At 37.0% G+C, this 144,179-nt stretch overlaps 1 protein-coding gene across 3 annotated transcripts; it reads right to left on the reverse strand.

The window, feature by feature from the left end:
* Window positions 1–1,618: 1,618 nt before the first annotated feature.
* On the reverse strand, window positions 1,619–110,483 carry LOC131430028 (uncharacterized). 3 transcript variants are annotated; one of them, XM_058594637.1, is made up of 11 exons: window positions 109,535–110,483; window positions 93,404–93,553; window positions 92,335–92,547; window positions 69,061–70,180; window positions 52,418–52,646; window positions 52,220–52,316; window positions 41,148–41,280; window positions 40,491–40,711; window positions 27,666–27,927; window positions 8,991–9,066; window positions 1,619–7,969 (listed from the first exon to the last, which is right to left on the reverse strand). In XM_058594637.1, exons 1-11 carry the CDS (start codon window positions 110,339–110,341, stop codon window positions 7,735–7,737), a joined length of 3,543 nt encoding a protein of 1,180 aa, XP_058450620.1. In that variant the 5' UTR covers window positions 110,342–110,483; the 3' UTR covers window positions 1,619–7,734. The 3 variants fall into 3 exon arrangements, with proteins under 3 accessions (XP_058450620.1, XP_058450621.1, XP_058450622.1); XM_058594638.1 differs by lacking the exon at window positions 92,335–92,547; XM_058594639.1 differs by lacking the exons at window positions 92,335–92,547; window positions 93,404–93,553.
* Window positions 110,484–144,179: the final 33,696 nt, after the last annotated feature.

Consider the following 144,179-nt stretch of genomic DNA (forward strand, 5'->3'; position numbering starts at 1 on the left):
TCAAATACCATACGATGTTACCGAGAAGAAAGCAGAAGAAACAAACCTAAATGTAACCCCGAGCCAAAAACCTGTGTTTCATTAGTCGATGGTGTTGTAAAGGACTGAACTCATTTCAAACACCTTTGAAACTCAGTGTGATGGGTATGATTAGGTGACATGAAATTGTTCTGTCTGTTGTTCGAGGTACGAGTTGAAATTCATTTGTGCTAGGAAAGTGTGGCAAAAACGATGTAAAATAGAAACAACGCTTGATGTGAATCAAAACAATAAAAAGCAAAGTCAGAGTATAAACATTCCGATGGGAACTTAACCTTCTGTTTAGACAGACAGGACTTTTGCATGACTATTGCTACGAATCCTATGGACACTATGAATTCTCCCAAGCCGGGACTCGAACATTCGACTTGTTGGGCTTGTTAGTTTCATTTTCTCAACCGCCCACTCGAGTAAATCCAAACAAAAAAAAAATATTTTAAATTAATAACGATTAGAAGATTTAGAATGTACTTCAAAAGCCCAAATTCTCAAACTTTATAGTTAGAATATTTATCTAGCGCTAGACATAATCTTTTACACAGTGTCTTGATTGAACAAGTTGATGCATTTCTCTCAGTTATACAGCATTGATTTGATTCGTCTTTGAAGCTGATACGAGTCTTTCTGAAGATTAGATTGCAAATTTCTCAAATCCACTCGATAGGACGAATCTCAGAACAATTTAATGGTTTAATGGTGGCTCTGCTATTTTCGTTAGACATTTGCGGATAAAGGTATCTATAGTTGAAGTTTCCGCCGTGACAAATAGGTGACACTTTCGGCCACAGGAACTAATAGCTTGCTAGTTGAAAAATTTGTTTTCGAATTCTGTTCTTGATGTACTTAAATTTGTCGAGAACATTTTAATACTTATCAGAAAGCCTTCACTTCAGAAGGCCCAATCTTTAGTTCATAATAATTGTCATTGCGACTTGACACTTCTAAGACAGGATATTACTTAAACTTTTACTCGCATTATCGTCAAGGTTCATGTTGTAATTGAAAGAGAAGTTCCGTCGTTGTATAGGGTGATTTTTTAAGAGCTTGAGAACTTTTTTAAACAATAAAACGCATAAAATTTGCAAAATCTCATCGGTTCTTTATTTTAAACGTTAGATTGGTACATGACATTTACTTTTTGAAGATAATTTCATTTAAATGTTGACCGCGGCTGCGTCTTAGGTGGTCCATTCGGAAAGTCCAATTTTGGGCAACTTTTTCGAGCATTTCGGCCGGAATAGCCCGAATTTCTTCGGAAATGTTGTCTTCCAAAGCTGGAATAGTTACTGGCTTATTTCTGTAGACTTTAGACTTGACGTAGCCCCACAAAAAATAGTCGCATGTCAAATCGCATGATCTTGGTGGCCAACTTACCGGTCCATTTCTTGAGATGAATTGTTCTCCGAAGTTTTCCCTCAAAATGGCCATAGAATCGCGAGCTGTGTGGCATGTAGCGCCATCTTGTTGAAACCACATGTCAACCAAGTTCAGTTCTTCCATTTTTGGCAACAAAAAGTTTGTTAGCATCGAACGATAGCGATCGCCATTCACTGTAACGTTGCGTCCAACAGCATCTTTGAAAAAATACGGTCCAATGATTCCACCAGCGTACAAACCACACCAAACAGTGCATTTTTCGGGATGCATGGGCAGTTCTTGAACGGCTTCTGGTTGCTCTTCACTCCAAATGCGGCAATTTTGCTTATTTACGTAGCCATTCAACCAGAAATGAGCCTCATCGCTGAACAAAATTTGTCGATAAAAAAGCGGATTTTCCGAATGGACCACCTAAGACGCAGCCGCGGTCAACATTTAAATGAAATTATCTTCAAAAAGTAAATGTCATGTACCAATCTAACGTTTAAAATAAAGAACCGATGAGATTTTGCAAATTTTATGCGTTTTATTGTTTAAAAAAGTTCTCAAGCTCTTAAAAAATCACCCTGTACATAGTGCGGGATCTTGCTTCAAAGATCTGATGCCGATCTTGGCCAGTTAATTATCCGTTATAACTTTTTTCTATTGACAAAGAGACTGTTTTTTGCATCAAAGAGGTAGTACTCGAATTTGTCGGAAATTTAGACTCATCCGAATTTTAAGTGGAGAGTTGCCATCACTGGGAGTACGATGCGATACTCTCAAAAACGATTAATTTCAATGTGTATCAAGCAACTTATAATAAGGAGTGTATCGAAAATAAGCTATTCACATACATTTGTGTTGTACGCTTGTATTTGTGATGGTTTTTTATGCTCAGATCACAGCATGTTGTGCGTTTGGCTGTCAGCTTTCGTTTGTTTACTTGTTTGTGCGGTTGAAATTCTGCGTTTTCAAAATGTCGCGTTGTGAAAAATAAGTGAAAATTAAGGTTCTGGACAAATGGCTAAGTGAGAAGGGTATTACTATGCGAAAATAGGCAAAGCGGTCTGGAATTCATCTATCAGTGTCTAAACCATCATTAATAAGTTTTGGGAACATTATTCTTTGGATGAGTTACCAGGAAAAGGCAGGAAACCCGTGTCTTCCAAACAGAAACTAGACCAGAAAGTGGTATCTCTTATCATGAAGAACAAATCAATGTCAATACGTGACTTGGCCGAAAAAGTAGGAACGAGTGTCGGAATGATCAAGCAAATCAAGAGGCGAAATCACCTGAAGACCTACAAGAAGCAGAAAATCTCGAAACAAAGAGTAGAACAGAAGAAGCGATCAGCAACAAGGGCCCGGAAATTGTATTCGCGTCTTCTGCAGTGTGCGGATACATGCGTTTTGATGGACGATGAGACTTATGCAAAGGAGGACTCAAAAACCCTTCCAGGTCCACAATACTTTACTGTCGTCGTTGGGGAGGATGTGAGCGATGCGGACAGGTCGATTCAAGTGGAGAAATTTGGTCGAAAGGAACAGGTATGGCAAGCAATATGTTGTCGTTTGAAGACAACAATTTTTTACACTACCGGAACTATAAAACCAGAAATCTATCGATCTGAGTGTCTCCAGAAGAGATTGCTGCCTTTATATAAGAAGCATAGTACACCTCCACTATTTTGGCCGGATTTAGCGTCGGCTCACTATACCAAAACCACTCTCAATTCGCTTGCGGAAAAGGGTATGAATTTCGTTGAGAAAAATATCAATCCACCAAATTGCCCTCAGCTTTGACCCATCGAACGTTTCTGTGCAATCGTGGAGAGAAGATTGGTAAGGCAGCTGGGAACATGCAGGATTTCAAAAAATTGGGCTCAAGCGTCCAATGTGATGCAACACTTGTCCGGAACTTGATGAAGAGCGTTCGATCAAAAGTTCAAAAATTCGAGAAGGAATAATTTAAATTTCATCCGGTTTTCATTATGCTCAATTTAACCTCGTACAAAAAAGAATCATTTTTCAGTTTGAATAAAATATCGTTTTTTAACATAATTTGAAAGAAAAATTTGTGGAAAGCTTATTTTCGATACAATCCTTAAAATAATTGGTCGAAATAGTTATTTTGAGTAATAGTGGTGTGTCATCTTGCGACGTTTACAAAAATGTGAATAGGAGAAGCAGGATACTGATGAGATCGTTATCTTATATAGAAAGGCCTTATTATATTTCTCCTTACTAAAAATCGGGCTAGACTAAACTCCGGCAATTATTTGGGGAACGTTTGATCAATGGATCTTTTTTTCTTCAGGTTAACCGTTAGTTTCTAGTTGGGTTAAACGTTAGTTTCTAGTTGGTAGATTTAGTTAGTTGTTGGATATATAAACCTACTTTGGGAGTCCTGCTTGCCGGTTTCCGATTCCAAAAGCACCGATAATAACACATGGATCAATAAGTCCCGAGACTAAAGCAGAGATGGCGCTCGTAGTAAACCAGTAAAAACGTCTTTCAAGAGTACTAACCTTTGCTTGAAACGGGTCAAAATTTTAAGTCGATCCGACCAGAAACAGCTGAGTTATCGAGGTTGGAGTAAAGTCGTTTTGTAGTTTGTTTAAAAAATGGAAAAAACCGAGTTTCGTGTTTTGGTAAAACATTGTTTTTTAATGGGTAAAAACACCGTGCAAGCGAAACAATGGATTGAAAAATGTTATCCGGAATCTTGTCCATCGAAAGCAACGATTTGTCGGTGGTTCGCCGAGTTTAAACGTGGTCGTACCGACACAAATGACGCGGAACGCTCGGGTAGACCTGTGGAAGCCGTTACACCGGAAAATGTGAGTGAAGTGACAAAAATTATAATGAAAGATCGTAAAGTGAAGCTTCGTGAGATTGCTGAGACTCACAGATATCATATGGAAGTGTATTTACCATCCATCAAGAAAAATTGAGCATGAAAAAGGATTTTTCCAAGTGGGTGCCGCGATTGCTTTCGATGGAACAAAAACAGCAACAAGTCGATGATTCAGAAAGCAGTTTATCGCTATTTACTCGCAACAAAAAAGAATTCTTGCGTCGTTACGTGACCATGACGAAACATGGATACATCACTACACTCCGACTGTCGAAGCGGCAGTCATCTGAGTGGCGCACAGCTGGCGAAAGCCGTCCGAAGCGTCCGAAAACGCTGCAGTCTGCTGGCAAAGTCATGGTGTCAGTTTTTTGGGATACGCATGGCGTGATTTTCATTGACTACCTCGAAAAAGTTGAATCGATCAACAGTGATTATTGTTTTGACTTACTGATGCGTTTGAAGGAGGAAATCGCAAAAAAAATGACCGCACATGCAGAGAAAAAAAATTCTTTTTCATCAAGACAATGCACCCTGCCACAAGTCGATGTAAACAATGGCGAAATTGAACGAATTGGGCTTTGATCTGCTTCCCCATCCCCATACTCGCCAGATTTAGCCCCCAGTAACTACTGGCTCTTTGCTGATCTTAAAAAAATTCTCCAGGGATAAAGATTTGGCTCAAATGAGGAGGTCATCGCTGAAACTGAAGCTTATTTTGAAGCGAAAGATAATTTTTTTTATAAACATGGTTTTGCAAAATTGGAAAAACGTTGGAACCACCCTAAAAGGTGATTATGTTGATGAATAAAAAAAATATTTGCCAAAAAAATATTGTTTCCATTGTTAGTCTCGGGACTTATTGATCCATGTGTTAGTGAAGAAAAATTTAAAAAATGGAATTTATTCCGATTTCTCATTAACGGTAAGACAAGTCTTAATTATAATTAAAGTTCTGATTGTTTTAAAAGATACTTTTCATCAGTTTCATCCAGATCCGACTTCCGGTTTCGAAATTATAGGGCGATGAGTGTCAATACTTTCAAACCGCTATACAAAATTAAAATGCAAAACCGATACGCATCGGTTCGTGTTAGTACGGCAGAAGGAAACACCACCGCCTTTGCGAACGAAGCACACAACGTGCTTTGGAGCTCAGGTTTTCGTTTGGTTTCATTTTCGTTTATTTGACTCAGCCGAAATAGTGCATGAAAGGTGAATTAACCAGTTTTAATTCAAACAAAGTATGTGTCTCTATAATCAACATTTGAATGGAATAGTTTTTTCGTTTTTCGCTTATTGTATGTTGGTCAAAATGTCTAATCATGAAATTTACTACAGTGATAAGTACGAAATTTTCAAAGCCGATTTTATAACTACTCGAACTTGTAGGCTTAGCTATTTGACTGCCGCCAAAACTTTGTACGACTGTGACGGTCTCCGAGTTCCGGCTCTGGGAATAGATTGTAAAAAGCTCCATCGGAACTTGTATCAATTTCTAAAGAAATGATAATTATAAAGGCATCACTGCACCACAAGGTGGATTAAAACAGGCTTTCAATTGAAAAATAGTGTTTTATCAACACACGGAATACACGGCATACTCTCCATTGTTTCCATTTTTTCAAAAGTATTTTTAATTAGTGACGCCATCTGTCTGTCAGATCGGGGACTCATTGACCGACGTGTTTCTTTATGGGCACATTGTCGCAAAACTGAATTACCGGTAGCGGCACCTGCCAAAGAGTTTATTCAATAGTACAAATAGATATCAGCAATAAAAATAAACTCGGAGTAGAATAAAATCGGTTTCAAAGTGATTACCACTACCTTTTTTTTAGTGTAAACTACGATTCACCATGGAAAATCTTCAAAAATGTGTGAATTTGGGCAAGGTTTGGTTTTTTGGACCAACACATTTTTAAACAGAGCCAGTGTAATGTTGATTTCTCGAGTACTGGAAAGTTTGGCGGTCGAGTACCATCTATTTTGGACATTCTATTTCTTATTTCCCGGCATTTGAAAAATGATATTGAACCAAGTATAATGCGCAATTCAGAATAAACGTTAGTTTTCGCATAATAAATTAGGATTAACATTACCACCTTAAAGTAAAAACTTTTTCTTCCACTTCTTCTAGGATTTTTTCGAATGAATTTGCCCATTTTTAGAAGAAATCGTTAAAAAGGTGAAGTAATTGAAAATTTTCCTACCGATTCGACAGCTCTTGCTAAAAGTTTCATCTCTAAACAAGCAGTGCCTCTACATTTCATTGCAGCGTCATTGTGCCAATGGTCATTTTCGGCATAATATTTAATTGTGTTTTTTTTAATCTTTCGGTGGGAAGGGATGAAAAGATACTTCTCATAAATCATTTCATCATTGTAAATCACGCGATTTCAAAATTTCCAATCTTGTCCAATGCGTTCAAGCAACAGTGGTTTGATCCGTAGATCTAATGTAAATTGTTTCCTCTGGGCGATTATTCACAAGAATATACCGACTGATTTGATTACAGCTAAATAATTTCAAGAAATTAAAAGAATATAATTCACTTAGCGTTTCGGAATTAGCTGTAAGGAAATTAATCATTTCGAAATGGCATGCGAAAGCAAGAAGCTCAATCAAAAAAAAAATCAAAGATTCAGTTTCATGTGTTTAGAACTTTGATATTTTTTATCCTCACGCAATTTGCTTATTGTTGGAACGCGTTACAAGGGACCGCCTCAAAAAAAAAAAAATATCTGAAATCCTAAATAAACTGGGATTGCCCAAGACAAAAAATGTTCCCGAGATAGCTTCATGTATCAACGTTTGGAATACGATGGATTAGCTCCTGCTAGGAAGCAGACAAAAATGTGTGTGTCGGGTAGTTTGTAATAATAATGAAAGCATCGTTGGATCCTGACCAGGCATCAAGCAAGACTCCACGGTGGCCGCTCACCCGCAAATTTCATCATTAATCACTAATGTGGGTGTTTTAATTATTTTTTTTTCGCCCGCTTACTCCTCCGTTCTTAGGCCGAATCCAGCTGAGAGAAATCACTTGCAGTGTAAAGAAGGAAAAAAAAGATGATCTCTGTCTGTGGTTCACATTGTGTTGTTGGTTTATTTTCCTCCCGGCGTTTTTTTTTATTCTACTAGATTATGCTTAATGCAGGATTTTTCCTCCTCTTCCATTATAACAGACCGCTCATTTCATTATCATGCTCTGTTTACGAGGAGATAATTTTCAAACCTAGAAACGGAACAATTTTATCTACCTCTATTAAATATGTACTTAAAAAGGCATTTCTCATGGAGATATTCACTGCGTCGAAAAATATACACTTTGCCTAAACATCTAAAATGTACCTAGTCGAGGCTAGAGATCTTGAAGTGCGATCGGCAGCAGCATGTCCACACGGGTTTCCCGTCCTCAAATTCAGTCACAGTTAGGCGAGTTCTGGAATGGCGACCGCTGCAGGTGGTACTACAGTTCATTAACTGTTGGTGGTACAGTTGAAGTGTTCGTCAGCCCGTAGCGCCATCGGTATGTCCTCGTAGGGTCGGACAGCCGACAGCCGTTGGTTTTCGCGAACTTTTTCCACTTCCTCCAGCACCCGAAGCAGATTGCGTCCGGCCAGCTTCTCCAGCTCGTCGGCCGTCCACCCATCACCGAGCAGTTCTGCAAACAACCTTGGATAGCCGCTCACATCCTCGAGGCCTGCCGGCGTCCTTGATGAAATGAAGTAAACAATGAGACGAGAAGGAAAACATTATTGTGTCATGTGAAAACAATTTTGGCTTTTGCTTGCTGCCGGCGGGGTTTTGTGTTGACAGCACAGTAAGGCTATGCTGAACATGTTTTCGGTGCATATTTTGATCTCGTCGGTTTTCTGGAAAGGGTATTAGACAGGGAAAAAGTTTTCTATCCAAAATAGGCAGCGTGCAAAAGTGTTTCCTCGATGGAAACGATAGATCACGGGGAAAAACGGTATAAACCATGGTACTTGAAAAATTTTACCACACAAGAGAAGATCCTTGAGTGGAACACATCTTTGTAATGTAACGTGATTCGAGATCTAAGTGGTGTATTTTTTCTTCGAACGCCTATGAACATCAGAAAGCTTAGGAAACAATGTCTGGAAATGGATGAGTAGACAATTGAAGAACCAAATTACTTTCGACATCAAAAAAACATTCATCAGGCCTGGACTTTGTTTACTGTCGCGTCCTCTAGCTGCCGAATGGTTCGGTACCAGTATTGACAGAAGCGTTTCAATGATTCCATCAAGTATTTATTCACGCTTTGCGCTTTTTTCGAATCTAAATGAAAACCCGGATTCAATTGCGGTTATTCATCCAACCGCAAACGGTTCGACGATGTTTCTACAGCCCCGTATCGATATTCTATCGTTTCCAAGCAAACTCTGCTGCTGCTGCTGCTGCTCAACTCCATAATAGGAATCAAATAAATATTTATGTATTCGACCTCATCCACCCAGCTAGTCAAGCTGGCTGGCAAGCGGACCCAAAACCGTCGGCAAACAACCGACGAGACCGCCCACAGTCACAAGTTTCTGCAACCATTTCCGGGATTAGAAAGGATCCTTGCGCAAGCTAATGGGAGAGAAATCTACCCGTACTTGCCCCCTTTTCCCATTCCCTGGCCCCTTTTTACGAACGGTAAAAGTAAACGGAGTGGAAGATGTTTGAAAAAATAAATACGGTATTAAAAATGAATTGAATTACTTACAAATTAATGCCGTCGTATCCGGCACCGAGTCCCACGTGATCGATCCCTGCAATCTGTCTGATATGATTTATGTGCGCTATTAAAGGTAGTGGAAGGACATAAAGAGAGAAAAAAGAAGAAAGAAAAAAAAATCGGTAAGAAAAGCGATCGTTCGGAATCAGTGCCATTTCAGCCAACATATTATCGCACATATGATTGGGATTTGTCGTTAAGCTTCCCATTTCGCCAGCTGGTGCACTTTCTACGTCGCTATGCAAGCAAAATGGAAATCCTATCGTGCGCTTTGGTATGCCACCTTGAGATTTCCGCGCAATGGCTAGGGTTTCCCGGTCTACGATTGGATCGTGATAGATGGAAAATTAAAAGCATGCTTCCACGGTTATGCAATGATGGTACTATAAATCCTGCTATTTTTTCAAGAATGTTTCAGATTTACTTTTAAAGGGTATGCAGTAGATATCTTAACATCATAATAAATTTGTACTGTGGATATGCTTTTATACGAAATGATACGAAATAAATGTTAACTCTACACTAAAACGACAATTGAAAAAATCTTTTGAAGAACGAGTAATTTGTTAGCTATTTTCCAGCTGTTGTTTTTCGACCTGTGATTTATTTCACTATTTGTTTATTTTTTTAAACGCGAAATTTTCACCAAAGAGAATTCAGTTTCAAAACTCGTACCCTAAATTAAAATCAAATCAAGTGTTCACCTGACTTTAACCAATTAGATGGATTTACGAAATGTTTTAGTTTTGCTTAGACGAAGAGCTGTCATGAGTTTGTTTTTGGTTTTAACAGAAAATTTGCCAAAATGCTACCAGAGAATCGGGCCTCGAGCCCGCTACTTCTTCTATTCGAGGAAACCGTTTGACCTATCAAACTACCCTGTATGTGAAGCGAAACGAAAAGATGGTCTGATTTAAACAAAAGATACCGAGTAAGCTCAGCTGTGTTCGGGCGTCGTGACGTTCAACTCATAGTCATACTTTTACGGCGTTCAATCCGCCAGAGATCAGTCCTCATATCACATCACGCTCTGTTTCTGCCGCCCGATACTGATTCGAGATTTTTTTGGTGTGTCTAAACCAAAACTAAACCAAAACTCAAATGAATAGTCTTATGGTCTTAAAAATGCTTTTGAATATTGTCCGGGTCCAACTTCCGGTTCTGGAACTAGAGCGCGAAGAGATTTCAAATTTTCATACCGTCACCTAGAGCGACGATGCAAAAAATGGAAAATAGCAGTTTTGCAATGACTGAGTAGAAATACATATTCAAGAAGCCAAATGAATGAACAACTCACAGAAAAGATGATTTATTGGAAAAGAATACGCTCAAAGACAGGATTCAAATCTGCGTTCTTATGCAATCCGTGGATATGCGTTTACTATTTCCGCCATCCAGAGTTGTGGTAGACACAGTTCTACAACAACACCGATTTGGTAAGCGTACATCGAACAATGATCTATATCGCTCCATACCTGGTTAGGAGAGTAGGTATAGAGCGAGAAGACTAGTATTTGTTGTCTGATGAACAGAGAGGATGTTTGAATATGGGGTACCGGTCGTGAGGCAGCATAGATTTAGATCATCGTTCGATGTATGCTTATCAACTTGATGGTGTTGTAGAACTATGTATGTGGCTCAGGATGGCGGAAATGGTAAACGCGGTTTGTGTATGAACGCTGGTTCGAGTCCTGCCTCTGAGCGTCTCTTTTTCCAAAAAATTCGGTGAGCTTCTCATTCATTTGGCTTCTTCAAAATATGTTTTTCACTCAGTCATTGAAGAACTGAACTTAGTTAAGGCAACTTTACTCCAAAACAACTAAAAAATAAAAAATCGGAGAAAAATTCTACTGAATTTTCCTTATAACAGTTTACAAATTTTAAATCTTACATTACTTTATTTCCAAATATTCTTTCTACTTTTCATTCAAAGTTCAAATTTTTTATAAGAATCCTCTTATGATATCTATGAAAATATGAGAACTATGAAGAAAGCATCATTACACTACTAGAAGGATTAAAACAGGTTGTTTTGTTTTTCAGACATCGGTCTACAATATACAGTACACAACAGACCATGTTTGATATCGCATTGTTCTTTTTTGACTTTCTCATATAAGGCTTGCTTCATTTAGAATTGGAACAAACTTTTGCTCATATTTTGGCGCTCCTTGTGGTCGGATTTGGAAGTTCTTGACGTCCACGTGTTGGGAACTTTGTCAGCTTCACGTATGATTTTTGACATTCCGCAAATCGACTGTACTTTGTAAACAATCAACATGGAAGCCGAAAGAAGGGAAAAAATTGTGCACAGTTATTTGGAAAATCCATTGTGGTCTGCATCTATCCCAAGTAGCATGTTAAGTTGCTGTCCTGTATTTTTCTACTGATTGTGCAATTTATCAAGTAAGTTTATATTACTATTCTAGTAAATGTTGTGTTATGGAAAAAGCGCAATTTTCTGTGTTGTGCAACATATCTTTAAGTTCTTTCGTTGTTACATTACGAACATTTATTCACAATGCTTGTGCAACTGATACACAACTCACGCGTCGAACCCATCCTAGAGGCAGTAATAAAATCAGCGAAAAAACAATTGTGGAACTCGTGAAAACTACTACCTACTGTAAGTAAGAAATGGAATGACGGTTACAAAAACATAACAAACCTAATTTCTAATAAATAAGTTTCACAAACATGGATCTTGTAAAAAACCTGCATATGAAAAATGATAATGCTACATGTTGCAGAATTGATCTTTTTTGTTTTTGTAAATGAAAAATCGACAACGAACTGCTTTTTTATGGTGAAACATGTATTCGTACGCATGAAATTTTCAAGCGCCTTTGAATTAACGTGTTTTGATGATTGTATACCAACTTCTGTGAAAATAACAATCTATTATTTTTTAAAGAGAATCATCGGAATGGTGTTTAAAATACGTATATTCAAACATACTTAAAATTTCCAGACGGTTTTGATCAAACTATTGTTTTATTGAACCTAAACAATCTCGAAATGAATTTTTCTTCAATCTTTTCCAATATGGCATCGATGGTTGAATAGAAAATGGGTCACGCAACGTAATGATTTATAGTATCTAAATAACGGGACACTTTAACATGTGAATATTCTAGAGAGAAATATTATACGTTTTGTTTTTATTTTAAACAAACTAGTTGAATCACAATACAGTATAAAGATTCATCTTAACGGGCCCGACATTTGTGATACGCACTGTAGGTATTATTTTGGCAAGCCCATGTGTTGGAGTTGTACAAACAAGTTGCACAAATAGTATCATGAGAGTAACTTTGATGAACTTAACTTTTCATTCATAAGTGATGTCAGATCTGCTCATTTTTTTCAGCAAGATGAAAACCAAACACAATTGTTCTGATTGAGTTTTGTTTTCAGTGCGTATGTAACGTTGTATTTCCGCAATATTTATGATAATATTTTCATCTTTGTAAGTTTTGTTTTTATTTCAAAGAGATAAATCTTACATAACGTTTTTGTAAGTTTTGGATTTCATATCATTGTTTTTATAAAAATGAAGAAAACTACTCACGCTGACCTACAATTTTATGAAGCAGCCAAAACTATGCAGACTTAACAGAAACTGTTTTTTCACAGTAAGGTTCTAATTCGGCTTATCAATTTTTATCTTGAGGAGAGCATCATTTTGTTAATTTTTCTTCCACAAGAGATTAATAATCATTTCGACATATTTTGTGTCCAATACAATTATGACAGCCATTTGAAATTTTTTTTTATAAGTTGCACAATTGGTGTAGTTACTTCCATTTTACATGATGATGCGAAAATTTTTGCAGAACTTCTACAACTGTTAGTGCAATATGGACAAGTTGGTGATCTGTTGCATAGTTGATTTAGACGTACTGAAAGTAGTTCTACAGTGATTTTTTTCGGTAGTATTGTGAAACTTTACAATGATAAGTTGCACAATCAATTTTAATATGTTTAAATTTTTTCTGAACATAGATAACATAAATAATAATATTTAAACAATTTGAACATTTTTAAATTTCGATAAGTTACATTTGCTACTTGGGTAGGCCAGCTAAACAGCTAAAATTGCCCAGAAATACCGTATGGCGCGTTATCAAACAGAATAAGGAAACATTGACGACGATTTAGAAGCCTCAAGCCAATCGTCGGAGTGGAACTGTCGACCGGAAACTGCGTGGTAAGATTTTGAAGACGATTAAGAGGAATCCTAATCTGTCGGACCGTGATTTGACTAGAAAATTCGGTGCTGCCCATAGTACCGTGAGGAGAACTCGACTCCGGGAAGGAATCAAGTCGTATCGAGCTAGCAAACAGCCAAATCGGACCATAAACAGAATAGTGTGGTCAAAATTCGTGCTCGAAAACTATATGACCAGGTGCTGACCAAGTTCGACGGGTGTCTTCTGATGAACGATGAAACCTATGTCAAGGCTGACTTCGGGCAAATCCCAGGTCAAAAATTTTACTTGGCAACGGCTCGGGGGGATGTTCAAGCCAAATTTAAATTTGTTTTTGCCGACAAATTCGCAAAAAAATTTATGATTTGGCAAAGCATTTGCAGCTGTGGCAAAAAACGAAAGTTTTCGTTACAAATAAGACAATGACAGGGCAAATAAACGATATAAAAAAAAAAAAAAAACAATGACATCGGCACTATACCAAAAAGAGTGTCTCCAAAAACGAATTTTGCCGTTCATTCGATCCCACGACCATCCCGTAATGTTTCGGCTAGATTTGGCAAGCTGTCATTACAGCAAAGTCGTTCAAGAATGGTATGCAGAGAAAGGGGTCAAGTTTGTTCCGGAAACTTTAACCCACCCAACTGCCCCCAACTTCAGCCTATTGAGAAATACTGGGCAATCATGAAGAGGAGACTCAAGGCAAAGGGAAAGGTTGTCAAAGACATCAATCAGATGACGACCTGGTGGAATAAGATAGCTGAAACGATGGACAAAGAAGGTGTGCGCCGCCTAATGAGCCGTGTTACAGGAAAAATCCGACTTTCTTACAGTGTGAAATGTGATAAACATTATAAATCGTCGAATAAAACGATGAAGCAAAAAACAAAAATAAAATCTAAACCGCGGTCAAAACTATTTCAATTGGTAGTCATTGCCAGTAGAAGGCGAAATAAACCGATTCTCCGGTTATCTTGGTACTCGGTTTACGGTTCTAGAAGCACCGGAAATATTGGTCGTATTCTCATTTTTTTATTTCAAAGATTTCTTGACCAATTTTCACAACCTAAGATTCAAATGAAAGGTCTAGTGATTCCATGAGAAACTCCTGAATTTCATTCGGTTCCGACTCCCGGTTCCGGAATTACAGGGTGAAGAGTATTAAATATTGTGTACCGTCACTTGGTTTGGTTTAGCAAAAACACAAAAAAAAAACTTATAAACAGGTCTCAAAATTGCTTCCATCTATAGTCAATTTCACAAAGCGAGTCCGACTATCCCGATTCTAGAAATACTGGAAATAGTGGAATTGTTTCATATTGTAAGTTGTATTAGCAGAGGCATGAACAAAATTATTTCGATACATGCATCATTACTATATGTGATAACATGAGTGATATAAGAAAGTCATTATTACACCATTAAAAGGATTAAAACTGATCTTTACCTTAAATATGACGAGTTTTGAGCCCAAATAACGAGCAATCGTGGAAAAGCTTGATTTTGTGCTATTATTTGCTATTATGCTCGTTGAATCACCGTTCTTGGCTGGTCGGGGGGTTCACAAAAACAAATGCTTTAAGAATCAAATGTAAATCAAGTTTACTTGTGTTGGAAATTTGTGTTACGTACATTTGATTTGGAACGTATTTTTTTTTTTCAAGGTGAAATGCATTTACGCACGGAGTGTGGGACTCTCCACAGGACTACCCAACTGTTGATTGGAACTACCCACTAAAACACCTTGGATTTGGTACGTATGTTATAGATCTTTGTATTCCTATATGCAGTGCAACCAGTTCATCAAAGTGGTTTGAACGTTTGAATTTAAAACAAACTTTTTTTTTAAAAGGTACGTAAATCTTTGTTTCGCAATAATTTCTCCAAGAGAAAATCCATATGGGAATGCTAATCAGATGTGTTAGTGTTAGTGAGCTGAAACTGAAATAATATTTCTTGAGCAATTTTCAGAAAAACGGAAGAGTTTTAGACTAAGATTTTTGCTTTTCATGAATTGCAATTTTGAGCAGAATGAACTGATTTGTTTATTTTTCAACCACATGGAAGATTTATTGATTGAAATCAAGAAAAAAAGTGCAGGAATTTGTTTTCACGAACACCTGGATCGATTTCAAGTATCAAAAACCTTTCTTAATCCAGCAAGTGAAGCGATATTGCCTTTCTCTTACCATTTAAATAGTCTCATTAAAACATTTGACAGATTCTATCCTCGGACGTTAGTATTATGAGCTTATCAAATAACCCAATGAGAGCTTTCAAACGAGTCTAAGTCTTTCGGAATAGATTTCCGAGAAATTTTGTTGCATAAAATAACACTGGGATCGTCGAGGAAATTCAACTGATGAAGAATGTGCGATTTGCCGGTTACGTCACTTATACTATGATACCTTCAGAACCGAGAGTGACAACCATTTGATTTTAGAATTTCACACTAAGTTCAATAGTAGCTTTATAACAAGACTAGATTTGTGAAAATTAGCTCTACCATCTCGGAGAAAATTGAGCGGTAAGAAATACCGCATTTTGTCGGTTACGTCAGTTATACCATTATATTTCCATAACCGGAAGCGACGGTCATTTAAACACATACCTCAGAAATTTTCAGTTCCCGTCGAGCTGATTCGTATGGTATATTGCACTATGCGTCTGTGGCTTTCTCACATTATTTTTATCCTTCCCTTCCAATCAGGATAATGATGAGAAGACATGACAAGGCACAAATCTCCAGATAATTAGGAGAACGTGCCACCAGAGCCAATTTGTTCTGATTCCTGATACTTTCTCTTTACCGTGAAGATGCTTAACCAACTATTGAGTCAAAAAAGGAGATTTGAAAAATGAGTTCCGACGAACTATAAACTTCGATCGGCATGTACGGAGTATCATGCACGTTTTCAGTACTAGAGCATCTCCACGGTTTTGATATTCGTATTTATTGATTACTCCATTTTTAACCGATTTGGTCATTTTACCAATTGAAATATCAATATCAAAACATCAAAACTGTAAACTATTTATGCTATCAGTTTAAATACCCTGGAATCTTAATAAGATATAGAACTTCGATGTTATTACCAAACAACGAAAGTAAAATTGAATTCCTTTCAAACTATGTTTTCTATCTGATCTCCCTCTTCTTGAATGCGTAATAACTGTGAAATCCGACTTCCGAAACGAAACTCAGAAAATCTAGTATTGTACTGAGATGTGTTCTTCAATTCGGCTCAGGCAATAAGGAATCTTAGGATCATGTGGAATTCGGACTAATTTGGACTTTGAATGATTATTTCGCTTCTGCTGACAGCTAACACCAAATTCAGCAAACTTACAGTAGTATTTTGTACATCATTTGGTATACAAATTGTTAGGAAATATTTCTTTTGAGGTGTTGCGAAATAATTTGGAACTTATTAGGTAAGTAGAATGTATCAAATGGAGAGAATAATAATGCGAATTCACTCTACCAGATGACACTAGCATGCTTGAGCAGCGTATTTCTAAAGGTCAAAGTTTCAGAGCGACTTTCTTTGCTCAAGGTCTACATTATTGAGAATCTCTTAGTTAAAAACTCATCCACCGGCAAGCGTCTGGACGGTAGCAATTTTTTGACAAACAAAAGGCTCTGAAATAGCTCTAAAACTTGATGATTGCAAAAAATGTTCGGGAGTTCTAAACAGATCAAATAATGGGAACAGTGCCATTTAGAACGTGCCATTTGAGCCAATTTGTTCTGATAGATATTTTTTCAGCGCATTAAAGTATTGATAACAGTAGCTCGTATGTTAAACTCTCTAACATTTGTATTTCACTAACTAAAAACAGTATAAATAGATAAGGTGTGAAAATGTAATATGATCCAACAAATTTTAACTACACACTTAAAAAATTTCATGTAAAAGCACGCCAAATCGAAGGCACATAAAATAAATGTGATGTTTTGCGTAGTTTTACACGAGTGTTTAAATTTACACGCAAGATTGGGATTTTACTGGAACGAGAGCGGAGGCATTCAATGTTCAATGTTCTACTTCTGAATATTCGATATAAATCGAAAACCCGACTTTTGAATGGAACCTGGGAGACCCATAGTGTCAGAAATTATTATCAAAACTACTTTTTACCGAAAATAGTGAAAGGCAGAAAAGTAATTTTTGTTCTATGCACTGTCATAAACTCGAAGAAAATAATATAGGGATTGAACATCGATTGTGATAATATTATAATTCTCATGATATATCAATTTAAAATGATAAGAAATCACGCTACTTGGAATAATTTCGAGCATTCTGAACATAGGGTTATTTTTTTGTTTATTTTTTATATCTTTATAAACAGATTTTGATTGAAGGCGCATAAAAAACAGTTAATTAAAATTGAATTCCGCTCGACAGTTGTGAAATTTGTGAAATCGTTGTGAAATTTGTACCTTGTTTCAAGTTTGTGATTTAAAGCTTCCACCCCTGCTTGCTAAGCAAAGTTTTTGATTCACAGTACAAATAAAAATAGTTAGTATTATCTTTTCATATAACATATTTATTGTAGATATAATAATGAATTCTGCTACGAATGATTTTTGATAAGATATATTTTGATACTAGCTGACCCGTCGAACTTCGTCTCGCCCAAAAAATATTTATGTTTACGGACAGCAGAATTGTCAAACGGCTAAGTGGTTAATGTTTCTCTCCATCATTTTTCTGATTACTTAACCTACAATCAACGGAATTCGACACATATTAGCTCAAAACGAAATATCACCAAAAATTATTGTGAAAATGTGAAATACTTCTGTTAAGCAAAAATTGAACAAATGTACAGATTATCATCTCATCCTTTGAATCAAAGCACTGAACAGAGATTCCTCTCTAATGGCTTCGACATAAAAGATATAAGGTGCACCGTTTTCTCTTCCAGATGTGATTCTTGCTTTCGATAATCGAAAAAAAGCTCACTAACCACTAACACAATGTTGCAGAGTTTCTCTTCAAGAGTTATTCATTCGGTAGATTGAGATATGTTTACAGATTGTATTTAGCCCAAGTAAGTGAAAGTTCGTACAAATAAGATTTGGTTTAAACAGCATTATGAACAACCCGTTTTTAAGGAATTACTCATACTTGAATGTTCACCCGACGCAACAGAAAACACTTTGAAGCAGTTCCTTGTAGAGATTTTATGCAGCGAGAAAGTTTTCTCAGAACTTGTTCTGTATGTTCAAGTTGCCATAAAGTGCCACGCGTACCTGAGAGCTGTAATAAAGTGTATATTTTTCAGATAATGTGGAACTTTTGGTTGTTTGGAGAGACGACGCTTAAATTTTAAATTGGTATTGATCTTATCAGTTTGAACATTCTCCACAGAATATGAAATATAAAATGGTGGTCTCGTTCCGTTATGGACATTAATCTAATTGCCACTTGTTATGTGCGCTTAGTCTAATCTAAATAATTAGAAAGCAAAATGCAGTGAAAATCTCTTAGTTTGGGCTTAGCGCTTCATTTTGATTCATTCAAAAATTTTATGAATTGTAAAACTCGCGCCCGCGATGACCAATACTATTCATCTGACTCCATTGAACACAATTCATTAACTGGTAAATATCAGAAATTTTTCTCCTGCCTACAGTGGCTTTTCAAGAACAGTCACATGTATTCCGTCATTGAGTCATTTGGCAAGTAATAATTTTGATACACAATCAAGCACGTGGCTCGAAATAAAGAATCGATCAAGTATGCATGTGAAATCTCCACACAAAACAACTCGTAGCGTGCCAAACAATTTTTTCAACGATCTAGTATTCCTTTCTTCGACGGCCAAACACTTATGCAACTCGTTTCGCGCCAAACATGAACCGTAGATTTAGCAATCATTGGCGACTTTTTCAGTGGAAAATTCCATTGTCCATACAAAACATCTTTATGGATTTTTACCACTTTTCCGGTAAGTTTTCCTTATTTTTTTGAACCAGGTAGGGATAAAAACTTATCAAACAAAAAAAGAATCATCCAAATTCGTTCATCCGTTCTTACGTAATGCGATTACAAAGAATGATCTCTGCATTTATATATATATATATATATATATATATATATATATATATATATATATATATATATATATATATATATATATATATATATATATATATATATATATATATATATATATATATATATATATATATATAGATTACTACGCCATTTCAAACGCACCATTGAAATGCTGCGCTCCAGTTACTTCATTAAATTAAATTGATGTCAAATAACGTTTCATTGGGTAATGATAATGCATGAACATCATCAGCATCAACCAGCTGGAAGTAAAACAAAGTCTTTTGTCGCTATAATCAATATTTGGTGGTTAGATTTTACTAATTTTGAATTGCGTATTGATATTGCGCAGCGAAAACTGTAAAATTAACATTCATCTAACATTCTTTTACTTTCATCTAGTATTCATTTTATTGCAATTAAACAACAGGTTGCGAAATCGAATACGCTTTGTATCAAAGGAGAACATGTGTTGAAACTTTGTAAACCGTGTCGTAACGAAACCGATATGTTTCCCAACTCTGGCGATAAATACTGTTGAAGGAGCATTCTTGAAAGTTACAAATTGACAATTTTCCTCAAATTGAGCACCCTCATGCATATAAATTGATAAAAATCATTGATGTTCAAACTCCTTTAATATTCCCATCACTAAACTTTCCAAAGATGCACAATTTGCAATTTTCCATGATTTTTAAAGTCCAATTGACACGCATTATCCTTAGTTAAAAATTACTGTAGGATTACTGTTGTAACTAATTTTTACGCCCCTCATTGGAATCAACGATTTTAGATGTAATCCAGTAATTTGATCTTACAGGAATCAGTGATAATAGTAGCTCAAACTCACCACCGATCAGTATTGATTTTGATCGATGTGATTCAAAGATCACTGATCAACTGATCTTGAAAAGATTAGATCTGTAGTGATTATTGGGGAAGATCACAATTGATCATCTTTGTTAGTGATTACGATTTAATGATTGCTTGATTTTGATTTTTCCACTTTGAATTGGATAACCGAATGTATTTTATCTAACAGATTCAAAGTAGTTTGCTTTATTAATATTTCGTATGCGCTTGCAGTCCACTATTTAACCTACATGTTGTTTGAGATCTAAAAGATTTTTTTGTGTACTGGATATTAATGACGAACCTGTCATTTTAATCTAATTGTATAGAATTCAGATATTTTTATCTGGTCTGGTCGAATTAAGTTCGAAAACATATGCCTATTCAAATATTTTTCGGAATCAAAATTCATGAAAGTCTGAAAAATTACTTCAATTATCGATATCTTTAGGTTTAAAAAGTAGTTTAATATAATTAAAATTACTAACGTGATTACTATATTTAATTCTAGATCATATTTGAATTATTTTTATGTACCACGCAAACAATTTTAAATAAATTTTAAGGTGGTGTTGATTAAAATCGCATCAGAATTTTCAAGAAGTAGTTAAAAAAATTAGAATGATTGAATAGTTACAGATATTTTTCCCTGCTTCTGAAAACCTAATTATTAACAATTGTGCCGTACGCTGAGGAAAATAATTAAACAAGTCTCAGAAAACACACCTGCCAAAAATGAAGGGTTTAATATTATTACAAAATTATATGAATATTATATTGTGATCGGGGACTTGTCGGAGAGTTAATTAGCACAAGTTGCTACACCTGTTCTCATGCGAATGGAGCACTCGAACTCCGTTCTTGGTTAAACGCGCTGAGAACGAGCGAAACGTTGTACATCCATTTCTGCCGCGGTTCTTAAATGCGCGAACGAGTTTTTGAGAGCAGCTAATGCTCTTCGCTTGCGCATGGTTGTCTTTTGAGAATAAGAACAAGTTTGTCTCGCAATAAAAAGAGCGCGTACGGATAAGGTCTGCTGCTACTCTGTGTAATATACACTTCCCACAATTAAAAAACTAATCGCCATTTTAGTTACCAAATTTTATAATTCACGGTGTTCAGTTTTCTGCTTCACAATCGGAAATCTTGATTCACATTTTCCTGTGCAAAATGGGCTTATTTCCACCTTTGATTTAAAGTAATCTTCTGCTTTTTTATTGATGATATAAAAGTATTCTGGATTCATTCAATGTTTATAATATCGATGGTGTATAAGATTCAACTAGTTTACTTGAAAGCAAGTTATTTTCAAGTTATGGGAAGATAAGTTATTTCAGTATGGCATTACAACGTAACGATAACTTATTTTTAGCCGACTTAACAACTAGTAGAAACTGCGCTTTTTGAGTCATGCAAGTGGTTAGATGTTAGTAACAATCACTCAAATATCTGGTTGCAAACTAGTCACAAACAAGCTAGCGTAACAAAAATTGTTACTTGGGTACTCCCACAATCAAAACCCAAAAAATTTTGTGAAAAGAAAATGCTTTTGAATTAAAGGTGAAATTTTCGTTTCGTTACACCACTAGAGATCACACCGAAAGGTTTTAAAAGCTTTGAAGGTAAATGATCTAGAAGTTTTGTTTCCAAATCGTTTTTTGAATTGGTGCTCAAGACGAAACAGATCAATGGAAAAGCTGAATATTATCAGAATAAACACGTTAGCGTCGATAAAAACGGGAAGTGCACAGCATAACAATCCTGAATGGTTGCTGCAAATCATAATGTTCCACTCTTCCTTCGCTGGATTACGGTGGAAAACTATACGGTTACCGAGTTTAAGAGGCAGAAAAAAAAATCATAGCGGTAAAAAAAGTCGTCAATGTGAAAGAAAAAGGATTGCGCGAGAACTCATTTCATGCAGACGCAAGTCTGCTCCGTTGCCGTTCGGTTTATTATCCAGCCGCGAAAGACTGATTCCGGAAAGGGAAGAGCTACATTCGCTACGTTCCGGGTTAAGAAGCTGGAATGCAAAAACTGATGAAACTCCAAAAGAAAACTAACTTTTAGCTACTAAAGAAAGACGTTAGCGGCAGTCTGGGAAACAAATGTGGTTGCACTTTTCGTGAATCGAGGAGGCTGCATTTTTCGCTGATGTCGTCGACAAGGCAAAACTTTTTACGGAAGGTTTTGTTTCGTGGTGTTGCCTTCGGTGACAGAAAATTTAATTACAATTTTATTTGATTCATTTTCTTTGTTATTCGCTGTCGGAGATGTCTTAAAACTCCGATCAAGCTCCTGAGCATTCCTGAGATTTCTCGTCTTAAGCAACGGAATAATGCGGAAACGGAGATAAATTTCAGGACAATAAAAAATGTGTCGAGAAAGAAGCACTGCCTCCAGGTGTGTTGAGATCTGTTTGATGGTTGCATCAGAACGTGACATTCATCTTTGATTTATTTACTAAATGCTTCTGTTGTTGGCATTTCTGTGAATCATTCAGATTTCTGTCTCGTCTTCAGATTTTTCATTCTGTTTGTGATGACAGAACTAATTGGTCGATACAGTAAAATACAGGACAATAGCAGTCGGCATTGTGAAAAGTAAGAGACATTTTGAGTCATAAAACAAATGTCCCACAACTACGCTGTACTCAGTCCCACTGGTTAACATATTAAACTTCTATGACATCAGCAAGCCCATTTATTTTATTTCAGACGTTTCAAGTGCGACGTGTTCCTCTGAGGGCATTCGTCGATAGGATGTCCTATCTGGGGATGTTTGCTCGTGGCTACAAGGATGTTCCATAGCTAGCACGAACGTTTTGTTCGTAAGGTGGCCTGAGGTTCCTGCCTGTGTGATGTTGTTCCGTTATGCGTGGATCTTTTGAGGACAAACTCAGTCAGTTCGTTTGTAGGGGTGTTCGAATTTTTGGTGTCTAACTAAAGCTCTGGTAAGGTTTGATCCGATTTAATGTTTTCGGTTGAGAGATACTCTCGGTCTGATTTTTACATTCCACAATACAAATAATTGCACACAATTTTCAGTTACCCAATCTATTGAGATAACGCGATAAGAAAGGATATGATAATTTTGGTTGGTGAAGCAAAATGATGGGTAAAAAATTCCAACGATATCGTACATCATAAAATATTAACAATAATGATAGGTCTAACGGAGACTCCAAATCTAAGCCGGTTTTCGAATCACATTATACGAGAACAGATTTGGGTTGTTCATGGACCGTGAAAATTCGATGGAGATTGAATCACCTCCACGGGCCCGGAGGCACCTCTGTTATTGCCTACCGGAACAAGCCACTGCCAGCCAGGCTCCACCATCACCGGTTCGAACAGCCTCAAACAGGTCGTATGTAGACAGTTCCAGAGAAAAATATATCCTTCCACCCGCGGCGTTTGGGATCGGGCTTGGTGCGGCGGATTCAACCGAAACGATGGAACAAGGTCGGTTGCTTGCCTTGCCACTGTTTCACTCTTTCCCCCTCGTTCCGTGTACCGACCGAACCGACCGGTGGGCTTTGTGTGCATGTGTTTGTGCATCATCTGTACTTTGTACGGTTGTTTGACGAAGGGTAGACGGTTACTGCTGTTGTTTTCCCTGCAGCCAGCAGCTACCACACACAGCCTTTCGGAAAGGAAGTTAGCCTTCTTCCAGTGCCTGCTTTCCATGAATTGTTTCCGTCTCGCATCTGTTATTACATGGTGCTAGAAGCGAAAACAACAACCAGGAAATCTACATCTGGAACGGAATGCTGCTGACTGCCGGCGCTCGGAAACACTCATATTTCTCGTAATTTCTTTCCCCGGGTCAACGTTTGTTCAGGCGAGCAGGTCAATTGGTTGGCCTGAGATGTGGTTTACGGGTGCCTCTTTGTCAGCCATCCAGCCATCCAACGTGATTCGTTGCCAGGGCGCTGGAAATTAATTTCAATCGGCCTTGGAAGAACGAAGGCAGATACCTTGCAGATTCAAGCAAGGAAATCAAATGTACGCGTAGCGCATGAGAATTGTACTTAATCGTAGTAACTTTGCTTCTGTGGTTTAGGTTTATTGAAGATATGGTCATACGTACAAAACGGAACTGATGAGTTTTCAAAATTAGTTTCATCCATCCGTGTGAAGCATAATTTATGGTTTTATTGAGAAATATATCAAAGCTAGATTAGGTTATATGGAGGAAATATCTTCTATATCACTTTACGAAGGAAAAGTGAAAAAAATGGGAACACAGACCTGTTCAAATATTTCATTTCATGAAAGGTGAATTGGTTAAATTATGTTTACCTTTGTGGGAAATACATCAAACGTAGTTGAATCCGATCGGAGAACTATTTTCTGGATATAGTGCAACGAAACATGTTATTTCAGATAATTTCAATAGAGGTTTATACAAATAATTAATCCGAGTACCAAAAAGCGACTGGGAACGAAAACAGGTTGGCAGTAGTTTTTGATATTATCACTTCTCGACGAAAGACATACTAGAAAATTATCGAAATGATTAAATGAAATGAAATCCACAAATGAAGACTTGTGAAAAATATTACCCCAGCGAGAGGACTTGAACCAAATGGACTTTTTTTCGAATCCAATTTCCTGTTCCGGAATTATAAGTTGAAGTGTCTTAACAGTTTAAAATTTGGAGTGACGATGAATAAAACCGTTTCAATCCTTCTGAATTTTGCTCAAAACTGTTTTAGTTTGTAGGTTATGTACTTTACTAACCGAACAAATGTAAAAAAAAACTGTTTTAATCCACCTAGTGGTGCAATAATGTCTTTCTCATATACAGGGTCCGGCACTCGAAGTGTAACCAATTAAAAAGGCCATAAATTCAGTTTGGAAAATTACTTTTACTTAATTCAAAGTACAAAATGTGTAAAAATAATACAAAATTCAGAATCAATTCACTTTTGCTCGATATGACCACCTTTTGCCTTGACTTGATGCCCTGAGAGAGCGAAGGAGTTGCTTCGTTTGGCCGAATGTGATTTGCAGGTATTTTGGCCCACTCGCGGGTATAAATAACTTTTTTCAGCGCCTCGAGACTGGTGTATCTTTTAGTTCGGACTTTGCTCTCCAAAATGGCCCAAAGAGAATAATCCATTGGATTCGCATCTGGTGAATTCGAGAGCCATTGTGTGGACGTGATGAAGTTCGGAACGTTGTTTTTCAGCCATTCTTGGTTCACTCGAGCTTTGTGAGACGGTGCCGAGTCCTGCTGAAACGTCCATGGTCTGCCACCGAAATGTTTGTCTGCCCACGGCTTCAAAGCAACCTCCAGAATACTTTCCCGATAATATGTCGCATTTACCTTGACGCCAGGCTCGATGAAAACGATTGGAGAGCGCCCATCTGCGGTTACAGCGGCCCAAACCATTATCTGTTGCGGGTGCTGCCTCCTGGTGGCAAATCAAGGAATCGTTTGTGCATTTACTAGTATAACACGAAGAACGACACAGTGCTTTGTTCGCGTGGGTCATGCTTAAGAAAACGAAGTGGGTTCACTATTATATGTAATTCCAGCACCGGAACCCGAGAAACGGTATAATCGAAGTCGGTCCGTACGGCCACCAACAAACATCGTACGTACAAACTCTACAAGTTTTTATTCAAATTTTGAAGTTTTTATAAGATTTGGCCATCCGAAAATATGCAGTAATTTTTGGTAGGACCATAAGACCTAACCTTTCATTTGATCCTAAGATTGGAAATATCGGTCCTACAAACTCTGAGAAAAGTGAGTGAGATCCAATTTTGAGCATATGACTATCTTCTCCCGTCGTTAATCGAAAACCGGGAACCAGGATAGCCGAAATCGGTTTGTTTAGTTGCCTACTGATAATGGCTATCGATTTCTGGAGTTTTGAGTCCAGTTTAGAACATTTTTTGCGGTTTTTGTTTCGCCGGTGTACAATATTTAACACATTTTCCCTTTAACTTCGGAACCGGAAGTCGCATCCGGATGAAATTCAGGAATACTGTATGGAACCGTAAGACCTTTCATTTGAATCAAAGTTTATAAAAATTGGATGAGCGGTCTCGGAGAAAATCGATTGCACGTTTTAGTTCTTTTTGCACATTTTACCCCATAACTCCAGAATCGGAAGTCGGATCCAGATGAAATTCAATAGCAACCTATGAGACTATCAGGCCTTCAATTTAAATCTTAGTTGAAGCAAATCGGTTAAGTGGTCTCTGAGAAAATAGAGTGCACTTTTTCTTAATTTTTTTTGCACATTTTACCCCGTTACTCCCGAATCAGAAGTCCGTTCCGGGTAAAATTCAATAGCACCCTATGGGACTAAGAGATCTTTCATTTGAATCTAAGTATGTGAAAATCGGTTCACCCATCTCCGAGAATCTTAGTTTGTGAGAATCGGTTCAGCTGTCTCAGAGAAAAGTAAGTGCACTTATTTGTATTTCTTTTGCACATATCACTCTGTAATTCCGGGACCGGAAGTCGGATTTGAAGAAAATTCAGGAACTTTGTGTGGGGTTACAACACCTTTCATTTAAATCTGAGTTCATGAAAATCGGTTCAGCCATCTCCAAGAAAAGTGAGTGCAAAAAAAAATGTTACACACACACACACACACACACACACACACACACACACACACATACAGAGACATTTTGCGTACTCGACGAGGTAACCGGTTCAAAAGTTGGTTTTCACAGTGATTGCATAACCTTTCTATATGAGAAAGGCAAAAACAAAATAGATTTTTCTGATAAAGTCTACATATCCGGAAAGTTTCATTCAAATCTGAGAGGGCGCTGCCAACATTTTCGAATTTGCGCAAAATTCATCTATAACACCTATGTAAATATAAAGTTAAAAAAATCGGTTTTGCGGTGTCTGATAAAATCGACTGAATTTTTTCATAGTCATCGCGTCCCTGCTACTCTGGAACCGGAAGTCGGATCCAGGTTGAATTTTAAAGCAAGTTATAGAAGTACAATGCCCTTTATTGGAATATAAGTTAATACTCGATTCAGAGGTCTCCCTTCCAATTCCTATCTTTGTGATAAGAAATTGCAACATAAGAAATCTATGAATGTCCTTTACTATAGTTTTTGTCAATCATTATCGTTGATGCTTGATTGAGTTAAAACATCCATATTTCAGTTAGTCATGCTGGAAATCCAAAGCCTACTTAACCAAATAGCATTACGTTTGCAACCCATTCGCCATCGGTACAGTGCATCTTTGCGGTGCAGTAACGGGATGCAAATTTACAATACCTGTGTGGCCAACAAATGCGGTTTCCCCGTATAGAACGGAAAACGATGACATTGCTTGTTTCAGCTTCAAAACCACATCAGTTCCGTATACTCGTGAGAATAACCGTGATATTGCCTCCGGCTGGGTTAATCACCATCAACTGCCAGCCGGTTGCAAAATCACGTTGTTTTGCAGTGTTTGCTGACGAGAACTCGGGGCAGCACCAACCACAATTCCCGGGGTCGTTGAAGTAAATCATCAGTTGAATCTGTAGTACTCACCTACTGCGTCCTGGACCGTGGCGTTATCGCTGCAGCTGAGGAATTTATTGTAAAAGTTAACCATCACCAGGCCACGATTTTTCGTCACCAGTCCCAGTACGGAGTCCTGCACATTCCGGCTCGAGTTGCACAGGGCGTGGGCTGACGAATGGGAAAATATGACCGGTGCTTGCGAAGTCGCCAGCACATCCTTCATCGTAGCGACGGACGATTTCGATAGATCCACAATCATGCCCAGTCGGTTCATCTCCCGGATGATGGTCTGCAAAAATGAAAGCAAAAACAAACCGTAAAAATACCACACGAAATGGGATTCAGCACATTGAAGATCATAGACCACGCATGTTCAGGGCGTAGTTCCGATGCTGGATAACATTCTGAGCGAAGGGAAAAATGCATAGGATGATTCCGAAAAAAAATGCAACGAGATATTTTTATCGTAAATGAAAAGTTGTTGTTTGTTCGGAGTCTGTGTACCGATGTGTGTTTGACGGACAGAAGTGGGTAGTACATCAAAATGGTACGATGCTTCCCTGGAGATAAATGTAGAGAAACAAACTGCTTTGAAAGCATTTTCCACGCATCCTTTGCAACATCTGGAACGATTATGTGGAAGATGTTTTGCAGATTGTGATTTGTACAAGTACGGTTGTATAAATTTGTTGCTTGTATGATATAAATTATGATGTAACATAACTAATCATGATTGTAAGGGTTGACATATTGCGAATGTTATTAAAACGTGAGTTGATAAATGCGAAAAAAGTGTGTAGATTTTCATGAATTTGAATTAAAGTTCGTGTTTTTTTTTTTAAATACGACAACGACAACGACAACGACAACGACAACGACAACGACAACGACAACGACAACGACAACGACAACGACAACGACAACGACAACGACAACGACAACGACAACGACAACGACAACGACAACGACAACGACAACGACAACGACAACGACAACGACAACGACAACGACAACGACAACGACAACGACAACGACAACGACAACGACAACGACAACGACAACGACGAACGACAACGACGAACGACAACGACAACGACGAACGACAACGACAACGACAACGACGAACGACAACGACGAACGACAACGACGAACGACAACGACGAACGACAACGACGAACGACAACGACGAACGACAACGACGAACGACAACGACGAACGACAACGACGAACGACAACGACGAACGACAACGACGAACGACAACGACGAACGACAACGACGAACGACAACGACGAACGACAACGACGAACGACAACGACGAACGACAACGACGAACGACAACGACGAACGACAACGACGAACGACAACGACAACGACAACGACAACGACAACGACAACGACAACGACAACGACAACGACAACGACAACGACAACGACAACGACGAACGACAACGACGAACGACAACGACAACGACGAACGACAACGACGAACGACAACGACGAACGACAACGACGAACGACAACGACGAACGACAACGACGAACGACAACGACAACGACGAACGACAACGACGAACGACGAACGACAACGACGAACGACGAACGACGAACGACAACGACGAACGACAACGAAACAGCGAAACATTTCAGAGCAATGAATAATTTTATCTTATTTCATTATAATTTTAAGAAATTTAAAAGATGATTTTCATATAGTCAACTGTGTTTCAACGATTATCTTCCAAATTTGGAACTGTGAAATAGTGCCGAATATTGATTCCTATCTGTTTCTTTCCATACACGAGCATGCCCTTATCCATTCATTTTAAAAGTATGCTTTCTTTTCTTTTCTAACAATCCAGCCGTTTGATAAATCCTGAATGTAGGAAAAGCCAAATACAAGCTCGCTGGTAATCCGTTTAGGAATTTCAGCGTTAGGTTGGAACGTACAACCATAAAGCTTAATTCAATTGTGCCGTTTTCGCTTGATGCCGAACCTAATTCAGTTTCCACTGTAACTGCAGTCAAACTGTTTGTTTAAAGTTTGTTTCGAACATAAGTTCAATGCCATTTCAATTCTGATTCTCAAACTGGGTTCGCTTTTACCACCGCTGTTTAGAGCGAACCCGTCTCAGTTTTATCTAAATTGAATTAAAGTCAGTATCATACTAACGTGGAATCGTTTCCGGGCTTTCAAGCGAAAAACATCGTCGGGCTTGATTTCGATGATTCAACAGCAAATTGTTTGAGCTAGAGATTCGGATATGTTGTGCATCAGGGTCAAAAATTGTGAATTCTTTAAATTTGATTAGTACTTAATGAGGAAAATAGAGCGAAACAAACCACTTTAATTTTATCTAAATATAGCTGGTGTGATGTAGTGTTCTTGTATTTCTTGCCTGAAACCCGTAGATGCCAGCGTTGTTTCTAAACAGTATTGCACTTCGAAAAGTTGAACAGACAATAACTGTTCGGAAGAACAACAGTAACTGTCGTAGGAGAACTCACGATCAGTAATAATGTCGTATTCCGTCGATTATCCCAATTTCTCATCTGTCCACCATCTTCATCGAAACTAACAAGATCTTTTTGCTGTCACTAACCTTTTCGCTTCCCCCTCCCCACCTCTTCACCATCTCGATGTCAACTAATTAGATCTCTGTCGTTCTTAGTCATTTCGTTCCCATATTCCCTTTTTACTTCGTTTTCCGCAATATATACTTCTCTATATTTTTTTCGTTCTCTTCTGTAACATCACCATCATTGCCCACTGAAGGCCGCTCTAGTCTATATACAGCATGCGGGCCACCCGCCGGGTATTCGTAGCCTGGGGGTGTTTCCCGCGGACCCACACGGACCGAAGGATGCGGCCAACGTCATTTGGAAGACTCATGACATATTCAATCCATCGGCCGGTGCCGATCGCCAGCTGAAGGCTGGATCTGCCAAAGTCGACCACTGCGACCTCAATACAACATTATCCAATTATTCTATCCTAGTTTTAAGTTAGTCGTTAATAAAATTAGAAAAAGTCCTTGGCATCTTAGAGCTTAAGTAGTGTGCCTTAAAAAATATATTATTGATTAAAAAAAAAAGTAGTATGTTTAAGGACAATTAGAAAGAACCAGAAATCTCGGACGCTGCATCAAGATTCAATTCTAACGAAAGGTCTGTTTGGAAGATCCATTTAGGCGCAGCTGTTGTAATTCAACTAGAAACTAAAACTAAAAACCAAAACACGAGCTCGAAAGTTTTATAATGAGGATTTCACGCATTGATGGACGACAAAACGTCAGTAAAGACTCCTTGAGCAAAAGCTTAAATTGGCTACTCAGATATATACTGGCAAGTTTGCTGAATACTCGTTGATTAGGCAAGCGATCTGCAGCTGAGGACAAAAAACTTAGTTTTTCCTAAAAGTATAAGTCCACAAATCTGAAGCTTTACAAAAAAGATTCCCAACTGAAATCCTACATCCATTTGGTTAGAGCACGGATGGAGAGACAAACTCAGCTCAACGCTGATTGTTTTTTTATAAATAGCGGATGTATTTTTGCAGGCACTTTTTTCAAATCCCTGTAGCTCGGATAGTGAAAATTGTACAAAAATGTTGTCAATGATTAAGTTTTAGACGGTTTTTCGAGAATTAGAAAGTTTACAGAATTAAATGAAAAAACCAAAAATTGTTTGAACCTGACACTAGAAATATCGTTTCTGATAATTTAATTAGCGTCTTTTTTAAATTTTAAGAGAAAGAGCTGAAGCAATAGGATTCTTGGTATGTAATAGTTATTAAAACTATTACTCTCAAGGGCAACAAATTTGCACGTAAAGTACTTGCTCTCAACCATTCTCAAAATATTTGAACGAGAAACTCGGAGTACTCATAATTTTGTTGAAGTATAGTTTGAGAGTGCCCAATCGATTTCTCACAACATCGTCTTAGACATCATTTTTGTACAATTTAAAGTTTCCGAGCTACAACCATTTGAACAATGTGCCAGCAAAAATAAATACGCCTATTTTTTAAATCAGTCTTACGTCGAATTTATATTTCTACTCAAGTAGTAAGCCACAACTAGTAACTAGTTCTGATACGTCCAAATTAAGGAGTGTATCGAAAATAAGCTATCCACATACATTTGTTTTGTACGCATGTATTTGTGATGGTTTTTTATGCTCAGATCACAGCATGCTGTGCGTTTGGCTGTCAGCTTTCGTTTGTTTACTTGTTTGTGCGGTTGAAGTTCTGCGTTTGCAAAATGTCGCTTATTGAAAAGGAAGTGAAAATTAAGGATCTGGACACATGGCTAAGTGAGAAGGGTATTACAATGCGAAAATTGGCGAAGCGGTTTGGAATTCATCATGCCAGTGTTAAAACCACCATTAATTAGCTTGAGGAATACTATTCTTCGGATGAGCTACCAGGAAGAGGCAGAAAACCCGGTCTTCCAACCAGAAACTGGACCAGAAAGTGGTATCTCTTATCATAAAGAACAAATCTATGTCAATACGTGATTTGGCCAAAAAAGCAGGAACGAGTGTCGGAATTATCCAGCGTATCAAGAGGCGAAATCACCTGGAGACCTACAAGAAGCAGAAAATCTCGAAACAAAGTATAGAACAGAAGAAGCGAGCAGCAACAAGGGCCCGAAAATTGTATTCGCGTCTTTTACAGTGTCCGTATGCATGCGTTTTGATGGACGATGAAACTTATGTAAAGGAGCATTCAAATCCCCTTCCAGGTACACAATACTTTACTGTCGTCGTTGGGAAGGATGTGAGTGATGCGGACAGGTCGATTCAAGTGGAGAAATTCGGTCGAAAGGAACAGATATGACAAGCAATATGTTCCTGTGGATTGAAGTCAATCATTTTTGACACTACTGGAACTATAAAAGCAGAAATCTATCGATCTGAGTGTCTCCCGAAGAAATTGCTGCCTTTATATAAGAAGCATAGTACACATCCACTGTTTTTGCCGGATTTGGCGTCGGCTCACTATGCCAAAACCACTCTCGATTGGCTTGCGGAAAAGGGTATAAATTTCGTTCAATCCATCAAATTGCCCTCAGCTTCTACCCATGGAACGTCTGGTAAGGCAGCTGAGAATATACAGGACTCAAAAAAATTTGGGCTCAAGTATCCAAAAAATGCGATGCAACACTTGTCCGGAACTTGATGAAGAGCGTTCGATCAAAAGTTCGAAATTTCGTGAAGGAATAACTTAAATTTCATCTGGTATTCATTATGCTCAAGTTTAACCTCGTACAATAAAGGATCAATTTTAGTTTGAATAAAGTATTGTTTGTTGTCCTAATTTGAAAGAAAAATTTGTGCATAGCTTATTTTCGATACACTCCTTATGTTGCAACAAGAGCACGAACATGTTTTCAATGTTACATTGGTTCTAGTGAAGTTATATAATAAAGTGAAAGTTACGAATTACCTATTTAGGTTTACAATTACTATTTTTTTTGTCAAATTATATTTTTTATCATTTATAAGTTATTGTTACTTAATTCATGAACATAGTTATGCTTTTAGCTAATGATAAATTGCGATATAGACAAATTTTCGTTATAGGCTACTCAACTAGGATTGAATTTCGCTTGCCAATTTGAAATTAGTTTGAAACTTGTACTTTGCAATAATCCTAATAACATTGTTTTTTTTTTAAGTTGTAACAAATTTTATTGATACAAGTTATTTTAATATTTCTAAAAGATCAGTTTGTCTCAGGCGCGTACCCAGTAAAAACAAATCCAGAGGGTGTTTTCATAATATAAGGGAGACCGGGGATAAACCGGACACTTTTTAGAAATTGAAAAAAAAACATCTATTAAAACTGGGTTTCTACCCATGTCATCTTTACCGCGTCATCTCCAAGCTCGTTTACAAAGTTAATCCATGAATCGAAATAATAGCAGGTTTATAAGATATTTAAGCTGTCCAGTTTAATTCCGTGTCCGGTTTAGAACCCCTGGTTGTTGAACCCCTAACCCCCCCCTCCCCCTGTATACGCGCCTGGTTATTCTTGTCTGTCCTTGTAACAAAACGACAACTAGTTTTAATCTTATTTTTAACTGATTGCCAATACGTCATAAGTCACAAGTCAAAACTGCACTTTTTGAATAATGCAAGGGATTAGATGTGAGTAACAATCACTCAATTTTTTGTTGCAAACTGATCACAAATAAGCTGCAGCAACGAACATTGGATGTCCCGTATTGGATGCCCATGCAAAACGAATAGTTTGCCATTCTGATAACGTGTGTTTAATTCAAATTGGGAAAAGTCGAGTCACCTTTTTCACTGTTAATGTCTGAAATTTATCTGTTAGAAGGTATTTCTCTAGCGAATATGACACACAAGTTTGAGAAAACGACCACATGATCATTATATTGACTTAAAACCATTACTTCATTGAATTTGGGTTAACACAATACCAAAAATAGCACCAATTGCTGCCAGAAAAAAGTGGTTTCAAAAATTTATAAAAGATATTGTAAAAATTCTGGACCGGAAACAGGGAATTGTATTGAGTAGAAATGAGTTTTTGAAGAACGTCCGACAAAATCTGGATGTCATGTGGTTTGAACAACATTCAAGAAAAGTTTGAATCAAATTCAAGAATAGGCTTTTGAAACATCCAGAGCATATCCGAGAATTCCGGAGCATTTTATAACACATCAGAGAGCTAAACTGGAAAAGAATTTCACAAACAGAAGATGTTTGAAGATCTCAGTAGATATCCGAATACGTCTGTGAATAGTGCCCGAAAAAAGGGGAAACTGGGAACTGTAAGAAGGACAGATGGATGTTTAGATGGATTTGAAAAATCTGAAAGTTCAAATAGAACAATGCATTTTTCAATAATAATTTAGAATAATCAATTTCAAGCCCCTTTGTTGAAGATATTTGTTCTATATTTCTAACCGTTTTCATACTAGAACGATTTACATATCCTAAGTTAGAATGCTTAAAATAATAGTTTTTAAATAACTTTTTTATTTGTTTTTTCTCAATAAAGTTATTTTTTTTATTTAAAAGATATTTTTATTCAGGCCTTTTTGCGTACAAGCTTTACGTGGCCGGTTGAGTCGATTTTTTAAATAATTTTTTTTTTGAGTTGGATCTCGTTGTCACCCTTTTGCTAGGGGGAGAGGAGCTTCCATTTCCCTCCTGCGAGGATTGAGGGGCACTTCTTTCGTGGTTCGTCTCGTCATCCATTGCCGCATCGGTGGTATTGTTGTTGATTTCGTTGCTAGTTGTTGTAGATGCGTCTTGTTGTACATTGTTTACAGTTGCTGGTTGGTTGGATGGTAAGCTGTTAACTGCAGCTGGTGTACTTTGTTCTATAGGGGTTACGTTGGATGGTTTCGTTGAAGGGGATACTTCCCTGTTGTTGGTGACTGTCACAGGTGTACTGGGGTTGCTTGGGGTTGGTGTGAAGGAAGCACCGTTGTCCTTTGGTGTGGTTGTCTCCTTGTCCAGTTTATCTCATGGCTTACCGTAGTGAACGTAAGCGGTTTTGTTTTATCGACTGACTTGGATGAGATGTGAAAGCGAACTGTCGTTTGTCGTTGTCGTTCGTCGTATTTAAAAAAAACACGAACTTTAATTCAAACTCATGAAAATCTACACACTTTTTTCGCATTCATCAACTCACGTTTTAATAACATTCGCAATATGTCAACCCTTACAATCATGATTAGTTATGTTACATCATAATTTATATCATACAAGCAACAAATTTATGCAACCGTTATGTTATATTTTACAAAAATTTAGTGTCTAAAAAAACACAACTTTTAGCGAAAGAAATTTTTTTTATACTTTCTGGTCCGATAGTGATGAAAAGTTTTAACAAGGAAATATGCGTTTTTCAAATAACGATATCTCAAAATGGGGAGATCTGGAAAATACTATTTTGATTGCATTTGACAACGTATACTTTTTTGTATAGTATGTGATAAAAAAATGGAAAACTGTTATTTTTCCATCTCATTTAAATTGAAATCTCGTGCAAGTATTTTTATACGTTATCATACAAGATTATCCAGCTATGATTCTTTTCCGTCTAGACAATTGGGTCGAAACTAATGGCTTACTTTCAGATACACAATTTGGTTTCCGCAGGGGTAAAGGAACGAACGATTGTCTTGCGTTGCTCTCAACAGAAATTCAAATGGCATTTGCTCGTAAAGAACAAATGGCGTCAGTTTTCCTTGACATTAAGGGGGCTTTTGACTCAGTTTCTATAAATATCCTATCTGAGAAGCTGCATCAGCATGGTCTTTCGCCAGTTTTGAACAACTTTTTACATAATCTATTGTCTGAGAAACACATGTATTTCGCGCATGGTGATTTGTCGACAATACGATTCAGTTACATGGGTCTTCCTCAGGGCTCATGCTTAAGCCCCCTTCTATACAATTTTTACGTAAGCGACATCGATAAATGTATCAACACATCTTGCACGCTAAGACAACTTGCCGACGACAGCGTTGTGTCTATTATAGGACCCAAAGCTGGCGATCTGCAAGGGCCGTTACAAGATACTCTTGTCAACTTATCCACATGGGCTCTTCAAATGGGTATCGAATTCTCTACGGAGAAAACTGAGCTGGTTGTATTTTCGAGAAAGCGAGAACCAGCACAATTACAGCTTCAACTAGGGGGTGAAACCATAGCTCAGGTCTTCACATTTAAATATCTCGGGGTCTGGTTCGACTCCAAAGGCACCTGGGGCTGTCACATTAGGTATCTGAAAAGAAAATGCCAACAAAGAATCAACTTTCTTCGTACAATAACCGGGTCGTGGTGGGGTGCCCATCCAGGAGACCTGATCAGGCTGTACCAAACAACGATATTGTCCGTGATGGAATACGGATGCTTTGGCTTCCGATCCGCGGCGAACACTCATTTCATCATGCTGGAAAGAATTCAGTATCGTTGTTTGCGTATTGCCTTGGGTTGCATGCAATCGACTCATACGATGAGCCTCGAAGTGCTGGCGGGTGTTCTCCCATTGAAAAACCGGTTCTGGGATCTCTCATATCGTTTGCTCATTCGATGCGACATTTTGAATCCTCTGGTGATTGAAAATTTCGAAAGGTTAGTTGAGCTTAATTCTCAAACCCGTTTTATGTCCTTGTATTTTGATTACATGGCTCAGAATATTAATCCTTCTTTGTTTGTTTCCAACCGTGCTCATTTCTTGGATACTTCTGATTCTACTGTGTTTTTCGACACATCCATGAGAGAAGAAATTCGTGGAATTCCGGCTCACGTGCGCCCTCAAGTGGCCCCAAATATTTTTTATAATAAATTTAGAACAGTCAACTGTGAAAAGGTGTTTTACACTGACGGATCAAACATCAACGAGTCCACAGGCTTCGGCATCTTCAATCAAAACATCACCGCTTCTTACAAACTCAGTGATCCGGCTTCAGTTTACGTCGCAGAATTAGCTGCTATTCAGTACACCCTCGAGATCATTGAAACGTTGCCCAAAGACCATTACTTCATTGTCACGGACAGTCTAAGCTCAATAGAAGCTCTCCGAGCAATGAAGCCAGGAAAGTATCCCCCATATTTCCTGGGGAAAATACGGGAACATTTGAGTACTTTATCTGAACGGTCTTATTTAATATCGTTAGTCTGGGTCCCTTCGCATTGTTCCATTCCGGGCAATGAAAAGGCAGACTCATTGGCTAAAGTGGGCGCATTAGAAGGTGATATTTATGAAAGACCAATCTGCTTCAATGAATTTTTCAGTATCTCTCGTCAGAAAACTCTCGAAAGTTGGCAAACTTCATGGAGCAATGACGAACTGGGACGATGGCTACACTCCATTATCCCTAAGGTATCGACGAAACCTTGGTTCAAGGGGATGAACGTGAGTCGTGATTTCATTCGCGTTATGTCACGACTCATGTCAAATCACTATACATTCAACGCACATCTCCGGCGTATCGGGATCGTGGAGAACGGGCTCTGCACCTGTGGCGACGGTTATCAGGACATCGAGCATGTCGTGTGGTCGTGCGTAGAGTATCGCGACGCCAGGTCGAAGCTACTGGAATCCCTCAGGGCCCGAGGTAGACCGCCTGAGGTTCCGGTTCGGGATGTGTTGGCGAGTCGGGATAGTTCATATATGCTTCTCATATACCAGTTTCTCAAACACATTAATATACAAGTGTAATCTGTTACATCTGGCTTAGAAAGTTCCTCCTATTTATCGACGTTGTTTCAACTGTGGCTAAGAATTATTTCTCAACTGCAGGTTCGACACTAACTTCCGCCGATTATCCCGATTCCTCATCTGTCCACCATCTTCATCGGAACTAACAAGATCTTTTTGCTGTCACTAACCTTCGCTTCCCCCCTCCCCGTCTCTTCACCATCTCGATGTCAACTAATTAGATCTCTGTCGTTTTAGTCATTTCATTCCCATATCCCCTTTTTACTCCGTTTTCCGCAATATTTACTTCGTTATATTTTTTTTTTCATTTTCTTCTGTAACAACACCATCATCGCCCACGGAAACTTATCAACAGCATGCGGGCCACCCGCCGGGTATTCGTAACCTGGGGGTGTTTCCCGCGGACCCACACGGACCGAAGAATGCGGCCAACATGAATATTCACCAACGCCATATGGAAGACTCTCATGAAATATTCAATTCACCGGCCGATCACCACATGAAGGCTGGATCTGCCAAAGTCAACCACTGCGACCCAAATATGACATTACTTAATGATACAACCTTAGTTTTAAGTTAGTCGTAAATTTTAAATTAGTAAAAGCCCTTGGCATCTTAGAGCTTAAGCAGTGTGCCTTAAACATTATATTCTTGAATAAAAAAAAAAAAAAAAGATTATCCAGCTGGATAGGTCTTTCATACAATCGACCTAACTACGAAAAAGGTCTCAAAACTATAACCAGGAACTATAAAAAAATCTACTTTCACTAAAAGTAGGACGTTTTTAATTTTTTGGAACATATTTCAATATTAAGTTATTTAAAAAAACTGTTATTTTTAGATGCACCCTAGCTAAGGATATGTAAATCATTCTATTATAAAAACGTTTTGAGATAATATGTTCAACGAAGTTGCTTGATATTTTTTATTTTAACTTATTGTGGAAGGATGCATTGTTCTCAGATTTTGAAATAATTTTTTAAATCATGGTTTGTTTCAGGACCACCCTATAACCCAAAAGAGCAATTTTTTGTGCAAAGACTTTAAATCTCTAAACCCAATGATAGAAATGAAGATTTTTTTTTGTTTCGATTATAGAGGCTTTTACATTGTGGTCATTCACCTCTTCGGACCAGAAAAGTTATCTGACCCTATGTGTGGGGTTGGGAATCGAACCTAGGTGGGCAGCGTAAAGAACTGTTTCCTGCTAATTTTGCATCCTGAATCACTGTTTAGACATGCCTTTCATTTTTTTCTTAATTTGGAATCAATTCCATATCCGGTTTTAAGACAAATGCATGATTCGGTTAAATGATCCTTTCGGCAAAATTACTTACGTATAAATGACTTTCGGCGAAATGATCCTAACAGAAAAAAAAAATAAAACTAACAGGACATAAAAATCCACGGGTGTTTCAAATAAACATAACCTGAATGGGTACTCTTTTTTGAACTACTCAAATCATTTTATCACGAAGCAAAAGCGTTCAAAATTTGCCGCGGTAGCTTATCTATATGAATCCACCATTTATAGATTAAATTAATGACATCCCATAGAGTAAATCTATAACCGAAAGGAGAGTGGATAATGAAAGTTTCATCTAAATGCTCTAGTATCATTCATAGTTGCTCACCGTAACATTCCATTTCTGCTGCATTGCTACCTCTAACTCCAATTTATTTTTCTGATAAGCATAGAATGTATAGGCTGAGGTTTTCGGAACAGGACTGGTTCTAACATTACTCAATGTTTTTTTTCTATTCGTTCTGTTGTCAAATCACACCCGTTTGATCTTTACCTCTAGGACTACAGGACTCGCACTCGTGGATGGAAGCCACGATAATGGAATGAATTCAATATAAATTGACACTCTGACTGGGACCACACACCAGGACTTCGCGAGCACTGCTGAGCAGCAGGCGACCGACCGTGTTGTCCTTGTTCGGTCGTGTAACATGTTTGCTGTTCGAGTGCACAGTAGCCCCATCCAATCAAGAGGGCGAAAAACAAAACCACAAAAAATGATTTTATCACCAGCATTGTGCGGTATGTGAGTGTGTATCAACGTGGACAGATGCTTCGCTTGGCTGCGGTAGGTAGCGCGTGTGGCTACTTTCCTGGCCCTAGCTTGCATCCCATCAATTCTCGACAGTATTGAGTGGGGCAGAAAAAAAAGCAGCGGCTCAATCTAGAGTGAATGTCATGTCATAGTATTCTATGAATGGGCAATGTAAACATGTGACATGGAGCTGGTCGGCGAACGTTTCGATACTGATGTGCGATGATGTGCCATCATGTTAGGAATAGACTAGTAGAGTATTTTTTTATCTCAGGATTTTTTTGTACTGCGACTGAAAGTCTGCTCTGTAACATAACATTGCTATTTTTCTATCTTAAACTTCTGTGATTGATGCTACGGATGGGTAATGCCTACATGCTAACCAGTTTCAAAATCCATTGGAATGCAATTAAAAATAACTATCCAACTGAAATGCAAACGATTCTCAGTATAGATCAGCGATGATAGGTGCTGGCCCTGCATCCTGACAATTGCATTCACTCGGATGCATCTATCTGTTGTGCCTACAGTAGCAGCAACACGATACGCACAATCACGCTTAGATAACACAATATCCTTACTCACCTTCCCGTATGTCGTCAGACCACCGTGCTTGACGTCGTACTTCGGGGCATCCGCGTTGCTTGAGTCCGCCCAAGGTGTGTGGCAGGTTGACGTAAGAGTCATGTAGCGGACACCGAGTGCATAGTAAATCCGTAGGACTCCCAACGATCCACCCAACGAGTGACCTCCCTCGACTCCAATTAGTGAACACATTTGATGGTTTTTGTGCGCTTCTACAATATCTGTTGGAATGTTGGAAACACGTGGGCACCAACGAAGAAGCATGGGAAAAAAACGAGATAGAGAAGAGATAATTAGAGTCCATGGAAACGATAACAGGTTCCGGTGAAACAACACTGCGCTTTAAACGGATAACGTTATTCGGGACGTAATGCAGCGTACAAATACATGATTTACATATACGAGTCCGGTCCGGACGTGGCAGGATTACTAAACCAAGAATCACGAAACGGGAGCAAGCACATTCGGTCGGTGGTAGATAATGAGACAACGTCGGACGAAATTTGTGACCCTATTCACGTCATGCCCCGGGACGGAATTGACCGGCGGTGACCATCAGAATACTCCGGTCGTTAGTGTGACTTGTTCCCGCGAGCATAGTCCGATAGATCGGATGCAATTTTCGGGATCGTTCCGAGTGTAAATTGAGCACCTTACCGTAAACCGACGTGCAGGCAGTCAGATGTGGCGAGTAACGTTCCGTCAGTCTTTTAATTACATCAATCTGCTCCAGGGTAATCTGCACGGCATCTTTGTGCTGTGCCTCGCAAGGCACGTACGCGGCCCAGAACTGGAATAGGGATAAAAATAATTTCGTTACTTTCGATGGCGAGGATAAAAATGAGTCTATTAAGTTTGCTAAGAACAATATTACGGTTAATATGACTATTATGGTCACAACAGGCTGTCAGTCGCACCGAAACAGAGTGAAGTCCCGGTACAATAGAAGTGTCTCAAATAGAGATAACTCTTCGTTTGCTTAGCGGGTTATTGTGAACTGCTGATTGGCGTGGCAGTTCAACATAAACTGGTGTGCACTGATGAATCGAAGACGAAACGTGAAACAAAAAATATCAAACAATCATGTGCGCTTATTATGAATCGGTTCCTTAGAACCAAACTCCTAGATGACGTTGTCATTGCTGACCAAATGGAGTTACTCAGGAATGAAAGTAAGAATACTTCAATACTTCCGTTTCAGATAATGTTTGAACGACAGTTATCACCGACTACTATCACGTGCAGAGCTTAAAATTGTCACGTATTCTCGATGATACAATACAACACAATAACCTCATATTTGTTTTTGCTGTCTCATTCGTAAATGATTGCATCCAAAACAAACGAAGAGAGACGAAGCATTTTCGTCTCTCATAGCAAAACAAAAAGATTATCACGGTTAAGTCACTCGTTCCTCTATGACAATACGAAATCAAACTAACGTTTGCAGGGAGAATCAGTAGAACTTCAATTCTCATTCTTTCATAGATATATTGAGATTCTGTGACGTTTGGCTATAAAGACTGTCTAAAATATGATAAATCGAAGTAATTACACTCCAGAAGCCCTTTGGAAAACAAAAATACTACAAATTCGAACACCAACAGGTAAAAGTCATTGTGAACCGTATTTTGTCATTATCGATTCTCAATGCTTCGATTGAATATCGACACTGCATACTATTGGATTTTCACTGAAAACCGAAAATCATTGAAAAGGTAAATGAAAGAATGAACACAATTTTGAAAGTACTGTTCTGCTTATGTCATTTACTAGACATGGATCTCGTTCTCATAATTTGTAATCGCAACTAAGAGTGACATTTATTTATCTTAATTTCCGTATCTTTTGAGTAAATAAAAATAACTTTTTTTTTTAATTCTAATCACATGAACAGCCGTATTTTAGGTAAGCATTTTGAATTCAATTCGAGTTCACTCTTTCAAGTTAGGAGAACAAATTCGTGCTCTTTCATCGAACAATAAATGTTTTCTGTTTTAATCCATCTAGTGGTGTGATGATGCGTTTCTCATATTACTCATATTTTGATTAATATAACCAGGGTATTCTTGAAAAAACTTTTCATTGAATATTAAATAAAAGAAGAAAGAAAGTAAATTAACATCCCTCTCAAAATGACGGAAATTTTCAGCAAACCTTACAGTCTATTAGATCGAAAGACTTTTAATTCGAACCAAGTTTGTGAAAATCGACCCTGTCATCTGTAGGAAAATGAAGTGATTTTCGTTTTGGAATTTTTAACACTATTTCCGCTATCTCCGGAACCAGTAATTGGAAATCATCAAAATGGAAGTCAGTTTGTTTCGCCAGCAATTAACATAATTGAAAAACTGATACAGTTTTGTAGTTAATTTGGAAAACGGAATTAAGCGACGATTTGGAATTTCATACACGCTCACCCTGTATTTTCGGAGGCGAGAGTCGAATGCGGATGAAATTCAAGAGAAGTCCGTAGAGTGATAAGATCTTTCATCTGAGCCTATGTTTGTAAAAACTTAGTTTCATTTTTGAGTTTTTTAGCATTATTTTCGGTACTACAAAGGCTGTAGCCGGGAGAGCATGTGATCTACTTCAAAGGGAATTTATAACGTTATAAAATAATTGAAAGAGCTTGTACTGAATTGGACAATTTTCCCAGACTTTTTACCCTTTAGCTGCTGTATTGAAGTTAGAGTGGTTTTATTGATTTTCGTTTTTTAAAGTAACTGCTCCACCGAAAAATTTAAAAAAAAGTCGGAGATTGTCAGGAAGATTTACATTTTTTTTCATTTATTTTGAAAAAGTATTTCTTACATTAAAAATACTCAAAAAATTTGATACATGTTCTTCACACTTCTGGTTCTCGTACCACTTAGCAATAAATAAACAATTTTCGGGAACAATTAAAAGGAAATGCTTGGTGCATAACTACTGGAGTTAAGCACCATGCGTTTCCTTTCAATGGAGCTGCGATGGAGATGCATGGTTGATTGCTAACTTTAAAAGAAATCAAATATTGTGGTAGTCCACATTTAATAAAGTCGGTTTTCACAGTGATTGCATAACCTTTATATACGAGAAAGACAAGAAGTGAAGCCGGAACACAATAATGTGTTTCAAATTTATTTATTCATTACTGAAAAATTCAGAGTGGTACCAATATCGAAAGTGGGAAATTTTGTGTTAAAAAGTTTAAGTATATTTTGATGTGAGATTTTCATCAATTAATAAAATATATTGTTTTTTATATCTTTTCTGCCAAATTGACAACCACACAACCTTACATCGGATGTACCGGTTTCCGGAAGTACCGGCAATGAAGGTAAAAATCCCTCAAAACGAAACTTACTCACTTTTCTCCGAGATGGGCCAATCGACGTTTTCGAACTATGGTCTTACTGAACTAAAAACATTCCTTTTGTGGAATTTGGCCTTTCTGTTTCAACAGACTTCGCAGCCGATTCTTAGTGTACGGAATCATTGCATGGCTAGTACTATGGATCCTACTGACACTAAGAATCCTTCCTGGTCGGGGCTCGAACATACGATAACTGGCTTGTAAGACCAGCGTCCTGTGCATTGAACCGCCAACCCGACACATCTTACTGAACTAACTGAACTGAAAAGTCTTACGACCCTTGACGAATTACATGTGATGAGAGTTAGAAATGTCAAGTCATCGCTGGCCATAAAATCCGACTTCGGCTATACCGGTCCTTGTAATGCGGAACTACGGGGAAAAATGTGTTTTCAAACCGTTATTACGAAAAACGGAGAATTATTTTCTAATTTTAGTTCAAAACTTCTACGAGTTATAGGCTGTGCTAGGTTTTCAGCTAAACAAACGTTCCTCTTTCCATTCAATGAGCAAGTTTTTGAAGAATTGTTGAAAATGATTTTCAAAGTTATCCGGGTTTATATGCGTTACAGGAATTAACAGAAGAAAAAGGGATAAAATCGGGATCGACTTTCCTCTATTTGAATGAAACTTCGCATACGATTTAAGTATGGCAAACCATCTGTTTTTGCCGTACGGAGAGATCAATTCCACTCTATACTAATTTTGAAAAGGGCGAATGTGTTGTTTCGTATGTAAGCAAATGCGGAATTCGGCCTTTCTGTTTCAACAGACTTCGCAGCCGATTCTTAGTGTACAGAATCATTGCATGGCTAGTACAACAATCCTACTGACGACCATACGAGTTTCGTATATACATGCCTTAAATCGCTGATTGAATAAAGGAGTTGCCGCAAATCAATTCCAATAAAAATATACAATGGAAAAATGAATCTATTTTCAACAATCAAAAAATTTAGAAGAAATGATTGTATGTCATTCCTCGGCGAATGACCGTAAGGTTAAAACCGAGGATAAATAAAGCAACATAATAATAATAATAATAATAATAATAATAATAATAATAATAATAATAATAATAATAATAATAATAATAATAATAATATTAGTAATAATAATAACAATAATAATAATAAAAATAATAATAATAATAATAATAATAATAATAATAATAATAATAATAATAATAATAATAATAATAATAAAAGCTCGTCTTCCATTTTTTGCGCAACATTTAAAACTATGCATGCATAGTTTCCTTAAAAAGTCTCTATCAATTGACGAACCTAATATTAGAGATTGGTTTCTTACCCATTTATGTATACAGTTACTACATTTGTGACTTGGAAAAACTAGCATAATTTTTTTAGTCACCATGGAACGCGGAACCAAACCGGACTTTGGAGCTTCACACAAAAATGAAGAACGAATACGGTAGGGCACCAAAATTTACGATAACTTAATAAGCGCTAAGGAAATGAAATGATTTTTGGGTTTTTATTGAAGCCTATTTGATTGTTTCGCTACATATAATGTACGATTTGATTTGATTTATAATAAATTTAGTTTTAAAAAGTGATAAGAAGTAGAATTCAAATACAGATATCAATATTTAGGTATGTTTCAACAATCCGTTTAGAATTTCAAGTCGAAAATTATGTGTCCGATTGAGCTCCCTTTTTTGTATGGTTTAGCCCCGCAAAAACAGTTTATTTTTTAGACACAATGACAATTTTATTTTTCACGTCATCGAAACACCTAATAATAATCATTGATTTAGCTCGGAATTAACATCTGAAAGAAATTACCAGACCGTCATTGCAATGCACAAAAATCAAATGTTCTAAAATAATAAAAAAAAATCCACAAAATATTTCTGTTAAAAAATCTTATGCCTTTTGACACCAAAACGATTGACACCGAACTGAATTGACTCAGCGTCATCCAGCTGATTGACGTCTGTCTATCACATGAAAGGGCGAATGAATTCTATCCATGGATCGAAATAATTGCTGGTTTAGAAGAAGACGGTTTAGCCCCGGTCTCTCCCTGGAACATAAAATTAATTGTGGCTCATAATTTTCGACTTGAAATTCTTAAGGGATTCTTGAAACATAACTAAATATTTATACCGATATTTTCAATCTATTTTATATTACTTCTTAAAACTAGATTTTATAAAAATTTAATATGTTGCCAAAAAAATCAAATAATCTTCAAAAAAGACTCTAAAGTAAATTTCAGCATGAATTATTTTGTACTGCTGGGTGTCAAGTTTTCGGCGAAAGGAATTATTTCTCACGAAAAGTTGAAACCTATGGAAAATCCATTCGAACATAGTTTCATTTTCTTCCCACTCATTACGGTGTCTTGAGATGTATTCGATCTTTATTTATTTCACTGTGTATGCTATGTAACCCCATAAAGAGTACGGCTTGGCTCAGCGAATCCGGAAATGTTGGATTTTGGGTTGGCCACTTCATTGTGACTTTGTGCGAAAACTAATGCATATTTTTCCAAATCACAAATTGAGAATTGTAGCTAAAGGCTACACAAAGGAATAGTTTAAATATAGTTGTGATGAATACTACAACAACTACAAGATCAGCCCTATGGAGTTGTTCGAGCCATTGATGTGGAACGAGGCAACCAGAATTTTTAATGATCTGCAATCAAACAGTTCAATCAATCGTCACATTTTTGAATCCGCAATTGCAAGAGAGTTTGCTTAGATTGATCTTGATTAGGAACCAACACCGAACATTGTTTGTTTCATAGCCGACGAAATTACACCAATATCCCAAATGTATGCAATTATATCTTTGTACATACTTGCGATACGATTTTGATATTTAAGCTTCTCTTCGCCAAGCTTGTGTTCAAGTTTTGTATGCTAGAAGTTATTTTTATAGCGTTAAGTTTCTCTACCATTCTGCGATTTCGGTGGAGGGGTAAACTTTTTCTCATTATCAATCGAGTTCATCTTATATAAATTAGAAATTAATCTTAGGCACTGAGAATATACCCAGGGGTAGTTGTCAATTTCTCAGGTGAAACGTCATAACATGGAATTTCATCCGAACTAGCATGACACAAGATCAGAGCATAAAATTTAAAGCTTCAAATCGTTTTATGGCACGTTTCGTCTTGCTGTCTAGCAACAACCTACCTCTAGTATGCTACGCGTAGGACTGAAACGTTTCGCTTATATTTATAGATTCTCGTGCTTCAAACAGCTTCGCTTTTGCATCGATTGACCTATCAGAGCGATGCTTATATATCGCTTACTCCTTCAAAACCGTCGTCTATGGCAGGGAAATCTGGTATGCCGGAGATTTTTAGCAAACAAAATAGGACACTGCTAGCTACTAATCAAAATTTCATCATTTATAATTGAAAATACGTGGCTTGATACATTCAAATCGAAACTTAGAAGTATTTCCAATCAAATGATGAAATAATATTTATAATTGATACAAAATAGACTGAGCTGTAAGTGTTTAAAACCTGACCACATTTCTACGTGTATTTTTCCTTGAGTTTATGATTTGCACTCCTATATGTGAAAATAAAGATGTGTTTCACATCAAAAGTATCCGGTTTAGCCCCCTTCTAATTTTCAAATCACTATGTGTGAATTCTATGACATTTCGATTAGTCAGATGAATGTGACAGCTGAATGATTTAAGTGATGCTACTTTTGTCAGTTTCAAAACAATGGTTTCAATACTAATTTCGTGTGTTTATTTATTATTGCTTCTCAATTTAAACATGCTCGTACAGAAACCGATGATGATGAACGAGGGATCTAAACTTTAATTGAAATTCCTTGAGATAGCTGAGGCCCTAAAGGTATCAGAAGGCAGTCTGTTTACAATAATGCATGAACATTTGATTATGAACAAGCTTTTTCAGAGTGGGTACAGTGTTTGCTCACAGTCGATCAAAACCAACAACGTGTTGAGGATTTATAGCTGTGTTTGTTCATGTTTTCAAGTTCAGTTTTTTTTGCGTCAATATGTGACAATGGATGAAACATGGATCCAGGTGAATATGGAACATGAAACCACTTCCTAAGCGTTCAAAAATACAATAGTTAGCTTCGTTCTTTTGAAATGTTTCTTCTTCCTTTTATTTTCTATTAGTAAAACATTTCAAGAATATTCTGAGTAATTTTCAAGCCTATCGGAACAAAATTCTGGAAGCTATGGGCTTTTACCTTTGCTTATCTCATACTGGGAAAAAGCAAGAGCTCGGCACACAGGATCAAGAGTTCTGCTTTGATTTAGTTGAAAATTTGACAAAACATTCTTGAAATGTTTTATCATAACAAAATACAATAAAATAAAATATGATTTTTTCAAAAGTGTTAGACCCTATAGCCAAAAAACTTTGAACGCTTGTTTCTCGAAAGCAGGTTTTGAAAGTCTGTGTCCATTGCTATTCAAAAACTACTTCGCTTACTACTACTTGTCGGATTATTTCTCAATTTTTTCATGAAAAACGTGTTTAATCCACCTAGCAGTGAGATGATACCTATTTTTATCAATCCGCATGTGTTTTCTGCATGAATATTCTTCGGTGTTTAAGTTTTCATGACATTATTTTAATGACCGTCGGTTTAAGCGACAATTTGAGATTTTAGTCACTCATTACTCTGTAATGTCGAAACTGCAAATCGGATCGAATTTGAATCTAGAAGTGTAACAATCGATTAAACATTCCATGATATGTCGAAGTAAGTTCCACTTTAGAGTTTACAGTGATTTAAGCTACTTACAGAACCGGTATTCAGGAACCAGTATAACCCAAACCGAACCGCCATATGACGAATAAATTACAACAGTTTTGAGTCCAACTTCGAAGCTTTTCGGGATTGTCATCTTTTATATCGGTTTGAATTTTAAAAATTCTTGTTTCTGAAATTTGATTAGGCTTGTTTTGAGAAAACGATTGAGCTTTGAGAAACGATTTTATATTGGAACCGGAATCATAACATAATGCAGGAACTTTGTTTGGGAGCATACGACTTTTCGTATGAATCTGAATTTGTAGCAAAGAAATTTTCCGAGAAAATTAAGCGAAATTATTTGTCACACACGCATTTGCTGATCTCGACGAACTGATTCGAATGGTATATGGATGTTATGTTGTTCCAGCATTTATTGCTGTAAGTAGTTTAAAACAAAATAATTAAAAAAAAATCTGTCATCATCTGGTTTATATATGTCATATTCGAACGATTATGTTGCCAAAAACGAGCCGTGCCAAAATCGGTCCGAGGCTAAATGTCATGAAAAAGGATCCTGTACACAATCCTTTTGGTACTTAGAAACAATTGTATGTAACAGTATAAAAAATCGTGTTTTCCGTTGCTCCCAAGCATTTCTTTGTCATACAGCGCTCAAAACTCTTACTGCTGGAATAGGGGGAAAGGTCGTTTACACAAAAATTTCGATATCTCCGTTGAAAATGGACGGATTTTAACAATCTATGGCTTGTTGGATAGCTACTACCGTGCGGAATCTAAGTCTGAAAACAAAATTCTGTTTTCAAGGTCAATTGTGACAGATGCTGTCAAAAAACTGAAAATTTTGACATAAAACTTTGTATAACTCAAAAAGTAAACATCCGATCTCAAAACCCTTCAATAGCGTTTTGGGTGACGGGGAGACCTTTCATTTGCGACTAGTTTGATCAAAATCGGTTCAGACATCTCTGAGATCTCGACCTCTTAGTTGACAACACACATACAGACACACACATACACACACACACACACAGACATTTGCTCAGTTCGTCGAGCTGAATCGATTGGTATATGTCATTCGGCCCTCCGGGCCTGGGAAAAATTTTCTAAAGTTTGAGCGAATTCTATACCTATTTTTTATATATATAAAAATAGGTAAAAACTACGATACATATGTTGTTCGAATGATGCTCTGTACAAGGTATCCCACGATAAATTTCGAATTCAAAAATGCAATATTTAAAAAGCAGTTTGATAGATTTCAATGACTGTACATATACTTGAAAGGTTGATTTATAAAAATTATTTATAAAAAATGTTCGATTTTAACAGGGCAGCGCTACGTGCCACACATCCAACGAATCAATCAATGTTCTGCGAACAATGTTTGAAAATCGAATAATCAGAAGAAATGATGATGTGAATTGGTCTCCGAGAAGCTGCGATTTGACACCGCAGAACTGTTTTTTTAGCAGTGGTTCAAGATAAATGTTACGTTGAAGACCTCAAGCATGAAATTCAAGTTACTATTGATGACATCAGGCCAGAAATAATTGAAAATGTACTGAAAAATTGGGTGGATCGGAATGGCTACTGCCAAGCAGAGCTCTAAATAAATTGCAATAAATTGATTTTGGGTGCCACGTTTATTTACAGTCGATTGGAAACAACAACGTGTTGATGATTCAACGTTGTGGCTGAACATGTTTACAAGTAATAAATCAAGTTTTGTACGTCAATATGTGACAATGGATAGAACATGGATCCGGGTGAACGTGGAATATGGAACAGCCGGTGAACCACGTCCGCAGTGTTTCAAAAGCACAATAGTCAGCTTCGGTCTTGTGGAATGCACAAGGGTATAATCTTAATCGATTATCTTGGTCCACATGCCCATTATTACATGATCGCGTACGTATTTCGTACTACTTTTTGTAGTTTTCATCTTTAGTATGCTGATGAAGACTGCAAAACGAAGTTCGAGATGCGTACCTGTATTGTAACGTGTTATACTTAGTGAAAATGTAAAAAAAAAACAAAGAAAACAAGAGAAATTGATGAAAAAATCTGCACAACAGGTCACTGTAAAAATGGTGATAAAGCTTGAACATGAAAAACATTTTCGATGCTTTCATCGAACACGAGGAATTTTTGAAAGAGATTTTGCATTTGTCTGCTTGAACGAAAGACAATCTTCAACAGCTCGTTATTTAGTGGAATGTTCGTTACTGACTTTATCAATGCATTCGTGCTTCTGTTATGAAAACAGTTTTTAATAATTAGTGAGTGAAAATGTTGTCCTTTTATTCGCGAAATGAAAACTTCGCCATGGAACTATCATTAAATTTATCTTATGAACTAAAGTGGATCCATAATCTCCGAATACATTGAAACAACTCGAAACAAGATCTCTTATTTGAACACAAAAAAAAACTCTGAATGTATTGACTGAGGAAAACTAAAAGGGAATTAGGTCATTTATTAGAAAACTTTAAAACACGAAAGCGAGATACATCACGAACTTTTACTCTACTTGGGGACCTACCCTATCTTTCTAGTTCCAATTTATATAGAGTAATGAAGAAAACACTTTTTCAATCTTTATTTTTATCTCACCTGATAGCACTTTCAGTCAATGAAAGTTGATACCGTCATGTGTACAAACATCACCCATTAGAGGAACGTAAATTTTCAGAGATCATTTTGAATCAATATTAATCTGCAACAGGTTCATTGATTTGAAACTCTAATGCAATCCAAGATATACAGATAAGAGCAATGTGAAACAACCCTACATGACGGTTCGAACGCGGTGGTGGTGCTAGATAACTTATCGAAAAATATTTGTATCGCGTTTACGAGCATATTCTTGGTAGGTAGTAAATCTTCACCCTCCCCACGTCCCTTTCCGAAGGGCAGTAAAGCATAAACTCTGCCTGCACTTGACTTTGGCATGAACCCTACACAGTGTTGATGACACAAGTTCCTGGTCAAAGTGAAGCACCAGATGGAGCGAGGTACGTTTATAACGCATAAGAAACTTTCTCTCCTTCCAATAAGGGAAATAAACTTTGATATTTGATTCCAAAGAGAAGATTCCGATACTGGAAAATTGCCATGCAGCCGACGGTTTGACTTTTGCTGCCTGTGTACGAGTCAAGTTTTCCACTTGAACGTTTTTCTCCTGCTGAGCTGGAAGTTTGAAGTCAAACCACAATCACCGCCCTGGTTCCGTGGTCATCAAATTGCTGGGCTTTGCTCTGACCGGACGAACCGTCGGTGTGTAGGGGAGGAGTGGTGAAGTTTGCTTCGGTACTTTTTGGTGCATCGATGAGGATGATCAGGAATACAATCACTGTTGCTGCTAGACAAAATGGATACCGTATACTGACTAGCGATTGACATCCCTAGTGGCAGGCACAAAATAGAATATCTTGTCGTAACTTTGTGTGTTTTTGTTGGATTATACTCAATAAACTTTCAGTTGATTCAATTTATACCAATCTCAAGGAATGTTTTTCCTTGCTGTAAACAGATAGGAAACTTTGGGCAAAACCGACACACCGGTTTGCTAAAGTTGAACCTTAACAGGATTTTTTTTTCTCATTTTGATTGGCTTACCTGTGCAGCTATCCGGCCACGTTTCAGTCTTTGCAAATCGGTGTGACTCCAAGCACTTATCGACCAGGGTGACACTAGCTTCAAGTCGTCGTCGAATCTGTGGAACACGAAGTATATAGGAAGAAACAGAATGAGAATGCAGAACGCGATAATGATCTCAATTGCGAAATTGCTACGAAAACCCGAATCATCACGTACCGGAACTCGTTGAGTTGATTATGTAAAAACTTCCTAATGTTCCACGGCAGATCGTTGTGGCCGTCGATTAAAGGCACTGTATCGAGCAGCTGGGTAGCGACCTGGAGCCGTTCCTCGAGCGGTGCCTCGGCCGATACCTTCAAGGCGAACGGGACGGCCACACCGGCAGCACCGGCTATCAGTAGGATGGAGGTCACTGCTAGCCACTGACGCGAAGGTAGATCCCATTCTGAGTGTGTCGTGTGTCGGATCGGAAGCATTAAATATAGGAAAAGAAATAAACAAGACAGGATTATTGGATTACGCCTTTGCACAATGTGTCAGAACAAGTTGGTGGGAGACAATACATTTGGAGTTTATTTTTGCCGCCCCTCGCAAATAATGCAGTCGCCTTGGGATTTGAGAGAACTCAATTCTATTTGTTTCAGCTGCTGACTGTGGCTGGAGTACAATGGTTTTCTTTTTTTTATTCGAAATGTGTGAGACTTTGCAATGGCAAATCAAGCTCAATGCCATTGCGAAAATTGTACTAAGCAGATTTTTTATTACAGTTAAGGTGACATTTTCACTCGCATGAACGTTATACTGTACACACATTCGGTGGATTCATTTGACACGTTTCAACACCGCAGGGAGGATTTTATTTTTGGTTATAGAATGAGAAGGCGAACGGCGGAGTTCTCGTAGCGTAATTTTGGAAGTCTCACGAGCCTAGAACATTCGTTAGTATTGCAATATTTCAATCGTTGATTGGCGATTGGCAGGGTGTTCCTAAAGTCCATGACAGGCGAACATAGATTTATTATTTTCTCTTGTTCCTTAAAATAGACTCTATATTTTGAATTTCCACTCAACGACAGCGAAGAAAACTTCTTTTGCGTTTTGCAACAATGGCCGTTTTCCTAAAATTGTGAATTACTCCTTAACGAAACAAAAAGATTCAATTGTACAAAAATAGTGTCTCTTCCAAGAATTAGAAAGAATAAGTGCGTGGAATCCCGGATCATCTACGCTCGACGGAAATCCCAAAAATATTTTCAAGTAAGTTCAGGCATATTGACTCTGAGAAAATGTTTTACACGTTATGTTTTTCGCGAATTGAAGAAGCGACAAAGTTTGGTATGTTCAACAATAATGTTTCGGCCTCATTTAGGCTTCAACCTGCATCTGTTTATATAGCAGAGCTAGCAGCAGTTCATTATAGTTTGAGTGTAATCGTCACATTATCTCCAAACCATTATTTCCTCTTCACAGATAGTCTGAGTGCAATTGAAGCCATTCGCTCAAACATGACTGGCAAGACTGAACCGTTTTTCCTGGGCAAAATAAAACAGTGCCTGAACGACATATTGAACAATAATTATCTAATCACTATAGTCTGGATACCGGCTCATTGTTGCATTCCTGGCAATGAAAGAGCCGATATTTTAGCCAAACGTGGTGCTATTGAGGGTGAGAGACCGATTGCTTTCAACGAATTTTATAGCTCGTCTCGCCAAAGAACACTTGCCAGCTGGCAAGCTTCTTGGGATAAAGATGATCTGGGTCGGTGGATGCACTCAATTATTCCGAAAATATCGACAAAGGCATGGTTCAGGGGACTGGATGTGAGTAGGAATTTCATTCGTGTGATGTCCAGACTCATGTCCAATCACTACACGTTAGATGCACATCTCCTTCGAATTGGGCTCTCCGACACTAATCATTGTGCTTGCGGAGAAGGTTATCGGGATATTGATCATGTCGTTTGGACATGCGTGGAGTATCGTGATGTCAGATCTCAACTAATAAATTCTTTGCGTACCCAAGGTAGACTATCCAATGTCCCAGTTCGAGACATTCTTGCTTGTCGTGACCTTTCATACATGAAACTTATTTATCATTTCATAAAGAAAATTGGAGTTTCAATTTAATAAAGGCCCCTTTTAAGACTTAGTTCTGATTCCAGCTGCGTCCATGAGTTCAACCAATAGCTAAATTAGAATAAAAATTATGTAATGATACAAACAAACAGCTACAGCTTATTTTATAATTTATAGAAGTTAATCGTTTGGTTCAAATAATATTTCCGAGTAGATTTCATAATTAATGACGAGTTACCTAAGATGATATTTAAGTAATTAGAGGAATATATTTTAATAAATTCAAATCGTTGTGACTATCTTAGGATTAAATTAGGATAAGAATTTTATGTAAAAGTGATGCTACGGCGAAGAAAAACTTATGTAAACTGCCTTAAGAAATAAACGTATTTATGAAAAAAAAACGAATTACAAAGAAACGAAAATAATAAATATTCAGAAATAAAAGCCTCTTTATTTTGCAATAATTTTATTCAAAATCTGTTATGAAACCAACATTTGTCGCTAAGAGGTTATATCCAAATTTGAGAGCAAAAGTGATCTAAATTTGCTAACTTTTTTCAAACGTCACTTGCAAATTTTATTTGAGCACGCGAAAAAAATTGGTGGTAATACCATCTAGAAACAACATGTTTAATCCACCTAGCAGTGAGATGATTTCTTTTTTATCAATCCGCTTGTGTTTTTTTGCGATGTTTTTAGTTTTCATGAAATTATTTCAATGACCGTCGTTTCAAATGGCAGTTTGAAATTCCATTTACTCATTACCTTGTTATTTTGGAGCTGCAAGTCGAATCGAAGATAGAAATTGTATGAAACCTTAAAATTATTCCTTTCAATTTGAACGTGTGGCAATCGATTAAGCATTCCATGAGATGTAGAAGTGAGTTGCTCTTTAAAAATTTTGTCATTGTTTATGGTACTTCCAGAAACGATATTCAGATACCAACATAACCCAAAAATGGTCGTATGTCCATGAATTAGTATGGCGAAAAAATTGAAATAGTTTTGAGCCCAACATTGAAGATCTTTTGGTATGTTTGAAATTCAAACCGTTATTGAAGATGACGTATAACAGTTTGAATTTTAAAACCCCTTTTAATCCACCTAGTGGTGTGATAATGCCTTATTTCGTTTCTCATATAGAAAGGTTATGCAATCACTGTGAAAACCGACTTTTGAACCGAGGCCCGGAGGGCCGAGTGTCATATACCATTCGACTCAGTTCGTCGAGTACGCAAAATGTCTGTGTGTGTATGGGCGTATGTGTGTATGTAACGTTTTTTGTGGTAGGTACATGAAATTTCCGACATCGAAAAAAAATTTTGATGCCAAAATTCTTAGAATTGCATGAAACGTCGCGATTTTTTTTGGAAAATCGACTTCCTGGGAAGGTTATAGAAAGTGGATTTTTTCAAAAAGAATTTTTTTAGATAACAATAAATCTCGACGTTTCATGCAATTTTAAAAATTTCCGAGTTCGGAAATGGTGCTTTTTCAAGATCGAAAATTTTCAAACTTTTACCCCTTTCCCATGTCCGATTTAGCTCAAATTTTACATGAGGGCTTTTTTCGAGGTGCTTAAATTTTTGAGCATTAGCGCTTTACGAAATTAGAGGTGATCCCAAAATATTGGCACCCGTATATATATATATATATATATATATATATATATATATATATATATATATATATATATATATATATATATATATATATATATATATATATATATAAATGAGCGGTAAAAATGATGTGTTTTGTCGGTTCAGTCACTGATACCATTATATCTCCTGAATTAGAAGTCACAGCCATTTGATCTTCGAATTTGATCAATGACCTAATAATAGCTTTCAAACGAGCCTAATTTTTTAAAAATCGGTTCAGCTGATCTTGCTGATCGGAGAAACTGGAGCGGTAAAAATATCTTCGAAAAGTGCACACACACAGACATTTTCCGATCTAGTCGAACTGAGTCGAATGGTTTATAACACTATGGGTATCCGAGGCTCCGTTCGAAAGTCGGTTTTTCCAGCAATTCTAATACCTTTCTATAGAGAAAGGCAAAACTCATTATCTTGTAATTTAAAAATTGAAATCCGGAATCGGATAAAACTCACCAATTTTGCATGGGACCATAAGTTTACTTTTATTTGAATTTTTGCCTATAAAATTCGTTTTAGCTTTCTTTTAGCTTCGAAAACGAAATTCGGGAATCGGTGTAGTCGAAGTCAGTTAAACTCGCCTATGGGATTGTTAACCATTTCATTAGATTCAAAATTTTTGAAAAACACTGTTGCCATCTTAGAGAAGTAGTAGAGCGTTCCACATAAAATTTTTCGGAGCCTTCCGGTATCGAACTCCGAATACCACTAAAACTGAAATAAGTTTATTTGGTCGTCGACTATCAAAATCTGTGAACCCGATAAACCCGATGATGTGAAATTTTTACACTAATGATGTGAAATTTTTACACTAATCACCCTGTTTTTGCTGGACCGGAAGTCGGATCGGATTAAAAAATAAGCAGTTTTTATGGGACCTTAAGACCTTTTATTTGAATGTTAGATGGACGAGTTTGTACAACTCAGTTGAGCCATCTAGAAGAAATTATTTTTCACACACAAATTTGCTTATCTTGACGAACTGTGTTCTTCCAGCAATTATTGCTGCAAGCAGTATAAATAAATTTAAATATGAAATTGTTTTGAATTTTAAAATACTGCCATCTTTCTAATACATATGTCATGTTGGAACGATTATGTTTTTAACGATTTATTAATTTTAGTTTGACGTAAAGCCGCCATGACTAAGTTCAGTTTTTGCAATGACTGAGCGGAAATATATATTGGAGAAGCCAAGTGAAAGAAAAACTAACAGAAAAGATGAATTTTTTGGAAAAAGATACGCTCAGAGACAGGACTCGAACCTGCGTTCTTATGCATTCCGTGCATACGCGCTACCATTTCGCCACTCTGATCTTGCTTTAGGGTATCGGTCGGGTGACGGCCAGGATGTAGACCATGTTCGATGTACGTTGCTACTATGTCTGTGAGTTTTAGTGTGGCTAAAGCAAGATCAGAGTGGCGAAATGGTAGCGCGTATGCACGGAATGCATAAGAACGCAGGTTCGAGTCCTGTCTCTGAGCGTATCTTTTTCCAAAAAATTCATCTTTTCTGTTAGTTTTTCTTTCACTTGGCTTCTCCAATATATATTTCCGCTCAGTCATTGCAAAAACGATTATGTTGCCAGAAACGAACCGTGCTAAAATCGCAACGTCATGGAAAAGGGTGCTGTGCATAGTCTTTTAGGTGCTAAGAAACAATTGCATAAAACAGTATTGAAAATTGTTTTCACTTTGCTCCGAAACATCACTTTATCATCAAGCGCGTAAAACTCCTACTACTGGAATAAGGCGAAAAGTCGCCTACACAAAAATATCGATATCTCCGTTAAAAATGAATGAAATTAACAATCTATCTTGTTGGATAGCTATTACAGTGCAGAATCTAAGTCTGAAAATATATTCTGTTTTCAGGGAGTCACCATGAAATTGGGAAAAGATTTCCTAAAAATAAATTGACTAACAGGAATGCAAGTTTAAAATAGCAGTTTTTAATGATTTTTTAAACAGTTGTTGCCAATAGTATTCAAACCTCTCCTAGATCACTTCAAACCTAGTTTTTACTAAGGCTAACCTAACTTTCCGATCCAGATATTGTTTTGACCGTATGTGTAGGGTTTGGAATCTAACCCAGGTAGACTTCGTGTAAGGTGATTGTCCTACCGGGCCTGTCCCGTACTTAAAAAGTGTTTTCATCAACATAACATTTTACATGCGTAATTATTGTAGTAGAATTCAACTTTTTTTCAGTATCTACCATACTGAAGACGCATCCATGTTTCGTTCCAATTAGAATACCCTACATTGAAAACTATGAACTTTTTTAAAGTGAATCTGTGCGATATTATCTAACAAATCTTCATAGTTTTGTTGCCATTTACACACGTTACACACATCAAAAGAGTCTGCATTGTATTTCAATTATGAGTAAAAATGCACACACCAGAAATAAACAATCCGCACATTTGTACCGAAGAAAATTTGTTCCAAGCTATCATGTTGAGATATACTCAAACTGAACAATGCGTATTTTCCCGCATTATGAACTTCACAGTAGATTGTATATATTTAAGTTGGATCGTTTTTTTTTGTTTCGATTACAGAGATTTTAAATTATCCGCCTCTTTCGTAGAGAAAAACTTTCTGAAATTATGTGCCGTGAAATTAATTTTTTAATCTGTAAAATTATATTCTAGTGTTAAAATGACTATTTTTCATTCAAAACTTGAAGTTTTGCAAATATTGGTCAATTGATTCAGTTGTAACTTCTTGAGTTTTCAATTCACACTAAATACAAAAATACATCCGCTTTTTCTAAATATCTGTTTTAAGTCGAATTGGTCACTCCATCCGTAAAAATCAAATGGTTTGCTATTCAGAAAACGTATGCCAAGTTGCATTGACATTGAGGAAAAACGATCCTGATTTAGCCACATTTTTTTGCTGTTAGTTTCTGGAATGGCTCCTTACCTCCTGTCTCAGTTTGATAGTTTTTTTTTACATCATTTATTTTACCCCGGCTTTAACCTGTTCGACAGATTGTCCTTAAGGGTAAGATGAAAATAGGTTGCTATAATAGCACACAGTTCGGAAAAATCTTGTGATTTTACATCTTAGAAGATGTGCTTAAATGGAGCTTCGTATTTCACACGAATTTATATTCAAGAACAGGTAAAGTTGTGTGATATGAAAATTACATGGCTTGAAATCGAATGAAATGAAAAACAAAAGATCGACAGCAACAGCGCGACTTGAACCGAGAAAAAGTAGATCACAAAGCACGCCAGTTAATCGACTGAGCCACAGAAGCACATATCTGCTAAATGAATAAATGATACATATAAATCCATACAGCGGCACTCGGTAGCCGAGTGCAAATTACACTCGAAGCTTTTAAAATTCATCTGACAAATAAAAACAGCTATGAATTGTATCGTTTGTAGAATTATGTAAACTTGTAAAATTCATTATTTTTTTCTGTGCAGTATTGAACAATTTTCGAACTATTTTTTCTGCAGTATTGTTTCTTAGAGCCGGAGCAAAGATATTCTATCCGATTCTATCGCAACTCGTTGATTAAAAGTCAAGTAATCAGCAAAATAATATGGCGACTCTACTAATGAGATGACTTTTGGTCAAATAGCACTATAAATGTTTGAAACTGAAGGCTGAAACGAGTATAACCTAAGTAAATTTCTTCGGTTTTCAACTAGTGAGACCCATATGTGAGGATAGTATGCAAAGATTTTGAACGTTTCTTTAGGTCGTTATTTTTCAAACTCATCACCACCATGTAACACTAAAACCGAAAATCGGATCCGTATATTTCAACCACAAGCTATAGATCCATAAAATCTTTGATTTGAATCTATGCTTTTGAAAAATGGTTGAGTTATCTCTGAGAAAAGTGTGTGCCGTGCCTTTCTGTATGACAATGACAAAAACGACGATACGAGACCCGGACGAATTAAGCTCACTACCCTTCAAAGTCAGGTTGAATTTCTAAACTGGAATTTTAAAATCGGTATGGCCGAAGTCAGATAAATTCACCTGAGCAGCTGTATAGTTTACATTTGTTTCAAAATATTTGAAAATCAGTGAAGACATCTTTGAGAAATCATAGCACAAATCAAATTTTTAGGTGCCTTCTGAATCGAAAACTGAATACCACTAAAACTGAAAAAAGTTTTTTCTCGACTATCCAAATCTGCTAACCCGATAAACCTGATTAATTTATGTGGAATAGACATTTTTATACCAATCACCCTTTATCCCCCAAACCGAAAGTTGGATCTGACTGAAGAGCAAGATGTTTTATAGAATCTTGAAACTTTTCATTTGAATCTTAGATCGGTTCAGCCATCTACGAGAAGAATGAGTTAAACAATTTTGATTTCGTTTCACATATCATCCTGTAGTTACGGAATCAGAAGTCGGAACCAAACATAATTCAGGAACTTTGTTTGGGAGCACAAGACTTTTCGTATGAATCTGAATTTGTAGAAAAGAAATTTTCTAAGAAAATTGAGTGAAATTATTTGTCACACACGCATTTGCCGATCTCGACGAACTGATTCGAATGGTATATGGATGTTATGTTCTTCCAGCATTTATTGCTGTAAGTAGTTTAAAACAAAATAATCAAAAAAAATTCTGGTTTATATATGTCATATTCGAACGATTATGTTATCAAAAACGAGCCGTGCTAAAATCGGTCCGAGGCTAAATGTCATGAAAAAGGATGCTGTACACAGTCTTTTTTGTACTTAGAAACAATTGTATGTAACAGTATAAAAAATCGTTTTTTCCGTTGCTCCCAAGCATTTCTTTGTCATACAGCGCTCAAAACTCTTACTGCTGGAATAGGGGGAAAGGTCGTTTACACAAAAATTTCGATATCTCCGTTGAAAATGGACGGAATCTAACAATCTATGGCTTGTTGGATAGCTACTACCGTGCGGAATCTAAGTCTGAAAACAAAATTCTGTTTTCAAGGTCAATTGTGACAGATACTGTCAAAAAACTGAAAATTTTGACATAAAACTTCGTATAACTCAAAAAGTAAACATCCGATCTCAAAACCATTCAATAGCGTTTTGGGTGACCGGGAGATCTTTCATTTGCGACTAGTTTGATCAAAATCGGTCCAGCCATCTCTGAGATCTCGACCTTTTAGTTGACAACACACATACACACACACGGAAATTTGCTCACTTCGTCGAGCTGAATCGATTGGTATATGTCATTCGGCCCTCCGGGCCTCGGAAAAATTTTCTAAAGTTTGAGCGAATTCTATACCTATTTTTTTTAATATATAAAAATAGGTAAAAATTGGCTGATTAATGGCATATTCGCTTAAAACATAATTGCCGGCAAGGAAATCTGCGTTTGAAAAATTAAGTTAGGAAAAGGTTAACTTTTCTTAATTTTTCATGTTTGCAGTAATAATTTGTAAAGATTTTTTCGTTTAAATAAAAAGATACAAATAGACATCAGATATAAAAATGAGCTTGGAAGGTAAGAAAATAGATTTGAAAGTGATTTGAAAAAAAACACGTGAAATCTTCAGAAATGTTAAAGTTTTGGTTAAACACCAAACAATTTTAATGTTACACACACTTAGAAAAAACCCCTGTGATTTTACATCTTATTAGATACACATGAATGGAGCATCGCAGTTCACGCAAATTAACGTGGAAGAACATTTAATATTGTGCCTAAAAATGCCTGACATGGAATTTATTGAAATAAAAAAATGAATACTGATAGCGACCGCCACGACTTCAACCGAGAATCATCGGATCTTGGTGTATGTCTGTTAATCGACTGAGCCACAGAAGCACACATCTGCTTGGCTGCTAAAAGGTGTATTTAAATTCATACAATCGCACCTGCTAGCAGAATGCAAGTTACAGTCGAAACCAGTGAAATTCAAGCTAAATTCCGTCATTTGACTGATTAGGTCTTTATGAATTACATGGTATGAGGGATTAAGTCACCAGAAAAACTATTTTTTTTGTGTGCAGGTGGCCTAATCTCACATATGATACAATTCATTAAGGACTGAGGACAGTACCGTAAAGTGGTAGGTTTTTTGCTATTTCCCGTTTCAAATTATATTTTCTTGGAAACGGTGCAGAGTATAGAAAAACCCTCCTGACAATGTCTTCGAAATTTAGTTGAGAATATTCTGTGTAATTTTCAGAATGATTCATTGAGTGTAGCAGTCGTGTTGTATTTTTTCTGACTGGAGAACTGCTGAAAATTGGAACGCTCGGAAATGCATATCTCTACTTGTTCATCGAATTTGTCGGCTTATCGCGATAAAAATAACGTCTTGTATTTTTCTGCGAAACAAAGTCAATTTCAATGCATCCACCATTTTTTTCGCTTTGGTTTCCTGATCGCATTCTGAAAAAGGAGAGAGAAATAAAATTGGCTCGACAAGGCTGCCAAACACACAAACGTTTCATTGTATATAAACACATTTTTTGTTTTGCATTCAATCTCTGTGAAAGTTTAATATTTTTTCATTGTTCATTGGAATCTATGTAATGTTCAACCCATACGATAGATTTATGTGATAAAACTTCTCATCAAAATAATAAAATGTATGCTGGAAACCCGGTACAGTTTGCTCATATACGAGAGAGTACAAGAGAAATACGATGCGCAAAGGGAATTGAGCGAGACAAGTGGTCGATTTAAAACTCAACACGCGACCCTCCGTCCTCAGACCTTAAGACCTAATTTGTCAAATGACGAAAGATTCCATTTGTAATGACTTAATGTTAGATGATACTGAATTTTATTAGTTTAGAATGTAATTTCCATTCGGCTAACAAGTGCGACAGCTAAGCAAGTGTGTGTTTCCGTGACTCAGTCGATTAACGGATGTACTTTGTGATCCAATGATTCTCGGTTCAAGTCGCGACTTTCTTCCTATCAGTATTTTTGTTTATTTCAATGGATTTCATGTACATGTTCTTGAACGTAAATTTACGTGAACTGCGACGCTCCATTCATGTGCATCTTAAAGAAATAAAATCACAAGATTTTTTGTGTAGAACAGGTTTTAGTCGATGAACATTTTCTTAAATAGCAACCAGTATCTTGATGGTTAATAATCGAGCACCATTTCTGTTAAATACTTCACTTGCTTTATATTCTTGGGCATTTGAAAAATGGTATTGGTCTATATATAATGTTCCATTCCAGAAAAAGTTTCAGTTTTATCACAATGAATACAAATCGACATTTTCATTTCAGAGCAATAAACTTTTGTTAATTTCCGCCAAGATTGTGTGAATGAATTCGCGTGTTTTTGTCGAGAATTGTTTAAAAAAAATGGAATCCACTTAAAAAATTTCGCTCGATTTTCTACTCTAGCAGAAAATATCCTCTCTCTACGAGCAACGCCTCTAAATTTCATTCCACCTTAATTGTGCCAATTTACAGATCCTGTCAGCTTGGAGCAAAATCAGTCTTCAGCTCAGCAACGCCATCGCACGGCATCACATTGAACATATCATGTCAATGCGCAGTGCTGCTAGTTTGGCGCGCACGAGTTTGACATTTAGCTCACCTACTTGTATGTACAAGATTCGATGCGGACTCACCTAAGGGCGCCATACTAGCAAAAAAGGATGTTGACAATGATTTGTTCGTGAAATATGAGAAGACACTTGGAAAATTTTCGATGTTCAAAACAAACAATGTTCAGATTACACCAGATCTGGACGTTTCATGCATTTCTAAGATTTGGAATCGAAAAAAAAGTTTTTCTTCCATTTTGCATTTTTTTTTCTACGCGAAATAAGCGAAGTTTCGCGGTCTACTTGAAGAAAAAAATGGTAGCCTATACAGTGTGATAGGTTAAATTCCTGTGTTACTTTGAAAATTTCCCCTATCTTTTTCATGGTCGCTGAAGTTGTGGTGGAACTGAATTTTTTCACAGAAAACTAGTGTACTTTCACATTTAGTCAAATACCGTGTTTTTAGTGTTTACAAAAAACTCAATAGATTTTGGGTTTCCTAGCTCATGAGAAAGTTTTTTTTCCGAGCGGTTGGATGGACCAATTAGTTTGCAGATATAGATTTGGAAGTGCTTATTTCACTCAGGTAGGTGGTTCAGAATATAAGCCGTTGATCCCGGAAGCCAGTTTTCATATGTTCGAGAGTGCGCCTGCAAAGTTTACTGAAGCAAAAGGCCAAGAGATGCGTCGAAATTTATTATCCAGATTTTGCTCCGTTCATTGCATACTGCACTAGACAGATGCTCAATTGTTCACGTTATGAATTTTCATAAATAACTCGAAACATTTTTATTAGAAGGTATAAGTCAATATCTTCCAATCGAAAATCGCCAGCTTTCTACTATCCCTATTTCACACTACGCTAGCAAATTGAGTTCTCTTGAACCATATTATTTCGAACCGATGTGACAAAAATGGGTTCAGTAACGAATGATCTCCCCTCGAAGAAGCGTACGACATGCTCGTGGGTTGCCCGTGGAATGCAGTGTAGGTAGATGAAAATGGTAATCCGAAATAAATTATTTATCAGACTGCAGACACGACTTCTGCAAAAGCTTGTTTGTATGCATTGGAAACTGGAAACAAGTTCTGCACACTCAGCTCAGCCCGCAGCTGTGCAGCAATTTCTCCCAGAACCGGGGGACGGGAAAAGTTTTCCCCTTCCCCATACAAGCGCAATCGGCGACAAAGTTTGGTAGACATCCTGTGAAAAGGTATTTTTGGTTTGGTGGCGAATGTTGTCTATTTTCATTTCGATGGTGAAAGAATTCCATTATTGGCTGATCCACCCTTCTAGCTTTTCCGACATGAGCTCTACACCAGATAGAGCAATGACTTCAGCGGCCGAATGAAACAATTTCCCCTTCCCTCGTGGGAAGACTGTAGGACGAACCGCAAAATAATAAGCACATTTTATGGATGCTGAAATCTCGGTCCTAGAGAGGGACTGAGTCAGCAGCAGCAGCAAAATGTCTTGCCCGATGCACTCATTCGACCGATGCATAATGTAGAGCATGCTACTTTTGCTTCGTTTTGAACACAACAAGCCATCTCACCATTGAATGGGATTCCGGAGGTGGCCGAGTGCAATGTCGAAAATGCAATCTTGGAGAGTCGAAATTTGTTAGTCTGCGACCGATTGGGAGTGAGCATGTTATTGCCAAATTGGAACTGTTTTGTCTTGCTTGTACGAGTCAGTTAATCGCAGTTACGTTCGTGTCACCAATTTGTGAGTCTGGTTCGAATTTCAATTTACGATTGGATGTACTCTTCTTATTGAATGGTTCTGTTAGAATGCATACGGTTTTTAGAAGTATCCTATTGCAATTGGAACGTTGAGTTGAAAGTTTCTTAGTATGTCGCAGTATAATTTTAAAATGTTAAGCTTAGAAAAAATATTGTGTTTGTCAAGCGAATTGAAATTGTTGATCAGTAAAATGTTTTTTTATAGAAGGAATTTATTCTTTTCAAGACGTTCTTCTTAAAGAATGCCAGAAAAAAATAGAAAACAGTAGTAGAGAACGCCAGCCAACCTCGGTTCGATTCCCAACCCCGCACGTAGGGTCAGAAAGTTTTTCTAGCCCGAGAGACAAATGACCTTTATCATCGAAACAAAAAAGGTAAGAAAACAGCACTAAGAAGCAAAGATAAATTGACTTTCCAATCGAGGCTTCGAGGGCCAAGTAATGTGTACCATTTGATTCAGCACCACGACACTAACTGGGTATGTGTAGGTGAGTATATTTGTGATTCTACTTCAGTATGTATGCGATTTGTGAATTCTAATTTCAACTCTGAACTTTATTGTTCTATTTTTTTTTGTTATGATGCAAAGTTTTATGTATTTTATGGTTCATGGATTACGGTTTATGAATTATGGATTACGGTTTATGTCAGAGGTGGAAATAAGCCCTTTTTGCGCATGAAAATGTGAATCAAGATTTCCGATTGTGAACCAAAAAACCGAACACCGTGATTTAAAAATTCGGGTAACAAAACTAAAATTGCGATTATGATTTAAATTGTGGGAAATGAAATCGAACACTTTTTTAAAATCCAATTAAAACCAGAATTTATCGTATCAAAAATCATAAATTTCAAAATTCATTATAATATCTACAATAATTATGTGATATGAAAAGATAATACTGACTATTTTTATTTACTGTGAATCATAATTTTTCCTTATTTCTACCCCTGGTTTATGGTTTATGGTTTATGGTTTATGATGTGTGGTTAAGATTCCCATTTGTTTAACAAGAAACAGTATATTTTGCGTAAAAATAAAAAAATACAGTACATCGATATTGAAAAATACTACATTTTGCAGTACGCTTTTTATCAAACAATAATTAATAAAAAACAAAAGCAAATCATCATCAGATGATTTATTTTCATGATTTCATTATTTTTTTTTATTTCTTTTTTAATTTTTTTCAAGTTCAACAAAAATTTATTTTTGTTCAGAAATTGATTTATTTGATAATGATTTTGATTTTGTACAGTTTTGGTTTTTAATAGAGGCAATTTTCTTTTGTTTTGAATCAATAAAATTTAGCAAAATTTGTATGATTTTTTTTGATATGAAATGACTTTTGCTGAAATGGTTTTCGGCGAAATGGCTTTCGGCGGAATGGCTTTCGGCGGAATGGCTTTCGGTGAAATGACCTTGACCCGAAAAATACAGTACTTTGTAGAAAATATAGTACAAATTAAAATACAGTACATTTAAGGGCGAAAAACAGTACCAAGTATTTGGGTCACAAATACAGTACAATATTGTAAGGGACGAACATGATTCATTGTTCATGGTGCATGGTTTATGGTTCATGGTTCATGGTTCATTGTGCATAATTTATGGTTCAGCTTTCGGTATTACGATTCTAAAGTGTTGTGGATTTTTTAAACTCGTTCTTTGATTTTTATTTCCATCCTATGGTGATTCTTAGTTTTCATAATATTTTTAGTATTATATGAGGCATTCACTTGTTTTCAGTCAAAACAAAAACTTCGAAAATATTCCGACCAGTGTGAGTATTTTTTGTTGCAGTGTGTATTTTTTCAAGTCTAAAAGGGTGTACACTCAGTTGTAGATGGAAACGCATGGTCTTAAGGTATTTAGGACATGTGATATATGTTTTAAGAACTAAACACCATGCGTCTCCATCGGATGATAATTTGATGGAGACGCATGATTTTTCCAATGAAATAATTTTTTGAACGTCTGATATTAAAAAAAAAAACATGAAATTTTTTTCACATTAAATACATTTTGAAAAATTCTGAAAAAATTCTGAAAGGTTTCCCATAATCCCGAGAATATTCCTGATTTTTTTTCAATTTTTTTGCTAAAGTGGTTTTTGAAAAATTAAAAAAATGAATATCAGAAGAACCACCCAAACTCCACAAATATGACAGTAGAAGGGTTAAAATTTTCGAGAAAATCCCCTCTACTACAAACCCTTTCGAACAGCTTATGTCAATTTTATTTCTGTTTGGGGGCAGTTTTTATATGCAAATATTTTTCAAAATGTATTTAATGTGAAAAAAATTTCATGGTTTTTTTTTAAATATGGACGGGTATAATATCAGACGTTTAAAAAATTATATCATTGGAAAAATCATGCGTCTCCATCAAATTATCATCCGATGGAGACGCATGGTGTTTAGTTCTTAAAACATATATGTCATACATGTCCTAAATACCTTAATACCATGCGTTTCCATCTACAACTTGAGTGTTATTTACACACGCCCGTACGTCTGTCTCTAGCTAAATTGAGACAGACATACGAGCGTAATGATGTAGGGAAACACTTCGTTTGAACGCATCAGTATTTATTTCACATTATTCAAATCAAACAAACACACTGTAGTCAATTTAAATCTCACATTTTAGGTATGTTTAGAAAAAATTCTAAAGAACTTTAAAATTATAGTTCTTTTGCAGAAAAAAATATTCCCAGACACCAAATGCAAAATCAAGAAAAAATCGAAACCAAGCGAAATAAAAAACTATTAGCTTTAGGGTTGCCTAGAACTGATAGCTGAAGAGTTTTTTTGGATTTCGCTTGTTTTTTGGATTCTTGTTGGCTTCACACATGGTCATGGTGTTTAGTGAATACTTTTTTCTGCAAAAGAACTATATTTTTAATATTCTTTAGAGCTTTCACTAAAATTTAGCAAAAATAAGTGAATAAAGTTAATTACTGTGTACTTACATTGAGTTGTATACAAAAAATGTTTAAAAAATTGCTTATATGTCAATTCATTAATTTTGATTCATGTTTCTTCCTCACTTGTCCTTCTTTCTGAATTACAACCGGCCACTGGCTGACATGTTCATTAACGCATTCCCTACATTATTGCTTGGTAAGTTGAGCTAGACATGCGGGTATGTGTGAATAACATGAAGAATGAAATTCTTTTATCATTATTAATTACGTCAATACACAAGCCCTGAACTCAAGTTGCACATGAAAACACATGGTATTTAGTTCTGAAAGTGACTGGTGTACGATTTTAAAACTAAATACCATGCCCCTCCATCGGATGATAATTTTATGGAGACGCACGGTTTTTCATATGGTTTATTTTTTTAAAATTCTGATATTATACCCGTCCACATTTTTTAAAGTCTGAAAAAAATACAGCGTAATGTACACATAAATAATTTATTTTTGATGTAAAATATAGAGTGGTACAAAAATAGTAGGTGCGATTAAAAAAATTTCGAAAATTTTGAACATTTTTTTTCACATGAAATACATTTTGAAAAATTCTGAAAAAATTCAGAAAGGTTTCCCATGATTCCTAAAAAATTCCTGATTTTTTTTGCCTAAGAGATTTTTGAAAAATATAAATAAAATGAAAATCAGAAGAACCACCATAACCATAACAAATTTGACAGTTAAAGGGTTAAAACTTTGTGAAAATCACCTACAATACCAACCCTTTTGAACAGCTTATATCAATTTTATTTTTGTTTGGGGGTAGTTTTTATATGCAAACCCGGCTACACCCTTTTCATATTAATCACAAAATGTCACCAGCTTTTACTTAGTTGCATGAAACAATCAAACTACACGCGAAATCCCTGTACGGTAAACTATTTCACTCACTTGACGATCCGGAACCGGTGCTGCTGGAACCTCTGCTAGGGCACTGCCGGTGCTTCCAGGTGTGCTGCTGTTTATTCGGTGTACCGCCGTTCAGGCTGATAGACGAGCTGAATCCGTCACCTCCGATCACTCCCAGACCCCCGGGTCCACCGATGATGGTGGCACCCGGTGCAGAGTCTAACCCTGTTCCAAAGTACTGTGATGGATTGAAGTTGAAATTACTGATCGAGTTCGAGAAGTGGTGCTGATGGCTGCTAATGAGATTACTTTTCGCCGAGTTGAACTGGTTTAGATTGCAGGAGCTAGCGTGATGATATTTGCTGTTTCCGATAAAGTCACCACCAGTCATGTGACCACTGTTATCTCCGCTTCCGCTTGGTCCGATGGTATTGTACTTCGACGGGAGATTCAGCGTGTCGTAGTTCGGGATGTAGGTTGACGGCTCGTGATGGAACAGGTACAGTTGACCTTCGGTGTCATTTTTTATGCTGTTGGCAGGGAATCGGCCCTCCGGATTTTGGTAGTAGAAATGCTGATGCAAACTATGATTCAAATAGTTATCGTCAAAATAGTAGGGCGGAAACTGTTTCACTGGAATCGTCCCGTTTCCTCCGCTAACCGAATCATTCGCGTTAGGGTCACTAAACAAGCCATTATTCATTACGTCAAAGTTTGAGCCACTCTTTTTCAGCTTTGGCTTGATTTTGTTGGCATCGTTGCCCACGGGTGCATTGTCCCCATTGGTTAGTGCTAGGTTAGTTGTTTTATTCCTTAACGTCGATTTGAGTGTCGAGGCATAGTCACTGGTTCCGAAACAGTTTGCCGGGTACTGTTGAGTGTGAGTGCCAATTGCGTTGCCTTTGTTTCCAGCGGTTGATGCGAAATTGAACAAGTCGGGCTGATTCGAGGAACAATTATGAATGATGCCACTGTTGCCAGTTACCGTGGAGGTTAGGTCATTAGCAAGGCTGACCGATGGCTGCTGGAGAGGCTGATGGATCCCACTGAGGTCACCAACCTCGTTAGCCAACGGTTGTGGAATGCAACTGTAACCATAGGATGGCCGACGGTTTAGCGGAGGGGGCGGTGGTGGTATCATATCCTCTACGAATGGTTCGTCCTGAAAGGCACAGAAAGCATAGATAACTAATTAGTGAATTCCAGCAAAGGCTCAATGGAATGGTAGGCCGATGAACAGCGTTGTTTGAATTGGTGATTGTTACCATTGCGACAAGGTTCAAGTTTTATCAGGGTGATGAAGCAGGGTGGGATGAAACACAAATGTATGCATGTCAGTGGCTGCCCTAGTCTCTACAGATTGGCCGACGCAGTATCTGGCAAATTCTGATCCTGGTTATCAGCATTGTTTATTCAGTTGAATACAGTATGAATTAACAATAGCACGCATTGAAGTTGTTCATCGCGTTCGAGTGTATCATTATTGTATGCTGCCACACCACGAATGGCCATTAGTGGGTTTGATAATCAATACTCAGGCGTCGGAAGATCTCTGAACTACAACAGTTAGTCGGTTAGAAAATTAGTAGCAAGCCATCAAAAAACATTACCACGATTGATTGCAAATGAATGTGTCATTAATATGAGCAAATTAGCAAATCATGATTATTTCAACTAGAGAATTTTGGATCATAAGCAAAGGAGTCGAAAATTTACATATGCAGATGCTCTTAATTGCAAGTGCTCTAATTTCTCATGCAAACGAATTCCGTGCAACTTGAAAAGAAACCGCTTGCCTGTCACCAAAAAGTGTCTACATTGAAGTTGTACAACTTGTTTGGAGAAAACCGTGACAAGCGGAAAAGGGAAAGATTAAAAATTCCATTATAATCAGCACAATAGAAGCTGCCAGCGCTGAATAGATCATTTTGCTGCTAAACGAGGAAATACACTTCAACGTGGTCGGATTCGGGAATGACTTTCATTTTGTTTCAACAGAGAAATTCAGAGTTCATTTTCGATAGTCATTCTTGAGACCGAGTGTCAAACCGAACGTCGCGGAAGGATAGCGTTCTGAGGTTGAATGAAAAAATACAACCTCTTCCTAATCCACCTAGTTGTGTGATAATGTATTTCTACTGTCATTCAAATAGGTTCGTTATATTTTTTATTGAGAAAATTTTTGAATTAGAAACCAAAACCATATTGTTTTCTCAAATCAATCTTCTTGAATTCTATTTGTTATATTTAGATTTTAATCAGATCTTCAGTAGTACAGTTGTTGTTTACTTTAGGCAGTGAAAAGTTCGACTTTCGATAGAAGAATTAGAAACTTTGTTTATGGAATGAGCAAATTTAGCATCACTTGGAGCACGATACTGTGCCCAAGTGTTGCAGTTATTCTGAGATATGAAAAGTGTATGTTGATTCGTAAAAAGTTCTGAAAGCGTTATTTCCTATATAATGCTGATTCGCGAAACTAAAATATATTCAAGTGACGGTCACTGATAATTTACTGCCCAACGATTTTAATCTATCAAAGCGCCACCTGCATGTCAGTGTCGGTGTTATCAGATTCAAGGATAAGGAATGGCACATTGTCGCAAAGCTGATTTACCGGTAGCGACACCTACCAATGAAAAATGGAACCAAAAAAAGAGGATTCTTTCGGAAATTTTCATATCGTTTATTCAATAGTATAAATAGATATCAGCAATAAAAGTACACTCGGAGTAGAATAAAATCGATTTCAAAGTGATTATTACTACTTTTTTTTAGTGTAAACTACGATTAAACATGGAAAATCTTCAGAAATGTGTGAAATTGGGTAAGGCTAGGTTTATTCGGATCAACATTTTTTTAAACAGAAACCAGTGTAATGTTGATTTCTCGAGTACTAGAATGTATAGCGATCGAGTACTATTTATTTTGGATACTTTATTTGTTACTAGCTGAATTACCCGGCGTTGCTCGGAAATGTTTCGTGAAGGGAAGGCCGAAAAAAATTCTCGAAGTTGTCCTGCTTAGTGAAATACTCTTGTAGTGAAACATAGCTTAGACGGCAACTCGATTGAACAATACTCCGTTCATGTTCAGATTGCGAATGATCAGTGTCCCATCTCAGATCTCACAATAATCATAATTTTCATGGTATGCTCGACAAACTGGGTCAGTTTTATATTTGAACCCTTTTGTTAGAAACATTTAAAACACCTTTCTCTCTATAAATACCTTCTTAGTAATCTCCGAGTTTCATATCTATATGTGCTTGTATCGTACTTCCGTACTTCCTCGTCACAATCGATCTACAATACCTTTGGCTTCCATGGATATAATCATTTGCTACTCCCTTCTCTTTATAAAAAATTTATGACATCATGAATTGTTCAAAATTGTCCATCTGATAATGATTATTTTACAACGAAATGTTGTTTAACATCATGACTATATGTTAATACTATAGAATAACATTTTTCTATAATTTATTTTACCAAGGCTTTAACCATTTTGGCCGTTCATCGGGGAATGGAACTTATGGAATAACGATTCAGTTAATACAAATGTTGTTGTAAACTTATTTCCATTACCTTGAGTCGAAAGTTTTTTCAATTTACATAATAAAATGCACATTGGTTGTATGATTTCGTCAATTCAGATCAATGTTGAGAATACTTGTTCCCCCTCACTCTTGTGACTATTTTTGTGAACCTCACTTAGTTGCTAGAAATATACTGTACTCGTAAAGAAGTACCAATTTTTCGTAAAACCCGATCAATTTTCCCTTTCACTTTCCATGTTCGGGGCACTTACTCCACTCTCTCACCCTCTAAATAATCTTATAATCTATTTTTATTTAACTTCCTTTTTGACAGTGAACTTTGAATTCCCCGGCAAAATGAAACCAGATCTTTTGAAATTATTTAATGAAAAATACGACCTTGAAATTCTTGCCACTCTCTTGTTTTATAAAAAATGGGAGATTAAAATTTATTTTCAAAAACCCCTCCTTCTAGTCTAGATGTCGATTCTCTTCAAATTTCGTCATTGACCCTCTCCCCCCATGCTAAGGACACTTCCTACACACTTTCCCCCCTGAAATTGTCCTAATGATCATTTCTGAAGAGCTTCATTGTGCTAAATTTGATAGCAATCCGTTCAGTAGTTCCGGGATTGCGCCGTTACAAACTTTACATCTCCTTTTTAGAGGGAGGTACTACATCCACCCTACACGAATACCCTAAGTTGCACAAAAAGTATCTATGGTCTTCAAAAAGAATCGATTCTCGTCAAATTAAATAAATTTTTTTCATGACCCCTGTTAAGGATAGTTGCTACGCTCTCTCCCCCATAAAAATACCCTTACAACTATCTCTGAAGAGCAAAAAGCAGCTATACCAAGTGTGATAGCAATCCGTTCAGTAGTGTCGGAGCTATGCCGTTACGACCCCCTTTTTAAATGCACTTGCTACATTCACTCCCTATATCTATCATATCTAAGGTATGGAAAATGTTTGCATGATCTTCAAAAATAATCGATTCTTGTCAAATTTTATGATTCTTTTTCATGGCCCCCCTTAACATGATACTTGGTACGCTTCATCCCCTATAAAAACACCTTCATGGCTATTTCTGAAGAGCAAGAAATATCTGTACCAAATTTTATAGCAATTCGTGCAATAGTTACGGAGTTATGCCGTTACAAACATTACACTTCTTTTTTAGAGGCACTTACTACACCCTCTCCCCACAGAATATCCTTATAATCTTATCTAAGTTGTGCAAAAAGTGTTTTTAAAAAGTACCGATTCTCGTGAAATTAGATAATATTTTTAATGACCACCTTTGTTAAGGACACTTCCCACGCTCCCTCCCCTCGTGGAAATATTCTTATAACCATTTCTGAAGAGCAAGAAGTACATGTACCAGGATTGATAGCAATCCGTTAAGTAGTTTTGAAGTTATGCCATTACAAACATTACACCCCTCTTTTTAAAGGCATTTGCTGCATCTATCCATCATTAAATTATATTTACGGTATGCAAAATGTTTCTAAGATCTTCAACAAATATCGGTTTTCATCAAGTTATATGAATTTTTTCATGACCCCTCCTTGGTTGTGACACTTGCTACGCTCTCTCCCCCCATAAAAATACACTTATGACCATCTATGAAGAGCAAGAAGTACATGTGCCAAGTTTGATAGTAATCCGTTCAGTGATTCCGGAGTTATGCCATTACAAACATTACACCCCCCTTTTTAAAGGCACTGGCTACATCCACCCCCCCATATAATCATATCTAATATATGCAAAATGTTTCTATGGTCTTAAAAAAGTGTCAAATTAGACAATTTTGTTCATTACCTCCCTCTGTTAAGAACACTTACTACGCTCCCTCCCCCATTAAAATATCCTTATGACCATCTCAGAAGAGCAAGTATCTGTGCCAAGTTTGGTGGCAATCCGTTCAGTAGTTTCGGAATTATGCCGTTTTAAACATTACACCCCCTATTCAAAGGCACTTGCTACATCCACCCCCCCATATAGTCATATCTAAGGTATGCAAAATGGTTCTACGGTCTTCAAAACGTATCGATTCTTGTCAAGTTATATGAATTTTTCCATGACCCCCCCTTGTTTATGACACTTGATACGCTCCCTCCCAAATAAATATACTCCCTAAACCATCTCTGAAATACAATAAGTACTTGTGCCAAGTTTGGTGGCAATCCGTTCAGTAGTTCCGAAGTTATCGCGTTACAAACATACAAACTTACATCCATTTTTATATACACTGAAGTCTTTTTTTATGCGGATTTACGTACCGCATAAAAAACCGCATAAAAAAAACCACTTAACTCTGAAAATTCGCATAAAAAAAGACCGCATAAAAAAAACTTCAGTGTATATATATATATATATATATATATATATATATATATATATATATATATATATATATATATATATATATATATATATATATATATATATATATATATATATATATATATATATATATATATATATATATATATATATATATATATATATATATATATATATATATATATATATATATATATATATATAATTTAAAATATCTACCCTCGCAAAGGGGTTTTTAAAAAGAGAGAACACTTTTCACTTCTAAGGTTAAACTGAAACTAAACTTTATTTTTGTTCTAACTTTACTCTAAGCCTAACCTAGCTAGCTGCCGATCGTGAGAACCCTGTCGATTTACTATTCCCTAGCGCCGGTAACGCGATACAAGATTTGTTTACCGTGTACGTGACTGATGCTGGGGCGACGATTGTTGTTGATGCTGCGGTCTTCATTCTGTGGGAATCTCGATCGTCTGCTATTGGTGACGTTCTTGGGAAACGCTGGCTGTTAACTCCTCCATCCCTTAAAGAAGCACGACCCGTGCGTTCGACTAATGCTGTTGAAGATATTTTGGTTTTATGATAAACGATGCCTAGAATTGTTGTAATCAGGATAACTGCGCATATGAAGGAACCAATTGATAAATGTTGTTTCAATTCCAAAGATTGAAGGTTCTTCCTGTTTTCGATATGTAGGTCATGTAACTGGGTTATGTTGACGTATTTTTCCAAATGTGTTTCTGCGATTTGGTTTGACCTTAGAGGTGCGATAATAGGGTGACGGAATTGAATTTCATAGTTTTCGAATAATTTGTTTCCAATAATGATGGTACAATTGTGGAATGAGACGAGAAAAATGCCTTTCAATTCTTTTTGATTAATTCCACACGTGCTGCTCAATGTAATTTTGTTGGTGAGCGCTTTGACTATTATGGTACCAGGTGCGGGTAATTCATATTCGATGGTTTGTGGCAATTCTGAGAAGGGACATTTTCCGTTCAAACCTCTAATCAATGGTGCGATGCAATCATCTGCACTGATGTTTGTCAATAGTTCTCGTTTACAGATAGTAATTTTGGGCGTTTCTTGGCATCCTGTAGAAACGGCTAACGTCTCGTTTACATGTTTGAAGATTACTTTGTGGTCAATGTTCACTGTTTTGTTGTTCACAGGTAGCGGTAATAAAAGCATTTTGTCAAACACAATAGGCTGTACGTTAGGGATATTGATGCTGATAATGATGTTATCTCCTTGATAAAACGCTGTAGTTGTCAGGTACACGCAAACTTCGTCTAAACTATCAATCTTGAATCCTTGCTTGGTTAGCTTTGCTGCTATGACCTCTAGTTCACTATTTGATAAAATTTGTTTGTTTATTATGTTGACCTTGACGAGTGATAAGCTATTTTCTATAGAATGTAATGAGTTTAAGAGCATATCTAATTGAAATAAGATTGAAATTTTAGTGGATTCAGTTATGATATAATCTTCTTTAAGTAAAATTTTAGCTAAACTGTTCTCATGATCCTTGATCTGATTGTTTACAATATTAATTCGTTCTTGAAAATTTGCATTGATAGATATTTGTTTGTTATTTTCATTTAATAAGCTATTTTCATTGTTTTTCAGTGCATATAGATCTGCATTAATATTTCTCAAATCCTGGGCATCTAAATTTCCGGTGATTAGTTTGATGGTGCTTCCTAACACTTCTATTGATCTTTTTACCTTTCTGTTTCTTGGGAGAAGGCTCATGAATGTATCATTTATCATTGAAAGCTTTAATTCGATTAAATTTGAAAAATCTCCTGTTTTATTGTTGATTCGATTCAACACATTTTTAATTGTAGTAATTGAATTCTGGAACTGGTTTAATTCTATAATGTGCAAAACCTTATCATAGCCTAAACTAATTCTTCCTTCTCCAACTTTCATAATTAACGCACCCGGATTATTCGAAATGTCATGTATTTGAATGAATTGAGGATAGGAAAAGGGAATGAGAGAAATGAGTGCGATGATCCGAAAGTCCATCCTGAAAGAAAGACAAATATTAATTTCAAAGTCTTTTTATGTTTTCTTTGTGAATTTCCCGGCCGGACCTATCGAGGATCGTTCTTTGTTTGTCCTCCATAGCTTCAGTCGGTGAAAATCTTTCTTTAGTTTTCTTTTTGATTCCTTGAATCCTTTTGAAAACTATTTCTTCGTCTGCTATGTGAGGTGCTTCTTCTCTTCCTTTATTGTGGAAGGATAAATTTTTTGATCGTGTCTTATCGTTTGCCAAAATTACCTCATCATAGAAGTTGTCTCTTTTTTCTATCATTTTCTGAATGTCAAGAGGCCGTTCGTGTTCGTCCTTTAGCCCAAAGAAAATCTCTCTCGGTTTGAAACCGGTGGCTGAATGAATCGTGTTGTTGTACAAAGTACAAGCAATTAAGAAAATTTCTTTGTGCGTAAGGTCATTGTACTGGGGCTTTATACATCGAAAGATTTCTGCAACTGTTGAATGAAATCTTTCGACCAAACCATTACTTTCACTGTGATTAGCAGGCACGAAATGCATCTGTACATTCAAATTATTTACCATACCTCTTATGTCGGCTGATCGAAATGCAGGTTCGTTATCACTTACGATAAGCTCCGGTGTACCATAGGTTGAGAAAAGTTTCAGCAGGCCTCTTCTAACATCGACTATATTCCTGGATTTTATTGGGATCAATACTCCGAATCTAGAGAACTTATCTACTGCAGATAAAAAGATGTACGGTTGAGTTAAAAATATGTCAATATGAATTATTTCTAATGGTTTTTTCGTGTTCGGTGTTGAGCCAAGTTTAATTTTGTATGGGTGTCGGTCATATTTGTTTCGATTACATATTTCGCAAATTTTGATGAACTGTTGAATTTTATGCTTCATTTTTGGAAAGTAGAACCGATTGGATATTTGTTTTTCGTTTTCCCAAACTCCTCGGTGGGCTGATTCATGAGTTTGTTCAATGGTGGCACTTTGTTCCTCGAGGGTTTTTAAGTCAACCAAAAGTTTCTGCGTGATGAAAATTTTGAAAGTCTTACATCGACTAAAGTAATTTTTGTATACTATTTGAATCGTATTTATCAAACTTTCGGGACACAATATGCAATTATTGCGTTTCAAGTCCATAAAATCTTTAAATATTGTTATCAATTGGGGGATACCAAATATTAATTTTGTAATGGTTCTTCTATGAACTCTCGGAAAAACCTCTTCGTGAATATTATCTTCTTCGGGGCCAACTTGAAGGATTATTTGATTACTGAAATAATTTAAAGGTTTTTCTGTACACGGAATGTATTCGGAATCATCCGTGTCTGCGGAATGTACTGTTGCGTTATCTGATGATAGTTCATTTTCGTTAACGTTAATTTCTTGAACAACTCTAGACAATCCGTCTGCTACGACGTTTTGTTTTCCAGGTTTGTATTGAACATCGTAATCGAATTCTGCTAAGCTTAAACGCCAGTGGATCAATCTTTGATTCGGTTCTTTTAAATTCAAACTGTAAGTTAACGGTTTATGATCGGTGTAGAGCGTAAATTTTCTTCCATAGAGGTACGGTCGAAAATATTTACAACTCCAAACGATCGCCAAGAGTTCTTTTTCGATCGTTGAATAATTCTCTTCAGATTTATTCAATGTGCGTGAAGCAAACGCGATGGGTTTGTCTTTACCCAAAGGTCCTTGTGAAAGAACAGCGCCAATTGCATGATTAGAGGCGTCTGTAGTTAAAATGAAGGGTTTATCAAAATCTGGGTATTGGAGTATGTCATTACTAGTGAGGATTGCTTTACATTTTTGAAATGATTTAATGAACTCTTCAGAATGAATGATGGTTTCGCCTTTCCTAAGTGAATTTGTTAAAGGTTTCGCTATTTTCGCAAAATCTTTTATAAATTTTCGATAGTAACCCAAAATTCCAAGAAAGCTTCTAAGTTCTTTTTCGCTCTTTGGCAATGGCCAATTTTTGATAATATTAATTTTGTCTGGGTTTGGCTTAACTCCTTCAGTAGTAACGATGTGTCCTAAAAATGCAACTTCTTTACATAGAAACTCGCACTTATCTAATTGTACTTTCATATTGCATCTAGATAGTGTATCGAAAATTTTTCCCAAATTATCCAGATGTTCTTGAAGACTACTTGAAAAAACGATGATATCATCCATATAGATGAAACATCTTAGGCCAATGTGTTCTCTTAGAACGTTGTCCATTACTCTCTGAAACGTAGAGGGGGCATTCTTTAGTCCAAAGGGCATTCTCAAAAACTCATAGTGTCCATTCTCGACATTAAAAGCCGTTTTGGGAATGTCTGATGCTTCAACTTCGATCTGGTGGAAACCGGATGCTAAGTCTAGCGTAGAAAAATAATTGCATCTCCCGAGTTTATCGAGGATGTCGGTTATGTTCGGGATTGGGTATCGATCATCGATAGTCTTTTCATTTAACTTCCGATAGTCGATTACCAATCGCCATTTCTTTTGGCCGGAAGCGTCCATCTTTTTCGGGACGATCCAAACCGGAGAAGTCCAAGGGCTGACAGAGTGTCTTATAATACCCTGTTCAAGCATTTTGAGAATTTGTTTTTGTACTTCCTCCTTATAACAAAAGGGGTACCGATACGATTTGGAGTAAATAGGCAAATCATCTTTTGTTTTGATGCTATGTTTTATTGCGTTAGTAAAGGTAAGGTGTTCTCCTTCTAACAAAAATACACCCTGATTTCTACTGATGACGTTCAACAATTTCGATTTTTCGTCTGAGTTAAGGTGATTCAATCGCAATTGATCGAATAAACGCTGGCTTATCGGCTTGGCAAATTTTGGTGAAGGTTGGGTTTCAAAATTATTTAATTCAAATTCCATGGGTTGACTAATATCGATTCGCGATAACTCGTTCGAACTATTAGTTATGGCTAAACAAGCTCGACTATTCACTGCGCTATACAAGCCTGAGTGCAGGAGTATATTGTTGCAAATAAAAGTATCTTCTGATACTAGGAAATCGCCGTTATTGATATTAACAGGAAAGCTTACGAATTTCGTCTCGTTAGAGTTTAATTGTATTCGTTGAGAATGAGGATATTTTCGTTGCATTTGAATTTTTCCAGAAGCAAATTGAAGTTCGTTACTAGCAGTAAGAATATTGGCTTTCAGCAATTGTAACGCCTCGTATCCAATTAATCCATCGAAATAAGGATGAAAATCAAAGATATAAAATTTCAATTTTTGTGTGCCAGGAATCTGAATAAAGGGGTTAAATTCAACAAATTGATTTATTTTATGACAACCATTGATATTTTGAACTGAGGTTGGCTCGGTAAATCTGCATTTTTGAAGGTTTACGTGCTTGGTACTAATGTAATTCTTGTTTGCACCTGTGTCTATGAGAAATTTTAGTAAGCCTTTGGAAGTGTTTATTTCGATGTAAGGGATGAAATTATTTACGTCGGATGAAAGTCTGCCGCCACTTGATGAAAATTTAGATCATCAATTTCGGCTTCCTTGCTATCGGTTTCTTGATTGGATTCTAAATGTTGGGGGTTTGTTTCGACTGGTGGAGGTTCGTTAGTGTTTTCATACGCAGTTTGATATTGTTGGTTATAATTATCGTAATAATAATATTCATTGGGATCATAGAAATAGGAATCATCACAATTTGTTGGAAATTCCTCTATTTGAAAATGTGGACGGTTCATATAATTTATCTGCCTACTTCTAATGGAGCTATCCACTTCCATTGGAGTTGGCTTTGGTTGTGGGTTTTGAGTCACTCTTTGAGGAAACGGAAATGGTCGTTGTTGGGGATTTTGAAATTGTCCTTGCGGTGAGAAATGAAATGGTCGTTGTTGCGGAAATTGGAATCGTGGTTGTTGGAAGGGAAAAGGTCTTTGTTGTGTGAATTGAATTGGTCGTTGTGGTGGAAATTGAACGGGTTTTGGTGAAAATGGTGGAAATTGTGATCTATTGTTAAACGGTTTAATGGGCCATTGTGGAGATGAATTTGGCTTTTGTGGAATTGGTGGAGGTGTGCCAAATGGTTTATTTCGTGTGTGAGAGTAATTGCCTTCTTCGATGCATAATCGAAGAGCATCCTTTAAATTTGTTGGGACCTGAGCCCGGATTATTGGTCCTAACGGATCCTTCAATCCTCCCAAAAATACTTTTAGTCCTAGCTGTTGATAAAAATTGTTCTTCGCAGCTTTCACAGCTGTGTGCTCTTCACTGATGTTCAGCAAATTCACTAACAGAGATACCACATGCGAGGTTTTGCTGTAGAATTCTTCTACAGTGTTCACTTGGTGAATAGCGAAGAGGTCGCGTGTCAAAGACACCTCATCCCGTCGGTCGCTATAATGTGTGATTAAATTTTGCTTTATGTCGGTCCAATTCAAATTTGTACCGTACAATTCTAGAATATTGTCTGCTTCTCCCACTATTTTGGTTCGAATTGCTTGAATCCAAACTTGGTGGCAATCTGTTCCAACAGCTCTATTGATAGTTGGCATTAAACTATCAATGGCTCTAATAAAAGAATGCAATTTTATTGGGTTTCCATCGAAACTGGGAAGGTCTCGAATGATCTGGGGAGTCTGGAGAGATTTTAAAATACTCTCGGGATCTCCTGCAGCTCGAGGTAGCATATTTGTTCTAGCCTCGGCAGCTGCTACTTGAGCCGCTTGGGCAGCTTCTGACGCACCTAGAAGCTCCATTCTTAATTGTTGAATTTCGTCCTCCTGTGAGGCGATCTGTTGATTGAGAGCAGCGATGTGCTGTTCCATTTTCACTGATTTGTTTAACTAAAATTAATTTCACTTCACTACAATGTCAATAGCTCACTTTTAGGCAATAGCTAAGAAATGTTAAATGCGTTAAACTTATGTGAAAATAGTTAATTAAAAGATTAAAATTACTTACGGTTAGGTTGCGATATTCTCTCGCTGTTAACTAGATGATGGGTCCGGTGCAGCTTCTTCTGGATCTCTTCACTAATCACCGATGTACATTCGGGGATGGCTCTTCGTGCCGAAAGAAATCACTTGAAAAAAAAAACCGCACTACAATCCGAACGACTGCGCCATTTAAAATATCTACCCTCGCAAAGGGGTTTTTAAAAAGAGAGAACACTTTTCACTTCTAAGGTTAAACTGAAACTAAACTTTATTTTTGTTCTAACTTTACTCTAAGCCTAACCTAGCTAGCTGCCGATCGTGAGAACCCTGTCGATTTACTATTCCCTAGCGCCGGTAACGCGATACAAGATTTGTTTACCGTGTACGTGACTGATGCTGGGGCGACGATTGTTGTTGATGCTGCGGTCTTCATTCTGTGGGAATCTCGATCGTCTGCTATTGGTGACGTTCTTGGGAAACGCTGGCTGTTAACTTATATACTAGCTGACCCGTCGAACTTCGTCTCGCCTGAAATTATTTTTTTAAATTTGTGTTTTCGAACAGCAGAGTTACCAAACGTTAATGTTTTTTTCCATTATTTTACTGATTACTTGGCTTACAATAAACGAATTACGACAAATTCATATCCAATACAATAACTTCGTCCCGAAGAAGAAATATCATCAAGAATTATTGTGGATATGTTCAATGCTTTTGTTACGCAAAAACTAAACAAATGCACCGTTTGCCATCTCATCCTTCGAGTCAGTGTATTGGACAGAGATTGTAGATCTCTCTCAAACTAAAGATTTGACATGTGGGATGATGGATTGGATTGAATCATATCTGACTGGTCGTAGTATGACCGTGAGAATTGGCGACTGCGTTACTCCATCATTCATCGTGAGCTCTGGCGTTCCTCAGGGAAGCCATCTAGGACCATTCATATTTCTGCTATAGCTAAATGATCTGAATTTCGCATTGCAATGCATGAAGCTATCATTCGCCGACGATTTCAAACTGTTTCATCTCATCAAATATCTGAAAGACTCAAACTTCTTGCAGTCACAGTTGGATGTATTTTTTAACTGGTGCAACGTCAACAGAATGGTTATAAACGCCTTCAAATGTTTCGTTATCTCCTTCTCTCGTAAACGAACCACGATCATGTATGATTACACTATTTCGCAAGCTGTACTAAAACGGGAGGTATCAATTAAGGATCTAGGAGTGTTATTGGATTAAAAACTTAGTTTCAAAGATCACATAGAATATACCCTCTCTAAAGCATTAAAGATGCTAGGATTCATCTTTCGCATCTCAAAAAATTTCAATAACATATACTACCTGAAATCGTTATATTGCACTCTAGTTCGCGAGTATGCTGTTGTTGTTTGGGCACCATATTATCAAACAGATAAGCTACGCATTGAAACTGTTCAATGCAAGTTCATTCGTTTTGCTTTGCGTCGCCTGAAGAGATCCATTTAATCTTCCAAGCTACGAAAATCGTTGTAGACATACACTTCGATTTGCTTTCTGTCTGCCGTGATACACAAAAAGCTGTTTTCGTCGCGGACCTCATCCAATCTCGAATTGATAGTGCAGATCTCCTACAACAGCTAAGTTTTGACATTCTTCGGCGTAATTTGCGGTTTAATCCCTTTCTCAGAATTCCTCGTGCTAGAACTAACTAAGGGTTCATTGAACAGTTTTCGAGTATATGTCGCGTATTCAATACTTGCTCTGAAGGATTTAATTTCAATTTATCTCGTAACGCCATTTCAATTTATCTCGTAACGCCATTCTCCAAATCTTTTCCCGCTAGTTTTATTAGGATAATTAGTCAATATGAATAGTTGTTAGTTAGCTTTGTAGTTTAAATAAGGGTAATTAAAGATTTCGTTATGTATCATTTGGTCAAATGTTATTTGTTGATACAAAAGATGAGAATGTTTTATGCCTGCTGGAGAAGGAGAACCAAAATCTCAGCTTCACCAGGCTTTTCCCTTGCTCCTAAATAAACAAATAAATAAATTAACAGATGGATGAAAAAGAGATGACCAAGATAAATATTTTAAATTGACCCCACAAATTTCCAACAGCAGCCTTCGGGGATTGTTGTTTATCATTGAATATTAAGACTTATTTGTACTGAAGACGTTTAAAATTTAATAGCAAATCCTTAGGGATTATCGAAAGTAATAAACTAATTTTGAACGGTTGTCCATAACCTACTTCACCGCTACTGATATTACTTAGTCGTGTTTGATGAATGTTCGTAGCAGGATAATGACAGGATCAATTTTCGATTAACGAATTAGCGATAAAATGAAAAATACTTGGACATTCGAAAGTTCAAATTACCCTTTTATTAAATATTGTGTCCATTACCTTTGACATGAACGCTATATTCGTTCAAGAATTGTATCAAAAGGCCTCTCATTCGTCGAGCCACCACATCGGTTTGCTTAGTATTTAGTCCTGAGAATCAATATTCGGTTCTAGTGGAGTGAACATGAGGAGTGATTATTCTTATCGTTAAAGCCAATGTATAAAACAGCAGATCTCACAACTAATGGTTCTTACATGCCACAATTTCTCCTTCAGATATGATAGTCACGATTCGCATATGGTAATTCGTCAAGTAATCCAAAGTTCGGAAAATGAAATGATTTGGCTTAAGCAGCTTACAAATGTCATGAATACCATAAATATTTTCATCTGAACTCATTATTTCAACAGCAGAATCCTATCATTGATACGTAAAAAAATCGTTACATAATTTGATTTGTTCAACTCACGGCCACGATGGCCAACATAATTCATCTAACTACATCTACTGGTAAATGACATTAGAACTTGTGCTTCTGTTTACGGTATAGCTAAAACAGTCATTTGGCAAGTAATGATTTGGATACCCTATTAAGCACGTGTTTCCAAATGACGAATCAATCATGCATGTAAAATCTCCACCCAAATCTACTCGTTGCGCGCCAAACGATTTTTCAAAGATCTAGTATTCTTTTCTTCAACGGCGAAATACTGAGCATCTCCTTGCGCGCCAAACATCAATCGTAGATCTAGCAATCATTGGCGACTTTTGCAGTGGAAAATTCCATTGTCCATACAAAATAACTTTATTGGTTTTTCCCACTTTTCCGGTAAGTTTTCCTAATTTTTTTGATGTACGAACCCGGTGGGGGTAAAAACTGATCAAACAAAAAAAAAAGCATCTCAATCCGTCCATCCGTTCTTACGTGATGCGATTACAAAAAATGATCTCTGCATTTTTATATATATAGATATTTATATATATATATATATATATATATATATATATATATATATATATATATATAGATTTCCAGGCATTTGAAAAACCAAGTTTAATACTCTATTCTGAATAAACGGTAGATTTCGCACAATGAACTAAGATCAACATTACCACCTCAGAGTAAAAACTTTTTCTTCAACTTCAACTATAATTTTTCAAATGAATTTGCCCATTTTCATGAGAAATAGTTGAAAAGGTGGAGAAATTAGAAATTTTCCTACCGATTTGACAGCTCTTACTAAAAGTATCATCTCTGAACAAGCATTTCAGTTTTGCGTCAATATGCCAAAAATAGATTGTGGTCGTTGTTCCAAGACAGTAAAATCTGAAGAGGAAGTTTTTATTAATTATGTGAAAATTTACAAGTCAATCCTGTGATTCTTGTAATGAAAATGTAAAATTGGTCTGCAGCAAACCGATCCGCGAGTGTTTGTTTTATTTTTTCAGTGTGTCATCTCGCCGCTATTTTATTTTTTATTTTCTATGTTTACTAGAACGTTTAAAGGCATAGTTTAGACTACTGGGAGCGCCAATTTGGTATTTTATTATTTTGGTTAGGGAGTAGAGATCAGTACTTCCTACCGCGTCAGGCGTTGTTGTTTGATTGATGGTCATCGAGTGATATCTAGCAAGTAAAGGGTTATTTTTGAGAGGTATAAAATTTGATCAATATAACTTAATGTTTGAAGATGATTTCATGCCAGTGTTGGCCGCTGCTCCGCTTTAGATGGCCCATGGGCAAGGTCCAATTTTGGGGCACTCTCTCCAACATATTGGCCGGTATTTCACGAATAATGTCACCGGCCCATAATCCACACCAAACAGTGACTTTTTTTTAGATACATTGGAAGTTCTTGCAATGCTTCTGTTTGATCTTCACTCCAGATGCGCAATTTTGCATGTTGACGTATCCAATAAAACAAAAATGAGCTTCATCGCTGAACATAATTTTTCGATAAAAAAGTTGTTCTTCCACTAATTTTGACAGCGCATATTCATGATTAAATTATAGACCAAACGACGATTCATGATCAAATTATAGACCAAATTGAACAAGATTGAAAATGAAACAAGACACAATTCAAGCGTGATCTGTCAAAATCAGTGTTGCCAAAATTATACCAGAAAAAAATCACCCTTTATAACGGCTGCTTATTGAAAACAGAACGCAAAGGATGAAATACACGAATTGAAGGCAAACCTTCCGACGGCCGGCTATTCGAAGTTTCACGAGTTTCGGATGGTAGTCATTTTATACATCGTGATTTAGTAGGAAATACATATAAATACAAAACACGATAAAATTTTGTATCATCGGTAGCTGGCTACTCAGAGCAATAAACTCATGGTAATATTATTAGAATATTGACTAACAAAGTACCCTTTCCTGTGATGCAGATGGAAATTCCTCGATTTCTAGTAGCAAAATGCATCTAACTTGCAATCCTGCTTTTCTCTAGTAATCTACATTCGGGTGGAGTCGAGTGTCATTGGAAAAATACAAAACTAACCTCTTAGTTTTTTTTTCTGTCATGATTTTGAACGCTTACAGCTTAGTCATTTGTTGACGAATTTGTATAATTTTTCTTCAATCGATTTGAAAACATTTAACTTTTACATGTATTGCAATGTCGGTTTGGTATTTCAATAGCAAAGCATTGAAAACTTGGGTTCAGTTGATCAATATTTTCTCGAGCCAATAACAGCATATCATAATGATATCATCCTCTCATGCCAAGTGTCAAAAACCAAATTTAGGTCCTTTCACAAGAAGTAGTCTGGTAAAATCTGGCTTCATCTATGTCAACAAAAAAGTTTCATTTGGTTCTTTACGTCTCGTCACCGACTCGTCTGTAAATGAAGTTCTCGTGCATGAAGATTTGAAGCTCACAACAGACGTGATTCTACGGGCAAAAATAAATCTCTCTGGTCCTCAAAATTTTTCTCTGTCTCTTTGCACAAAAGTGTGTGATGATCCGTATTTAAGGGCATTTAGCCCATACAATACAATCAACTTTCCCAAATGTCAAATTGTGAATAAAATAATCAAAACTTTTTCTCTTGCTCATTTATTTTTGTTTCCATTATAGGGGTTCTAACCTTAAGGTGATTCGCCGATTTGAACCAGAAAAGCTTTCTGACCCTATGTGCGGGGTAGGAAATCGTACTCGGGTGCAGTGCAGTAAAATTTCATTTTCAATCGAATAATATAAGATGAAAATGAAATTTATGGCCGCTGACCGTCAGCATATCCCTACTAACTCATTTGACTTTTGCTACCATTTTCAATTGAAGCTCCTGGAATTCATCGTCAGTTGAATAATCGTACCTAGTCATTTGAAGTTTTGCTTGCTCAGTTTCGAGTGCCAAGTAGTCTAGCTCCTTCATTGCCTTCACTCTTGGTAGTAAGCAAGTTCGAACGAATAGAATTATAAATGGAATAAAGTATTAAAAATGAAAACTGAAGGAGGAAACAATTAATTTATGTGTACTCTGTGATTGATATTTGAGCTATCTGGTTTGTCTTCCATATATTTTCTTGAACCAATTCGAATGTTTACATGAACCTCATTTGAAGGCCGCTCTCACACTATTGAAAGAGATATTTTGTTACTTCAAGAGATCAGCTGACAGTGGTTAAACTGAGCCTCGATTGAAGAGAAACGAGCGATGAACTGAATGCTGCCCGTTCGGGCCGTCAGCAAACATTGTGTGTGTCAGAGAGTGAAGTTTACTGCGTTAGAGAGATCGTCAATGTGTTCCGCATTCAGTTTCAATTGAATTGAATGAAGTTTTACTGCACTGCTCGGTTGGACTATAGAAAAAGTATCGACGATATACTCGTCCCTTCTTACTCGGTTTTTCTCTCGCGAATATCAACTCAGAAAAGAGTGACAAACCGATTAAATTCATGAATAGAGCATGTAATCAAAGGCAGTGTTGGAAAAATCATGATCAGAAATAGTTCGTTTTATTATCACTAGTGATAAAATGAGTTCATGAGATTTTCTAATAAAAACTCAGTGACTGAAAAAGTCATCTCAGAGATTTTTATTCATGAAACAAGCATCCGCAAAACTCTAAACCACAATGTTCGCAAGTGATATTTTGTGTCAGCGAAACTAGATGACGAATTTTCACATTCAGAAATATCTCCGAGAAGATAATCAAAAGGGAGGAGAGTCTCCGATGATATTCCGATGCTGAATTTCCACTACGCTTCAGTTCGACACCGAAGTGATTCGCACACGTTTTAATTATTATATTTCCATCAATAAAAAAATCTCTGCAGAATAAATATGCAACTGAATCGAACTGAGAAATAATGACTGCGTCAATATGAACAACAAAATTTTTACCACATTTAAAATAGTAATTGAGATGGTTGATTACACACTGCACAATATATTCAGATTAAACCCAATAAAACGCTATTTAGCATGAATTTGATTTATAGAAGTAACAGGAGTGCAGCATTGGTGGTGCGTTTGAATGTGCGCAGCGTTAGCCTGCGCTCCTGTTACTTCTGCGTATGATTTTCAAGCTAAATTGGCTAATATTTTTTAATAAGCTACATAACATGCTTAGTGATTGGTTTTCATTAATATTTTTAGAATCATTAAAATTATTTTTAATCAAAGCATTTACTGTTTATATTAATGAAATTTTTCCTCATTGGCGAGTTTATTCATCATGTATTCTGTAAAGGGTTGAGATATAACGGCTCATTTCCCAAAAATCTTCTGTTCAGAAATTATATCAGATATATTCAATGTTCGAACTTTTTTCCTAAATGCCATCGAGTATCTTCAGTTTTAGTGAAAATCGCATTTGCAAACAACAACAGTACTGAACTTTTTAGGCAGTGAGTTTTCTGATCGATGATTTTTTTATGTCTGTGAAAAAATTCAGTCACGATTTTCGAAATTTTGACTTTTTCCCAACACTGGTCAAAGGCTCAGTTTCTACCTATCTACTTATTTTTGAGTTAGGTATCGAAGCCGTTCAAATTTGTCTAAAAATCTTTCATTTTTCACAGGTCCTGTTAGAGATATAATGACCTGTTTGTATAACGAACAAATTTAAACAATTTAGAATTTTTTGCTGGATTTATTTTTCCAGTTGTAGAATGTATTATCAAAATTGGGCCTGCTGAAAAGCAATATTTTATCAATCAAGGAGACGACGTAACTGATCTTAAGTGTTCATGAAATCCTGAGTTATCTATGAGCCTTTGGTGCAAAAGTTAATCAATGCTTGTTCCATTTACCATTACATCCACAGGACAAATTCGGAGAAAATTGGAAACTCTGCTTCACACCACGCATTTCATTCAGTAGCAGTTCTGCTTCGGTCGGCAAATATAGGTTCTGTCCCAATTTTTTGCTCGGTCAACGACTGCCTCTAAGCAGAGCGGATGGGTGAAATATTCGCTGTGTCATCCGCTCGGTTAATTGGGAACAGCTCGTTTGGAAGTTTTTAGTATGGAGCCGACTTGCATTCGGTGGAGTTGGATAATACCGTAGAAAAGGTTGCTTGTGCATATCAGCATCAGCAAGATATTTTATCGGTTTATTTTCAATGTGTGTGTGTATGCACGTATAAGAAAATCGCTCCCACAGAATTCAGGTTGCACCGCAGGCTGTTTGTGCATTTTTGATGTCATCGGGATCGGTCGAATCTTGTACAAAACCCTGTAACTTTTTCATTGAAAAATGAATTTATTTCCTTCAAGCACAAAGCCAAAATTTTGAGCCATCGCACATTATGGTGAATGAGAAGGTTGGAATATTGAATTCATTTCTTTTATGAATTCTATAAAAACACGACGACCTCTTTCAAAGGGTGTTTTTAAGAGCTTGCTGATTTAAAACTCAAATAAAATACATGCCAAATTATGGAAAAGCCAAATGTTTTTTTTTAATTGGTGGATAATTTCTTGGCTTTTAACTTTGCAAATATGATTTCGGGCATATGGTTGTCGCGACTATTGTTCACAAATGTCATTCTTGAGATCCAATTTTCGACCACTTTTACAAACATTTAAGGGCGTATTTTAGCAATGACATGCTGCGTATTGCTTTCCAAAGCATCAATCGTTACTGATTTATCCTCATAAACCAATAACTTCACTTATCCCCACTAAAAATAATCGAGTTGCGTCAAATCACACGAATGCGGAGGGCAATTCACCGGTCGATTTCTCAAAACATTGTTGCCGTTGAAATGTTCTTTTGATAAGTCGATTGTTTCAGCCGCATTATGACAAATGGCACCATCCTGTTGAAACTACATTTTGTCCACATTAATATCTAGGAGATTCGGCAACTAAAGTCTATTGATCATGGTTCTGTATCGATTTTCATTCACGGTAACGTGTCGTTCTGTTTCATTTTTGAGGAAATTAGGATCAATGATTCCACCAGCCCATAGACCGAAACAAATAGTACATTTATCGAGATGCATTGGTAATTCTTGAACGGCTTGTGGTTTTTTTTTGCAATTTTACTTATTGATGTATCCATTCAACCAAAAATGCACCTCATTACTAAAGATAATTTACGTTATTCATGATGATTGCCAAACAATACTGAGTAGAGACGTCACTTTACACTATCAAAATAACTTTCAGACATAAGACTAATCCCTGGTTCAATATTCTTTAAGAGCTATGTTCAGAGAAATAGCCGCTCACTAGTTAGAGAACCATTTATTGAATTCATTTTTTTCGAGTGATGACACGATGACTTAAAAAATATTTACTTAGTTTTTTTTGCAATGACTGAGTGTAAACATATATTGGAAAAACAATGAAGGTAGAACTTAACTCAAAAGATGATTTTTTGGTAAAAGATACGCTCAGAAACAGGACTGCGTTCTTATGCATTCCGTGCATACACGCTACCATTTCGCCACCCTGAACCTTGTGATAGACACAGCTCTAAAGCACGATTAGGCATGATAGAACGTACATCGAACATAGTCTACATCCTGGCCGTCTCTCGACCGGTACCATACTCAGTCATTCCAAAAACTAAACTTAATTATGACGAATTTACGTCAAACCAACTGAAATAAATAAATCGTTTAAAACAATTACGGTTTGATTTTCCGTACCAGTCTGCTTCTGGTAGTGAAAGGGCAGACTATCAAACAGCTTTCATAGGAGTCTGTCGCTGACGGTAAACAACCAGCGACTGGCACAATAGAGAAGGCAGCAAGTGATTATAAATATACTCTCCTACCCAGTGATTGAGCGGAAGAATAGGTATAGAGCAAGAACACAAGTGTTTGTTGTCTAATGAACAGAGAAGATGTTTGGATATGGGATACCGGTCTTGAGGCGGCTATGATTTAGACCATGTTTGATGTACGCTTTACCATACTTAGTCGTGTGTTAGAGCTGTGTCTATCACAAGGTTCAGGGTGGCGAAATGGTAGCACGTATGCACGGAATGCATAAGAACGCAGGTTCGAGTCCTGTTTCTGAGCGCATCTTTTTTCAAAAAGATAATCTTTTCCGTGAGTTTCTCATTCATTTGGCTTCTCCAATATATGTTTCCACTCAGTCATTGCAAAAACTGGACGTGAATCTATTTTTCAGATCGTTTTACTAGAGAATAAAAGCTATTTGGTGATCTGTATGAGGGTTCCATTTTTCTCCTTTTGTGCTACGCCCTTTATCTGCCGGATTCAAGAAAACCCGAATTATTAATATTCCTAAATAATTTTCAACACTTATTACCCAAACAATCCTCCATTAACCGAAACAGCAAACAGAGATTTTTCGCTTCTCTCCAGAACCAAAACCAGTCCGGGGTCGAATCTGGTAACCAGAGGTCGTTTGCGCTTTCCCGTCTGATTGTCACAGTAGCTTTCTGATTGCTTTTATAATTGACCAGCATTGTGTTCCACAAAAAGAACGGCAGAGCAAATTGTGGCCGTGTTAATTAACATCGGCAGCTCAACCGGGTTTGCTAGTTCGGGTGGAACGGAACGAACATTACCACACGGCACGCAAACAAGCAAACAAAACGGCAACCCATGCTTCAATTAACCTGCCTTTGGTGAAATCGAAAAATCCTCTCCCAACAAACGAAATACACAAACAAACAAACAAAAAATCATGCACTGGAAGCGAGTATGGTAACACAAGCAGGTACTTACCTCCAGGTTGTAACTATTTCCCGGGCAAACTCCCGGATAGTCGAACGGGTCGTTCTCGTTATGGAAACTTCCGGACTGAGGATCCGATCCATTTGCCGACTTCGGTTCGAGATGGCCCGAGCTCGCTGTCCTGGGAATGGTTGCTGTGATGTTGGATTTTTGTAGACCCATCGAGGACAGAGTGGTTAGGTCATTGGTGGATGTGGTGAAATGCTACCGTGTATGTGTATGTGAGGACGCGGGCGGAAAGCGGAAGAACAAGATAAAGTGCAATGTTTAGGCGCAAAATCAATTACCGTAATTGCCTCGGAAAATTGCGTGCGGTTAGTCTTGACTGGGAGATGGGTAGGTCTGTTGGGGACTGCGACCATCAATCGATTGGAAAATCAGGGATGGTTCTTCCTTTTAGATGAAATTTAGCAATTACATTTGCAGTCCATCTTTGGAGCTGCAACCGGCTGATGTTATAAGCTAGTAGTAGTTTATTTCTGTTTTGCAATCTGGTTTCTATAAACGTATCCTTCCGGTAGTGGCACGACATGTATTTTCAATAAACAGTCAAGTGGAGTTCGAGTTGCCCTAGCGTAACGATCAGAAAGTTAAGAAGCACTACTGTTTCGGAAATCGATTTTCTATTCTATAATAACTACTAAAATGGCTGCATGGGTCAAAATACTACGAAGCAGGATATAAATATCAATACGAAATATTAAGATTTCTTTGGAGATTCAGGAAGTTCTGTACACTAAAATTTCGTTATTTTATATATGTTTGAGGTATGGACACACAGACTATTCTACAGCTTTCATTTCATTCTATTACACAGTTTATTTGGATTCAACATCCATTTGATCCCTAACTCAAGATGATTCTGATGAGTCGTTGAATATTTGAATTCCCTACTCTGGGCGAAACCTTCAAGTTTGCTAAGTCGGTTAAGCCCAAAAAGCATCTTCTTCGTGAACCTTTCCGCTGAGTCAAGAACCCGAGCCGAACTTAAACTCGCTACCCCCCCGCATCAAAAACTAAATACTGACACAGGAAAATGCATACAAGGCAACCAACTTACCAGCTTTCCGGAGGACCCGTACTTTCGGTGGCGATCTTTTTCGAGGCGCAACAGAATCTGGGCGTTCTGTTCACACGTGTAGGTGTGCTGACGGGGATTCTTCCGATCCAAACTGTACTGATATAATGGCCTTAATGGATTCGGTATTATCTGCAAATATTTGAGATACACAACAGGAGACGGTGTGAGATTGAGCTTGATGGCCGGGTTCGGTGGTGAAGCTGACAGCAACGAAAGTGGTTGCGTAAATATTTAATGGAATTTCGTGGTACAAAATTGGGGTGTTTCACAGCTACAATGGGGAAGGCGGAGTTCGACTGGCAAGTGTTGCCGATGGTCAGTGTTATTGGCTTGATGTTTTTCGGTAACTTTCTGGGCGAGAATGAATTTTTCCCATGGGATACGCAGCAGATGGATGGACCAAGTCGAAGAACGAACAGTGACTGGCGGTGGGAGCCAAAGTGGCCTCATTCTTTTGCCGAGCGTGAGAAGATGGATTACCCTAAATCAATGTCATATGTAGAAACTTCGGCTATTGGAAGATAAGGTTTCTGGATGGGGAAACTGTATTAGCTTGTGATTTGGGTATGTAATACCTATCGACATATGTTCGTGGGCTTCGTTTACATTGTTGTCGCTATGTCGATACATTGTTATGGCAATGTTGAAAACACAGTGTCAAAACAATCAACATCATAGCGAGGTTGTGTTGACATCATTAATCTGATATACATACATACGGCAAACGTGTGCTTGTATTCAACCGCCGGTGAACAAACTGTTGACTATTGTCACACACAAGTCTGTGAGAATTAGATGACATGTCATGAATGCAATATTGTTAATTGGAGAAAATGAGGTATTTTGATCAGTGGATTATGACATAATTTGATATTGCTAAGAGTTGAGTTCATTGTTATGATTTTGTTATTCTCATTTGCATCGGGCAGTATTTTTTTTTTAATGACTATTCATTGGAATATGAGTTAAAATTAAATTATTAAGATTTGAATTGGGTGTTCAGCCACAAGTGATGAGTTTTCAGCCCTATCATATATATGATTTGGTTATTACCATGAAGACATCATTTGCTTCCGCAATTCTGAGATTTTTGTGTAGGGAAAATTCTAAACCTACTTGTATTGTGTAATGGGGAAAAAGAACTTATATACTAACTTACTAACTGATACAGAGAGCGAATCGATTCAATTGAAGATTGCATCGATTTTTGTCGGAATTTGCTTATAATATTATGTGACATTACATCTAATGGTTCTATATTTGTGAGTCTGTGTAACTCATTTGTACTAAACCAGGGAGGACGCTTCAAAATCATTTTCAGAATTTTATTCTGAATCCTTTGAAGCGTTTTCTTCCTGGTGGAACAACAACTTGACCAAATTGGTACTGCATAAAGCATGGCTGGTCTGAAAATTTGTTTATAAATTAACAATTTGTTTTTTAGACAGAGCTTGGAATTTCTGTTTATAAGAGGATATAAACATTTAATATATTTATTACAGTTTGCCTGAATTCCTTCAATGTGATCCTTGAAAGTGAGTTTTTTGTCATACGTTAAACCTAAGTATTTAGCTTGATCAGACCATGTCAATTAGAAGCCATTCAATTTGAGAATGTGATTATTGTTTGGTTTAAGAAAAGAAGCTCTTGGCTTATGAGGAAAGATAATTAATTGCGTTTTTGCTGCATTTGGTTCAATTTTCCATTTTGACAGATAATCACTGAAAATATTTAAGCTTCTTTGTAGGCGACTGCAGATCACTCTTAGATTTCTACCTGTGGCTAACAGACTTGTGCCGTCACAGAATAGCGATTTCTGACAACCAACGGGTAGATTTGGAAGATCAGAAGTGAAAATATTATACAAGATTGGAGCTACGCTCGAACCCTACGGAAGAGTACGATCAGTTAAATAGTTTTGAATCATTTTGATCAAATAAATAGGAAACTGGAAATCAGACATTTTTGCTATTAAATCTTTGTGCCAAACACTGTCGAATGCTTTTTCTATGTCTAGAAGAGCAACTCCAGTGGATAACCCAGAAGATTTATTTGCTTTTATCATGTTCGTTACTCTGACAAGTTGATGAGTAGTTGAATGTTCATGACGAAATCCAAACTGCTCTGGTAAAAAAATTGAATTCTCATTTATATGAGACATCATTCTCAACAAGATAATTTTTTCAAAAAGTTCACTGATAGAAGAAAGTAAGCTAATTGGTCGATAACTTGATGTTTCTGCTGGATTTTTATCAGGTTTCAGGATAGGAATTACTTTAGCGTTTTTCCATCTTTTTGGGAAGTAAGCTAATGAAAAACACTTGTTGAAAATTTTAACCAGGAGTCTCAAGGCAACATCGGGAAGATTTTTAATAAGAATATTAACAATTCCATCATTACCAGGAGCCTTCATGTTTTTGAGTTTCCTAATAATTGATTTAATTTCATCAAAATTCGTCTCAATAATGTCATCTTGTGATAACACTTGGGTTGAAATATGATCATATTTCAGTGAGACTTCATTTTCAATAGGACTCACAATGTTCAAATTAAAATTGTGGACACTCTCGAACTGCTGAGCAAGTTCTTGAGCTTTTTCGCTATTCGTACGAAGTATTTGATTTCCTTCCTTGAGAGCAGGAATTGGTTTCTGAGGTTTCTTAAGAACCTTAGAAAGTTTTCAGAAAGGTTTAGAAAAAATTTTCATTTCGCAAAAGAGTAAATCTATGTTTAATTTCTTTTTGTAAATCCTTAACTATGTTTTTCATAGCAGGATCACGAGAACGTTGATATTGTCGTCGACGAACATTCTTCGACCGAATGAGCAGTTGAAGATTGTCATCGATGATAGGAGAATTTAATTTAGTTTGAGCTTTAGGAACTGAAAGATTTCTAGCTTCGATAATGTAATGATTCAAATTATCGATTGCTGTGTTGATATCCGCAGAATTTTCTAAAATAGTTTCGTGATCCACATGATTTTCAATGTGAGATCTGTTATCCAACCAATTAGCTCTATGATAGTTGAATATAGAACTAATTGGATTAATTATAGCTTCGTTGGAAAGTCTGAATGTTACAGGAAGATGATCTGAGTCAAAGTCAGCATGTACAATCGGTTCACTACAAATGTGACTTTGATCTGTTAGAACCAGATCAATTGTAGACGGGTTTTTCACGGAAGAGAAACAAGTCGGATTACTGGGATGAAGAACTGTGAAGTAACCAGCTGAGAGTTGATTATGAAGTATTTTACCATTACTGTTATTTTGCCTACAATTCCACTGGACATGCTTAGCATTTATGTCCCCTATTATGAAAAATTTCGGTCGATATCTTGTGAGTTTTTGCAAATCGCCTTTAAAGAAATTTAATTGTTCGCCGGTGCATTGGAATGGCAAATATGCTCCAGCGATGAAATAAATTCCATGAATGGTTTCAACTTCGATTCTCAAGCTTTCAATAACTTTAGTATTGAAAGAAGGTAAAAATCGATGTTTAATTTGCCGTTGGACAAAAATGGCAACTACACCACCCATTTCAGTAAACCTATCAAATCGATGAACCACATAATGTGGATTACTTTTCAATTTGACATTTGGTTTAAGAAAAGTTTCTGTCACAATGGCAATATGAATTTTGTGAACTTTGAGAAAATTATAAAATTCATCTTCAATCGATTTCAAAGATCGAGCATTCCAATTTAAAATATTCAAATAATTGTTTAACATCACTGTTAAATTTTAAATTCATTATAATATGATTTGCAAATTGCCATCCGATTTGAAATGCTTCAAAAAGTGATGAAGTCGAATTCATTCGGATGATCATTTGAAAAAGTTGATCTAACTACAATTTATTTATTCATTTTATTTTCAGTTATATCGCCTAAATCAACTTCATTTAAAGAAGCGAATGGCATTGAAGGAATATTTGTAGGTAGACTACCATTAGAAGAAGATGATATGGCCGATCTACCTATTAATAAATTGTTTTCGTTAGAAGATGAACTGCAAGGCGGTCCTGTGTTTTGATTGTTTACATTAGAAGAATTAAGTGGTAGATTTCTACCTGATATACTGGCATAACTGACATTAGAAGAAGATGATGACGAGGTCGATCTACCTGTCAATAAATTGTTTTCGTTAGAAGACGAATCGGCAGGCGTACCTGTTTTTTGTTTTAAATTCGAAGAAATAAGTGCCTTGGAAGAATACAGCATAGAATCAACGGAAGGGAAATCCGTCCGTTGTCTTTTATTTTTACATTCAGATTTTATAAGATCGTGAATGTTGTTAGAAAAATGTTGAATAACGGATTGTGATTTATTCCGTATTGAATTATTTTTAGCCTTAGGCTTGTTGCCTTTCCGGTTGGACGCAGGCATTTTTGAAATGAATGAAAATTTAAATTAAATTAACTAGGCTAAATTAGTCTTTGATTAGACTCCTAGTTTGGAAAAGTCTTTATAATGACTGATTAGTTCGAAGAATAGTTCTTTGAATAGTTAGCCTTAAAAAAGGCTGATTAATTTCTTAGTCACTCTAATATCACTCTTTGTATAGCCTTGAGAAAGGCTGACTAATTGATAGTCTATAAAAAGACTGTTAGTGATTCAGGTAGCCTTGAAAAAGACTGAAGCCTTGAATCAATGAAACTCTAGGTAGCCAGAAAAAATTTCCAGGAGCCAAGAGCTATTCGCGTGCGGTTCAACACCGACTGAGGCAGTATTATTTATTTTATTGAAATAGTGGCAAAAGAAAATTTTGTTTAATATAGCAAATATTGTTGCTCGGAACATCAAAACTAGTTATTTGATTTTTCTCAGTGGATTAGTTTGTTTCAAACAATATTTTGATAAAACTAACGAACATTTTATTTGTGTGTTCCTGTCAATTTCTTAACAAACAATTTCATAGTAGTATTATGAAAACCTTACATGATTGTTATTCTTAATAAATTTCATAGTAAATTCAACGCTTTCGTTTGTTAACATCGCTCATTTTGCTTTTTTTTAAAGAGTAAAATGATTTCTTTCCAAATATTTGGAAGACTTGTTTTTGTTACATTTTTCTTTTTAATTTATATATTTGTAAACAATTTCAATTACATTGATAATATTCCAAATATTTATATACCACACTCAAGCCCTGGTATCTTACTTTTTATAGAATCCAATGATTTGGTGCCCTTTCAGTCCGGTTAAGATAGAGTTAACCTGCATCAAATATTTGTTGAAAAAAAAAACCGTGCTATGGAATGTTATGCAGTTTCTAATAATATTTATTATCAATACTTACGTTGGGATTGTTAAAAAGCCCCAAGAAAAAGAAATAAGCAGATAAAACTTCACTTTTGAAACGCGAGAAAACTTTTTTGTTCATTCACGGTTGAAAAAAAAACAGCTCTGGTTTAAAAGAAATTAAACTGACACGGTTCTATAACTATAAACTTTGTTGTATCATCACACAAATAAGATCGCCCCTCCCGAAATCCAAATAGTAATGAATATGTTAATAATAATAATGATGTGAAGCGAATAGGTTCAGCAGATGAGGAAGTTATCCTTCCGCTGGATCCCGCATATACTTATTTAGGACTAGAAAGACGAACGCAAGTGCACTTCGAGTACATATTTGGATGGATTCATTATTATACGCTAGAGAACAAAATGATTACTCGACAAAGAACCGAAGTCGTGCTTTAAAGCGGCAAGAGTGCATCGAAAGCTGGGTTTCTGGGATTGTCATGGTATACTTTTGGAGGATTACTTCAATGCAAGTATTAGCGTGCATTAATGGAGCGATTTAAGACCAAAATCGCTGTGAAAGGGCCTTGCATGAAGTACATGAGCATCGCTACTACGGTTATAATCAACAGTTTAGGGTCACTTGCCCATCCACCTTGTTCACCTGATTTGGCCTCTTCGAACTATTATCTGTTTCCAACCCTTAAAATCATCTCTGAGAAATCGATGTGAGTTTCGAAACCTGTATAGTTAGAGTAAGTTTGTATGGTCATCAACTGATATGACCTACAAATTTAGAACATGTTTTCCGTTCTCCACGAATCGGAGTAAGGGAGCTATCTCGGACCACTTCTCGCAACCTTTCACAAGTCTTGTGGATTTTTGTGGACTATAAATGGACATTTAGAAAATCTTAGACATGTGCGCATGTGAAATGGCATGACAGTAAACGTTAAGAAATGTAACACAATAACCTTCTCTCGGTCACAGTTACAAATTTGATTTAAATACTTAATAATGATAGTTTCAGTGTCTGTTGAAAACACCGATAAAAGACGTACCGAAAATTATGTACATAGGCAACCCTCAGTAACATAATTTTTTATCTTAGGGCCCCTCCCGAAACGAAATTCTGGGTACGGGCCTGCCGCAGATACAATGAATTAATTTTTTTCGTAACATAAAGCTAAAGGAAAATTGAATCAACATAGATATTGCCAAAATAAAATCAACTCTACTTTTGTTGCTACGCAATAAATAGGTGATAAAATCTGAATCATAAAATCAGCTGGAACAATTATTTTTTTTGTTTGACAAGAATGAAATTTTTATTCACATTAATCGGAGATTATTGTTGGTGGTGAAGGGAGAACATTTTTTGAAACAATCATATTCTAGCTTGAAATTAACATGAATCAGATTTAAAAATAGACCATCTGATTTGTTATTTTAAGCAAGCTCAATTTCTCTGCGTGTACGCTAAATCGTCTATTAAAATAGAAACAGAACAGCCGAATTTCACAAAAGGAATGTAATGAACAAACTGTTTATTTGACTGAAGCGCTCTTATTTGTTGAATTTGAAATTTGGAGTTCGGTTTGACATGTTCCTTCTTTCGGTTTTATACTTGATGAGCTGTCAATCATAATAAAGAACACGCAAAAGCCAGTGAACGCAAAACAACTAGAATATTAATTGTTTTTCTGAAATCGATTGTTTAAAATTTGGTACAATAAATCGAATGTTGTTTTAACTACACTATTATTTTTGTGCTGGCAGTTTAGCAATGACACCCATCAAAGACATTCACCACAAACTAGTCATGAAACGTTACAGTTGAGCAATGACATACACCCTAAGCGGAAAATGAACCGTTTCAATGAGGTGTCACTCGTGCAAATGAACAATGACACAATCCCAGCAAAGTTACCTGTATGCATGAAAGCAAAAAAATGTCTCAGTTGTTTTAAACAATTTTTTCAGTTATTTGAACTTAAAACGCCTATTGCAACAAATATTTTTCTACTACTAGTCGCTTTGGGGGGCAGTTAATCGTTCACCTCTGAAACATGGAAAACTTGTTTTACAATTAACTCTTATGTTCTTCTGCTTACTTTTACTTACATGAAACGGTCACTACGTAACTGACATACATGACATTCATTTGCCATTAAAAATTTTCAATATGAAGCGTTTCTGGTGAAATGAAAAGGATTTTTGTTTTGCATTTTACTATTTTCGTTCTCCACCAAGTGACAGCATTTGAATACAGCAATTTTGTTTACCTGAATGGTTTGACAAAATCAACAGATATGTTACTTCATTAAATTAAATCAACGTTTTTGTTGAAACAACCAGGGCTTGTTCCAATAATTGCAATATTGTAATTTTGTGATCTGCGGGTTCTCCGTGAAGGATTTGAGAAGGATGTCACTATTTTAGGCTCAGTAAACAATCACGTATAGTCTTACAAAATACGAAGGATGTATCGTCCTGTACGACGAATCGTACCTGAAGGTGGGATATGGGCTGCTTCTCAAGCTTTAAAAAGCAATGGACAGTGGGGAAAAAAGATCAAAAACATGACTTTACTGAAAAACTTCATAGCAATCTATGTTAATATTCTCAAAGAAGGTATTTCTATTGCAAAAATTATCGTAGAATCAATTGATGATAATTAGAACAACCGCAAAATTCACTTTTCACTATTCCTATGCCCTTCTTACGACTTTAAAAAACTGACTGTAAAACTGTGGAATAAATGAGTTTGACTAACTAAAAGATAGTCCTGAAATTTTCAAAAATTTCATAAATGGATTGTATTCTGTTTAACCCCAAATCTTCTTCTTCCATAGATTTTCAGCAAAAAAATCTACTGATCGGTGTATGGGTCAATTATAGTAAACCAAGACAGCTCTTTGTTATGCATATAACCCCACAAATTAATTAACAGATAGTTTCTATGATTGCATTCGCCCGGGTTGGCGGCTCAATGCATAGGGCGCTGGTCTTACAAGCTAGTGGTCGTATGTTCGAACCCCGATATGGAAGGATTCGTAGTGTCAGTAGGATCGTAGTACTAGCCATGCAATGATCCTGTACTGTAAAGAAAATTAGACATTGTTCGTTCCTAGTTGAAGTTTCGACATCGTTTATTTTCTGTATTTTTAATTCCCACTCTTATATAGAACACAAAGACGTAGTCCCACGTCAAAATTATCGACATTTGTTGCAACTTTGTACTTTTCATTCTCCTTACAACAAACACTTTAAAATTTTTAACGATTTTAGATTCAAGAAAATACGAAGCCTTCGGCCCTTCCGCATGTGTGTACAAAAAGACAGCTTCCAAGTTCTAAAAACATCTGTTCATTGAATTGAAATAGGAAAGTTTGTTCAAACGTAATGTAGTGAAGTCTACGAATCAAAACACCCTGTAGTTTCAGAACTGGAAGTATCAACCACAACGAATTCAGGGGTTCTGTATGAAACCGTGAGCCTTTTCTTTCTATAAGTTCGTGAAAATCGGCCGGAAGATTTGAATTCTATTTTGCCGGTGTCTGTAGCATAGTGTGGTGAAGAACTACACTTATTACACGACCATACTTGGGGACTCGAATTTAGTGTTCGACCCTCTCCAGTAGAAGGTAAAATAGAATTCACTTCTTTCTTCTGATAATGCTTATATGAGCCTGACTAGGCTCAGCTTTTCCGTTCTAAATTTATAACTGATTCAATCTGATTACCTATCCGTCTTTTCATTTCCTATCTTTCGTCTCTCTCAGTTAATGCTTGCCGAAAAGAACCGATCGATATAGTAGACATTATACGGCAATTAAAAATAAATAACACATCTCTGTGAAAATAGTCTGAGTTTCTTTTTGCAGTATTTAAACACTATTTTTGATGCTTCCGTAGTCGGAAATCGGGTACCAGGACAGCCGGAACTAGTTTGTTAGGCCATCTACTAACAATAACTAACGGTGGAAATAGTTTCGAACCAAGTTTAGAATTTTTTCACGTTTTTGGCTTCGTCGCTAAAAGTTACGCTATACATTTTTTAATACTCTTCACAGCGGAATTCCGGAACCGAAAGTTGTATTCGGATGAAAATCTAAAGCTTAGTATGGGATCATGAGACCTTTGGTTTGAACTTGAGTTTGTAAGAATCGGTCATGCTCTATCTGAGGAAAGTGAGTAAGTAATCAGCTTAGGTGTTGGTTTTCGGTTTCTTTCTAGCGTGTACGAAATTGAACAAAGCCTACTCTGTGCATTGTTTGTAAAAGCAAGTTGTGTTTTCTTCTTCCGTGCCAGCTCTGGTGATTAGATGTGCGTACTGGTTTTGTATCGTCATTTTATATGGCGGTTTGACACTGTAATTGCGGATCCGGAAGTCTGGTCGCTGATCTTACAAGAAAGTTGTCATTTGGTCGAGCCCCGACCTGGAAGGATTCATAGTGTCAGTAGGATCGTAGTGCTATGCAATGATTCTGTACGCTGAGAAGCCTGTTCAAACAGAAAGGCCAAATTCCACAAAAGGAATGTAATGCCAAGACTTTTTTGGAAGTCAGATCCGAATGAAATTTCACAGTAGCTTTTGAGAAAATATGAGATTTGTGAAAATCGGTTCAAGCATCGCTGAGATATCGATGTCAGTTCTACTTTTGGAGTTTTTCTTCACTACCTTCGGTGCTTCTGGAAAATAATAGTGCCAAATCAGTTTTACATGCCCACAAACTAATAAGTTCTGCCAACTAGAAGCTATCATCAATCAGTTTAATGGGATTTGTAGTATTTACCATCTTTTTTTAATCCACCAAGTGGTGTTATGATGCCTTTCTCATATTACTTATATTTTCAAAAAGATTCTGCGAAGAATTTTTTTTCCAATCTTGAAAAAATAAGAAACTTTCTTTGGGTGTAAACTAACATAACTTTTTCAATTTGTAAACAGTTATGTCAAGTTAGTAAGAATTTTTTTTTTTGCAACGTCGCACTGAATGATTGAACACGCTTTACCCTATAGTTCCTGAGACTATAGGAACATTTATTTGAGCCTTTTTGTAGGAATCGATCAAATCATCTCTGAGAAAATTGAGTGAGTCTCGATTTAATCTTTTTTACCACCATTTCAGTACTTCTGGAACCGGCAACTTGAAACCAGTATAGCCGAAGTCGGTTCGTTTTGTAAGTAACTAATATAGCCTACAATTTGAATCCCTTTTTGCATCGTCGCTTTAAATGACGGTGTGAAATTTAATATGGTACTACGAGATTTTTTATTTTATGAGTGACATTATTTGACACATACTCACACAGACACATACAATGCTTAGCTCGATGAACTATGTCGAATGATATACGACACTTAGCCCTCTGGGCCAATTTTCACTAGTCAATTCTTCAAGGGATTGCATAAACTTTCTATTTGAGAAAGGCAATATGTGTACTTCTATAGAAAAGTATCGTTATCATGATCTTGTAATAACACTAACAAGTAGGTACAAATTGAATTAAAGAATTAGTAATTTACATATTTTTCACCTGAGAAATATAAATTTTAATGTGGTAACCTTGCACGCTATACGAAATTGAACAAAGCACGCTGCGAACGGAGCAAAGCATCGCCCTCTAATTCCGGAACCGGAAGTCGGATCTGAATGAAATTGCACAGTATGCTTCAAGACAATAATAGCTTTAATTTGAATCATGATTCGTGAAAACCTGTTCAACCGTTGCTGAGTAATCGAAGTGAGTTCTGTTTTAGAGATTTGCTTCACTATTATCGGTGCTTTCGGAAGCGGAAACTCGGGACTACTAGTCCCAAATTAGTTTTATATATTCACTAACTAACAAGATCTGCTAACTAGATGAATTTAGCAGTAAGTTTTACTAATAGTACTGTTGTTGTACCGTTGAATTCCACTATGTTATATCACGTCATTACACTCTCACAAAGTCACTATTTTCACAGTCACTATTTTTCCGAAAGTGTATCAAACGTTATAATACAGATACGTATTTCGGAATGCTATTTGCATCCTTCTTCAGTGTATCGGTTTTATAAGTTTATTGAAAGAATGCTGCAATGAAGTTCCTTTTATACAAACTTAAGTAGATAGAAACGTAAGTAGGTAAACCACAAAATGAAAGGTAAAAACAGGTAACAGAAAACTGGAAGAGTTAAGTGTTTTCTATGTTTGTTTTTATCTTGGATATGGGTAGTAACTGGAAAAGCCAAGAAGATCTATTCCCTTGGTCTCGGTTTAATAAAGAGATGGAGTTATTTTTGAAAATTTCTAAACTTTCTGCTGAATCTAATTTCCATGGATTGGAAATTTGTCTTAAGATTTTTATGTCATTAGTAGAGAGTTCATGATCTTCAAAAAAGGCATGTTCTGCTACTTTTGACTTGAAGTGATGTGGTAGTCCCTTTTCCAATTCTTTGGATGCTTTCGCTATTTCTGAGATATGTTCCTTGAAACGAATGTCCAGTGTTCTCTTTGTTTGTCCGATGTATATTTTATCGCAATGAGGACACGAGATTTTGTATACCCCAGACTTTTTCAAATTCAATGTAGGAACCTAGTAGAGTTTTCAATTGGTAGTTCATACTGCTGAACACTAAATCTAAACCAAATTTTCTTAGTTTTGATTTTAGTGGGTGTGAAATGTTTTGATTGAAGTCGACTGATATTCTTTTAAAATTTTCAGAAGGGGGGGTCAAAGTTGTAAGTGATTGTTTTTTCAACAGTCGAAATTCATTTCGAATTGTCGAAAACATTTTCGAAATTGGAAAGTTCAATGGATATCCAGAGCATACAATTCAAACCATCTTCGATAAAAAATTAAGACTGTTGAAAAAACAATCACTTACAACTTTGACCCCCCCTTCTGAAAATTTTAAAAGAATATCAGTCGACTTCAATCAAAACATTTCACACCCACTAAAATCAAAACTAAGAAAATTTGGTTTAGATTTAGTGTTCAGCAGTATGAACTACCAATTGAAAACTCTACTAGGTTCCTACATTGAATTTGAAAAAGTCTGGGGTATACAAAATCTCGTGTCCTCATTGCGATAAAATATACATCGGACAAACAAAGAGAACACTGGACATTCGTTTCAAGGAACATATCTCAGAAATAGCGAAAGCATCCAAAGAATTGGAAAAGGGACTACCACATCACTTCAAGTCAAAAGTAGCAGAACATGCCTTTTTTGAAGATCATGAACTCTCTACTAATGACATAAAAATCTTAAGACAAATTTCCAATCCATGGAAATTAGATTCAGCAGAAAGTTTAGAAATTTTCAAAAATAACTCCATCTCTTTATTAAACCGAGACCAAGGGAATAGATCTTCTTGGCTTTTCCAGTTACTACCCATATCCAAGATAAAAACAAACATAGAAAACACTTAACTCTTCCAGTTTTCTGTTACCTGTTTTTACCTTTCATTTTGTGGTTTACCTACTTACGTTTCTATCTACTTAAGTTTGTATAAAAGGAACTTCATTGCAGCATTCTTTCAATAAACTTATAAAACCGATACACTGAAGAAGGATGCAAATAGCATTCCGAAATACGTATCTGTATTATAACGTTTGATACACTTTCGGAAAAATAGTGACTGTGAAAATAGTGACTTTGTGAGAGTGTAATGACGTGATATAACATAGTGGAATTCAACGGTACAACAACAGTACTATTAGTGACAACATTCTACTAACAGCTCAAACAGAAATTTAGTAAGTTTTATAAAAATGTGCACCTCGTTTCGCCATCGCTTGTAAAAAAATACTCATGAAATTGAAAATTTTCACTAGTCGCATTGTAATACCGGAACTGGAAGTGGAATCTGAATCAACTTCTCGGGGACTTCGGAAGTCGGATCAAAATGAAATTCAAGAAAATTGTATGAGACCATAAGACCTTTCATTTTAATCTATGATTGTGAAAATCGGTTCAGCCATCTCAGAGAAAATTGAGTGACATTATTTGTCACATACACACATACACATAAACCGACATTTTGTGATTTCGACGAATTGCGAGTCTGAGCCTCGGTTGTAAAGTCGGTTTTTACAGCAATTGCATAGCCATAGAAATTTTTAAATAATTTCAAGACACTTTAGGCACTTTAGCATAAAACGGTACACATGAGGTACCAAACCCCTAAATGACTACAATCTGTTGGCGGCCAGTATGTTGTCAATTGGTTTTGTTCTTTCGGCACGTCAGGATAGACATGGCACTTCGGTGTCAATAAGCGATTTGTAAGTAGCAAATACTTTACGTCTGCTCAGCGGTTTATGTTGAACCGTTAGGTGGCGTTAGCAGTTCAACATAAACTGCTGACGCACTGATGAGCTGAATGCGAAACGTAAAAAATGAAAACTAGTCATGTGCACTTTAGCACAAAACGGTACACATGAGGTACCAAACCCCTAAATGACTATAATTTCAAGACGTTTCGTTTTAATCTTAGTTTGTGCAAATCGGTTAAGTCATTTTCGAGAAAATCGAGTGCATTTTGTACTTAATTTTCGCATATTACTCTATAAATCAGGAACCGCTAGTCGGATCCAAATGAAATTCAATTGCAAGCTTTGAGAGTTTAGGACCTTCCATTAGAATCTAAGTTTATGAAAATCGGTTCAGCAGTATCCGAGAAAATCGAGTGCACAGTCACAGTCCTCCGGGCTTCGGTTAAAAAGTCGGTTTTCACCGTGATTGCATAACCCTTCTATATGAGAAAGGCAAAAAAGGAAGTGCATTGTAGCTGACAGATTGTACGATCTCGAAAAGAAAATAAAGCTAGAATAATTTTGATTCTACAGGGTCCGGCACTCGAAGTGTAACCAACTTCAGACCGCTCGCGCAGCTGACGCACGGGCATCAGCTCCCTAGAAATTTGCTAAATGACAGTTCGGAGTTGTATTGTTTACAAGCGCAAGAAAGCATTTTGCCAAAAGTGAACGCGAAAAAAAAAATCAGTGATGGATTTAAAACGTAATAGTGTGATTGCTTTATATTTAGATGGAAAATCACAACCATCGATTGTTCGTGAGCTCAAATACCTTAAAGTGAATAAAGTTTTTGTTTATCGCACCATAACTCGTTACAATAATACTGGTAACATCGCAAAACGTCATGGAGGTGGTCATCAAAAGACTGCAACGTCACGTGAGATGGTTCAAAAAGTGAAGAAGCGACTTGAACGAAATCCTCGACGAAGTGCCAATCAAATGGCAAAAGAACTGAAAATATCCGACGGTAGCATCCGCCGCATACAGAAAAATGATCTGAAGGTCAAGCCTTACAAGATCCAAAAGGCGCATGATCTCACACCGAAGCAGCAACAAGTTAGACTTGAGAGAGCGAAGGAGTTGTTTCGTTTGGCCGAAAGCGGTCAATTTCCGAACATTGTATTTTCTGACGAGAAAATTTTTCCAATTAAGCAATTCGTAAACTCTCAAAATAATAGGGTTTACTTGACCGACCGTTCATACGAGAATTTGAGTCATCGATTGGCCACCAGGAGGCAGCACCCGCAACAGATAATGGTTTGGGCCGCTGTAACCGCAGATGGGCGCTCTCCAATCGTTTTCATCGAGCCTGGCGTCAAGGTAAATGCGACATATTATCGGGAAAGTATTCTGGAGGTTGCTTTGAAGTCGTGGGCAGACAAACATTTCGGTGGCAGACCATGGACGTTTCAGCAGGACTCGGCACCGTCTCACAAAGCTCGAGTGAACCAAGAATGGCTGAAAAACAACGTTCCGAACTTCATCACGTCCACACAATGGCTCTCGAATTCACCAGATGCGAATCCAATGGATTATTCTCTTTGGGCCATTTTGGAGAGCAAAGTCCGAACTAAAAGATACACCAGTCTCGAGGCGCTGAAAAAAGTTATTGTCCGCGAGTGGGCCAAAATACACCTGCAAGTCACATTCGGGCAGCTTGCGATTCGTTTTTTGATCGTCTCAAGGCCATAGTCAAGGCAAAAGGTGGTCATATCGAGCAAAAGTGAATTGATTCTGAATTTTGTGTTATTTTTACACATTTTGTACTTTGAATTAAGTAAAAGTAATTTTCCAAACTGAATTTATGGCCTTTTTAATTGGTTACACTTCGAGTTTCGGACCCTGTACTATCAAAAATCTGACCAACTTTATTGCGAATCAGACTGTATGTTATTTAAGAAAAAAAGACAATCTGCAAGATTTTGTAATTTTCCTTTAGTAATAACAAATTATGAAAATATTAATCTACAGTACAATTGCTTTCATGATAGACTATAACAATCAAGCCATCAAGCATCTCTAAGGCTGCACTGATGCAAAACAACGCTGTGGAAAAAAAAAATCAATTCGCTATTTCCGTTCGATAGCGTTGTCTACGCCATGCGCTAACGAACAAGAATTAATATCCGCCCCGTTCATTATTTGCATTCCGTCCGGCTCGATTACCTTCGAACCCCGGACGGGAAGAAATCTGACCCAGCCGTATATCGGCAGTGCTGCGGGGGTTAATTGGAAGGATTTATTCGTTAATTATAGAACAAATAAGATTAGCCGGGCGAGTACCACCCTTCGATTGATGCCACCAGTATAATCCGTATCATTATCCATTATTAAAAGTCTGCTTTGCACTGTTCTGAAGTGGAAAATGTCTCCTGCTTGCCATCCTCTCGGGATGAGTATCCTGGACAAACCGCTTGCCTATTGGCACTCTAGCAATATTGTGTGATTCAATTTCCGTTCATTGGCCAGGACAAGGAGTCATTGTGAAACGAAAAAAACAGAAGAAAGGAAACTTTTTTTTCTCGCAACCAACCCAGTTTCACTCTTACCTCCGTTTCGGCATCGCAGCTACACAGCGATAAAGTGCTTAATCCGCCGGCACCACGCCTGAGCGAGTTCTTGGCACTGCCACCGCTGTTGGTATCCTTGTTTTTCAAGATCGAGGAACTACCGGTGGTTCCGGGCCGTGTCAGGGTGGCATTGGCGGCCACCATAGCCGATACCGGATATTGCTGCTGATGCTGCTGCTGCTGCGTGGGATGCTGCGGGTGATGTCGGTATCGATGGTGTTTGTGTGAATACAGCGGATGCTGATAGTCCGATTGGGATGAAGAACAGGTCGAGTAGCTATCATTGTTCAGCTCTGCAGCGTGTCGGTTGTACTCTTTGAGCTTTTGCTGATGAAGCAAAACTTGCGTTTTTATTGTAGATTCGTTGATGCTATTTACATTTAAATTGGATTTCCCGCCGTAGCTGTTGCGAAGCATGTGAAAACGTTTAAACTCGTCGGATGAACCGACGGGGGCAACCACCGCGCCCGGTTTGACGGTGGCCACTGGTTTCGCGCTCTGCTGAGACGACGGCTCCGATGATGATTGGGATTTCCATTTTGCCGACTCCGCACCGGTCGTCCTGGCTGCTGTCGTTGATTGCTGACCATTGTTACTACTGTTAGCAGCGTATTCACACTCACTGTAGGATTTTTTCAAACGCTGATGATAACTGTTGTTACGCTTCAGCGTACTGGAAGCGTTCGGAACCGGTTCGATTCTTCCGTTGTGCTTCAGATAAGCCTGCGTGCTGCGGTTGATGTCGGTCATTTTTACACTGTTGTCATTTGAAGGGACGACTGGCATTCACTAGTTCTAAAAATCAATTGTCATCGAAATTTACACTTTGCTAGTAAAATTTCACTACCATCACTTGCTTTATCCTTTTCACTTGTGCGACAGATTCGATCGAACAGTTAGGTCTAATATTAAGTACAAAATAATAAAAAAAAACCTGTTTCACTATCTATCACGATATCGCACTGCTGCTACTGTTGCTGCTATATTATTAAATTTCATCACCCGTGAGATTTGAATGCGCACTTTCTTCGTTTGGTTTTTACGTTTGTTTGTCGATCGAGAAAATCCCAACCGACAATTTACCGGTGTGAAGTTGAATCTCCCACCATCCTTCTTCACTTTCGGGTGGTTTACAATCGAATAGAATGAAAACAAACCAATGGAAACGGTCCGTTCGCCACCAAATTCTAACCGTGGTCGTTTCTTCCGTTCTGCACTCGTATTATGCATGCATGATTGGTACGGAAGCGTACAGCTGAGGTATACTTCACTATCTGTGTGTTCGAGATTTGCCCGTACTTTCATGGGGCTACTTCCAGTTCGGAGTAAACTCCCGGAGGCGGGTTATTTGTCGAACCACTTTTTGACTATTATGTGATGCCTGCCTCGCCTCAGTGCCATATTTTCTGGTTGTTTGCTTCTCGGATCGCACCCCTTTGGGGATCGTTCCGTCGGTGGAACTAACAAACTTTGATTCTGTTGTTGGCATTTGCTCACTGCCGAACCATTCTCGACGCTGCTCGACGCATGGGAAGTTTTGCCGTGTTTGTGCTGGAGTCTGTCGGTTTACGGCGTTTTTTTTGTTTATTCCTCTCGCTCGAGTTTCAGGCTCCCCGCGGAGAGTACCACTCTTCGGAATTAGTACTTTTCATTGAACGGCAGGCCACGAGCAGAACTCATCCTCCGGCCCTGCTGGGCCTGTGGTGAAGGAGAATAGTTGTTTTGGATTCTCGTTTCGCTTGTTTTCCTATAACTCAGCAGCAACCCGAAGGTTTCTTGCTGGTCCCTATATGATGATACCACGTGGCCGATGCAGTCGTTGCCCAACCATGCTGAATGGGCATGAGGTCTGAAATTGAAAGGAAAAAGACGATGGAAAATTATATGATTTATTGTGCTTTCTAATAGATTCATTGAATATTCATAGCCGTCGGGTTATGTGCTGACGAGTGGGAGTAGATGGAAAATTGGATAAACTCGCGGGAGCTATTAATTTCATCCTATCCGATAGTTTCCGGTGGTTTTCAGTGCTGGGATGTGCAGGGATTATAGACGGTAACGATTTCGATTACCATTTGCTTTTTGTTAATTAAATGAATCACTTGGGGAATGGAAAATCATTTCTGAACAAATCATCCACGTCATCATTTCTTGCTAGTACGAAACTATCTAACGTTCAGAAGGCTACTGTTGTTGAGTGATTCAGCAGTTCTGTTTGTTTTCGGAAATTTGTGTTTCAAATCATTGTGTCATCGAAAAAAAGATAATATATGGCGAACTAATAATATGCAGATGGTCATGTTTAAAATAATATTCAAATTCAGAGCTATTGTACCGTCTCACGGAAAACTCTCCAATAAAAAAATTACGATCTCGCAATTTTTTGATTTTTGCAGTTATTGTTTTAACTAATACTTAGTTGATTCAACCAATTTGCTATTTTATTTGCACATATTGAAGTCGTTGAAAAATATGTTGTTTTTAATGCTGTCTAATATCAAAAACAGATAGTAAGTAATGTTTATCATAACCCTAGTTGTCAGAATATTAATGTGATGATTAATTATCTACATCTTTACGGCTCTGATGTTACAAGAAGAAACGATTGATATAAAGTAGTGCTATGGACAGAACTGATAGCCGTTAGAGATATTGCAATAACCAAAACGTGTTTAACCAAAACTAGAACCCAGTGAATAGTATACGTTTGAATTTTGGTCTTAAAATCAAATTAATTCTCCATCGTGAAATGCATTTTAATGAATGAGCATCATATTATCTTCAAGTCATTTACAAAAATTGTATGAATAAAGTGATTAAATTGAAAATATTTAGTATTCATTCATATAATCTGTTGAAACTGTAAGTTGCAATGGCTCAAAAAATAAAAATCAGTGCATTCGGTTCGACTTTTTGTTCGTTAGTAATATAGTGATCACAATTAGAAAGTAACGTTAACACCAGCATTACTACAAGACAGTATATTAAAAACAAAAATGAAAATGGTTCCAATGAATAATTCATTTAATATAAAGCAACAACAACATTAGCTTTTATTTATACCGTCATAATATAATATATTATTTCTATTAAATATTACATATTTTTTATATATCTTAACATACCGAATTTTCATTTAAAAGATCAGAACGTATATCAATAAGGAATATTTTATAGTCATTCAAAATCAATAATTTTTCATAAGTTGAAATAACTAATCGTAATATCTAAAACAACTAAAACCGATTTGTTTTTCAACTCACATAACTGTTAAATCAAAAACAAGGTCGGTTGTTGTAACTAAAATCTTCATTGAAATCTAAAGGTGTGTGTCTTGACTAACTGACAGCATCTTTTTTTCAACCAAAAATTTGTTATTTCAACCATCGTTTCTGTTGAACGAAAAACTAAAATGACAGTTTAGAAAAAACAACAATCGATTAGTTGTACCAAATTTTAACCAATCAAATTCAGAAAAACAGCTAATATTTTGGTTGTTTCTCGATCGCGACGAGTTCTGTGCTCATTAGTAGAGTCGTCATGTTGTGTTGCTGATTACTCGACTTGATAAAATCGATATACAATATGTTTGCTTCGGCGCTGAGAAGGAGTACGATAGAAAAAATAGTTCGAGAATTATGCAAAACTTCATCTTTTCCAAAGAAAGTTATTAGATTTGCTGGTAAACCCGACTTTCGAATGGAGCCTCGGAGACCCATAGTGTTATATATCATTCGACTCAGCTCGACGAGATCGGAAAATGTCTGTTTGTGTGCATTTTTAGAAGATATATTTACCGTTTAATTTTCTCAGAGATGGCTGAACCGATTTTAACAAACTTAGGTTCGTTTAAAAGCTACTGTTGGGCCACTGATCAAATTCGAAGATCAAATGGCTGTGACTTTTGGTTCCAGAGATATGATGGTATCAATGACGTAACCGACAAAAAGCGTTGTATTTTTACGCGCTCAATTTTCTCAGAGATGGCTGAACCGATTTAACAAACTTATGCTCGTTCAAAAGCTACCTCGTGTCAATGATCAAGTTCGCAGATCAAATGGCTGTGACTTTTGATTCCGGAGATATGATTGTATAAGTGACGTAACCGACAAAACACGTTGTTTTTTATCGCTCTAATGTATATAAAAGTGCCAATATTTTGGGATCACCTCTTATTTCGTAAAGCGCTACTGTTCAAAAGTTTAAGCACCTTGAAAAAAGTCCTCATGCAAAATTTGAGCTAAATCTGACATGGGTAAGGGGTGCTGCCCGGCGGTTAAGGTTTGAAAATTTTCGATCTTGAAAAAGTACCATATGGGGAAGTACATGAAATTTCCGAAATCGAAAATTTGTTTGGTGCCAAAAATCTTAAAATTGCATAAAACGTCGATATTTAGTGTTTATTTATTTATTTTATTTATTTATTTGGGGGCAGGGAAAAGCCCGATGGAGATGAAATTTAGCAATCTCTATCTCTCCAGCCTGCATAAAACCTCCTCATCAGTATCAACAGATTACAATGATCCAACAGATACATTTGGACTTAACACTAACAATTAGAACTAACAATCAAAACTAACAATTAAAACTAAATCTATAATCCTATAACTAGATTATAGGAATTATAGTGATTACGAAACAATCGTTTAATCATATTTCAAGATAAATGAAAGTCGAAAACATTGGAACAGTTGTTGAAAGATCGGCACATATGCCGGAGAATGGTTCATTGTATCCATAATTTGTTCACTAAACTTTTCGATTTCGAAAATTTCATGTACCCCCCCTATGGTGATTTTTCAAGATATATGAAAATTCCACTAAGTGGACTAAGAAGGGTTTTTTTAGATTAGCATCACTCTTCTCATACAAATAGGCAACGCAAATGTCAAGCAATTGTTTGAAAAAATGATGCTGACTGTGTGACATAAACACTGAAGCATGCTTTTGTGAACTACTCGAACTCAATCTAAATCAATTGGTGTCAAAATTAGTATCCGAAATTATTTAATAAAGTATGTAATATATTTTTCATGAGACTTTTTGAAAGAAGAGAAAGGCATTATCACACCACTAGGTAGATAAAGCAGGTTTTTTTTAGATTTGTGTCCGAAATCATTTAATAAAAGGTTAAAAAATATTGTCATGAGACTGTTTTGAAGAAAGAGAAAGGCATTATCTCACCATTAGGTGAATTAATAAAGGTTTTTAAACTTACAATCTATTGAATAGAGACAGCAGATCTCACTCAAACTTATGGTTTTCGTATATGAGATGATTACTGGTTCTGAGTTGGATACTTGGGGGTACTGTTATCTTACGAAACAACATCATTCGGAGTTGGCACACACTTAAAAAAATTCCGGTGATTTTACATCTTATAATATGCACATAAATAGAGCGTCGCAGATATGAACAAAAACATGTAGTATTGTGTATTCGGAAAATTCCATGCCATGAAATTCATTGAAACAAAAAATAAAATCTTGATAGCTACTTGAACCGAAAAGAAGCACACATCTGCTAGGCTGGAGAATGGTACATATGAATTCATATAGAAGCACTTGATTTTGCAGTTAAGTCATTACAAATGAAATTTTCCGTCATTCGACATATTAGGTCTTTATGAATTGTATCGTAACACATGGGCTGAAAAGTTCCGGGACTAACAAAGAGAACACATTTTTTTCTGGTTCAAAATTAACTTTTTTCATCAACGTAATCTCCATCAAGATCAACGCAATCATTCTAGCGCCGCTCTAACTTTTCAATACCACTTTTGTAGAAGGATTTATCGTTAGTCTCAGCTTCAGCGATAACCTCTTCATTGGTGCGAAACTTCTTACCGGCGAGCAGTTTTGTTGCCAGGTCTTCGAACAGCCGTAGTCGCGCCGAACAGTAGTCGCTGGGAGCCAAATTTGGTAAATACGGCGGATGTGGGAGCAATTCGAAGTTCAATTCATGTAGTTTTGCCATTGCTTTGATTGACTTGTGACACGGTACGTTGTCTTGATGAAACAATTTTTTTTTCTTTGCCATATGCGGTCGTTTCTTTACAATTTCTGCCTTCAAACGCTCCAATAACGCTATATAATGTTCATTGTCAATGGTAATTCCTTTTTGAAGTTAGTCGATAAATATTACACCACGCACATCACAAAATACTGAGGCCATAACCTTTCCAGCTGATTGTTATGCTTTCGTTGCTGTCCACTTAGATGACGACCGTTTTGATTCCGAAGTGAAGTAATGAATCCATGTTTCATCCATTGTCACATATCGACACAAAAAATCCAGTTTGTTACGTTTAAACGATGGCTGACCACTGCTCAGAATCATCAACACGTGCTCGTTTTTGGTCAACAGTGAGCAAACGCGGCATCCACTTTGAACAGAGCTTTCTCATAGTCAAATGCTCGTGCAATATAAAGCCACACGTTCTTTTGATATCTTTACGATGTCAGCTAACTCACGAAACTTCACTTTCGATTATTCAACATCATTTTGTGGATTTTCCTCATTTAGTCTTCCACTGTGTTCTGGATTATCGGTGTTTCTACGACCACGTTTGAAGTCAGAAAACCAACATTTTATTGTTGTTTCTGATGGAGCGGAGTATTCATAACACTTTTCAAGCCATTGCCAATATTTTTTCCCATCAAGAAGAAGTGTAAACTTGAAACACGACATTGTTTTTGATCCATTGTTCTGAAAATAACAAAAGTAGCGTCACTCTTAGCACAATAACTCACAAACTAATGAATAGAATATAATAATAAATAAAATCGGGACTTTTCAGCCCATATGTGATGAAAGACTAGGTCATCTGAAAAATTCGCTTTTTTTGTGAGCACCATCTATCTGATATCTATCAGATATCAGTGGAACTTTTTGGGCATATCACACAAAACCCCTTTCTGGTGGTGGTGAGCTCACTTCGTCCGCGTCCCTTGTCGCTATTTTTATCAAATAGCGATTCGTCAGCAATGCTATCATTTTTTTCCAGTTCATATATCATTGTCAACATTTTCCTAATAAACTTACTTACAATACTAAATCAACTGGAGTGAGCGCACCAGGACATCAGGGCATCTGAGGAACTTATGGAATGGTGCATATGGTACTGTAATGAATTATGTTATCGTATATTATATTGTATCAATATTATATTATATTATATAATATTGTATTATGTTATGCCATAATTACATCTTTATTTATTTTGTCTCCATTCTAGAGGTTTTAACCTTAAAGTCATTCGCCTCTTCGGACCAGAAAGACTTTCTGGCCCTATGTGCGGGGTTGGGAATCGAACCCAGGGCTGCGTGAAAGGCATCGACTTACTCATCACGCTATACCAATCCCCCGTTGTAATATATTAATATAAAACATTCATCATGGGAACGTAATAAGAGCGACCATCAGAGCATTGATGGTGGAATGCTGGACCGATTTCAACAAGTTCAGATTCGTTTGAAAGCTAATAGTAGACCATTTGTGAAGTTAAAAATCAAAGGAAGTCGTTTCTCTTTTTGTAGTTATAATGGTATAAATGACGTAACCGGTAAAACGCGTTGTTTATTTTAATGTTCGATTCTCTTAGAGATAGCTGTATCGATTTTAATGAACTTAAGCTCGTATAAAAGCTTTTATTAAATTTTTGAACAAGTTAAATTAACAAACTACGGACTCTTCTTGTTTCGAAGATAATAATACTGTAATGGGATAAGTGACGTAAACGACAAAACGCTTTTTTCCATGTTTCTCCAATTACTGACCCAATTTGGCTTCGGCTCGTTTGAGAGGTTCTATTTAGTCGTGGATAAAGCTCGACGATCAAATGACTGTCACGTTCAATCCCGGCTAGATTTCTATTCTATTGACGGGTTACACTAAAACCAAACATGGGAGTGAGAAACCAAACACGGCATCGGGAAGTAGAAGAATGAAGGTTTCTTTTCGTCTAGTAGTTTTCCATCATGGAGCACTGGAGTGTCACTCACCGCGTTTTTATTTATAACTCGTTTTTGAAGAATCAGTCGTATGTTACAACTTTTCGTGAGTTTTTAAAAAATATTCGAAATTAAAGCCAAAAATGTCGATACTTTCGCGTAATACCGTGAAACTGTGGGTAAACAAATTTGTAAAACCAGGCTCTGTGACCGAAATGAAACCTTCCGGACTGTCCGGACACCAGTGAACGTTTAACGAGCTCGATTTGCCCTTGTGAAAAACATGCGGCCGATTTCCATCGAATGGTCAAAAGACTACAAGGATCAGACCCATGAGGTTGTTCGAGCTATTGATGTGGAACAAGGCAACCAAAATTTCTAATGATCTACAATCAAACAGTTCAATCAATCGTCACACTTTTGAATCCGCAATTGCACGAGAGTCTGCTTAGATTGATCTTGATTAGGAACCAACACCGAACATTGTTTGTTTTATAGCCGACGAAATTACACCAATATCCCAAATGTATGCAATTATATCTTTGTACATATTTACGATACGATTTTGATATTTAAGCTTCTCTTCGCCAAGATTGTGTTCAAGTTTTGTATGCAAGAAGTTATTTTTATAGCGTTAGGTTTCTCTACCATTCTGCGATTTAGGTTGAAGCGATAAACTTTTTCTCATTATCAATCGAGTTCATCTTGTATAAATTAGAAATTAATCTTAAGCACTCAAAATTTATTCTGAGTAGTTGTCAATTTCTCAGGCGAAACGACATAACATGGAATTTCATCCGAACTTGCATGACACAAGATTAGATCATACCAATTAAAGCTTCAAATTGTTTTATGGTACTTTTTGTGTTGCTGTCTAGCAACAACCTACCTCTAGCATGCTACGCGTAGGACTGAAACGTTGGCTATAATTTTACTTCTATTTATAGACTCGCGTGCTTCCAACAGCTTCGCTTTTGCATCGATTGACCAACCAGAGCGATGCTTTCCCTTTGATATATCGTTTACTCCTTCAATACCGTCGTCTATGGCAGAGAAATCCGGTATGCCGGAGATTTTTAGCAAATACAAAACAGGACACTGCTCGCTACTAATCAAAATTTCAATCATTTATAATTGAAAATACGTGGCTTGATACATTCAAATCGAATCTTAGATATAATTCCAATCAAATGATGAAATAATTTTAAGTTCCATAAAATTCCAAGACTTTTGGCATCGAAAGATGTTTTTTCGATTTCGGAAATCTCAAATATTTTTCTAAGAAATTTGGCATAAAAATTTGACCGGGCTGCACCGCGTTGGGTATGGGTGCGGATTTGTGAATTATCAACGGGTACGGGTAGAGTTCGGATTGAAAAATTTGGTCGGGTTTCGGGACTTTTTTCACGTAACATGTTGTTTTCGAGTGCCGGTCGGGTTCCGATTTGAAAAAATACTCACCCGACAATCTCTACCGCTTACCCATATCCGATTTAGCTCAAATTTTGCATGGGGACTTTTTTCGAGGTGCCTAAACGTTTGAGCATTACCGCTTTACGAAATTAGTAGGTGACTTCAAAATATTGGCCCCTTTATATATTTTTGTCGTGTTTTGTCGGTTACGCCACTTATACCATCGAATCTCCGGAACCAGAATTCACAGCCATTTGATCTTCGAACTTGATCATTGTCCCAATAATAGCTTTCGAACGACGTTTTTTTTTAGAAAATTCAGCGGTGAAAAGACAATTGAAAGATGCACGCACACACACATAAATTCAAACAGACATATTCCGACATCGTCGAGCTGAGACGAATGGTATATAACACTATTCTTCTCCGAGGTTCCATTCGAAAGACTGTATTGCAGCTATTCTATTACCTTTCCATAGAGAAAAGCAAAAATGTGTTTCTTCGCACAGTGGTTCAAATGTAAGACGGCTTTAAGAAAGTTTACATGTTCGAGTTCAGTCTCTGGACTGTACTTTTTCGCAGTTTGTCACATTCTGAATTGAACTCGTTTACCCTTTTCGAATCAATCGTTAAATTTCTTCTGAATTAAACAAATGAGACTATGTAGACTTTAGGCAAAACCTCCTCCTTCCCTCTCGCTAACAAATGTACCGTTTTATGAAATATTAACATCTATACTCTGTGAAGCAGAGGGATCCGGGTCATTTCACTGAAAGCCATTTCGCCGAAAGCCGTTTCGCCATTTCGCCGAAAGCCGTTTCGCCATTTCACCGAAAGAGTCATTTCGCCGAATGTCATTTCGCCGAAAGAGTCATTTCGCCGAAAGGGCCATTTCGTCGAAAGGGTCATTTTACCGAAAGTCATTTCGCCGCAAGTCATTTCGCTGAAAGTCATTTCGCTGAAAGCCATTTCGCCGAAAGAGTCATTTCACCGAAAGTCATTTCACCGAAAATCATTTCGCCGCAAGTCATTTCGCTGAAAGTCATTTCGCTGAAAGTCATTTCGCTGAAAGTCATTTCACCAAAATCCATTTCGCCGAATTCTTCATTAGTCCTCATATCGTGATTAGAATTGATTTAAAAGAAAGACAAATGAAAGATGATTACGTTTACTTCCGTTTTCGGCGAAATGGCTTTCAGCGAAATAATCCGCTCCCAAAGCGAAGCCAGACTGTGAAATTACGGTAGATTGAATACATCGATCGGAACAAATGTCTACACACTGTTCCAATCAACGTTATTATTAAAATACCAACGTTGTCTATTGCCGTACAGACACAAGTAGTTTAATAATAAACTCTCGAGTAAACGCGCCTTGGGCCGTAGATTCTTACCGGCAAATACTAACATGAAGCGATTACTGTGGACCATACTAATTGCTGCTTTGTGGGGCTAGAATATAGAATACACACAGAACAGCTGTTCGTAATCAGATCGCCTTCATTATTGTGCTCACAATACAATGCAGCTTCACCGTGAGTTTCCCCTGCGAGGGCTGTATCAACTAGACTGAAAGCAGTAGTCAATGGAAACTCGTTGTTGTCAGATAAGAAGCCTCGAGCACCATCCGGACGGGATGAAAAAGTTGAGAAGCCTTAAGCACCGTGCAGAAGCTACTTGCTACTGAACACGATCCAATTGCCAGGCGTGCCACGTCCGTGCAGTTGGCCCCTCTCCCCCCACCGCAATATAAACACATTATCGTGCACGTCGTTTTGGGTGCAGTTGTTGAGTTTTCCGTGTGCTCCGGCAGTGAACGAGCGAGCGATGCGGTAAATGAAGCTAAACGCTTATCGTCCGGCTGGCCACGTGGATGAGGGGTTTGTTTCTGCATGGTTAATAAGAACTTGACTGGATACAATTCTGTTGCCTTCTGGCAACAATAACCACTTGTTTCATACTGGAATAACCGGTTGGCTCGGGACTCACTTCTGAGACAGTCAGGTTGTATTTGAACTACTTTTTGATTACACTGTACCTGTGTAACAGTATAACAGAGGTACTATTAATAGATCTGTTCGATCAATGAGAATGCAGAGAGGCTTTGCAGTGGGTGGATGAAAATTGTAACTAGCTCATATCGATAAACATGGCTCAATGGAATTCAACATCAATTAGACTTTATCGATATACTACTACTACATTAATGTAGTTTCGGTACAAGGGAAGCATATCTCCGAAAGAGAGATTTGTAACCAAACTGACAGTCATCCTGCAGCCTATGCTGTTTACTTCCAATTAAAGAGCTGCTTTAACAACAAAGGTTTATTTTTTCGTATCCTTATCAAGGTGTCATGGTCTTCGCTCGTTCCGTTTCGATAAGGCTGCCATAATCTTCAACTAATTAAGATAATCAAGTTGGTCGGTTTTGCTTTCATTCTATCACCGTAAGGCTCACTGGGAACATAATTGTTTCAACAAATGGAGCCTGCCGGACGCAGACTCTAGGTTGATTTGTTTTTTTTGCTGCTATCTGTGATACAGCATCATGGTGGTCTACGGTGGCCATTTGGATAATGGTTTTGAATTATTAAGCTGGAATGATTCGACTGAAAAGTTGGGTAAATTATAAATACTAACGAAGAAAGGCAACTGTACTCGATGATTGATGTGTATTCGAATCAGCACCGTTTGAATAAATTTTCAATATTCACGTTTCTCGCTCCGAAACTGATGACTCATTCTGAGAGCAAATCTATTTTACCGTTATCAATTCATAGTGAATTCACGTGGAATCAACAACAGCTCATTTGTCAAAATAGGTCTTGCTTGTGAATTCCGCAGAGAACCGAAAACTTTTGGTGCTATTGATTTTATATTCTCCTCAATAAATTCCCATTGTTTGGTGGTAAGGTGGCGACTATAATGGCTTTAATTGGGAGTCAGTTACTTCAGAAAACTATTTGAAAATACCTAACCTTGGGAAATGAGTAATTTAGTTTTTTTTTCTACCATTTCTTAATCGATCTATGTTTGGGTCTGGTTTAATCTAGAGTAGTTCTAAGCAGAGAGACGACAGCTGTTCGTTTGGAAACAAATAATTTTGGTCAGTGCTACTCCAAACGAACAACAGACCTGTTAAATTCAATAAACGGAATAAAACGGTGTAGCCGGGTTTTCATATAAAAACTGCCGGGTTTTCATATAAAAACTGTTTAATCGCACTTACAATTTTGGTACCACTCTAGATTTTACAACAAAAATAAATCATTTATCATTTATTTACATTACGCTGTATTTTTTCAGACTTTTAGAAAAAGATGGACGGGTATAATATCAGACTTTGAAAAAAAATCATTCGAAAAAGTATGCGTCTCCATCTAATTGTCATCATCTGATGGAGACGCATGGTATTTAGTTCAAAAATCATACATCACATGCCCTTAGAACTAAATACCATGAGTTTCCATTTACAACTTGAGTTCAGGGCTTAAGAAAATTTTTTTAAGGATCGGTGAGAGAAACATGAATCAGAACTTATGAATTGACAAATATTATTATTATATCGTTATGAATTGACAAATATTTAGGTTTAATATACGGTTTAAAGTTTTTATTCATGAACTAATAAGTCATTTTACATTTATTTTATATTTATTGTATTCAAATCAAATAATAACTATATTTAGTAAAAATACTAAAGGACAATTAAATTGTAGTTCTTTTTCAGAAAAAAGTATTCCTAGATACCAAGCGCAAAATCAAGGAAAATTCGAAACCAAGCGAAATCTAAAAACCTATCAGTTTTAGGGTGAAATTTTCGTCGACGTTCTATATCACGTGGTATGAATAACCAAGTTTCCTGAAATTGCTCAACAAGACAGCTAAAGTCAAACGGCTTAAGCTCATAAAGAAGGATTAATCAAACTGGGATCGGACTGACAGTAAATCCGTCGAAACAAAATGTATGACAGGGAAAGCCTTTAAAATATAACATCTTTCCACTAGAATAATGGTGCGTGGCGACGATATCGTGGTGGAATACGTGGTAGAAAAGTAATACGTCACCATATAAAATCAATTAACGGCGTATAAACCACGGTTTACAACAGCTGTTTGTAAATTCACCTATCATACGTACAGCTGCGATCGGTAGGGCATGTCATCAGGATAACAGACTTCAAACATTTGAAAATGCTTCTGGAATGTGATTAGGAAGGCTCAATTCCCTACATCATTGCTTGGTAAATCGACCCAGGCGTGCGCGTGTGTAAATAACATAAGGATTAAAATTCTTTTATCATTATTAATTACGTCAATACTCAAGCCCTGAGCTCGTTGTAGATGGAAACGCATGGTATTTAGTTCTAAAGGCATGTGATATATGATTTTAGAACTAAATACCATGCGTCTCCATCGGATAATGACAATTTGATGGAGACGCATGGTTTTCCGAATGATTTATTTAATGATATTTAATGAAAATCAGATGAACAACCCTAACTCCACCAATATTGCAGTCAGTGCGGTAAAATTTCATTTTCAATCGAATAATATGAGATGAAAATGAAATTTATGGCCACTGATCGGCAGCATATCGCTACTAATTCATTTGACTTTTGCTGCCATTTTCAATTGAAGCTCCCAGAATTCATCGTCAGTTGAATAATCGTACCTAGTCATTTGAAGTTTTGCTTGCTCAGTTTTAAGTGCCAAGTAGTCTACCTACTTCATTGTCTTCGCTTTTGGTAGTAAAGTATTAAACATGAAAACTGAAGGAGGAAACAATTAATTTAAGTGTATTCTGTGATTGATATTTCAGCTATCTGATTAGTTTTTCATCTATTATCTTTGGTTCAAGGTGTTTACATGTGGTTTACATGTGGCCGCTCTCACACTATTGAAAGAGATATTTTGTTACTTCAAGAGATCAACTGACGGTGGTTAAACTGAGCCTCGATTGAAGAGAAACGAGTGATGAACTGAATGCTGCTCGTTCGGGCCGTCATCAAACATTGTGTGTGTCAGAGAGTGAAGTTTACTGCAGTGGAGAGATCGTCAATGTGTTCCACATTCAGTTTCATTTGAATTGAATGAAGTTTTACAGCACTGATTGCAGTTGAAGGGTTAAAATTTAGGGAAAATCATCTCCAATATAAACCCTTTCAAACAGCGTATATCCATTTTTTCTGTTTGGGGGCAGTTTTTATATCAAAACCCGGATGCACCCTATTACTGTTTACCCATTAGGTAGTATTGCAATCGTTACGAAGAAGGTGTCGAAAGAACAACAGCGGCGAAAAATAATTTTGCGCACGTACATTGAAAATCCGGATCTCTCTCATCGCAGAAAGCTGGGATTTGTAACACACGGGCTTAAAAGTCCCGGATCCAACAAATAGAAGACGATTTTTGGTTCAAAATTAACTTTATTCATCAACGTAATCTTCATCAATAGCAATACCACTTTTGTAGCACGATTTATCTTTTACCTCAAAATGGGCCTCAGTTTCAGCTATTCATTCGTGTAAAATCTCTTACCGGCGAGCATTTTGTCCAGGTCTGCGAACATCCAGTAGTCGCTGGGAGCCAAATCTGGCGAATACGGTTGATGTGGGAGCAATTTGAATTCAACGCATGTAATTTTGCCATTGTTTTGATTGTTTGATTGCCATTGACGTTGTCTTGAAAAAACAATTTTTTTTCTTTGCATATGCGGTCGTGTCTTTGCAATTTCATCCTTCGAACGCTTCAATAACGCTATATAATATTCACTGTTAATAGTATTTCCTTTCTCAAGACAGTCGATAAATATTACACCATGCACATCCCAGAATACCGAAGCCATAACCTATCCATCCTATTGGGCGCTTTGGACGAGTTGCTGTCCTTTCAGACGTCGATCGTTTTGATTCCAAAGTGAAGTGATGATTCCATGTTTCATCTATTGTCACATATCGACGCAAAAATTCCGATTTGCTACGTTTAAACGATGGCCAAATACTGTTCAGAATCATCAACACGTTCTCGTTTTTGGTCAACTGTGAGCAGACGCGGTACCCACTTTGAACAGAGCTTTCTTATAGTCAAATGCTCATGAAATATAAAGCCAACACGATCTCTTGATATTCATACGATTTCAGCTAACTTATACAACTTCATTTTCCGATCATTCAAAACGATTTTGAGAATATTTTTTATGTTTTCTTGTCTTAGTGCCTTATTTGGAATTCCACTGCGTTCTGCATCATCGGTGTCTCTACGACCACGTTTGAAGTCAGCAAACCAACGTTTTATTGTTGTTTCTGATGGAGCGGAGTCTCCATAACACTTTTCAAGTCATTGCTTCGCTTGGGCGGTATTATTCCCACCAAGAAGCAGTTTAAAATTGGATACATTGCTAAGTGAGAAGGGTATTACTATGCGAAAATTGGCAAAGCGGTTTGGAATTCATCATGCCAGTGTTAAAACCATCATTAATAAGTTTGGGGAACACTATTCGTTGGATGAGCTACCAAGAAGAGGCAGAAAACTCGGTTCTTCCAACCCGAAACTGGACCAGAAAGTGATATTTCTAATCATGAAGAACACATCAATGTCAATACGTGATTTGGCCAAAAAAGCAGGAACGATTGTCGGAATTATCCAGCGTATCAAAAGGCGAAATCACCTGAAGATCTACTACAGGGTGATTTTTTAAGAGCTTGAGAACTTTTTTAATCAATAATTGGTACATGACATTTACTTTTTGAAGATAATTTCATTTAAATGTTGACCGCGGCTGCGTCTTAGGTGGTCCATTCGGAAAATCCGCTTTTTTATCGACAAATTTTGTTCAGCGATGAGGCTCATTTCTGGTTGAATGGCTACGTAAATAAGCAAAATTGCCGCATTTGGAGTGAAGAGCAACCAGAAGCCGTTCAAGAACTGCCCATGCATCCCGAAAAATGCACTGTTTGGTGTGGTTTGTACGCTGGTGGAATCATTGGACCGTATTTTTTCAAAGATGCTGTTGGACGCAACGTTACAGTGAATGGCGATCGCTATCGTTCGATGCTAACAAACTTTTTGTTGCCAAAAATGGAAGAACTGAACTTGGTTGACATGTGGTTTCAACAAGATGGCGCTACATGCCACACAGCTCGCGATTCTATGGCCATTTTGAGGGAAAACTTCGGAGAACAATTCATCTCAAGAAATGGACCGGTAAGTTGGCCACCAAGATCATGCGATTTGACGCCTTTAGACTATTTTTTGTGGGGCTACGTCAAGTCTAAAGTCTACAGAAATAAGCCAGTAACTATTCCAGCTTTGGAAGACAACATTTCCGAAGAAATTCGGGCTATTCCGGCCGAAATGCTCGAAAAAGTTGCCCAAAATTGGACTTTCCGAATGGACCACCTAAGACGCAGCCGCGGTCAACATTTAAATGAAATTATCTTCAAAAAGTAAATGTCATGTACCAATCTAACGTTTAAAATAAAGAACCGATGAGATTTTGCAAATTTTATGCGTTTTATTGTTTAAAAAAGTTCTCAAGCTCTTAAAACATCACCCTGTAGAAGCAGAAAATCTCGAAACAAAGTGTAGAACAAAGGAAGCGAGCAGTAACAAGGGCCCGGAAATTGTACTCGCGCCTTTTGCAGTATTCGGATGCATGCGTTTTGATGGACGATGAGACTTATGTAAAGGAGGACTCAAAATCCTTTCCAGGTCCACAATACTTTACTGTCGTCGTTGGAGAGGATGTGAGCGATGCGGACAGGTCGATTCAAGTAGAGGAATTCGGTCGAAAGGTACTGATATGGCAAGTAATATGTTCCTTTGGTTTGAAGTCATTTTTTATACTATCGGAACTATAAATGCAGAAATCTATCGATTTGAGTGTCTCCAAAAGAGATTACTGCCTTTATATAAGCAGCATAGTACACCTCCACCGTTTTGGTCGGATTTAGCATCGGCTCACCATGCCAAAGCTACTCTCAATTGGCTTGAGGAAAAGGGTATAAATCTCGTTGAGAAAAATATCAATCCACCAAATTACCCTCAGCTTCGATCCTTCGAAAGATACTGGGAAATAGTGAAGAGGGTCTTCAAGGAGACTGGTAAGGCAGCTGGAGCTCAAGCGTCCAAAAAATGCGATGCAACACTTGTCCGAGACCTGATGAAGAGCGTTCGATCAAAAGTTAAAAAATTCGTGAAGGAATAACTTAAATTTAATCCGGTTTCCGTTATGCTCAAGTTTAACCTCGTACAATGAAGGATCAATTTTTAGTTTGAGTAAAATATCGTTTTTTATCATAATTTGAAAGAAAAATTTATGGACAGTTTATTTTCGATATGCTCCTTATTAACTGAAAAAAATGTGACTGTAATAAAACTAGCGCCATCTATATGGTATGTCGGGAACTTTTCAGTCCGTTTGTTACAATCTGAAATTCTTTTCCGTATAGCGAAAAACATCACAAACAGGTAGTTCAAGCTTTTAAATGGAATCCAAACATTTCTGTAAGAGATGTGCGAAAAAGCTGCAGTAAAATTTTCATGAAAGACGCAGAAAAACATGAAGGATATACACACGTAAAAAGTTAAAAAGGCATTAAATCGCCATAAATGGTAGAGTGCGATGGGAAAATCACACGTATTTCATTATGTCTCATTATGAACGATGAGACGTACGTGAAAGTAAACTTCCGGCAGCTTCCGGGATTCCTATTTTCACATGTCAGTCTCCTAGTCAAATGTCATAGAAGACATCAAAAAGCAAATGTCCAAAATTACCACAGAAATACATGATTTGGTAAGCAATTTGCTCATGTGGAAAACGAAGCACTCCATTTGTGATAATCGATCCGATCAACGGGCAGACAAACGTAAAGGAATGTCTTCAAAAGCGTCTACTTCCACTTCTAAGGTCATGATCCAACGCTTTTCCAATGATCCAACGCTTTTCTAGCTGATTTAGCCTCATGTCATTACTCGAAAGATGTTTTGGAGGGGTCAGGGGCCGTTCGCCGAACGTCATTTCACCGAACGTCGTTTCGTCAAAACGTCATTTCACCGAACGTCATTTCACCGAACGTCGTTTTGCCGAACGTCGTTTCGCCGAAAGCCGGTTCGCCGAAAACCGGTTTGGTGTACTATCTAGAGGTGTGCTAGCGACGCGCAAGAGGTAAAGTTTACGTTATTTAGGATTTGGTTCATAAAAAAGTATTGTGTAATGAAAGTTATTTTCGGAATGGATGTGAAGAATAGATGGAAAAAAATGATGCTCGGGATCGATTCAAAATCCAAGATGGCGACTTACGGTTTATTGATATTCCTTGAAAACCCTTACAATATGGATATTTTCGAAACGGATTTGATGTGTACAGTCTGTTACATAAGAGACACTGTTGTGAGAAAATGAAAAGACTCAACACGAAAATACTTTTGAACGTTCTTGTATTAGATCAAAAACTTACATTTTTGCACATGTTTTTCACTCAACATCGGTTTTTGAAAGTACTTCGAAATTTTAAATTATTTGCGAACAAATGTCTGCGTGCAGCTCCGTACGATATATTTACACCTTTTTTGGTCAATTTGAAAGCACCTTCGTGTAAAGTTAATGTCGGATTACTACAAAACAGGTTACAAATCACTTTTTAGTCTTCTTCCGACAATACACCGACAGAACCGCGAATTGGAAAGTCGTCAACATTTTTCAACTCTTTAAAAATGACCTGTGTAAACGATGCTTCGGAGCATGCACCTGCCTTGAACTGACCGAGTTGCTGAAAACTACCCAAAAACGCCACATCAACATCAGAGCACACCAACAAAGCATCGCAGCCAAGGATAATCTCTTTCGTTACAATCTGAAGAACGTGAAGATCCAGTAAACTCTAAAAAATTTGTGCCACAAACGAATGATGTATTGTAATTCAAAATCAATATTTTGTAAGTCCCACCCTCCTCACATTCCTTTACTAACTCTAGGGGAGTAGGCCGCCCCCTTAATACGGCGTCCCTTCTTCTCCTATAACAACAAGACAATCGGCCACGTAAGCTAAAGCAAATGAGCCAAATAAAATTTTGTTATAAAAAAAAAACTTTTTAAAACGATTCACCCACTTACTCACTGTTTCGACTTTTGCATGTATTTCCCCGCGGCAGCTTGGGTCATTTTGGGACCTTTCGGGTGCGAGCGCAAAAAAAACTCATTTTGGATAAAAATCTGAAATCAAATTCTAAGCAATAGTCAGCTGATTTATTCTAGCATTGCATGAAGGACACTACTGCCCTCTGTGTTGAACAAAAATAATCACACCATTCCACTTTACCGATTGCGAGTAATCGTGACCAGGCTCTTATGTAACAGACTGTAGGTACGGAAAAATGATGATCTAGGGCGAGATGGCCTTTTAAAACTCTTACAATAAAGGTATTTTTGGAACGGATTTGATGAATACGTGCCGGAAAACAATGTTCAGGGTCGTGTCGAGCTGGCGGCACGCATCTTTGAAAACACTATTCCGGAAGTCACCACTTTAAATTTCGAGACGAGCTCAAACATCGTTTATTGGTATCCAATCTCTTCCGAAAATGCCCTTATTTTAAAGGTTTTCAATGGGCACTATCTTGGAACTCGACATCAACCTTCGTTTTCCGGCATCTGACAATTAAACCTCTTCCAAAAATACCCATATTGTAAGAGTTTTCAAGAAATATCGAAAAACCGGAACCGGATCTAAGATTTCAGGGCAACTACTAATCAAATCCGTTCCGAGAAGACCCACATTCTGAGGGTTTTCAAATAATGTAAGAATTTTCAAGAAGTTAGATGAACTGAATGCCGCCATATTGGTTTTAAGAAGGAACTCAAATATCGGTTTTCTGATAGCTATTCATCATATCCGTTCCAAAAATACCATATTCAAGGCAAATAAGGCACATTTCTTATAATCAACCGGATGTCGCTATCTCGGATTTTGAAATTACCTCAAACACCGTTTTCCGGTGCCTACACTTAAAATCTGTTCCAACAACCGATTTCCATGAGTGATGTATTTTTATTCAGTTTGGTTTCTTACAATTTTGTTGGACCAATTTTTGAAAACATTTATCAATTAAGTGGTCACCTTTAATAGCAATTACAAAATGACTCCAATGTTTGCCATTACATATTCGAGCAGCGTCGATTTCAGCACGAATGATTGTCTTGAGCTCGTCAATAGTTTGAGGCTGGTTGGCGTATAATTTGCTTTTCTATTAACCCCACAAAAAGACTATATATTGTAACTTACAACTGATGAAGTTTATTGCACTATGAGTAAAGACGTGAGAATAACAATCAAAAAAGTGTTTTTTTTTGTTTTTCAAAAAAAGAAATATTTGGAAAATGCTGTGCATTTTGCATTATTTAAGTTCTTAGACTTTTTGAAAGAACACACACAAGTACAAAATAAAATTTGGATGAATACTACCGCTTTACTAATAATAGTGGATTTTTATTATGTTAAAGTATTTATTATGAGCTACTCAAATTAGGCGACACCAACACTGGTTTCATATACATATCACACTTGCTGCGCTTGGACAGAGCTTTGCATGAAAAGCGGACGCAATAAGAAGATCTTCATGGCATAGTATGTTTGCTTCATGACAATGCAAGACTCCATGTTTCGAAAGTTGTAAAAGTTTTTTTTTGTAATCGCTGCAATGAAAAGTTCTACCCCAGCCGCCATTTTTTATCAGACATTGTTCCATACGGTTGCCATTTGCTGCAATCCATGACGCATAACTTGTCAGGTCAATTTCAAAAACTACGATACCACCAAAAATTGGATCGATTCTGAGGAAAAGAAATTTTTCAAACGTGGTATCCGAGTCTTACCAGAAAGATGACAGAAAGTGGTACATAACGATGGGATATACTTTGAAAAACGGTACTGCAATTATCTCACTAAAAATCATGAAACTTGGCAGAAAAAACGCTACTAATTTATTTCCAACGTCTATAAATAGATTTATATAACGACATTTATATAGAATCAAATACAAATACTATATTTATTTTTTGGATTTCTGCCACCTTGGCATCACTGTGCAATGGAACGACTGTTTTCGATGTAAAGTGTCACTATTTCAGCACGTTGTTTCGGTTGGCAAACATTGTACTGAATTGATGTTTCCAAAACATATCTGATGCAATCACTCGGTCGGTAAATGTGAACATTATTCAGCGTTTACATACCGACAAAAAAAGATGGAGCACCCTGTATCTATATTGTAAGAGCAAATTCAGCAGCTAGAAGTTCTATATGGAAGATCTATAATAAAGCAGAAACTGGAACAAACGTATCCCCAGTAAACCGGTCTAGTTTTATTTATTCGACCAGTTCTTCTGTCAAATTTAAAACTGGTCTACTATGCCGTTCTATTTTTTGTATATTTGAAACACGAGTAAAACACTGCTGGCGTTGCCAGTTTTTCTTCTTATAAAATTCAGATTTAAATTTTGTAACTGACATAAATTATGCATCTAGAACTAGAACACTACGGAATATGCCCTAAGTGTTTTGAAGGAACATCGATAACCCGGAAGTTGCCATCTTGGATTTCAAAACGACATCAAACATGGTTTCTTGGTACCTACACCAAAGTTGCCATTTTAAAATCTGTGTTTCAACTTGAAAATTCTGTGTACTATCTGTGTTGCATATTTTCGATCATAATATGTGAAAATGGGTGAAAAACATTTTGAAAATCTGCCATTTTTATGAAATTTAGATAAAAATCTGTATAAATCTGTGAATTTTGATAAAATCTGTGTTCTGTGACACAGAATCTGTGTGGCAACATAGGCAGAATATATGTGGTTTTACAGAAAAATCTGGGAATATGGTAACTCTGACCTACACATCAAAGCTGTTCCGAAAATATACATATTGTATTTTCAAGGAGTAGTAATAAATCGGAATCGGAATCGGATTCGAAACGATCTCAAACATCGTTTTTTGACTTCCGAAAACAGTCACCATCTCAATTTTGGACCGACACTAAACATTGTTTTCCGCAACCGGATAACAACTTGACAGCTCGCATTGTTCTCAAGTGTTACAAACATTTTGGTTCTCTGGTTCTGTCAAAACGATTTATTACATTTCTAAAGGGCGTTTTTTATAATTTGAATAAAAATATGTTTTAAGAACATCTCCATATTTATTCATTTCGGTAAAAAATTAGCTTCGTGATTTTTTTTAACATTGATTGCTTCATACAGTTGAAATTTTTTGCGAGTTGTTCCATGCGAAGTTTTGAAAAATAAACAACACAAAGTTTATAATAAAACATCACGATGATTGTTCACTGCATTTTGGTCCAATATGTGTTCGGATATACCATCAAACACAATAGGAACGTTGTTCAACACTCGGATTAGCGAACTGTTCACCAAATAATAATAGAAGTTGCCGATATTGATGCTACCTTCATTGACGGATAAAATTTTTAATTCCATTTCCGTTATTTTGCAGATTGATACTATTCCTACATGAGTTCCCTTGTTTTTGGTACCGTTGATAATTACGGATAGGCAATCTTCGCATTTGATATTTTGTAATCATTTTTTTTTCTGACATCGACTAGTGTAGGTATACGATATAGCATGGTTGAAGAAAAAATCCACTTCCGGTGAAACTCTCAACGGGTGAGCACGTTGTATCGTGTTAGTCTGGAGAAAATTCGAGTATTTCGCAAGAAAGAAAGGATTTTTATCCGTACTTTGACGACTCGACGCAGCCACACAGCGAGATTTTTGCTTGTAGACTAGTGAAAAGAAAGCCCATTGGACTAAGGAGTGTATCGAAAATAAGCAATCAAAAAAATTTTTCTTTCAAATTATGATAAAAAACGATATTTTATTCAAACTAAAAATTGATCTGTTATTTAACGAGGTTAAACTTAAGTATAATGAAAACCGAATTAAATTTAAGTTATTCCTTCAAGAATTTTCGAACTTTTGATCGAACGCTCTTTATCAAGTTCCGGACAAGTGTTGCATCGCATTTTTTGGACGCTTGCGACCAATTTTTTTGAACTCCTGCATGTTCCCAGCTGCCTTACCAGTCTTCTTGAAGACCCTCTTCACGATTGCCCAGAAACGTTCGATGGGTCGAAGCTGAGGGCAATTTGTTGGATTGATATTTTTTCAACGAAATTTATACCCTTTTCCGCAAGCCAATTGAGAGTGGTTTTGGCATAGTGAGAAGACGCTGAATCCTGCCAAAACAGTGGAGGTGTACTATGCTTCTTATATAAAGGCAGCAATCTCTCCTGGAGACACTTAGATCGATAGATTCCTGCATTTATAGTTCCGGTAGTGTAATAAATGGACGACTTCAAACCACAGGAACATATTGTTTGCCATACCAGTATCTTTCGACCGAGTTTCTCTACATGAATCGTCCTGTCCGCATCGCTCACATCCACCCCAGCAACGACAGTTAAGCATTGTGGACCTGAAAGGATTTTTGAGTCCTCCTTTACATAAGTCCCATCGTCCATCAAAACGCATGCATCCGGACACTGCAAAAGACGCGAATACAATTTCCGGGCCCTTTTTGTTGCTCGCTTCATCTGTGCTACACTTTGTTTCGAGATTTTCTGCTTCTTGTAGGTCTTCAGGTTATTTCGCCTCTTGATATGCTGGATCATTCCGACACTCGTTCCTGCTTTTTTAGCCAAATCACGTATTGACATTGATTTTTTCTTCAAGACTAGAGATACCACCTTTTGGACTAGTTTCGGGTTGGAAAAACCGGGTTTGCTGCCTCTTTCTGGTAGCTCATCCAACGAATAGTATTCTCCAAACTTAATAATGATGGTTTTACCACTGGCATGATGAATTCCAAACCGCTTTGCCAATTTTCGCATAGTAATACCCTTCTCACTTAGCCATGTGTCCAGAACCTTAATTTTCACTTCCTTTTCAATACGCGACATTTTGAAAACGCGGAATTTCAACCGCACAAACAAGTAAACATACGAAAGCTAACAGCCAAACACACTGCATGCTGTGATCTGAACATAAAAAACAACACAAATACATGCGTACAACACGAATGAATGTGGATAGCTTATTTTCGATACACTCCTTATAAACGAAAATTAACTGGCAAGATAGCATAAGTTGCTGTGCCATCAAATCGGCGTCATCTCAAATGAGGTAACGCCAATCAGAACCAGAAGAAGGAAAAAATCATCATAATTACCCTGATCCTGTATTTCGTTCGAATCGGATTATTCCGTTCGAATACGAATTTTTGCATTCTGTATCTCCATCGAGTTCGAGTTTTTCATACAAAATCATCACTCGATCGAATTACAGAATGCAAATTTTTTCAGTTGATCGAAACCATCCGATTCGAACGAAATACAAAATCGGGGTGAATATAACGTTTGATTAAGCATTATCGAGAATAATTTGCCATCAAAATGAATGACACATTCATTACAGATTTTGCTCTCGCTCTCTAGCACAGTTTTATTATATAGTATAATGTATAATCGTAACAACCTGACTGAACAGGAATGTAGTCATGTAATTGAAAATGCACAAGTAAATTCCAAAGTCAGTAAACCAGAAGACACCATCTTGAATCTTGGAACGACTCCAAACATTGTTCTCCGATACTGGAAGCGTTTTTAAAGGATATAAACTGAAAGTCGCCATCTTGGATTCGAAACAATCAAATACGTTCCGAAAATATCCATATTGTTTTAGTTTCCATGGAATATAAATGAGCCGGGAAAGGTTTTCATTGTATTCAAAAACCTATTTTTACGAAGTATGTTCGTAAAGCAAGTTTACGTTATTTGGGATTTGGTTCGTGAAAAGAGTTATGTAAAAAGAGGTAACTAAAAAAGGGTTTGTGAACGGATGTTTGCTGACTTTTCCCTTACATCAGCAGTAGAAATTCTGAGCACTGTCTGGCAAAGAAAGGCTTGGGAGCAATGTAAAATACGATTTTTTATACTGTTACATACAATTGTTTCTAAGTACCAAAAAGGCTGTCTACAGCATCCTTTTTCATGACATTTTGCCTCGGACCGATTTTAGCACGGTTCGTTTTTGGCAACATAATCGTTCGAATATGACATATTGGAAAGATGGCAGTACTTCCGAATTCAGAACATTTTCCTAATTATATTGATTTAAACTGCTTACAGCAATAAATGCTGGAAGAACATAACACCCATATACCGTTCGAATCAGTTCGTCGTGATCAGCAAATGCGTATGTGACAAACAATTTCACTCAAGTTTTTACCTTTTTTTTCGAAGATGACTCAACCGTTTACTACAAACTCAGATTCATATGAAAATTCGTATGCTCCCAAACAAGGTTCCTGAATTATGTTTGGATCCGACTTCTGGTTCCGGAACTACAGGATGATATGTGAAACGAAATTAAAATTGTGTAACTCATTTTCCTCGTAGATGGCTGAACCGATCTAAGATTCAAATGAAATCTAAGAATCATCTAAGATTTGCTGACTAGAATAGTCGACAACCAAATAAACGTATTTCAGCTTTAGTGGTATTCAGTTTTCGATTCAGAAGGCACCCAACAATTTAACTCGTACTACGATTTCTCAAAGATGTCTACACTGATTTTTAAACATTTTGAAACAAATGTAAACTACTCAGGTGAATTTGTCTGACTTCGGCTACACCGATTTTCGAATTCCGGCTCCAGTATCGAATCGTTTCTCAAAGCTCAATCGTTTTCTCAAATAAAGCCAAATCGAATTTCAGAAACAAAAATTCAAATTAAAATAAACTTATAGTCCCACACAAAATTAATTAATTTTATCCAATGCTGACTTCCGATTCTGGAATTACAGAAGGATGAATTTTTAAAATTCAAACCGATATAGAAGATGATAATCCCGAAAAGCTTGAAAGCTGGACTCAAAACTATTGCAATTTATTTGTCATATGGCCATACGAATCGGTTTGGGTTATGTTGGTTCCTGAATACCGGTTCTGAAAGTACCTTAAATTACCGTAAACTCTTCACTGGAACTTACTTCGACATATCATGGAATGTTTAATCGATTGTCACACTTTTAGATTCAAATTCGATCCGATTTGCAGTTTCGAAATTACAGAGTAATGAGTGATTAAAATATCAAATTGTCACTTAAAACGACGGACATTAGAATAATGTCATGAAAACTGAAACACCGAAGAATATTCATGCAAAAAAACACATGCGGATTGATAAAAAAAGGTATAATCTCACTGCTAGGTGGATTAAGCACGTTTTTTTCTCTCTCAAATTTGAACTTTTTATTGAGCTTTGTTCTGTTTCAGCAAATATTTAAGGACAGACCAAATTTAAACGAAAGCATCATCATCGCCGTTGAATCAATTTATTGCTTCAATAATTGGTAAGCCTCGGTGGCCCTAAACGTAATCCCGCACGGTTGCCGTAGAATTTATTTTCAATATGGAAAATCTATCCTATAATTCAATAAATCATAATGAAATAATCCCCAGTGCAACAGACGGAAGAGAACTCCGCTGTCAGCTTCGGGTGAATTTCCTCTATTTCCATTCGCACCCGGGCTCATCTTCAACCGGTCTCTCCCGATCATTGCATGGGTAGCAAACTCAGGGCATGCTGGCTGCTCCGTATCCCGACAGTGCTTATTGACGGTTGCGAGTACAGCGCTTAACACTGCTTATGTCCAAACTCGGCAGAGCACGGATATTTGTATCACAGTAGAACATCCAACCGTTCTGCAGATGCTCCAAATTGATGCTAGACAGAAGCTAGAGTGTTGTCCTGCTCTGAAACCTACAACCAGTGGAACAAGGAGTCGTTGGTGAAGCCGATTATAAATGCATTTTAAATCGTTTTTCATTCAATTTAATCTGGATGCTCTCGACCTGGTATGTGGCCCGAATCTAAATAACCCTCATTCTGGGAATCAAGTGTAGAAAGTGGCGGCACATTTTTAATAGAACTTTGACAACCTTGATAATCAAACAATAACTGATTATCAAATGAAAAAAATCTACAAAATGTATTTCACTGAAGCAAATTGAGGCGGCTCAGTCAGCAGACCCTAACAGTAGGGAATGTTCATTTCGAAATATTTGCGTTGAGCTCAAGTGCCATGGCGGAAACTCGTCAATTAACAGTTGAAAATGATGCTCTGTATAACAATACGAAAGCAGCGGATAAAATCAAAAGACCCATCAAGAGAGAAATGAATCAAAATCCTATCCAACAAATTTTGATTCAAATCCCGAATTGAGTACACCACAATTCTCCGGCGCTTTCCTTTCCTAGGGTTCCTCCAAACCAATCAAAAATCTCATATGAATGCTTATTTAAATGGTGGACAATTATTTCATTCAATAGAACAGCAATTTCAAAATGTGGGATTCCACGATGGTAGATAATATTCCTCTTCAACCGGAATAATGAAGAACTAATTTCGTACTCGTTCCAGGAAATGAGTGTTTTCGAAAACACCTCCACCCCGAAGTGGCAACCCTTGCCAACTCTGAATGATCCAATTAACAAACATTCTACGGACTCTGCAAATATGACCGGGCATCAAAACTCATGCAGGACGTAGCACTCGTGTTCTGGTTGGCACGTCGTTGTGCGCCTGCATGCATACCAGGCCGAACTGTCCCGTGTCGACGTTTTTTGTTGTGCTCATTTTCAGTTGTGGCCACACCTTCTCCCACCCCCGATAATGGTATGATTAATTAACCTACTTTCAATTTATAGTTTATCCGACCGCCATCACACCCACGCGGAACGTTGGGATAACACGGCAATGGCTTTAACTCCCGTTGGTGTACTTCACCAAATTTGTGCTACGGATGAACGGACAAAGCGTTTCCACTAATAGCTTTTATGCGTGTAGGTCTCGGCAAATTGAGGGTTAAAAAATGCAAAGCTCTCTGTTGGGACCACAGGGCATGGAGTGGAATTGCTCGTACAGTTTACCGTTTGTGCACAAAATGGTCACTTGAAAGTTTAAAATTTTTGAGTGATACACTCGATTAGACAAACTGATTTGAAATTGGGTGAACGTGAGGGTAAATGGTGCGATTAAGTGTTACAAACAAGCCTAATGTTTGGGATGTATTATAACAATCCACTCATTGATTTATATTATGATTTTCATACTCCTATTGTGGATGTTCGTTTTCAAAACGTTCACTCTCATTGAACGTAACTCAAAATTGAGTGACACATCACTCAAATTCATAAAAAGTGCACATACTCTAAACTTGAGTTACCACCTATCTACTCATTTTTGCGTTAAGGGACGAAATTGTCGAAACTTGAGTAAGTTTTACCCAAAATAAGAAAAAAATATTTTATTCAAAATTTGGGTAAGTTCAACTCAAAATTTGAGTTCCTTGCTTTCAAAATGAAAAAATTTTTCTTCGTTAATTTTCATATACAAAGTTATTCTTCTTGCTTTTGAATGCGCAAAGTAGTCATTCAAAACCGTTTCCTTTTGAACGGTTTGGAGTACAAATTGAATTGTTTTGATATCCTTATGTTGCGCTTTTCACTAAGCATAATTGAAACCACCCAACATCTATGATTGACGTTGATTCATGTTTTCAAAACCGAATCTAGAAACGGCAATGGAAAACGACGTATTCTTGCATTCTTTATTTCGATAAGAATATTCCGAGAATGAAAACGCACTAAACTGCAAGAAGTATTTTTTCACTCAAATGTTTGAAAACTCAACGCTTAACAGATCGGCTGAAAAGTTCGTATCGTTTCTATGAAAGGGCGCCACTAGAATTTAATCCATACCATTTTCAGTTAGTACCAACCTTCAAAAGATACGTGTATAAATTTGACAGCTGTCTGATTATTAGTTTGTGAGATATTGCATTTTGAGTGAAGCTACTTTTGTTATTGTGAAAAAAATGGAAAAAAAGGAATTTCGTGTGTTGATGAAACACTACTTTTTGATGAAAAAAAGTGCCACCGATACCAAAAAATGGCTTGATGAGTGTTATCCAGACTCTGCACCGGGCGAAGCAACATTTCGTAAGTGGTTTGCAAAATTTCGTACTGGTCATATGAGCACCGAAGACGATGAACGCAGTGGACGTCCAAAAGAGGCTGTTACCGATGAAAACGTGAAAAAAATCCACAAAATGATTTTCAATGACCGTAAAGTGAAGTTGATCGAGATAGCTGACACCCTAAAGATATCAAAGGAACGTGTTGGACATATTATTCACGAATATTTGGATATGAGAAAGCTTTGTGCAAAATGGGTGCCGCGTGAGCTCACAATCGATCAAAAACAACAAAGAATTAATGATTCTGAGCAGTGTTTGGAGCTGTTATATCGAAATAAAACCGATTTTTTCGTCGATATATAACAATGGACGAAACATGGCTCCATCACTTCACTCCGGAGTCCAATCGACAGTCAGCTGAGTGGACTGCACGTGATGAACCGAACCCAAAGCGTGGAAAGACTTAACAATCGGCCGGTAAGGTTATGGCGTCTGTATTTTGGGATTCGCATGGTATAATTTTCATCGACTACCTTGAAAAGGGAAAAACCATCAACAGTGACTATTATATAGCGTTATTAGAGCGTTTGAAGGACGAAATTTAAAAAAAAACGGCCTCATTTGAAGAAGAAAAAAGTTTTGTTTCATCAAGACAATGCACCGTGTCACAAGTCGATGAAAACCATGCAGAAATTGATCACATTGGGCTTTGAATTGCTCCCTCATCCACCGTATTCTCCAGATTTGGCCCCCAGTGACTTTTTCCTGTTCTCAGACATCAAGAGAATGATCGCTGGTTAGAAGCAATGAAGAGGTAATCGCTGAAACTGAGGCCTATTTTGAGGCAAAGGACAAATCGTACTACAAAAATGGTATCGAAAAGTTGGAAGATCGCTATAATCGCTGTATCGCCTCTGATGGCAATTATGTTGAATAATAAAAACAAATTTTGGCAAAAAAATGTGTGTTTCTATTAAACGATACGAACTTTTCAGCCGAACTGTTATCATTTGGATGTGATTATCTGGTGGTACAAAAGATGAGGAGGTTTTATGCCTGCTGGAGAGAATGCCTTAATGAGTATAACCTCCAGTGGGCTCTTCTCTGTTCTAAATCAATAAATAAACAATACAGCGGGATTTATTGAAACACTAGAAATTCAAAACTTTAAGATTTAGAGTCTAATTTAGTAAAAATCGATTCAATTATATATGTTAAAATGAAGTGAGCTTCATAATTTGAGGTTTTGATCACTATTTTCGGTACTTCCGTAAGCCATCAAATAATGTAAACTACTACTAATTTAAACAGTTTTGAACTTAATATAGAAGAATTTTTACGTTTCCTGTACATTGGATTGGAATGGTGGTCTAAAATTTCAATCGCTCATCCTTATATTGAGCTCCGTTTCGAAGTATTTGATCATTACTTCCGGTACTTTCCGACCCGGAATCCAGGGACCAGTATAACCGAAAACGAATCATATGGCTAACATGACTTGAAAACTGCAACAGTTTTGACACTTAGAAATTTTTTTTAGAGATTTTGGCATCGTCATTTTCTATGACAAATAGAAACTCGTCACCCTGTAATTACAAAACCAAGTAAATGTACGGAATGCATAAGAACGCATGTTCGAGTCCTGTCTCTGAGCGTATCTTTTTTTTAAAAAAATCTGTTAGTTTTTCATTCATTTGGCTTCTCCAATATATGTTTCCTCTCAGTCATTGCAAAAACTGTACTTAGTTATGGCGGCTTTTACGTCAAACAACTAAAATTAATAAATCGCAAATAAATTTGTTTATTTCTGTTTTTCTCATATAGAAAGGCTATGCCTTCACTGTGAAAAACGATTTTTAACTGAGGCCCGGTGGGCCGAATATCATACAGCATTCGACTCAGCTCGACGAACGAAAATGTGCATTAGATTTTCTCGGAGATAGCTGAACCGATATTCAAAAAATTAGATCCCTTAATCTCATAGATTGCTTTTGAACTTTACCCGGATGAAACTGCCGGTTCGAGAGTTACTGGGTACAATTTACAAAATGAACTAAAAAAGGGCACCCGATTTTCTCAAACACCGCTCATTCAATTTTCACAAACTTACAACAACACTATCAAATTTAATCCATAGACGGCCTCCAGTTCCGAAATACCGGCTTTTAAGTATAAAAATTTTATTTTTCGTAGCGTGTTTTTATAATTGGCACGGAAACATCTTGCCAAACACATTCAAAACGCCGAACAATTATTCAATTAGACAGGGATGGTTAGTTGGCGACCAAATACGTTGATTTTGGGTACTTCGGATCATCGTTTCTGATTTGGGAGGACCGGGAAAGTTCTCGTGTGCTCCAAACCGGATATCACTACAATTTCTCAAGAACGGCTACACCGAACTTCTCCAACTCAGATTTATGTTAAGAGTATTATGTTTTCCTATGTTGATGTAGAATTTCATCCAGATCTGACTTCCGGTTCCAGAAATACAGGGTAGTGTGTATGAAAATGCAACCTGTCATACAGAGCGATAATGCATAAAACGTAAAAATCCTTCCAAATTTGGTTCGAAGCTGGTTCAATTTATAGGTTATGCTAACCGCTTGTATATATTTTTAAGAAAAACAGTACATTTTGCGTGAAAATCAAGAAAATACAGTACGTCGACTTAAAAAACCCTTCTTAATCCACCAAGTGGTGTGAAAATGCCTTTCTCTTTCTTAAAAACATGAAATATTTTGATCGTTTTATTAAATAATTTTTGACACATTTTTGGGCTTATTTTTGACACCAATCAAATCAAATTGATTCGAGTGATTCACAAAAGCATGCTTCCAAGTTTATGTCACATAGTCGGCATCATTTTTGCAACCAAGCGCTTGAAATTTGCGTTCCCTAATTGTATGAGAAGAGTGATGCTAATCTAAAAACAAACCCTTTTTAGTCCACTTTCATAGATCAACAGTCAACCAAAATCGAAATTTTCGAAATCGAAAAAAAAGTTTGATGCCGAGAGTCTTAGAATTGAATGAAACGTCGAAATTTAGGGTCATCTTGAAAAAAATTCTTTTAAAAAAGTTGTCTCTCAGGGACTTATACTTATATTAATATCAAAAGTCTCAAAAAGTCAATTTTTTCATGCAATTCTAAAACGTTTGGCATCAAAAAAAAAAAAAAAATTACCGGATTTCGGAAATTTTCCCCTATGGTGATTTTTCAAGATCGAAAATTTTCAAACCTTAACCGACGAGTAGCACCCCTTACCCATATCCAATTTAGCTCAAATTTTGCTTAGGGACTTTTTTCGTGGTGCTTAAACTTTTGAACTCTACCGTTTTACGAAATTAGAGGTGATTCAAAAATATCGGTACCCTTATATGACTTAAAGCGAAAAAAAAAACGCGTTTTGTCGGTTACTTCACTTATACTATCATATTTCCGGAACCAAAATTCACACAGTTCAAAGATCAGAACTTTTTTTTTATTTAAGATATTTTTATTCAGGCCTATTTGCGCGGCCGAATTAGCCGATTTTTTAAATAACAAAATTTTTGAAGTGGATCTCGTTGTCACTCTTTTTCTAGGAGGAGAGGAGCTTCCATTTCCCTCCTGCGAGGGTTGAGGGACATTTTGTTCGTGACTCGTCTCGTCATCCATTGCCTCATCGGTTGTATTGTTGTTGGTGTCCGTCTTCGTTTCGTTTTCCTTGTTGTTCGTAGCCTTGAGCTCGTAGCTAGTTGCTTTAGATGCGCCTTGTTGTACATTGGTTGTAGTTGCTGGTTGGTTTGATGGTGAAACATGAGTACTGCGCTCACTAGTTTTCGTTGTTGAACGGTTGACCTTGTCTTTGGTTGAAGATGTCTTTTTCGCAGTTTCAGTGCAAGGTTTACCGTAGTGTGCAGGTTGTTCACAAAACTGGCATGTAACCAGCCGATTTCCATAGGTAATCAACGTTTTACACGGACGTGTCCCACCTTGATCACAAACGATGTAAGATGAAATTGCCTTACGTAGTTGCATACGTACCACTTGCACGACATTCCGGATACCGGGGAAAAAATTCCGCCATACTTCCCTTTCGATGGAAAGGATTTCACCGTATTGCGACATATTCTCCCGAACGTACTGATCGGTGGCCTGCGGGGGGAGGTCATGCACGCGTACTTCTATGGCATTGTCCACCATGTGCACAGGGATTTTGTATTTAATGTTGTCACACTCAACGCTGTGCACCTCGTTGTTAACCGAAGCGAATGCAATTGCAACTCTTTCACGCTTGAACATAATGTACACACAGTTAGACGCCTTGTTGAATTGAATTTCACTTACATTATTAGCGTCTAGATGCATTCGTTCTTTAAGTAAGATTTCGATTTCATTTGCTGCTGGTCTAACTTTGCAACGCTTGAAATCTATACAAATTGAATTCGGTCTTGCAGGCCAAGTTTCAGGCTTTGTTAAATCGTATTTACCATTTCGTACACTCTATTGTTCACTGGCGTATTGTCTTTGTTTCTGTTGTTTCGACCGTAAACGATTTTCGACTGCGTCGGGTGAGATGCGAGCACGAACTGAGTACGATACGGTCTAGTGAGAATATTCACATGGAGCTGCATTAAACAAATTTGAAGTGAAACCCGGACGGGATCCGGTCAAGTCCCGTTCCGGATACGTCACGGCCTAGTGTAAATAGCGCTTAACTCGGAAATTTTAAAATTTCCGATCTTCTACCTGTTTTTTGAGATTCTACGGCAAAGCTAAAACAAAATCAGATTTTTTGTGGTTATCAATTGCATTTGGGTTGTGCATAAGAATTGTTTAGATCTTTTGTGCTATACAAAAATATAATTATTTTTAGAGTTTACATTGAAAAAGTTATGCTAATGCATGCCTAAACAAACGGTTTTTGTTTATTTTTTTCAATATTCAATGAAAAGTTTTTGTAAGAAACTTAGTAATAATTATGAAAACATGAATTATAAAAGATTAAAATTGCGTTTCAATGTTTCTACGTTCTAAATTAAACATAACCTTGCTCGGTTGTCTGCTTGTATAATTTTTAAATAAAGTTATAATGATTCACCATCTGTACATAGCAGCCATCAAGCTTCCTGATGAAAATTTGCGTTTAAAATCTCGAAAATGAGTTTGCCATCATGATCCTCGAGTGGTAAATCTGATAGTGTG

This window comes from Malaya genurostris, chromosome 2 (genome assembly GCF_030247185.1).
Source record: "Malaya genurostris strain Urasoe2022 chromosome 2, Malgen_1.1, whole genome shotgun sequence".
Taxonomy (NCBI): domain Eukaryota; kingdom Metazoa; phylum Arthropoda; class Insecta; order Diptera; family Culicidae; genus Malaya; species Malaya genurostris.

Coding starts and splice junctions, on each gene's coding strand:
- LOC131430028 (XM_058594637.1), bottom strand. CDS start 110,341: ATGCCAGTCGTCCCTTCAAATGACAACAGTGTAAAAATGACCGACATC. Junction 52,317..52,417: donor AATCAACTCAACGAGTTCCG/GTACGTGATGAT, acceptor CGTGTTCCACAG/ATTCGACGACGACTTGAAGC. Junction 27,928..40,490: donor GTCTGACGACATACGGGAAG/GTGAGTAAGGAT, acceptor TCATTTTTGCAG/ACCATCATCCGGGAGATGAA.